At 38.0% G+C, this 144,179-nt stretch overlaps 1 protein-coding gene across 1 annotated transcript; it reads right to left on the bottom strand.

The window, feature by feature from the left end:
* Positions 1 to 18,318: 18,318 nt before the first annotated feature.
* Positions 18,319 to 81,830, bottom strand: LOC311205841 (cadherin-10; the record flags this gene model as incomplete). Its single annotated transcript, XM_084280349.1, has 11 exons — positions 18,319 to 18,812; positions 19,992 to 20,243; positions 22,803 to 22,911; positions 30,224 to 30,345; positions 32,430 to 32,566; positions 37,025 to 37,278; positions 40,071 to 40,258; positions 44,947 to 45,114; positions 45,726 to 45,845; positions 57,560 to 57,854; positions 81,600 to 81,830. The coding sequence occupies 11 exons, from the start codon at positions 81,828 to 81,830 to the stop codon at positions 18,319 to 18,321; spliced, it is 2,370 nt and encodes a 789-aa protein (XP_084136475.1).
* Positions 81,831 to 144,179: the final 62,349 nt, after the last annotated feature.

Genomic DNA, 144,179 nt, shown 5'->3' on the forward strand with positions numbered 1-144,179 from the left:
GATTTCACTGAGAGATGCAGTGTGAACTGGGACCTTTTGTTACATCATAGAATGATAGAATTGTCTTGGTTAGAAGGGATCCTTTAGATCATCAAGTCCAACCATCACCCTAACCTGCCAACCACCACTAAACCATGTCCCTCATCCACTTATAACCTTCTTTTAAATACCTCCAGGGATGGAGGCTTCACTACTGCTCTGTGCAACCCATTCTGAAGGAAGGGTTAAAAGGGAGCTGCGATAGAAATAGTGTTCCTGTGATGTTTTACCAACCATTATACAAATTAACCAAAGCACAGGGTCCTGCATTGTTTATTGCTTAAACTAACCAAAGCATAGGGTCTTGCATTGTCTTGATAAAGGTTTGCTCCTGGAAGTTGCTTTGTGAGCCAGCAAGAGCCGACCCTGCAGTTTGGATAAGAACCAAGAGACGACTGAGCCTGCGCAGGAACAAAAGGTCACTAGCGGTGACAAAGAGGAGCCACCGGCCTTCATCCTGACAAGCACCAATGACCACCACAAGGAGGCAATGTGCAAGCGCAATCAAGAGGAACTTGTGGAAATGAGTTCTTGGAGCTAATTTTAATACGAAGCAGGGATAGGTCATGCATATGTATAGGTGTTTGGTGAAATCATATGAATATGTAACACTTGATAGTATAAGTTGAGATGGTGAATTGCTACCTGGTGCACACGACTTTGGTGGGGTTCTCTCCTCCCGCCCCTCCGTGTGGCCCAGCACTGAATAAACATACCTACTTTACAATCTTACAGATTGTGGCGTGTGTTTTCCACACGGCAATTCCAATGCCTAGCAAATCTCTTTGTGAAGAAGTTTTTCGTAATATCCAATCTAAACCTCCTCTGGTATAACTTGGTGCCATTTCCTCTTGTCCTCTCAACCTCTTTTTCTCCAGACTAAACAATCCCAGTTCCCTTGACTGCTACTCATAAGATTTATTCTCCAGTCCCCTCACCAACTTTGTCACCCTTCTCTGGACATGCTCCAGCACCTCAATGTCTTTTCTGTAGTGAGAAGCCCAAAACTGAACACAGGACTCAAGGTGAGGCCTCACCAGCACTGAGTACTGGGAGAAAATTACTTCCCTAGTACTACTCATAACATTATTCTTAATACCAGCCAGGATGCTGTTGGCCTTTTTGGCCACCTGGGCACACTGCTGGCTGCCCCTCCCACTTCCTCCTGTCCTCTCCATGGTCACACAGGTAAAATCACAGTGTGACTCATGGTGTATATCCTCTATATTCTCTCTCTTTAGAAGAGGGATACTTTCTCCCAATAGCTTCAACACTGCTCTATATGGGTTGGAAGTTGGAAGCATTGTCTTTGAGTTACTGGACCAGTTTCTTTACTGCTGAGATGAGGGGAAAGGAAATACTGTCTTGGTAGTGTTGGAGTTGGGAGTCTAGTTCATCTACTGTTGGAGCATCTGCATCACCCCAGTCCATTACTGCCAGTGAATTGGAATACCCTGGTGGTGTGGCAGCTTATGGTGTTCCACTTGGGTGTCTGACATGTAACATATTCCTTTATGGGATACCTTCACACTTGACAGTAGTCACCTCCAGAGGCTGAGGGTTTCTGACTTTTTCCCAATCGCATTGTCAATGCCTCCTTCCCTAGCAAGGGATCCCAATTGCTTGGCCTCCCTACCTTCTAATTCCAGGCTATTTGCCCCGCTATCCCAGCATCAGAGCAGCCAGGTGATAATTTGCTTACTTGGATGGTGGCTATAAACTGTTTGCACCTCTTGCAGTTCACTCAGGGTCAAGGATTGGGTGATGACCTCTGTTTCTGCCTCATCCTCCCATTCTCAGGATGGCCCTGGTTCTTCATCATCATCAATCATCATCATCATCATCATCATCATCATCATCATCATCATCATCATCATCATCATCCTTCACTACGCAAACTGATTTCTTTGTGTATTTCCTCTTCTGTTTAGGAGCAACAGACACTGGTGTGGGTTGTTTTTTTTTGATCATTGGCAGTGTCTGTCGTGGGGATTGCAGCAGCTGCAGCATCTGCAGGTCTGTTTTCCTTCCCTTCCCTCTGACAGTGCTGCCTGCTATCAAGCAGCGTTCAGTAGATAGTGGCCAGGGCCCAGCACAGGGCAGTAAGATGTTCATCTTTGGAAAAACTACAGCAATTTTTTTACAGATACATAGTCACTTTAACAGGGTCTTGTAGCTGTTCAGGAGTGCAGTTCCAAACCACTCATGAGAAGGTCCCTAGGTACTTGCCCATACTCTGCCACATGCCCTGCCACTCCTGATTATTCAGCCTTGGGGAAAATATCTGTGTGGTATTTTTAAACCTTTGATTAATGTAAAACAAAATTTGAACCACCTGCAGAAAACCTCGTGATATCAAAGTGCTAGTTTAGTATCCCAGGGATGTTGAAAAATTACAAAAACTTGTTATAAGAGCTGTTGTATTTAGCCAAAAGGAAAGGAAAGTGGTGTAGTTATTCCCTTCTGTGCCCCCTCCATACTGGCTGCCATTACTAATCCCTACCTATTCGAGGAATGGGCGGGTCAGGAAAACCTCATGCAAATACCAGCTTAAGCTCGTGGTCATTGATTTTATGGTATTATAGGCTGATATCACAGAGTAGAGTAAAGCAAAGTATGGGTGGCCCCAGCCTAGAGATGGAAAAGAGCCCTGCCAGGAGCGCATATGGCTCACACGGATTTGAGTGGCACAGCCATGACCATGTGATCAAACACCAGAGCATTGTGACCAGTGACTGCTTAAATAACAGTGCTAATCACAGCTTTGTTCTTAATGCAGTTGAGTCAGATCTAGCAGGACAGCTACCCTGAAGCAAAGACTCTCTAAGTTAATCAAAAATATAATAAAAATGCTTGAATAAGTTATTAGAAACTTTTTGTCTTGATGTAACTTTATTCTTTTCCCACTTGAAAAAGTGCTGAAGTAAAATGTTATGATTGGGTAGTTGCTCACTGGGAGATAAGAATAGTTAATTTTGTATTTGTAAAATGATTTTGTCTAGAAGAGAGATTTCACATGTTCTAACTCAAGGTTCTTGGGCCACTTCCTATACTTCTCATAATAGGTATGTCTTGTGTAGTCACAAAACTATATGACGCATTTCTTGAGTTACTTTATCTTTAATGATAGGCTAATATACGAGCTAGATATGCTTTAATGGAGAGAGATCTGATCAGCTCTATCAGAGACTCCATACACCTTACTGTGGGATGTTATGAAATACTAGTACTTCTGAAAAGATTTCTTAGGTTACTGTACTCGTTTAAAATGTGTTTTGCTGGAATGTTATGTGCAGTTTACACGGGAGTCAGTTGTTCAGTTTGATACAATTTCTTCACAGTATCATAATATCTAACATTTAAGCAGCTTTCTTTTTGTTTATGTTGTAAAAATTTTGTTATTTGCTGAATATTTTTGACTGTTACTTGAGAAAGTATAACTGATGATGACATGCAAAAGAGATGATATCTTGCAAAGACATCAGAACTAAAGGGCTTTTTGCTGAAAGGCAGAAATATTTGGGTATATAGAATGTACTGTAGACAGTCGTATCTTGAATCTCTCCTTAGTGACCTAGGTGGTATTTTTGAAATTTATACATTTTAGGAAGAGCACAAAATGTTATCCATTATAAGTCTTCTGGTTAAGATAACAGCAACCTGTAACCAAATATATTAAAATCAATTAACAAATGTGGTGTGGTATTAACTGATTCTCAAAGAAATTATGAAATACTAACAGTAACATTTTTCCTGAAATGTAGTAATGTCAGGCAGAGATATGGGACATCTTCAGCCTTAGTCAGTGTTCTGAGAGTAGTAAGTTAAAACCCTCTATACTGCTTGTGGTTGTTTTTTTATTAATAAGGCAGGGTCAAAGACTGTGGAATTTTATTCTTTTTTTCCCTAATCTTGTTTTTCTCCTTATCTATTTGGGATAGATGCCATTAAAGTAAATTAACCGTGTTTCTTTTTGCAATTACACCAGGATATTGTAGTAGAATCTGCAACATCTTCCCTTCAAAATCCCCTCATGCCCAGAAAACATTAGCTTATGAACATCTCTGCTGGAGAAGAGAGTTAAAAATCAACAGTCTACTCTTTTGTTTGGTGGGATTTTAATAGCTCCATGACAGTTCTGTCTTGAAGAATTAGTGAGGGAATAGTAGATCTCAGAATGAATGAAAAAGTTTACTTTTACCTCATACATTCTTATTTCTCAGATAAAAAAAAAATTTTTTACTTACATGTATTGTTTATCTTTGCATGTTTTACCTACTTCCTTTATTGTGCCTGACAAAACCCACTATAGTTATGAAAGTGATTAAAAATGCAGAAATCATAAAGTAGATGGTCCAGAATAACTTCGATGGTGCTGAAATAACATGAAAGTTGTCTCATGATACATTAAACTCCTCTACCAGATCTAAGGCTCTACTTTCTTTAACATCAGCAATGGAGTATCAAGGGATTGTATTGGGAGAAGGGCCTAAAAGCATCCAATTAGGCTGTGAATCACTCTTTTGTGCTTATCGGAACTGAACAGAACCTCTCAACTGTTTGAGGTACATCTGCTCTTAATATGGAAGAAATAGAGTCAAACCCATGATAGAAAGAAACATCTGCCATCTTTGTAAGTAACAGCAATATTTTATTGCTGTATTATTTTAATACTTTGCCTGAAATACCACTACAGGAAAATAAATGAAACTCATTGTTCCGCTTATAAATAAGAATGAATATTATAAATAAGAATGAATTTATGTTTCAACTCCAGTTGCAGCACAAATTGGTGTTCATTTAATTCACAGCATTTGAGTGCTAGGCAAAAACTAGAGTGCTCCCCTCTCCTGACATTTGCCTTTTAAACATGATTTGCTTTTCCCTTAATACCTTATGTAAGATAATTCTCTGTGCATTAAATGGCTTAGAAATTTATAAATAGCTGACAGTGACAAGGAGGAGTTATTTTCAGTGGGCTTACACAGACTGTATCTGCCCATATTATTGTTGATTACGAGTATTAATTAAATTAATGGATGTGATCATAGAAATATGTTGTTTTCATTGAAATGGACAGAGATGACAAATAGCTACAAAGTCAAAACTTAACTATTCAGACTGTGTATTTCCTTGTTCACTCTGGGTTGTTTTAGTTTTCTTCTTACAAACAACTTTGAGGAAGGTTTCCTGTGATCTTCCTCTCGCAGGTCTTCAGTTACTCTCAAATCTGGTTTTAGGCATCTTCAAAACAGCTTATGCCAATCGCGTTAATAGTGTTAAGACATACTTGAGAAATAGACAGGCCTTTTTCATAACACATGCTGTATTTGATGCTTAAAGAACTAGTAGCTATATGTAATGACGAATAACCAAACAATAAGGTTTATAGTTCCGCAAATTACACAGATTTGAACTTTGAAAGCAGCTATCTGTGGTTTATATCTGCAATGATGTTATGTCCTGAACCGAATTCAGAAGGCTACAGCACTTTATGTGAGTAATTTCACATTAGGTATTTGATGTTGTTCTGATTGCTCTTAAGAGTAGAGGGAAGGCTTACAGTATTAGTCAGGACATCCCTGTGAATAAAATGACATGAGTAAGTAATAGTCTTATTTGGGTATATTTTAAAGTGCTATCAGAAAGGAGCAAATACCGCAAAATTTTTAAACCTACTTTTAACAATACTTAAAATTTATTGTTCAACTGTGGTTTTAGCCTATACACTGGAATTTTTAGGAAGTATATAGAATTTGTTTCTATCTCTTTCTGATATGAAGACTTTTCTTGTTATTTGAAGGTCTAGGGTATTTTTTTTTTTTTAATCATACGTGCCTGCTTTGGATGGGATAGAGGTAATTTTCTTCAAAGGAGCTGTTATGAGGCTACATCTTAAATTTATTCTGAAAACAGTTTGTCAATAATAATTCTGTTACTGTTGAACAGTGCTTACACAGAGCCAAGGCCTTTTCTGCTGCCCACCCCACCAGTGAGTAGGCTGGGGTTGCACAAGGAGTTGAGGAGGGGACAAAGCTGGGACATCTGACCCCAATGTACCAAAGGGATATTCCATACCATATAGAATCCTAGAATCATAGAATGGCATGGGTTGGAAGGGACCCCAAGGATCATAGAGCTCCAACGCCCCTGCCACAGGCAGGGACACCAACCTCCAGGCCTGGATCTACACAAGGTTGCCCAGGGCCCCATCCAACCTGGCCTTGATCACTTCCAGGGATGGGGCATCCACTATTTCTCTGGGCAGCCTGTTCCAGCACCTCACTTTCTGTAAAAAACTTCCCCCTGATATCTAATCTAAACCTTCCCTCCTTTAGCTTTAGTCCATTCCCCCTTGTCCTGCCATTATCTGCTCTTTTAAAAAGTTGATTCCCCTCCTGCTTATAAGCTCCCTTCAGGTACTGGAGGGCTGCAATGAGGTCCCCCCGCAGCCTTCTCTTCTCCAGGCTGAACAAGCCCAGCTCCCTCAGCCTCTCTTCGTAGCACAGGTGCTCCAGCCCTATAATCATCTTCGTGGCCCTTCTCTGAACCCTCTCCAACAGTTCTACATCTTTCTTGTATTGGGGGCCCCAGATCTGGACACAGTACTCCAGATGGGGCCTCACGGGGGCAGAGTAGAGAGGGACAATCACCTCCCTGTCCCTGCTGGCCACCCCTCTTCTGATGCAGCCCAGGATACCATTGGCCTTGCGAGCTGCAAGAGTGCACTGCTGGCTCATGTCAAGCTTCTCATGCACCACAATGCCCAGGTCCTTCTCAGCAGGGCTACTCTCAAGGAGCTCTTCTCCCAGTCTGTATCTATGTCTGGGATTCTTCCGGCCCAAGTGCAACACCTTACACTTGGCAGTGTTGAACCTCATTAGGTTCCCCCGGGCCCATCTTTCCAGCCTGGAAAGATCCCTCTGGATGGCTTCCTTTCCTTCTATTGTGTCAGTCACACCACTCAGCTTGGTGTCATCCACAAACTTGCTGAGGGTGCACTCAATTCCATCATCGATGTCATTGATAAAGATGTTAAAGAGCACCGGTCCCAAGACAGACCCCTGGGGGACACCGCCTGTCAGCGGCCTCCACCTGGACATAGACCCATTGACCACCAACCTTTGTCTACGTTCTGTCAACCAGTTTCTTATCCACTGGATGGTCCACCCATCAAATCCACATCTCTCCAATTTAGAGATAAGGATGTGGTGGGGAACTGTGTCAAAGGCCTTGCACAAGTCCAGGTAGATGACATCGGTCGCCTTCCCTTTATCTACCGATGCTGTCACTCCATCATAGAAGGTCACCAGATTGGTGAGGCACGACCTTCCCTTGGTGAAGCCGTGCTGGCTGTCCCAGATCACATGCTCATCCCTCATGTGCTTCCAGGAGGAACTGTTCCATGATCTTCCCAGGCACAGGGGTGAGGTTCACCAGCCTGTAATTCCCTGGGTCTTCCTTGCTCCCTTTCTTATAAATGGGAGTGACGTGACCTTTTTTCCAGACCCTGGGATGCATGTCACCCGGACCCATAAACTTGTAGACATTCAGTCTCATGAGGCAGTCTTGGACTTGCTCTGCTCTTACAGTGGGACGGGGGGATTTACTCCCCCAGTTCCCACCTAGAGTTCTAGGGATGCAAGGTTCTGGGACTTGAGAATTATGAGAATCCTGGCTGCCAGAGAAGACTGAGGCAAAGAACTCATTCAGTACCTCAGCCTTCTCCACATCAGCTGCAGCCAATTCTCCATTCTCATTTACCAAAGGGGGGGTACGTTCTCTTTGGCCTGTGTCTTCTGGCCAATGTACCTGTAAAATCTCTTCTTGCTGTTTTTAACATCCCTTGCCAAGTTCAGTTCCATCTGCACCTTGGCTTTCCTGATCCCTTCTCTGCAAGTCCAAACAGCATCCCTGTATTCTTTCCAGGCAACACACCCTTGTTTCCAGAGCTTGTATTTTCCTTTCTTTTCCCTCAGTTTGGCCAGCAGGTCTTTGCCTAGCCATGCTGGCCTCCTGCCCCTCCTGTCCACTTTCCTATTCAGAGGGACAGAGAGCTCTTGCGCTCTCAGAAAGGCATCCTTAAAGAGTAGCCAACTTTCCTCAACATTTCTGTCTCTAAGGAGATCTTGGCCAAACAGTCCTTAAACAGCCTAAAGTTTGCTCTCCTAAAGTTCAGTGTCCTAATCCGACTCTTCACCAGGCCCACATTCCTTGAGATTACAAACTCAACTAGGGCATGGTCACTGCAGCCCAGGCTGTCTCCAGCCTTAACACCTTTAATGATCTCCCCCACATTGGTGAGCACCAGGTCCAGCAATTCATCACCTCTGGTTGGTCTGTCCAAAACCTGAACCAGAAAGTTGTCATCTGTAGACTCCAGGAGTCTCCTGGATCTCTTGCAGCTTATGATGTCATAATCATCATATAAAGGACTGAAGGAAGAGGAAGAGGGGGTGGACATGTTAAGAGTGATGTCATTTGTCTTCCTAAGTAACCATTAGAAATGATAGCACCCTGCTTTCCTGAAGATAGCTGAACACCTGCCTGCCCACGGAAAGTGGGAAATTAATTGCTTGTTTTGCTTTGTGTGTGTGCAGCTTTTGCTGTACTTACTAAACTGTTTTTATCTCCACTCATGGTTTTTCTCACTTTTACTCTTCCAATTCTCTGTTCCCATCCTACCAGGGGAGAGTGAACAAGCAGCTATACAGTGCTTAGCTGCTGTCTGGGGTAAAACCACAACGTAATGCTATATGACAGAAAAGTATTATGAAATTTTATTAGGAAGTTTAATAAAAGATTCTGGGATTTAGGAAGCAATAATCTGGTACAGCATCATGTATGGGAAAAAACCGAAACAAATGAATTTTCCTCAAATGGGAAAATCTGAAATAAACAATTGTTGAGAACACTAAAATTACAAAGGAATCTTAGATCACTCACATTTGAAAACTGTACCTATGAATTTGTTTATTACATATTGCAGGACAGAAAAGTTTGAACTTCTAAGGAAAAACCTGATGACATTTATCACATAGTAATTGACATCATACTCTATAACCATTTAGTTAACATGAGAAAGTTTGGAAAGGCAACTCAGGAAATTTCATCATTGACGTTTGTGCTTATTTCTTTATGTATGAGTTCCAATCATGCAGGTTTTTTTCAGGTTTCACCTTTATTGAATGTACGCTGTCTGAACTTCTTAAGTAACTACTGTCCTTGCCCAAGGGATAGCCATACCCATCCTTTGCTTTAGTCTGATCAGAGGTGGCTATAAAGCATTATGGATGTTTTTTGGCATTCCTATGGTGCTCACCATTTGTTTCATAATTAATTTACCCCAAAAAATCCTCATTGCCTAACAGGTTTATTTATCTGTATTTTACAAATAAGAAGCTGAGGAATAACAGCTAAAGTAAGAAAGTACCTCCCAGCTGAGATACGTATCTGTGAATTCCTGGCCTTAAGGACTGATGGTTTTGCATAGCAGGAACATTTTTGCACAGATATGAAGGTCAGAAATTCAAAACTAATTACCAAAACATTTTTTTGATTTAAGACTGTATTAAAAGTAGAAATAGAATACTTCTTCCCTGGCAAGAGTGTAGCTTTTGTTGGAATATTGGTGCTGCAAAATGCCAATCTCTGTATCAAATCAGCCAAACTTCTACAGAGAATAGTCATTATACAGTAGCCTCAAAGCATTCCCAAAACAAGTCTAACCAGTGTGCAACCAAGGAAAATGGAGCAACATGAAGTGGATAATGTAAGTTACCATAAGACTTGGAGTATGTGGAAATTTGGAATAAGGAAGAAGGTTTCTTCCTTTGTCAACAGTACACTGGCATGGAAGCAGGCCATACTGACCCCTTAGACACAAAGGAATGGGTTGGTTTTTTTTTACAAAAACATTTTTCCAGGTATTATAATTAAAGGTTGGAAGACAACCTTCATGCTTTTTTTTATTTTCTGTCTTATATCCTCATTTATACCAAGGCTTCTCAGATAAATGTTTTGAGATGATGATGCAGGAAGATCTATATATCTTTGGCTTAATTGTGCATAGTAGTTGTCAAAATTTTCTCTAGGAGAAAAAATTTTCTCCAGGAGAAAAAAAATTTCTCTAGGGAGTGTAATCTAAAAAGGTTATTGTGACATTTCCAAAACTGTCTATTAATATGAATGAAACACGGTTGTTTCCCATGTATGTATACATATCGTATACATTTCTATGAAGATTTATCTGGAAAGATATTGGATTTGTGTGGCAAGGTTTTGGTAAGCAGTGGGGGTACATGGAATGCGTTCTGTGAGAAGCTCCTAGAAGCTTCCCCCGTGTCTGACAGAGTCAATGCCAGCTGGTTCTAAGACAAAACCTGCTGCTGGCCAAGGTCGAGCCCGTTAGTGACAGTGCTGGCGCCTCTGGGATAACACAGTTAGGAAGGGTTGGGAGGGAAAACTTGTACAAAAATCTGCAGCCAGAGAGAGGAGTGAGAATATGTAGGAGGAACTACTCTGCAGGCCATAAGGTCAGTAAAGAAGGAGGGGGAGGAGGTGCTCCAGGTGCTGGAGCAGAGATTGGCCTGCAGCCCCTGGTGAGGACCATGATGAGGCAGGCTGTCCCTCCTACAGCCCATGGAGGTTAACCGTGGAGTGGGTATGCTATTCAGCCAGTGGAGGACCCCACATGGTAGCAGGTAGAGACACCCTAAGAAGGTTGTGACCCTGTGGGAAGTCTACACTGGATCAGGCAGGATCTGTGGTTCCATGGATAGAGTAGCCCACACTGGAGTAGGTTTGCTGTCCAAACTCCACAAGGGACCCACACTGGTGCAGTCTGTTCCTGAAGGACTGCACCCCATGGGCCCACAATGGAGCAGTTCATGGGACTGTATCCTGTGGGAAGGAATCGTATCAGAAAGGCTTCTGGAGGACTGTCCCCTGTGGGAAGGACAGTCTGGAGTAGGGGCAGAATGTGAGAAATCCTTCTTCTGAGGATAGAGTGGCAGAACTGACTGTAAGCCTGTTCCCCATCTTCCTGCAACATCATGGGGAGAAAGGAGAGAAATCAGTAGTGAACTTGAGTCAGGAAGCAGAGAGGGCTGGAGGAAGGTTTTTTAAGATTTTATTTCGCCTTATCATACTCTGGTTTGATTGGTAATAAATTGGGTTTTGTTGAATCTGTTTTGCCCATGATAGTAATTGCTGAATGGTCTCTCTGTCCTTACCTCAGACCATGTGTCTTTTCATGAGATTTTCTCTCTCCTGTTCAGTAGAGCAGTGGAGTGAGTGATACAGTAGCTTTAGTGTCCACCTGACCCATCCAGGGTCAACTCACCACCAGAACACACATACATATGTCTGCGTATACGTATAGAATATTGATGTTAGAATATTTTTCAATAAAGAATACCAGCCCCAAAAATGCTTCATAAGCATGCATAATTTGGAGGAGAAAGAGAAAGTAGATAACATTTTTCTTCCGATAATACAATTTTCATTGGGTCCTGAGTTATGAACAAGTTTCCTAACCTTCTGTTACTATATAAAGGGCTGCTTATGGCAGTTAAATTAACTATAATAACCTTTACTGTGTCTGCTGGACTTTCGTATGGAGTACAATATTTTAAATGGCAATTTAAATATAGTTACATTAAACCTAATGATTGTTAGATGTTCTGTCATCAGTGCCTTGAAAATGTAGCCATGAAATTTTAATCTAATAAATTTATATTTTGGGCTCACTTACATTAAACTGTGGTGAAGGCAAAGTGATTTTAGCTGAGTAAAGGCAAAATAAAGTTTTTCTATCAATATCATTATCTTTTGGATAGTGTTAAAGCATTTTCTGGAAAATTATCCCATGATGATTCAGCAGCAGTTTCAGATACAAAGAAAGAATTTTAAGGATCACTGATCCACTTACATTCAGAGTTACAGTGCAGGATTTGGTTTTAGAGGCAGAGGGAATGTCACAAGAATGAGAACATATGAATCATAGTAACAGAAATCCAAAGGTCTATAGAGCATGCTGGATGGTGGCCAGCTGTGGATGATCACAAGAGTGAAATTATAAAGTACATAGCCATACTTCCACATAGGTTACTTCTATGATCTCTGGTAACAAAATGTCAGGGCTTCTTGAATGACTGTAACCTGATTTGGAGAGCTTTTGAAACATTTCCTTCAACAATTTTGTAATCCATTTGAGCAGTTAGCATCTACAGATTCCTACAGGAAGAAACCCCACAGCTGTAGGAGTTTTGTGTCTGAAAAATAGCTTCTTTTTTTTTTTTTTTTTCTTTTTGAACCTGGTACTGTTTGTTCGGTTTATTACATGATTCCATTACTTTTATTGAAAAACACAGTGAACAGTAGATCCTCTCTATCATTTGTGTTTCATAGTCAGCTGTCCTACCTCCTATCAGTTGAAGAATCCTAACCTGGCTCATTGTTTCTCACAAAGAAGCCATTTTCTGCCTTTCATCATCCCTTAACCTCTTCTTTATCTTTTCTTGGTTTAGAATATCTTGTCTGAGGGAGAACACGATAAAGACCTTCAATATAAGGATGTGACAGACAGTAGCATGATTTTTTTTTTGTTCTTTTCTTAATAATTCTTAATATTACATTTCCTTTATTTACTTAATACTGAGCTAAGCTTTTCCTGCAAATAGCTATTAAAACCACAAGACCTCATTTGTGAATAACCATGTCACATCATTGCATCACTTCCCGTTATAGTGAATTTATCAGTGAATTTACTTTCCAGTCATTTACAGCTGTAATGTGTCCATTTCTTATGACTGTCCCTTTTATTTACTCGTCTAAACTCAGTAACAATTACAAATAAATATTTTACCACATTACTCATGTCCTTTTCCTGATCAAAAAGATCAGACTATAAGGGATTGCTTATTTGGCCTTCCTCTACTCAGGTTATTGAATGATAGAATTATAGAATCACAGAATTGGTTTGGGTTGCAAGGGACCTTAAAGATCGTCTATTTCCAACCCCTGTGCCATGGGCAGGGACACCTCTCACTATACCAGGCTGCTTAAGGCCTCATCCAACTTGGCCTTGAACACTGCTGGTGGAGGGAGGAGGATCCACCACCTCCCTGGGCAACCTGTGCCTCACCACCCTCATAGTGAAGAATTTTTTCCTTATATCCAATCTAAATCTACCCCCTTCCAATTTAAAAGCCTTGAATACCTACTATCACCAGTTTTCTGTCTTTTGCCCAGGTGAGGAGTTTCCATTTTATTCTATGGCAGCTTAATTTCTTCAGGAGTTTTCACAAGAGACCTTGAGAAACACCTTTTGGGCATCTAAGAAGAATGAAATCTGGAGTTCTTTCCTCTACATGCAAAAACTGTGACTGTTTTGATTCACGGCAAATAAATGAAGTTCCTGAAAGTAATCAAATCTTCTGACTTTCTGTCCTCATGAACAAGAAGATTACCACACTATCCTGAAACCAGACAAAATTACTAACATTCTTTACTTCTGTAATATTTTGTAATGATGAAATTCATGTGGGGAGATGCATACTAAAGGCATGCATTATGATAGACACATTCTTCATGCACCACTGTTAATTATACCAAAGTACCTCTGCCAGCACTGTTATGACTCCAAAACTTTTCAGAAGTTGGATTAATTTTTTTCTTGGATTTTTTTTTTACATTTGTGTCTGTACAGCTTCAAGTCAAACTCATTTGTTGTCCTGTAGCTTCTATAGAACATAAATGATAGTTTCTAGATTAACTGTTTGCTTTCCCCTGGCATTTTAATTAATATTATACCATTAGGATTTGTTCTGGTTTCCTCAAAAGAACAATGTAAGAGAAGCTTGCTGAATGTTTCCACACACAGCTCCTAAATATGGGTGAAAGCATATTTAGAAAATATTTTCCTTCCAATGCTTAATCAATAATCAAAATATTGTTTTGAAAGCTAATGGAAATGTTCAGTAGCATTTTGCCAAGTATGTGTTTAAAATATAACTGATCTCTGAAGTTTGGCCAAAAAACTCAAAGGAAGAGTATTTATCATATTTCATGTCAAAGAGTTTTTATTTTTCATTGTTTACTGAGGTTGACATAATTTTAAAGACAATGAAGTTTTCTCAAAAGTCAAATGTTTAGGGTTTTTATGGGGTGTTTTTTGTGCTTTGGGATTTTTTTAAGTTGAAAAGCTGTCATTTTCCTATAATATTAAAGCAAAAATAGCTGTAAAGAATACTGAAGGATTTTTAAAATTGATTTTATCTGTCTTACTGCATTTATTGATTCCTCTGTTGCTATTACTATATTTTCAATTCAGTTCTGTGGAAAGTCCAGTTCAGCCATATTAGAAAGGAGTTTGAGTAGGCCTCTGAAAAACTGAAGAAAAAATAGAGAAGGCCATGACATTTGGTTGGGGAAAAAATTGTATCCACATGTCTCTTCGTATTTGCTATTATCTCCTTATGTTTACTATTTAAATAATTCTTTTGGACATAGTAGATAACTATGTTATGAATGAGTGAAATTGTTTTAGCTTGAACATCTCTCTGCCCATCCTGCTGTGAACAGATTACTGATGGGTGATTTCCGTGCAGTTCAAGTGCATCTGATAATGATAATACAGCATTTGAAGGCTTCTGGTAACTTTTGCAGTTGGATCTCTAGCTCATTCATCTGACAAAAAGCAAGGCAGCCTAAACTTTTTGGTTGATTTAGTAACTAGATTCCTAAAAAGTTCATTGATTTTTCTTTTGAGTAGTTAGTGATGCACCGACAGAAAGTATTTTTCAAATCCTGGATAAAGTTAGAGGAATACTGTAAAAAAATTCGACCTCTGGTAGAATAAAGGCAAACCAGTCTGAAACAGCCAGGAACAAATGGTTGGATTTAATTATCCCCATCATTCATGATTAGCATAGTGAACAGCTCTGTAGTTCTTAATGGGTGTTTTTGTAGTTATCCAGTAGGAGCAAATTATAAGAAAAGGTTTAACGGACAGTAATGTGGCAAGTTTGTTTCTTTTTCTTACAACTTTGTCTAACAGGTAGCATATTTTTTTAAAAAAAATAATTATAGGAACATCTGATTCAAGAGCAATAGAGTCACACTGAACAATGTGTAAGAGGAATGAAGGGTAAGCTCTTGACAGACAGTAATGTAATTGATAAATAGTTTGGACTGGGAACAGTATTATGTGTGGTTGAGAGATAAATGGTGGAAAAGTGACACCTTGTAACAGTGAATGAGCGAAAAACATCTGTATATACAGGGCTAGCAGCTGGTGAATACTGACTGACCTGTGCAATGTGAGGATTTTTCTAATTTAGGTGCTTGGTTCATTCCCTAGTTTATTTTTAGTCTGCTTAGACAGGTATTGCCATCAGCTTTTTCCCGAAAGACCCCAAGAAATATTACTATTTTTGTTGTGTTTAACATAAGATCTCCTTTCACACAATTCGTAATCCTCCCCGCCCCCAAACCCCAACTCTTTTTTTGGGGGGTGGGTGGTCAAGGCTCTACAAACTCACTGTTTCTGGGGGGTTCAGTGGCTGCAATCGTTCTGATGTATTTCTAAATTTTTAAATATTCATAAGGTTCTTCTTGTCAGTAATTTGTAGGTTCCATCTGAAATGCAGTGTTAATGTATTTTCTCTTTGATTTCTGTGGTCCTGTAGCATTTTAGTCATAAGAATATATATAAAATTAATTCAGACAAAAAATACCAGGGTCTTATTTACTACGTTTTAGCACTTTGTTAGATGTCATACAATTTCATGTGGCTAAGCTTAGGAAGTATTACTTGGGAAGCAGATATTGCATTTTATGTTTTCTGAATTTTCCAGGAGTTTCACTTTCCTGTTCCTCATTATTGTAAGGGTGTAACAAAGACATTGGGATAGTGTCCTTGATTCCGTTCCCTCCCTTTCCATGACAAATGATACTCATGGCTTTTATCTTTTACTATGTGGCCTTACATTTTACTAAGCTGTTAGGATGCATCTGTGGCAAGTAAGAGAATGGAGTACTTTGCTGACTATTCTGCGACTGCATGTTGTAATATTAAGGACCAGACTTGTTTGCTTAAACAATCCAGCTCCTAAAGTAAATCAGATATGACAATGCCTCATGACTTCCTGAATGCTTTTTTATGATTTGTCTGCACAGGTGACTGCATGTTTCTATGCCCCCTTTCACTATTATTCCATTAAAATGGAATACATTTGTATGGAAAAATTACATTTGCACACCAACCTCTATAGTGCTGAAATGGATTTTTTTTTCTTTTCCTAAAATATACTGGGAATTGAAACTCCAGGGATGTGTCAAGGGGCAAAACCAAATTTTCATTTATACGACTTATATTATAATTTTAGTTATATGTTCATGCAACATTTTATACTTCAACAGTATAATAATACGGGATTAAATTTTAAACATTAGGTTCACATTCTGCTGAACAATTATAAAATAACTTCCTTAAATGTAGTGATAGGCAAATATATCTACATAGTTATTATTGAGAAATAAGTATTGTAATGTAAATCAAAATAACAGAGTATTATTTGACATTTGTTGATATGTTTATTGACTGGGGCAACTGCATGTATTTTTTTATTTTCTTTCTGGAAAAAAAAAAGAGATTCTTGCTGAGTTACACATAAAATTGTTGACTGGACTTGGTTAACCATAACCTTGCTTTTAACAAAGAGGTGAAAACCAGCTGCATTACAGCCTATTTTATCTTCTGTCCTAATATATACTCAGTTAAATATGTAGCGTGTCACTGATCTCAATAGTGCTGCAGACAGAAAAAAGCATTCAAAGAGTACTTTTTGTGTATTTATTTATTTATTTATTTATTGGGTGAATTTTGTTTGTTTCTTCCTACTATATGTTGTTGAAGGACAAATGGAGATTAGCAGGGAAGAAAAAAATTAGGTCCTCTTCATTAGGTAATCATAAAGAAGAATCAAGCAACTGTTTGTATGGTCTGTAAGACTTCTACAAAGCTTTGTAGTGCTGATTGTCTAAGATTTCTCTTAAGCCTATTATAATTATTTTCCATTAAGGGAACCTAAAATTCCTTATTTAATGAAAGTATTATTGAAGAAAAATCCATAATCTTCACAGTTTCTTAAAAGATCAAATATTTTAACTTGATATCAAGTCAATAAAATTTTGTCCCCATTGTACCAGAGTAGCTTGCATAATGGCACTGCATTCAACTTCCAACTTCATTAGGTTTAATCATTCCATTAAGAAGAAATACCTGTTCAAATAAGAATGCAGCATTGCACTTTTCAAAGGACTAACATATTTTCAGTATCTGTTGATTTTATGCCAGGAAGAAGAGAGACAGAGGAGGGGGATTATCCTTCGGATGTGTTTTGTCCACAATGAATAAGTAAATACAGACCCTATGACACCCTGCCTTTGCCCTGAAAATATTTAATCTCAGCAATGTGCCAAAACCCACAGTGCTTGTTTACTAAATAGATCTGTGTAATCTAAGGAGTGAAAGAAAAAAGGAAATAGGTCTATAACTTGATCCTTTCCCTGTGAGCACAAGCAGTTCAGACTGTGTTAGACGTATGTAGTACACTGCAGCAGTTGGCCATGCCATCATCGGAGCAGTTTCATACCATGGAATTCCTGGCCAGAACAGGCAGGCAAGCATCAACATAGTTGTAAAAACTGGTTTATTTCTTAAAAATAAATACAAAAATATAAATATAAAACATTGGCAGATAGAATTTGATGAAATGAAGTTGCACAAAGTTTTTTTTTTAAACCAGCTGCATATTACACTTAGTAACACCACGTGTACATTTTGTTTTAATTTTAATGTACAGAAAAGGACATATTGGAATTTTTTCTTCTTTGCCATCTTAAAAGCTGCACTTGCAAGGATAGGACATGTACCTAACAGAAGCGGCTTGTACATGAGGTTGCTTAAGGGATTATCACCCTGTTCAAATTTCTGAAGGTAAGATATTATTTTACTTACTAAAATGGACAACACTGAATTTCCATAGCTTTGGCTTTTGGAAGGTGATTAAATAAAATGCTGTATATATTCCAAGTGGCATCCTACTAGAAAGAATGAATGACATTAATGGACAAATTTAAAACAAACCTTAAAAGGAAACCATTGTGCTGAGTGACAGGAAAATTCTCCTGGATGTTAAATACTGTTGAGTGCAGAAGGTGCCTGTAAAATTACTTCTGCGCAAAGGAAACAAATATGTAGCCTACTGCAGATTAAGAAGTGTCTTTGTCACTTTCTCCTCCACCGTACATTTCAGCTAGCTTATTAAACCGAGGGCCCCACTCCCGGAGGTAATCATAGTTTTGGTCTCCTTCAGTAGTGCCCGACTCTAAGGAGCTCAAGGATTCAGCTATTGAATCATTTCCTTCGTAAGCATAGGTTGCCAGCGAGTCGTACGGCGGCGCAGAAGGATCAGTGTCATGTTCTTTTAGCCTTTGGTTAATGAAATCTCGGACATCGGTGTTATCTGGGGCCGAAGGAGTCCTCCGTGGTACAAATAACGTTTCAGGCATGATGTCTCGTCGAAGCTTCTTATCTTCAATAGCCGCAGGATTCCTCAGCGTGCCGATATCAAAGGCCTGGGTGTCTTCCTCTCCACCACCTTCGTCATTATAACTCACGATGTTGTCTCTGATGTCCTCTTTAGAGAGGATCAAAGGCTCCTTCTTTCGTTGCCTCTTCAGAGCACCAAACAGCACCACTATAACTTAAAGAGAGAAGCAAAGACTGGATAAAGAACTCAATTTAACAATTTCTTAGTAGCAAATCCAGCAGGTACAAGAGCATTATTTCCTCTACATTTCAGCAATTAATTTCTATCTGATAAATGGATAAACATCTTTATCTGTATTATGGTAGTACAGTAAAGGTTTATACCTGTTTTGGTAGGGATAATTTTTCTCTCTAGCAGCTGGTCTAGTGCTGTGTTTTGGATTTAGGATGAAAATAAAGTTGATAACACACCAATATTTTAGTTGTTGCCAAGCAGCCAAGGACTTTTCAGCTTCTCATACTGCCCTGCCAAGGAGAAGGCAAGGAGAGCTCAAGAAGCTGGGATGGGACACAGTCAGGACAGCTGACCAAAACTGGACAAAGGGATATTCCATACCATGTTCCATACATACTGCGGGTTTGTTGGGAGATGGCATAGCTCAGGAACTAGATGAGTATCAACTTTTTGTGGTGAGCAACTGTGCCATGTATCACTTATTTTGTATATTATTATTATTATTATTATTATTATTACTATTAGTAGTAGTAGTATTACTACTATTATCCTTTTGTGTCCTATTAAGCTGACTTTATCTCAACATGTAAGTTCTATCTTTTTTCTTTTTCAATTCTCTCCCCATCCTGCTGGGGAGGAGGAGTGAATGAGCAGCTGTGGGGTTGTTTTAGCTGCCTGACGAGTTAAACCACAGTAACATCAAAATTTGTTCTTTTGCACATTCATTGTGTGCTCTGCTCTACAGAACCATGAGATTGTCTATATTCTCCTTTTGTAATTTTAATTACTTTTAAAATAGCCAAGTCTATGTGGAAGATCCTTTCCCTTTTTTTAAGCTCAAGGTACACTGTTAAAACATAGTATACAGTTTTTGAATTGAATTACAGGTGATAATCTGAAAATTGCAAAATGGAGGCTTTACAGTTTACTTTAATGTAATAAAAATATGCTTTACTTGCATATTCTTTGTGAATATATACTGCATGTTGTCTTCAGATAATAATTTAAATTTAATTTTCATTTTTTTTAAAGTTGCAGTTAAATTCTTCTTGCAAAATCCATGATCATTAATATTACCAACCTGCTTAGTATTGTAAAATGAGTTGGCAGGCCTGAAGCATTTGTTCATAGAGGGAAAGTCGCATTTCTTTTCCTTACCTAGGAGGATAATGATGCAGAGGAGAATGGCAACCAGTGCCCCTGTGCTGAGGCCAGCAGGGAGGAGCAAGGCCTCGGCGTTGCAGGACTGCATGTTCCCCCGGCTGTCGCAGGCACACACGCGAATGGTCAGCGTGCCAGTGCTGCTCTGGATCGGGTAGTCATTGTCTGATATCACCACTGGTAGAAGGTAAGTACTTATTTCATGTCGACTGAAGCCATTTCGTCTTGTCAAAATTCTGGCAGTGTTATCTAGATTGATTAGAATACACTCTTGTAGACTATCTGAATACAAAATACAACACTTATAGTACATGCAAACCATCACATCTTACACCACTGGTAGCATTCTGAAACTGTTCCTGATATCATAGTGATACCTTTTTCTAATGACATTCCCATTTGATCAGAAAGCTATTTATAATTCTTTATGTACATCTGGCCTGCTCCTCTGTGCCTCTGCACCGCCTTCGAGTGTGATTTGAAAAGAGGATTTCTCAAAGCTTAAAATGTTTTATAGATTAATGCACGCAGTGCATGACACACTTCCAGTTCAGGGCTGCAACCCTGAAATGAAGTGGCCAACTGAGAAAAAATAACCTTCCACTTCACGCTGTTCAACAAGCACTCTGTTCTGAAAGACTCTTTCTATGGATCTTCTGTGACAACACCCACGGGAATGCTATCTGTAAACCCAGTATGAGATTTTCCACACCAGAACACTTTCAACATACTGCAGGGAGATGAATTATGCACCTTAGCACACAGAGTAGATTTTTTTCAGGTAAAAATTGTCTTAGGAATTCAGAAAATGTGAAAGATGATAGGTATTCCTGCACAGTTTTGAGAAGTGAACTTACTAAACTGCATTTGTAGCAAACAAATCTTAGTTGTGTGCAGTGTACTTCACCATCAAAAGCTGTTCACTGAGCGGCCAGAGGGAAGAAAAGGAAGAGAAGGAATGAGTAACAGGGAGAGATTATTTTTTCTACTGTTAGAACTACAATAGTAGAGTGTGAGCCAAGACAAGAATTGCTAACTTTGTAGTCTAAAAGAGAGAATATACACCGTTACCCTCTCATTTACTCTCATTAGAAGGAAAATTTAATTTTCATCACACTTGTCAGTCTTTTGAGGTAAATGGTTAGCTATCTTGCCAGCCAACTTCAGGCTGAATTAAAATAACCCATGTGCAAAAAGAAAGAGAACAATTACAGATAGAAGACAATTAGCAAGGACTATAACTCTGTACGCCCCGATACAATCTTTGTTTAAATATTAATTTTTTTTTCATAGCCTCCACGATGTGAAACACAAAGTTTTCTTTTTCTTTTTTGCACCCCTTCATTGGTTTTGGGTATTTGTAACCTATTTTTTTCACTCAACATCAAAACACATGTGCTTTATGGATCATTGAATACCTCTGCTGCTGGGGATTTTAAAAGGTACCCAAAGAATTTGTTTTACATTCTTCACTTCTCTACTGTTAGAATATTTTTTCCCTCTGGTTTGCAGCCTATTACTTCCTGAAATCTTCATTGGGAAAACAGTATTATTCCCATTGCCTTTATGCCTTTAAGACATTTCAAGGTTGATACCATTTCCTCCCTCATTTATTTCTTGTGTAATCTAGAGGCCTGTCAGTTAGTCATACTGATAACAAAGGCCAAAATGTGTCCACAGTGCCTAGCAGAATTGACAGAGGATCAAAAGAAAGCCAAAGTGACAAACTCAACATGAGCCAGCAGTGAGCACCAGCAGCTCAGAAAGCCAACTGCGTCCTGGGCTGCATCAAGAACAGTGTGGCCAGCAGGTTGAGGGAGGTGATTCTTACCCCTACTCTGCTCTTGTGAAACCCCAGCTGGAGTGCTGCACCCAGCTCTGGGGTCCCCAGAACAGGAAAGACATGTAGCTGTTGGAGCAAATCCAGAGGAGGGCCATGAAGATGATCAGGGGTCTGTAGCACCTCTCCTATGAAGACAGGATGTGAGAGTTGGGCTTGCCTAGCTTGGATAAGAGAAGGTGCCAGGGAGACATAATTACAGCCTACCGATACTTAAAAGGGGTCCTTCAGGAAAGTGGGAAAGGGACTGTTCATCAGGTAGTGTAGTGCAGGACAAGGTGTAATGGCTTCAAGCTGAAAGAGGGTAGGTTTACATTAGACATTAGGAAGAAATTTACTATGAGGGTGATGAGGCACTGGAACAGGTTGCCCAGATAGGTTGTGGAAGCACCATCCCTGGAAGTGTCCAAGGCCAGGTTGGATGAGGCTTTGGACAACCTGGTCTAGTGGAGGGTGTCCCTGCCCATGGCAAGGGGGTTGAAACTAGATGATCTCTGAGGTCCCTTCCAACCCAAAGCATTCCTTAATTCTATGACTCTCTGTGCTCAGAACCATTATTTTCATTAATCAGAAAAAAGCAAACTGGAAGACCAAAGGAGTCAGAACTATGTAACAAAAGCTAAACCAAAAAGTCTGAACTTGTCAACTGTAGCCATTTTTTGAAACCTTTTTTTTCTCCTTCAGCCAACTATTTCACCTGGCCACTCACCCCAAGCCAATACTTTTAGTGATTTTCTTTATAATACGTTTTAATCACAATTTTGCCATGCTATTTTTTCTCTCCCTTAAACAGGTAAGAATGTAGACATCCTAAACCACAAGCATTCAGGTAAAATTACTATTCTTGCTAGCAGCAGCCTTAACAGCTTCTCTATGTACTGATAGACCTAAAAAACCAAATGGATTTCAGGAAAGTATGCCAGACAGCAAAGTCAAAACCCCTTCTCTGGAACATGCACGAATTTTACCTTCATTATCCTGAACAGTGAAGTTTGGATTAACAGCAGCTAAACTGAAGAAAAATTTTTGTCCACCAAGTGGGTCATCTTTGTCTACTGCACTTATGGTTTGAATAAGCTGCAGGAAAAGAAGCAAGCAAACAATTTAAAAAAATACACCTAAGTTTTTGATACAAATGCCTGATTACTTTAAGAAGAGTAGAAGTTTTAAGACAACATCATGTTCCAACTACATACATATTGACTTAATCTGTAGAATGTATTAACCAAACAAATGTTAAACAAACGTATCATACAAGTTTTTCCAAAAAAAGCATCAATACATTTCATGTGGTGGTAGATGTACACATATAAAATAGCCAGTTCCTTCCTTAGTCTTGCTCTGGTTTGTTTTTCTTTTAATACATATTTATATTTTTGTAACTACACAGAGGACAAAACTTGCCCAAAATAGTTTTATCTGCAGCCTAGGTTGTTTACATTCTTCATCTCTGATCCATCATTTTAAATTCAAATCAATGCCTAAGACAGGAATTTAGAGGATGCTTCGTATTTCTGTGATAAAAATAGTATTTCATTAAATAGATGTTTCTGATAAGGAAGTTAAAATTTCAAATTAAATTTCTAAACTACGTTTCTAAACCAAGAGTTTTCTATTCATTATTATAGCAAAATACACGAATAAGATTCCTGAGACAGTTAGATTACACTTCAGTGCTTAAAAAACATTGTAGCATCCTCTGGTGCATAAGAGCAGCTGGTGTCCCAGCTACAGCAGCTCAGTTCAGTAGTCAAACCAAGCACTTTATGCAATGCCTACAAAAATTTGGGTAATTCTGGGGGAAAGTAATGGCAAGCCCTTTATCAACATTTGTTATCTGTCAGCAAATGAATGTGTGGCTGCTTTTCAGTGAAGTTTCTATACCTAAGGGTGGCAAAATGTCACTTCCCAACCAAAATACAATATTTATTGCTTTATTTCAGAGTGGTTTGCTCGGGGTTTTTCTAATATACTGTAGCAATAAGAATGGTTGAATTGTTGTGCATGTATGCGTGAATGTTCAGTTATGTTCTTAAGTTCCAAAAATAGGTTAATCTTTAGCCTAGGTCACTTTTATTCTTCCTTTCTGACCCATTATTTTCTATTGCAGTGGTTTTTTGACCATGGAATTACATCTAATTTTTTGACACTGCTCCTTCCCTGTGGCATACTTGTTAAACCCTGTTTGCTTTTCCTCTTCCAGTTCTTCCAAGTCCTATCACAGCTTTTGTCAGGACTGATCATCTTTAACATCAACAATTACAATGTACTCCTGTTTGCCTTAACAAATGCATGATTAACTCCCAAATTCTCATATTCATCCAGAATATAGCAACAAATTTCCTTGTAAGGCAAGGATTAAATTTCTTTTAATACAGCAGCTTGCTTGCTTTCTCAATTGGAGTTTTGTCTTTCTCTAAATTTGTTTTCTCACATAAACATCTAATAATTTACTAGATGAACTTCTCTGGGAACTTCTCTGTTCAAATACTGACATATTTAAACTTATAGAACATTTTGCTTACATCAGGAATTAAAAAACCACACTCGGTTGTGTTTTTTTTTGTTGCAAGCATGATATAGATATTAAAATATAAAGATAAATTAAAAATACCAGTAAACATTTGGCTGACTAAATGTTCTGCATTTTCAAGTTATTTGCTGGTACAGTTCTTTAAAAGACACAGTTTTAAGGATGATCTTCATGAAACTGTGTTTAGATCCTATGGTGGGTTGACTGTGACTGGAGGCCAGGTGCCCACCAAAGCCACTGTATCACCTGCCTCCTCAACTGCACAGGGGAGAGAAGATACAAAAAAAATCTCATGGGTAAGGAAGCACAGGGAGCTCACTCTCTAGTTACTATAATGGGCAAAATGGAATCATCCTTGGAAAATAGTTTCTTGCCAAACAAACCAGAGCAGGGTAAATATAAATAACACCTGATCTTTAATACACATTTCTCCCATCCTTCCCTTCTTCCCAGGCTTAACTTTACTCCCAATTTTATCCACTTCCTTCCCCTGAGCAGCACAGAGGAACAACAGGTGGGGGTTGTCATCAGTTCATCACATGGTGTCCCTGACTCCTCACACTCTTCCCCTGCTCCAGCGTGGGGTCCCTCTCATAGGAGACAGACCTCCACCAACTTCTCCAATGAGAGTCCTTACCAAGGGCTGCAGCTCTTCACAGACTGCACCAGCATTGGTCCCCCACAGGGTCACAAGTCCTGCCAAGAAACCTGTTTCAACAGGGGCTTCCCATGGGGCTGCAGCCTCCTTTGGGTATCCACCTGCTCTCATGGGGTCTTCTACAAGCTGCAGGTGGAAACTTGCTCCACCACAGACCTCCGTGGGCTGCAGGGGAATCTCTGCTCCAGTGCCTGGAGCACCTCCTCCCTCTCCTTCTTCACTGACCTTAGGGTCTGCAGAGTTGTTCCTCCTATATATTCTCACTCCTCTCTCTGGCTGCAGTTTCTTTTGCACAAGTTTTCCCTCCCAACCCTTCTTAACTGTGTTATCCCAGAGGCACCAGCACTGTCACTAACAGGCTTGACCTTGGCCAGCAGCAGGTCTGTCTTAGAGCTGCGTGGCACTGGCTCTATTGGACACTGGGGAAGTGTCTAGCAGCTGCTCACAGACTGCATTCCCTGCAGCTCCCTTCCCCTCCCAAAACCTTGCCACATAAGCACAATACAGATACCTGTTCACATTGCAGGACCTCTAAAGCAAATTGTGCAACACACAAACAGAAGCATTATTTACTTCACTATTCTCAGAACCTTTTTTTTCTTTCTCCAAATGAGTACAATACTGAAAATTCACACTGAAAAATGCATTACTAGCTCCTTTGCAAATGAAGCCATGTACACATTATAACAAGAGCATGTACTCTTCATCTCCTGTGTGAACCTGGGAAGTTCTCCTTGCAGTATCACTGGTGCACTTGAGCTTGCCCTGTATGTCATTATAGGGAACACCCTACTCACCCAATTGCTAGCTCAGTGTGGGTAAAGTTTATTTAGAATTGCAGTTTGGTTCAAAGATCTGCATGACCTTTTGAACTCCTTAAAGGCTTGCACATGAAGCAAGCTTCAAGACAACACAGGGGTAGAACATACAAATGATCAAGGGGGAAAGCAGACCTTTCCTGCATTGCCGGGAAGCAATGAAACTGCAGATTTAAGCCACAGTCAATGATACTGTTTTGGTGATTTTTTTGCTTGCCTACTCTATCTCTTTTGCAGACAACTATAGCACCATCACAGGTTTGGATGTCTTAAATAGGACATGCATGACGTTGTTGATTTGAGCAAGAAGTTATCACAACTTCTGTCTGAGAGTAGGTTGAAGTCTGGAATCCCTCTCAGATGCTTTAATTTATTTTTGTTATATGCATTTATTTGTTTGTTTATTTGGTTTACCAAAACAGCTCTGCTGTACTTGTTTCCTACATTCTCCTCTATTTAACCGCTTGTGATCAAAATTACGGTGAGGTGACACTGAGGATCCCAGTGTGTCACAGGGGATTTTGTTTTCATAAATTTTTCAGACTAGACATTTGGATTTTAATGGTCCTGCCTCTTCTCCAACACTTGTCTAATCAAGACTGGAAGTCAGACCCTTCTATCTCACAGTGTTTGTATCAGGCAGTTTTTCATGTTTAACTCTTCCTTTTGTTCCCTCATGCAAGCAATTGAAATGTGACAGAAACTGTTTCCTAAGATTGATAGATTATCTTCTAGACTTTCAGTGTATTGTGCTTGCTGCTCCATGCCTTGTTCCGCCAGCATGCCAGTCTCAGACATCTTGGAGCACCCTATGGATTTCATGAAAGTTGGTCTTGGCTCAAATTTTTAATTATTTTCAGAAATCTAACCACTCTACGCAGACTGTACCACTGTCTGACAGTTAAATCTAGTGACTACAATTTTTATCTGGTTATTATGAAGTTGCTTGTGGGCACAGAACTGATAGGAGTAATTAAGACTGTAACTAACCATGGGAGCTGTGTTGCACGAGCTTTCCTTTTTTGTGCAGTTGCTAAGCAGCCACTTGTAATACTATCTGTGTTTTACCAAACCTAGACTCATTGTTGAAGCTTCAAGGACCAATAAAGGCTTCAGTATACTAGTTTTTAGCCATTGTTTGCCTGACTATAAACCTCTAGGCAGTAAGTAATGGTAGGGTAACTACTTAGAGTCTCTTAAATATATGTAAATCCAATTGAAGAAATAAAAAAAAAAAAAAACCCAAACATTTATTACTGGATACACCTCTTCATTTGTAATCTGCATGTACATTAGCAGCCTTTTCCCTTTCTCAGTGGTTTTCAAATATAAACCTAGAATCAAGAGGAATTGAAATGGCAGAGAGTAAACTGATTTATATGTCAAATGATCTGATAAGAAAAGGAGGAACATAAAAAGAATTGGTTCAAGAAACCTACTGTGTTTATATAATCTATATTAGATTAAAATACAGGGAAAAGAAAAAAAAAAAAACCGGTCATTTTATAAAATGTCACTGAAAGAGAATCCATGACCAACTACACTCATTTATACAACACTGGGACATGGGAAATGCAAGTCGGCATGTATAGATTTCATAAAATGAAGCCTAATAACACCAAGATTGTAACAAGCATGCTTGGAGACCCAAACAGGTGGAAATAAAACTTTCTTCATTACTTTTGGGTCTTTGAAAGCTGCGAGGAATTGTGTTGTTTACCTGTTTCCTACCTTTGGCTCAGGCAGGTAGTTCTTCAGAGAAAGGACATCATTTTTGAAAGAAACAGAATGTCACTGAGCACCCTTGAGGGTATAGGTCTGTTAATACAAGGCTATAGATTTGGTATATGTTGGTTACTCAATATTTCTTAATTTTATATATATAACCCATAGACACACATGTAGATATGTACTACAATGCCCAGCGTAGGAAAAAATGGTGAAGGGACAATGGGAAATAAAAGAAAACTAAGAAGTTTCCTATTTAAACATCACAATATACTTGTGTCAGATGCAAGTGCCCAGGCGCTGGCAGCAGCAGCAGGAGCAAGGGCAGCAGCAGCGGGGCCGATGCAAGGCCTGGCCCCGGTGAGGAGGTGTTTGTGCCGCCTGGCGGGTAACACAGCCGGCTCCAGCTGGCTCCAGCCGGCTCCATGGCCCCAGCACAGCAGAGCCCAGCTGAGCCCCTCAGCCCTGGGCGGGCGCCTCGGGGAAAGCCTGGGTAAGAAAGGGCAAAGCGCTGCCCGGCAGCCGGGGCTGAGGGAAACGCGGGGAGAAACAGCCCTGCGAGCCCCGCGGGGAGGGCGGGAGGTGGGGAGGAGAGGCTCCCGGCACCCCCACGGAGATGTCCTGGGAGAAATCCCAGTGGTCTCCCTTCAGGGCCTTGTAGTGAACTTGTGGTGGAGGTGGGTTACACCGAAGGACTGCAGCCCGTGGGAAGGATTCATGCTGGAGCAGGGGAAAAAAGTAGGAGGAGAGAAAGTAAGGACAGAGAGAGGAGGTAGAGGAGTCCGGGATGAAGGTGAACCTGGGAAGAAGGGGGGATGGAGGGAGAGTGTTTCAGGTCTTTTATCTTTGTTTCTTACCATCCTGAGCATTTTTTAACTGGCACTATATTAAATTAGTTTTCTCCAAAGTTGAACCTGTTTTGCCAGTGTTGGTATTTGGGAAGTGATCTCCCTGTCTTTATTTCAACTCATTTTTCATATTATTTTCTCCTCCTGACCTGTTGAGGAGGGATGGAGTGGCTGGGTGGGCATCCGACTGGTGCTGAAGATCAGGCGATTCACAAAGGTGATTTACAAAGGGAAAGGTCATTTACTATAGGGAAACAGTTTGTATAAAAAAATATACTCAGCTTCTATGTAACATTTCTCAAAACTAGGAGTGACTCCCGCTTTCTACGCTGATTCCTGTCTTTTACAATACAGGATCCTTGGAGGCTGACTGCTGAGCTGCCAGACATGTGGCAGCTGGGAACTGTCAAAACCAGTGGGAGTCCAGCTGCCCAGCTGCCCAGCTCCTGGCTCTTCTCACCTGGGGGTGGAGGACAGCTGAACATCTTGGTGTACAGGGCTGCAGCAGTCTGAGCATTTGCTCCGTTCTTCCCCTCAACTCCTACTGAGCCAGCTTTGTATAGCTGTTCTGTTAAGCATTTCCTGTACCCTCTATGGCTAGTAACCTGGATAAACAGAAGCTAAAACCTCAAATGAGTAAGATTTGTGGATTAATGCATCTAGGTTTGTTTTTTTTTTTAACCCAGGACTTTTTTGAGAAACTGGAAAAGGAATATTCAGTGTTAAACTTTTCCAATTCTTAATCCATATGAAAATTATTAAAATAATATTGTATTATTTATAGAAGACACTGAAACTATCAAAAATTCTAGATGTTTAGCCAGTGATTTTGATTTATCTAACAACTTGAATTCCCTTATAATTCTCATAGCAGACAAATACCTTCACTCAGTACCTTTAGATATTTTATGGACTGTAAATCAGGGCCTTAAATCCTCTGTTCTAATTTCCAACTGATGCTACTCTAGAAAGAAGAATGGTAACCTGAATGTGAAATTTGTAATACAACCTCAATGTCATACCTGTAGGGCTCAAACATTTAAGACAAGCTGGCACTTCTCCCACACTGTATCCAAAGGTGCTAAAATGATTGCACTGAGCTGCTACTGCTACCATTTTCAAGGATTTTTTTATTGTCTGACTGTGCTTTGGGACATGCCATGCTGGAATCAGAAAACAATTTCTATAACAGTTCTAATAAGCAGCTGCCTATTAGGAGGTAGATATTAAGCAATGCAGTCAATTCGCTTAAACTGAAGTACACATTCTGTAGCCTCCAGGAGGCAAACCAAAACGTTACCAGTTCAAAAATTGTACGTTTTATATTTTCTTTTAATATGTTTCTTCTGTGATAATAAAAGATAAGTCTAACAATTGTGAAACAAGCAAACCAAAAAAGCTGTGACGGATGTATGTAATGGCTATCAGCAGAGACTAAAATGTATTGGAATTTTGCTATTTGAGAGTTATTGAAAATATAGGTCATACTTTTCAGTTGTTACATACAACATTTTACATTGTGAAGATAACAGCAAAACTAATTATGATCATGTATCTTGGACATACCTATTCAGGATATAGCAGTAGTTCACGGTTAGGTAAAGAAAAGTGCTAATTCACACACTGCTGGTGTTGAATATATTGATACTTCACTCTAAGCCTCACCTAAAGCACGTTTTGCTTTAAGTTTTAACCTTTCAACAGCTATTTCAGACATGATTTATCAGAAGCAATGGGCAAGAATGATCTACAGTTGAGCGCCATAGCGAAACTGGATAGCAAGGAGTATTTATTAAAGGCATACCTGTCCAGCTCTTGCATTTTCACAGACAAAAGTATCATAAAATACAGCAAACTGGGGGGCATTGTCATTAACATCCAAAATTCTTACGTAGACAGGAACACGAGCAGTATCTTTGGGGTTGTCTGACAGGAGAAGAGAGAAGAATAATGAATTTTCCTGCTCCCCCCCCACCCCCCCCAATTTCATGAGCAATACATGTGCAAGAATTGGTATAAAACTGGGCAAAATATAGCATACAAACTGATAACAGGTAAGGAAAAACATGGAGACATTTTGTGTAGAGTTAAAAAAAAAAAAGGGTCTGTATCCAGTGAGAAATTAAGATTTTTAAATGACAATAGGGGCTGTAACTGTTAATGATTTATGAAAATGTAGTATATGCCTACCTCTATAATGACAAAATTTATTATTTGGTGGGCTTAAAAGTACTATTCTGCTGAAATGTTTTGATTAATCATTTTTTAAATTATCTGTTTACACAGAAAAGACATTATTGATTTTGTGTGTATGTATTTTGAAAAGTTTTCAAGCCTGACTTTCCTGTCTCATGCCTTTGTAAGTAGGGGAAAATTCAAATTAATCCAATGAAAGAATTCCCCCCAAAAAATCAAGAAAAGTGTTGATCAGAATCAAGACTTTTTATGTATAAATTGCCCTTAAATAATATGAAGATAGATTGTTCACACCTTAAGTTAAGAAACAAGAATAATATCCACCCCCTTGCCAAATGCCAACCCCCTCGCATTATTTAGAGCGGACTCTCGTTAGTGCAGGTTAATTCAGGAACACAAGTGTCCCTCTTCTCACTTGCTGCTCTAGCTGCCATACCAAGAATTTGTAATAATATCTGGGGAGGTAAAAAAGTGCAGCAATTTCATGGAATTCTGTTGGAGGTTAGCGAAATACTAGGTGATTTTGCAACTTTAATGGAATGGGATCAGTAACAATAGAGATGATTCAAAGTTGCTGATTTTTTTTCCAAGCTGCTTCAAATACATCAGTAAATATTCAGGGCTATCTGACATTAAATTCACTTGTTATTAATAACATCTTTGCTGAAGAGTGTGATGTGGATCTTTTTGACATCTTGAATTGCTTGAAATGGCAAGTTTAGGTCACTGTTTTTCATAGCCTTTCGCATTTTTATACTAACTTTCCACAGAAGTTCTATTCTTAACACTGCTTTCCCATTGTGCCATGCTTCACAGGTTGTATTTTAAAGATTTGAAGACCTAAATCTCCCCCCTTTACTTCCTTCTTCAAAATTAATATACCTTTTTGGAAGATGCTAGCTATTCCAACTAGATCCAGAATGTAAATTTGATGAAAGTATCTCAACAAGGAAATAAATTTATCATGTGATATAATTTTACAAGGATACTAAGTTTCTTCACTATATAAATACTTCTGAAAAGTATTCTTAGAACATTTCACAGCACAGTGATTCTAATCTCAGGACTATGCACAGCAAGATTAGCAAAAAAAGGTTTTTTAAAAAAATTACAGCTACTGGGTGTGCTTGATACAACCAGCCTATTACTCTGGACAGAAATGGGGATAGGCTGGCTAAGAGTGGTTAATTGGCTGGAAACAGTGTTACGTTTCGTAATCTGCAGTGTATTTCTTGCCAGTTGTGTTTCACTGCTGATCAGGTTTTGGGTTTTTTTTGGGTTTGGGTTTTTTCTTTGGTTGGTTGGTTGGGTTTTTTTTAATGATACAGAATGAATCCCCAAAACAGTGTCTAAGTACATGATCCTTGCTGGTTGATTTCAATGACCAGAACTTTGTCCCTTACTCAGGTGAATTAATGTCAGTAATGCTGCAGGTTTAGGAGGATCTCTGCTTTTCTCTTTGTTCTTTTAACATGAAAATGTCTACAGAGATCAAATTGAACCTAACTTGTAAGATGTATCGGTTACAAGAGCTGTAGGTGTAGATACCATAGGAAAAGAGAATGAAATTATTTCTAAGGAAATGAGGAAAATGATAGAGAAATAACTTGGACATTAAAGGTCAATGATGGAAGTAGGTGAGGAAAAAAAGCAATGAGAGGACAGCTGTTGTTAGCTATCCCTAGTTTACTTGCCCAGAGTGACTAATAGAAGGGGGTGAGGGGAAAGCAAGGGAAGTTTTTTCTTATGAAATCACAGCTGTAACAAACAGACTAGGAAGAACTCAAAGGAAAAAAGAGACCAAATTGGCTTACTGATCTCAGCTGCTATAACGCTAAGATTGTGCCATTGTGATATCTCACGATCAAGTGGCTTAGAAGTATAGATGGACCCGTTTCCAGAATGAATATTGAATATCCTGTCAAGGTCAGTGTGACGATCCAGAGAAAACCTAAATATGATAAAGAAAGAAAAATTATGGTCACAGTGTTACAAAATGGAAGAAAGCATGCATTTCCCAACAAGTCAATACATCTCATATATATGTTACATTACAAAGAATCACAGAATCACAGAATATCCTGGGTTGGAAGGGACCCATAAGGATCAAGTCCAACTCCTGGCTCCATACAGGGCCAGCCAAGTCAGAGCATGTGACCGAGTGCATCGTCCAGACACTTCTTGAGCTCAGTCAGGCTCGCTGCTGTGACCCCTTCCCTGGGGACTCTGTTCCAGTGCCTGACCACCCTCTCAGTAAAGAACCTTTTCCTAACATCTAACCTAAAATTCCCATCACAAGTTTCATACCATTCTTTTGGGTTCTACCACTAGTCACTAAAGAGAGGAGATGGGTGCCTGCCCTTTTGCTCCCCCTCATCAGGAAGCCACAGACCATGATGAATCCTCAGTCTCCTTTTCTCCAGGCTGAACAAACCAAGGGACTTCAGCTTCTCCTCATAAGACTTCCCCTCCCAACCCTTCACCATTGTTGTTACCCTCCTCTGGACAGTCTCCAGTAGTTTGTGTCCCTGTTGTACTGTGGCACCCAAAACTGCACCCAGTACTTGAGGTGAGGCCACGCCAGCACAGTGGTGACAGGGACAATCCCACCCTGGACTGGCTGGCAATGCCATGCTTGATGCACCCCAGGTATGGTTGGGCCTCCTGGCTGCCTGGGCACACTGGCGGCTTGTGTTTGACCAAGACCCCCAAATCCCTCTCAGCATGGCTGGCCTCCAGCATCTGATCCCCCAGTCTGTGTGTGTAGCCAGGGTCGCCCCTTCCCAGATGCAGAATCCAGCGCTTGTCCTTGTTAAACTCCATGCTGTTGGTGATTGCCCAGCTCTCTGATCTGTCCAGGTGCCTCTGTAAGGTTTCTCCACCCTCAATGGAGTCAGCAGCTCCTCCCAATTTGGTGTTACCTGCAAATTTACTCAAGAGACCCTCTAGTCCTGTGTCCAGGTTGTTTATGAAAATATTAAAAAGAACTGTACCTAAAATTGAGGCCTGGGGAACCCCACTAGTGACTGGGCGCCAGCCAGATGTAACTCCATTTACTACCACCCTCTGTGTCTGACCCTTCAGCCAGTTGCCCACCCAACACATTATGGCTTTGTCTACTTGTGTGCTGGACATTTTGTCCAGCAAGATAATGTGAGGCACAGTTTCAAAAGCCTTACTGAAATCCAAAAAATAACATCCACTGTTTTCCCTTGGTCAGCCAGCTGGGTGACCTTGTCATAGAAGGAAACCAGATTGGATAGACAGGACCCTCCTCTTCTAAATGCAGACACAGTGTTGACTGTGACCTATGACTGTGTTGTCCTTTAGGTATTTTTTCATAACTCCCAGTATGATGTTCTCCATAATTTTACCAGGGACTCAGGTTAGACTGACAGGCCAGCAATTACGACGGTCTTCTTTCTTACCCTTCCTGAAAACTGAGACAATGTTTGCCAGCTTCCGGTCAACCGCGACCTCTCCAGGTTTCCAAGACCATTGAAATATAGTTTAGAGAGGTCTCACAATGATATCAGCCAGCTCCCTGAGTACCCTGGGATGAATCCCATTGGGGCCCACAGTTAGTTTTGAGAAGACATGTATTTAGTTTCTATAAACACCTATGAAATTCTCATGGTTACTTCCATGGAATGATGAATAAAAGGAAATGAGGAACTGCAAGGATTTAATAAATATGATACAATAGAGTAATATTTGATCATCTTAGCTTTTATAGCTATATATATGGATCACAAAAACAAAACGTAAACTTACAAAATAATAATTAAAGAATTGTTTTAACCCTGAAAAGAAAAATTGCCTTTGATGTACTGTTCCTTCAGATTGAGACTACCAGTTAATTTATGAGCTTTTCAGAAGTACTGTTATAAGATCAGCTTCTACACTGTAGGATACATTAATTTACTAGAGATTAAGTTATAAAAATTTCTATAAAAAGAGTTCACATGAGGAACTTTCATGAATATATTAACGTTAAAAGACCTTCAGTGTTGTTTGAATTCTACAACCCAAAATGGTAATATTTTTAATAGCAGTTCTAAAATATTATAAAAACTCTCCTAATTTCAGAAGACAACAACTTTCAACATACTTTGGTTTAAATGTTAGCTGTTCACTACTGTGGTAAACACATAGTACTTTGTATTTAACATTGAATTCTTTGTCCTTATTACTATTGTTTTGCTCTACCTATCTCTTCTGAATTTCTCTCCTTGAGGCAGGGAAAGGCCAAGGAAGCAGAGGGACTGATCAGGAGCCACCAACTCTTGTGGTAGCCACTGTCAGGGCCTGGGCATTGCCAGAACCGTAGCAGGAGATTTACATGTGCTGTAAACAGAACACAGCAGGCAGTTGTGGAGGTGAGCTGCTCTGGTACCACAGTGCAGTGGCAGATCTTAGCACACACAGGGCTTCCTGAGGCAGGGAAAGGCCAGGGAGCAAAGAGACCTGCCAGGAGCTGGCAACTCTTGCAGGAGCTGCTGATGAGGCTTGGACACTGCCAGAGCCACTGCAGCCATCCCCACGCCCACGAAGAGTTGTCTAGGGAGAGTGAATAACCTGGACCATGCAAACAGAGACCTGGTGTGATGGCTCCTGTGACTGGAAGGTTGGAATGGATAGGTACAGGCTCTTTAGGAAGGACATGCAGGGCAGACAAGGAATGGGTATTGCTCTTTATGTCAGCGACCAGCTGGAGTGCATGGAGCTCCACCTGGGGATCGCTCAAAAACTGACTGAGAGCTTATGGTTCTGGATAAAAAGAAGTGCAGGGACAGGAGACACTACAGTGGGTGTCTGCTACAGGCAACCCCACCAAGGAGTCTGGGTGGATGAGGCCCAATGAGTGACTCCAAAGGGGGGGCACAAAGATCATAGAAGGCTCAAGCACCTGTCCTATGAAAACAGACTGAGAGAGAAGGGGTTTTCAGGTCAGAGAAGAGAAGGCTCCAGGGAGATCATACAGCAGCCTTCCAGTATCTGAAGAGGGCCTACAAGAAAGCTGGAGAGGGATTTTTTTCTCAAGTACGTAGAGATTGGACAAGGGCTAATGTCCTTAAACTGAAAGACGGTAGATTTAGATTAGATATAAGGAAGAAATTCTTTACTACAGGGTGGTGAAATGCTGGAACAGTTTGCCTGGATAATGCCCCACATCTGGCAGTGCTCAAGGACAGGTTGGTTGGGCCTTGAGCAGCCTGGTCTGGTGGAAGGTGTCCCTGACCATGGCATGGGGTTGGAATTAGATGATCTTTAAGGTCCCTTCCAACCCAATGCCATTTTATGATTCTATGATAAGTATGTGTTGATAAAAGTCAGCAAATAAGGTTCTTTAGCCGCAGTGCAATTTTTGTACTTTGTTTTGTGTTTCAGACAATGCACATCCAACTAGGAGAATGTTGTCTTACATGTTTCATAAAGCTTTTCTATTAAAGAAAAACAAATAAAACCCTGATGCCAAAATATTGTTTACTACATTTGGATAGATACAATCATAGAATCATAGAATGGTATGGGTTGGAAGGGACCCCAAGGATCATAGAGTTCCAACTCCCCTGTCACAGGCAGGGCCAACAACCTCCAAGCCTGGACCTACACAAGGTTGCCCAGGGCTTCATCCAGCCTGGCCTTGAACACCTCCAGGGACAGAGCATACCTCTCCAGGCAGCCTGTTCCAGCACCTCACCACTCTCTCTGTAAAAAACATTCCCCCGATTTCTAATCTAAACCTTCCCTCCTTTAGCTTTAATCCATTCCCCCTTGTCTTGCCATTATCTACCCTTTTAAAAAGTTGATTCCCCTCCTGTTTGTATGCTCCCTTCAGGTACTGGGAGGCTGCAGTATGTAATATCTAGGAGTACACAGAGGTAAGATTTTAAAAGATATTAATCTTTCAATATCTAATTTCTTGTGGTATTTGAGCACATACAAACTGTTTTTTATCCTGAAATCACTCTAGCAAGCCAGCACAGCAGGAGGCATCAATCAGACCAGTGGTTCCTCTAGGATACATCAGAGGAAGCATTAGAAAGTTATGTGACCTTTCCAGACCATAGACTGGCTTGGGATTTTTCTGCAGTGTGAAGGAAGCAGAAGTCCTGAAAAGCCTACTTGAAATCAATATGTAATTTTTTTAAGTTTTCTCAGATTTGTAAGTACTAGAAAATTTTTCTGGTGTCTCTTGTGTACAAGTGAATGGCTGTTCCCTGAGGTGTTCAGAGGCTTACGGATAGCATCTTTTTTGATTCTGTCTATCTCTGGTGCATTACTAAATAACAGAAAAAAAAATTAGCATGTTCCTGTGCACAATGTGTACATGAAAATTCATGTTACATTACCATTTCTCTTAATTGCTTTAGCAAATTAGTGTTTACAGAGACTGGAGTATTACCTTATTGGACTTGAGGCTGAATCAGGATCCCGCGCCATTACTGTTCCTATTATTGTCCCCAGCTCAATATCTTCATGCACCTCAAAAAGGTAAGAAGATCTGCTGAAGACAGGGGCTTCATCTACATCTTCTACAGAGATTTTCACAATAGTTGTATCTTTGAAAGGCCCAAGATAGTAGAAGCGTGGATCCACATGGGTATTCTCAGCTTCTACTTTCAAGGTATAAAGTCGTCTTGTCTCATAGTCCAGTGGCTAAAAATGAAGACAATTATGTTTATTAAATGACATTACATATTGACAGATTTTGGCCTACAGACATAATGGAAACTGAAGAGAACTCAAGCCTTGTCAGATCTTTCCCTGGGTTGGGGGTACTTGAATACAGTTCAGATTTTCCAGAGCATAGGGATCACTTCCTCTAAAAAGAAATTTTTCTTGTTTTTAGAGGAAGTTTCTCTTCCTAAATATTATTTAAATTATCATAGCAGCAATGACAAAAGAATTTTCAGTGCAAATTTATCATTTAGGGAATTTTACAGATGTTACACAATGATATGGATTTGAAACAATTATATAAGCATTTAAAATACTTGAGATACTGACGTTTCAGAACAAGGTAGTTAATACTGTATTTGTAAGGAAGTACTGTAAACTCATGGATACTCAAAATGGCCCAAGTGTCCTTACTGTCGAACAAATATAGCTGGCCTTAAATATCAGGAATGCTTTAGGTTTCTTTTAAGGAAGGTGCTTGTGTCAGAGTTCTCTATATCTGGAGAAACAGTAAGAGCTTAATCTCGTTGCTTTTCATTTAATTTAATGAATCAAACATCAGAGATTTTTTTGCAGAATAGATTTGACATTTTTGTCAGCAGTTCCTTTTTAAAATGGAAAGAGGAAAGGTTCAGGTTATAATTAGAAACCATTTTGAATAGAAAAAGAACCTCTATTCCTTCAACTTTTTATAACTGTCATAGATGAAAAGTATTTGTTAATTAATGATACTGAGGAAATATGCAAGCTGAGAATTTACCTTTCTGACACAAAGAAGACTTCATTAACTTGCCCAAAATCTCAGGGAGATATCAAACTTGTGGTTTTCATTCATCAAAATGGGTGGTAGAATACTCTTTTTTCTGCCTAACTGCTTTTAAATACAAATTAATTTTCATGAAGGATGCCAGTAACAGCCTAGAAACTTAAATATTCTATGTAAGAAAGAGCAGAAAGATGCAGCCTGGTGAAAGAATGAGTCTCCCCACTGTCCCAAACTTGCTTTAAAAAAGTAGTTAGAGCAGAAGAGAGAACAAGTTATAGACTATTAGTGTGTCTATAAAGTGCAGCATGCTGCTGTTAAGGGATGCTGGCTTCAAGCCTAGAATCAAAAAAGTAATGTTAATCCTGCTTTATTCTAATTAGCTGGCTTAATTTGCCAGAAGGTGTGCTTGCAGATGTAGTTAACTCGTTACTAGTACATTCACATCCAGTTTGGACATGTCTTCAGGCTACGCTGCAAAACATGGATATGAAATGTGTGGATTAAACATATATTCCAACATAGCACCAGTAATGAACAAAAGTGTTGCCTACATGTACCTGAAATTGTGGTAAAGCAATCATTTTGTCTGTGACAGCTTGTATAGAAAAATTTGTATAGAGAAAAGTTCTTTTGCAGCAGGTATTAAATGCAGGGTTAGTAATTTAAAGGCTCAGTAAAGGAAAACCAGCTACTTGTAGCTATTTGCTGTTAAAAACATAAATTATAATCAATGTGGCTAAATAATAAAGAAATGAAGATTTTTTTTTCACAAATAAACAAATTGAGCCTATCTTCTTTGCTTATTAGTGGTGCTGTCTGTTCTATCTGAATAAACTACTTATCAATATCAGAAAGTGTCTTGAAAATTGCAAATTGTGTCAGATTGCTAATGAAAAAAATAAGATCCTGTTCATTTGTATTTATTGGTGACATTTTTGGAACTGCCGTGTTATAACTTCTGAATTTTTTATGATTGATCCAGTTATTAGACTGTTTTTTCAAGACTCTATTGATTTAATATAATAGTCTGAGTGAAAAATACGAAGCAAGAGAAACCTCTCAAGAGAAGCCTTTTCAAACTTCTAGGAAAAGGAAAAATATTGGTCCTGGAACTTTTCATTCCTTCTCACATAAACTAAGTATGAACAGAGACATTAAAAAGGAACACACTTCTTTGCAGAACTTCTCTTTTCCTTGGTTGCCACTATCAAGAGATATGGAGATATATTTTATATATTGTTTAATTTGGTATTCTATGCTTAAGGAGATTTGTTTTAAAAGCTAATAAAAAGAGTGTTTCATATTAAAAATGCCGTCTGAACTCTTTCACAATACATTTTAAAGTCCCAGAAATGACGGCTGAGGGAGTTCTCGATGGGAAAATGCAGTGAAGCAGGAGAATGGCCTTTCTAAGTGTGAGATCTTAAGACCTCTTGAAAGTGCTCTGACATGCAAAACAGAGGGCAGAACTAGAGCTAGCTCTGAAACAGGGACACCATCATTATTCACGGCTCATGTCTTAACCATCTGACATGTTGGAAACAGGAACAAAACAATACAATTGCAATTTCATCTTCAGTGTTCTTGTATACACTGATCACCTAAATTGATGAAAATCCCCTACATAAAGAAAACCTGTGTGTCTCAGTAGGGAGAGTGAAGGGCATATTACTTGCTGAAAAAATAGGTTACATGAACACTGAAGTCTGTAATTGAAATCACAGAGATATTTAGTACTACTAAGACATTGGGGATGGTCCATTTTTTATATACTTTGCTGGCAACAGTGCTTTAAGCCTGTGCTGCATCTCAGATATTGTTACCACCTGTTATTTCCAGTTCATCTTAAAAGGAAACAGTACCTTTCAGTCACTAAAGGGGGAATGCTTTGCAAGTGTTACGCAGTTAGAACGTGTCATCACATGATCTAAGCACTTTTTTCCAATGAGCATTTGTGGCATAACACTGACACCAAAATCACTTAGCGAATGTTGTTAAGAGACACCTTTCGCACAGTTATGATGCCCTCCTGTGTGTCCTTCTGCGTCACAATATCAAACATGTCTGTCCCATCGCCATCGATAATCCTGTACTCGACTTCGGCGTTTTGCCCGGTGTCTGCGTCTGTGGCTTTGACGCTGCCAATGGCTGTCCCGACTGGGGAGGACTCAGGGATGCGGAGGTGGATGGTACCTGTCAAAGAGACAAAGAACCACTCAGAAGTCCCACACGCACTAAGTAACATGGTGTCCCACAATAGCTAGTTACATGCTTTTGGGTATCTTTTATTCTAAGGAACTTGCCATTTAACACTGGGAGGATGGGCAAAATGGGAGGCGGGGAACTATGCAGAGGAAAACTTAAGGTAGAAGGCTCAAAACAAAATCACAGAAAAAAAGAAATTCATAGAAAAAACAGGATTGAGAAGCACCTATGTTCTCCTATCTCAAAGAAGTCAGCTATGTCTGTACTTTTCTTGTCTATGTCATTCCTGAAACAATATCTGGAAAGACTTCACTGTGTTCTTTTCAAGCTTCACTCTGCTTTATTTCCCTTAATATCTAAGGTGATTCTTTGGGATACATTTTACGTCTATTTTATCATGGAAGCAATGCAAAGAACAGAATCCCCTAACTCTGCTGGCCAATTCTAAGCAGCAGACTGACATTTCGGCTCTCAAAACCAGATACAATATTAAATAAATTTGAATGACATCTGAATGCAGGAATTGGTTTTTGAAAATCCACAATCAGAAGGTGGACCTACGCTGGTCAAACCAGTTAAATAAGGCTTGTGAACATTGCAACTTTGGTTTTGTGCTACTTTGCCTAGCTTGACTGAGTCCCTTTATTGTGGTGTCCTACAGCTGATAAAGAACACAGGAATAAAACTGTCACTGTTCAGACATGCTGCAATAAACTGAAATAAATACCTTGTCATATATTTTACTATTTGATCTACTGGCCTTACTGTGAAAACTGTAAATAAAGGTTGAGACCTCTGATCCCATCTGTCAGAACATACGGTATGAAAACACGTGGAGGGGACACAATGAAGAATTCTCAGAAAAAAGATTTAAAAATGAATGCAGATGCAACTGTCACTCCAAGTATGACAATGAATTCATCAAAGCTCTATTTAAAAATATTTTATTCTTTGGCTTTAGTTAAGTGTACCAGATTTTGCTGTTTTACTTAGAGACTTACTAACGTAGGTAAAGTCAGTTAGAAAGTTCAGTTAACAGTAACACCAAAGTGGAAGCAGTGAAGACTAGTAATGACAGGAAAACGTCGAACAGGCTACCCAAGAGGCATCACATGTATACATCATTACAAATGAGTAATACTGAAAAAGTCTGTAGTTATTATTTCTGTGTGATCATGAAGAATTGTGGGGAGGGAGCAGTGGAAAGGCAGTACAGGAAGGCCACTGGAAGCATGACCTTATGATATCCTCAGGAATACAGAAGTGAATCGCGAGGATTAACGTTGTCTCTTAACAGACTGCATTACAAGCCAGCTATAGTGTGACAAAGGAACTGGTTATGTTTGTGGGAACACTCACTGAGGAAACCCCTATTATTAATTGGGACATTTGAGACTTTCATTCTACACAACTAGCTTTTTCTGTTCTGCTATATTATAATTTGCCAAACCTAAAACCCCAAAAACCCAAAACAACCCAACCCAAATAAACACATCCCCCTCCACGTTCACCTATAGTTTTAATTAAACGCTGAACGAAAAATGTAAAATTTAATTTCTTCATAGAATTTTACTTAGGCAGCTTTTGATTTGGAACTGATATACAGCAGAATTAACACTTTATGGCCATATACACTACACATTCTATTTTATATAAATTTATTTTTCCCAATTAATATTTATATGTTACGGTGTGTCAACATTTTTTTCTGGAGTGCTTAAAGCTACATCCCCAAGCTATGCCTTGTGGACACCTCTTTGACTCCCACTGCAATACCCAACTCATTAATTTAGTCGACAAAGTGGTAAGAGCTCATATCATGAATTGCTAATAAAGGCAGTGGAAACAGTGAAAACCACAAACCTATTATGTGAAAGATAATTTTATGTCTAACCTATCCATTTATAGAAATTGATGACACACTTCATTTTACTATTTTTTTTTCCCTGAAGATATTTAAGTCATTGACTAAATATGAGATGTGAAGCAGTGTTAGGCACTGTATCAGAATATGAAGTAAACCAAACTAGAATTATTCTTGTAAAACTCTGCTGTTGATCCTTTTTCTCTCAGTTCTTTCTCAAGGAGAGCAGTTTACTGTCAGCATTTACTCCAATGAGTGATGTTCTTTATTTGTCAGGAATAAAAGTGGGAGGATCAAGGAAAGGTAAAGCTTTGCCACTTACTAAGGAGAGTGGACATCTACACACTTTTGTCTGGCAATACTTCAGTCATAAAGAATGAAGAAGCATTCTTATTTATCACTTTTCTTCCCACTTACTCTTGAATAGACGTATCATGTAAAGCCCAGGAGACATGGGCTGCCATAACTTGGATGCACGGAGTCTTAGTCTGACTCACGCTCCTAAATACATAAATCACTTTTTCCATTGATCATTGGTCAACACCATCTCCTTACTTCTAAGAACACTTGGAAATATTACAGTTGAAACAGAGATCCATATATGAGGTCTTTGGTGGCCTTTCTAAGAACAACCTTGATAAAATTTTAGATTTTATTATGTTTCTTCAGAAGAACAGCCACTGTTTTCAGGAGATCTATAAAAGGAGAAAAATACCCTGAAAAGTCCTTGCTCTTTCATCCAAACAACAGAGGAATTAATGTTTCTTCTTGGGTTTTTCTGAGAAAGTATGATAAAATACAGTATGTATATTTTTCCACAATGCTAATATGAGTTTCTTGTGGGAGAAGTCTAACCTGTTATTAAATATTTTATTGAAACATATTGCCATAATATGCTGAGTCCTGTGAAAACATAATGGACATTTTAATATTTTTCCTGGTAATTTATAAATCTGATATGATTGTCTCATGAACCTAATACACATCTGTATTTTATTAGCAGAATAGAATAATTTAACTAAATAAGTATCGATTCCAGTAGTCTCATTGAACTCATTAAAATCGGGAGTCATTATAATGTCTATTCACATTTTGAGATTAAGCATAAAGATTTTTTAAAAAGTCAATGGCTATTTTTACTTTCATATATCTAGTTAAATGAGTCAGCTTTATGAATGTTCTAGTTTCCAGTGAAACAATCATTTATATGTAGCAAAGATACTGGCAGAGAGAAAGTAGAGAGAAAAACAAAACAACAACGAAAAAACCCTCCATGAGTGAACCAAAAAGTTTCTTTAAGGCACAAGTCACCTCTGATCTTAACTGACATTAATAGGAAAATGGGGACATATTTCTGGGATGCTACATCAGATTCTCATTTGACTCAAATATGATGTTGGACTGCCAGGTAAGTCATGTAAAAATTGTCAAGAAGGTTTATTCAATTATTCTAAGTATTAATTTAACGCACTAAGAAACAAGGGGAAAAAAAAACCCACCCCACAGACAAGAGCATAAATATGCATGTTTGGTGCCTGCATGCTGTCTTAAATGTAACTGGTGAAATCAACTTTTTTTTGAACATGACACCTCATTGAACAGTCTTCCTCAATAGGGAGGACTATTACAGCATTCCTCACCTACACAACACTGCAATTAGCACAATCCTCTATACATAGATGGAAACAAGACAAATAACAAATCAAAAGGTTATGTGCAAACACAAAGAACATAAAATGACAAATTAACAATGAATTCTATCCAGAATAGGGCCTCTCTGGAAATGCATAAACTCTAAGTACTTAATTGTTCATGATTCCTTTATTTAGAGTTTCTAGTTGAAATCACATGCTGAGAAACATCTTAGCTAAACACATATATATTAACTACAATATTAAATAGAACAAAATTATGTACTCTGTTTGTGCCATAAGGAGTCTGTTAAAATCAGAAACGTGTGAAGTTGATTTTGTTATTTTGAGCCTGAAGGCTGATCATCAGTAACTACTGGCTTCAGCAGAGTTATTCAGAAGAAAAAATGGCTGGTGAGATGCTCTAAATCCTTTACCTATTAAGTACATCCAAACCGCCTTGCAAATACTGCAACTTCAGTATATGCCAAAGTTTTCAATTTTATTTAAAATGCTTAACCTTTAACCGGCTTGATATTACATAGTGTAGTATTTCCATATTACATAGAAACCAAGAATGTTTTTGTATTTTAGTTTGAGCACACAAAGTCTTGATAGCTGTACAAAAAGCTTTGGTAAATTGAAGCTGTAAAAGGAAAAGGTTAAATGCCATTTAACTTACTTGGGGAAATTTTCTACTAGGTTTTGTAGCACTGTAACTGAAAAAAAGTACAAATCTGCTTTATTCCCTTCAAGTAATTTATTTTCCACGTTCTTCATGATTAAACAGTTAAGCAGATACTACAATTCAAACATTTCTACATATCTAGAATTACTACATGTTTTATTTTGCAGTGAGGGAATATGCAGGATTTAAGAAATAGGTAAGAGAAAAGAAAAACATTGCTCTAATGCTCTTATGGGTCTACCTACCAATCCCTCCCATAGTACCAGAAAGTGTTCTGGGTTTGCTGCAGTCATATTTGACCATGTAACTGTTTTCCTAACAAGAAAACACTGTAACATTTAATATACTGCTTTAATAACTAAATCAGTACGTAAGCCTTTTGTTCATGTGTGCCCCATAATCTAGACTTACTCTAAATTAAACCAGATGGTGATTGCTTAACTCTTTAGTTTGAAGCTCTTACAGTGCAAGGCAAACATTAAATGCAGCTTACTCTGGGGGAATCGTGGTGGATTGTCGTTGACATCAGTCAAAGTGATGTTCACGGTGGTGGTCCCTGATAATCCACCCATCTGGCCTCCCATGTCCTTTGCCTGGATAACTACTTGGTACTGCTCCCTGTTCTCTCTGTTCATGTTCGGCAAAGCAGTCCTGATGATGCCTTGAGCAAATAAATAAATAGATAAATAAACTTGTTAATCACCTCTATTTTTGATGAGTAACAATCTGCTGTATTTTTCTAATATTAGTCTGTAATATACTTCAAATATACTTCAAAAATATTCATGTAATGTTTTAGCACACAAATTTCTGTTCAAAGGCTTTATAAACAGTCTTCAGTACAGGCTATTTATTGAACAAACTTTAGGTCTATATCACAGCTCCATTTCCAGTTTACATTTCATGCTAAAAATATTTCAAGGTATTTATGCACAAACTTTATGAGTAGAAAGAACAGCTTTTATTAGTCCAAGTAGAACCATTAAGAAAAAAGAAAAACATTTACTAGGACACACACCTTCAGTCTTCCCTTTATCAGAAATTTTATTACTATATCCTTAAGCTATCAACAGTACTACTGTAAAGTTACTTTGTAGTGTCAGGTTTAATAACTTTAAGTATTTATACCTATTATAAAAGTTATATATTATGAGAAAAAAAACAAGAAATTTTATTTCAGTTAGGTTTAAAAATAATTTTAGGTGATACAATAATTTTAAAATGAAAAAAAAGTAGTTTGTGTTAAATTGAAATAGTGATAATTTTCCTTACCTGTTTCTGGTTCTACAGAGAAATATGGCTGTCCCTGAAGTATGCTGTAAATTACCCTGGCACTGTTTCCATATGAAGGGTCATCAGCATCAGTAGCTGTTACTTGCACCACAGAAGTACCTGAAACATCAAAGTCAACCTGTTTTCACATGGTACTAGGTGGAGGCCCAAGAACATCAATATCCATTCAAGCAAACCCCAAAGAATATTTCAGCCAATAAGCAGACTATTTTTTTTTTTTTGTCCAATTATGTCAACATGATACAGAACAACACATGCAGGAACATGATGACTAACATGATGACAGAAAAAAATGATTAAATAGGTCATTGGAACGTGGGGAAAATAGCCCTCAGTTCTCCCTACATTTTAAGTGTTAATATAGATCGATACTACCAGAAGCAGTATTGCCACATGAATTTTGAAATATGCTGGTTATTTATATTCCAGAAAACCTTTTAACTATAAAGACCATATCTGAGTTTTAGTGGAATACACTAGTCCGTCAAAACACAAAATGCCTTTGCCATTTCTTGCTGAATCATAATAGTTTTTACATCCTGTTCAACTCTTCCAACCAGAGAAATAAAGTATCAACAAGGATCTGCCCTGCTGTACCTCCATAAAGTGCAGATTTGATTTTAAGTACATACAGGAAAGAAATGAAAGAAACAAGGAAAAGAAACCATATGCATTTGACTGATTAGCCAGAGGCTGTGCTGAGGATCAGAAGACTTTCAAACTTATTTATCCTTTTATCCTGATTCTTTCCTTCCACCAAATACTGTCAAATATTGTGAAGTAAACCATCTGTACATCCAAGACACTTGGCACAACCATTTATTCTCTCTCATGGTTTGACTACATTACATATTTAATGTAACATAACTAGAAAGGCAGATAGAAGAAAATGCTAGGCTTCTTCAGTTTGTCTGGGATTTCACAAGATTATAACAAATCTGTTTTTGAAGAGTCATGTATTCAATCATGTGAGCAACTCGTCCAACATCAATAGAACGAGCATGTGATTTAGTTGTGTCAGAGATGAGTTCTCAGGAATGTCCAGTTTTCAACTGCTTTAGAACAGAACCACTTGTTTCAGCAAGTCCCTAAAAGTACTTGGATCTCATAAAGAAGGCAAATTCCTGGCTATAATATCAGTGATATTAAAATGGAACAAACCAGTGATTTCATAGAATCATAGAGTCATAGACTTGTAGGGGTTGGAAGGGACCTCAAGAGATCATCGGGTCCAAACCCCCTGCCAAAGCTGCTCCCTAGGACATATCACTCAGATAGGCATCCAGATGAGTCTTGAATATCTCCAGAGATGGAGACTCCACCACCTCCCTGGGCAGCCTGTGCCAGGGCTCTGTCACCCTCACTGTGAAAAAGTTTTTCCGCATGTTGGTGCGGAACTTCCTGTGCTCCAACTTGTAGCCATTGCCCCTTGTTCTGTCCCCACAGACCACGGAAAAGGGGCTGGCTGACTCCCCCTGTATCCCCTGCTTCAGATAATTATAAACTTTAATTAGGTCCCCCCTTAGTCTTCTCTTCTCAAGGCTGAAGAGTCCCAGCTTACTCAGCCTATCCTCATAGGGGAGATGTTCCAGGTCCCTAATCATCTTCGTGGCCCTTCTCTGGACTCTCTCCAGGAGATCCCTGTCCTTTTTAAACCAAGGAGCCCAGAACTGGACACAATACTCCAGGTGGGGCCTGACCAGGGCAGAGTAGAGGGGGAGGACCACCTCCTTTGACCTGCTGGCTATACTCCTCCGGATGCACCCCAGGATCCCATTGGCTCTCTTAGCCACCAGGGCACACTGCTGGCTCATGGCCAACCTGTCATCAACCAGGACCCCCAGGTCCTTCTCCACTGAGCTCTTCTCCAGCAGGTCATCCCCCAGCCTGTACTGATACAAACGATTGTTCCTTCCCAGGAACAAAGCTTCAAACACAAAATCAAATTTAAAAAAAAACCACATTAAAAATGGTACACAAGTATACTGAAAAAGATAAAAAGTATGGATACTTTCCACTGTGCTAATGGTTGCTTCAGTGACCTTCTAGACTAGGGCTGAAACTGAAAATCTGAACATCTTTAAAATCTAAAATATTAGGGGTAATAGAACTGTACTAGAAAGTTCCTCTGTTTCCAATGCACAGATGTCTCATATCTCCAGACACGCTGAACTCCATTTTTAGATATATGTCTATATAACTATTCTGTTAAAAGATACCGAGGCCTTTTTTGTTGAATATATTGAAGTTCTGAGTATTGCCTTGATTCTGAAATGCACTTTTTTTTGGTTTCAATAACACCTATGAATTATGTAATTTTCTCCTTGTATAGTTGGACCATCCTAGTATGAGACAAACCACAGTGCTAGAATGCATACTCATTCCTAAACAATATTTGCTCTGTATGAGCAGAAGTGTGCAAAATAAAGAACAAATCACGGTAACTTAAGTTAACCAAAACAAACAAGTACACTAATAACTATGTCAACATGGGATAATCCAAGTAAAATTTACAAATACTCCATTTTATATCCACAGAAACACAGAAGAGTCATCATCAAGGCATCTATCACAACAGCACAATGTATTAATCAGAAAAGTTTACATTGCAAACCCATGAAAGGTGATATGTTGTCTCTATTACAGATAATTATTTCTTACTTCTAATTTTCATATTTCCATCATATGTTTAAACTAGAACTATTTACTAATGGGTCAACTGTAGAAGATTTTTATTTCTTTTTAGTTTAAAAACTGCAGAATTGACTTTGAAGGATATTTTGGAAGACAACCAAAGCATGTGTTTAATAGCTTTAAATTAATTTTTTCAAAAATCCATTTGCAATATAATAATGTGTTTAATAGTTACAGCTGCCTCAGTTATGAGTGTCACAATGCACACATAATATAGTAATTAATACTATTTTAATACACATACACAAGAAACAAAACAAATCGTATCAGTTTTCCTTCTGTCTGGCCCAAATGAGCATGGCTGCATACACACACTAAAATCTGCTGTACACTGTCACTGAAAACTATAGATTTGATCCCATTCCTTTTAAGGCCTCTAGGAAGAAAAGTTGGGTGCCTTCATTTCATCACTATTGCACAGTGCGATTCACTCCGCAGGTTGTGCTCAGGGACGTACACCCTGTCACACAAAAGCAGTTAGGATGAACTGTGCTTTTTAATGGTCCTCAGCTCTTTGGCTTTTGCTGGCCAGACACTGGCAGGAAAAGTGCAAGGGCACTGCTACACTTCTGCCTGCCATTCGGAACACTGAAGTCACCATTCACATCTTGGAAGAGAGACGTGATTTATAAGCCTTTTCCCGGGATCAGTGGTTCCTATGAAAAAACAGGTCAGAAACTATGCAGAGAAGCAAACATGAGGAGCATATCAGAATATCAGCATCCTGGTTCTGGCCAGGCCAGAGTCAACCTCCCCAAGCAGGCAGCTGTTTCCACACCATCTGGCATCACTCCCCCCTAACAGGGGCTGATGAGGGAGGGGTGTTCCTGGGTGCTTCAAGGGCTGTCTGAGTGTGGCCAGGGTGAGGGGTTGGTCCTTGCATTGTGCAGCACTCTGTTATTGTTGGGCTGGTAAGGTACTTTGTGTTATCATCAGGTGTGAGTGAAATTTGCTGTGGGCTGCTATTGTTCCCCTTTCAAGGTAATTTTGTCAGTAAACTGTCCTTATTCAAACCCACAGATGCTCTGTCTATTTCTCTTCCAGAAGTGAGGGAGCGGTGTGTAGTTCTCAGCCACTGCTTGGGGCTGAACCACCACAATGTTATGCTGTGCACATCAGCTCCCAAACTATCACCTTGTTTTGCTTTGTTTTGCTTCAATTCACCTAAGTCACTGAAGACCACTGATCTTGATAGTACAAATACAGTGTTTGCGCTGGTCTGAAACCCAGACAAGAAATCTGAAGTCAATGAAGTCAATCAGTTGTGCCAGGGGTTAGAAACTGCAGTGTGGGTGTGACGTGGTGAGCACGAGTTGGCCTGGGCCTTGCTCTTTTACACAGGCACAGACTGCTTTTGATGAAGTTGGTTAAGTCTCTGGCTTTCAGGATCTAAAGCCTGCTCTGGACTATAGAAGTGCACAAGGTAGACAGTAGTAATGTACTGGAGAATGTAGCACCAGCCATATTTTTAATAACACCTATGAAATGTGTAATTTTATCCTTGTATACCGGTAAATTTTATTATAATAGACTAGAATTACATGGTGGTGAGCTAGGCCCAGAAATAGTAATTTATCAGATTACTGTACTTCTCAGAAGGCATATTTTAACATGATTTTAATTAGAAATTTTGAATCTCCCTAGGGTCTGGTACTATAATAGTAATTAATATATTTGGCCTTTTTATGTGTTTCTTGCAAGCATCTTCAAACATCATACAAATATTAATGACTTTGACCTCACAATGCATTATGATGTAGACATATTAGATAAGAATCACTGAAGATAATTAACTAGGAAGAAGAATCCACAGAATATCCATTGCAGAGCTGAATTTGAAACTTACATTTCCTTTTCCTTACTCCCAACGGAGTTATGTGATATTTAACTAGAGCAAGTACCCTCCATAGGAAATTATCCATACAAATAACAAGTTGAATTAACAGAAATTTTCTGCTCTTTCTAGCGGAAAAGAGAGGAAATAATGACACTGGTTCTTGCCTGAAATAAACTATTTAATGCAGCAGAATGACAGAGAAGAAGTGGAAAGGGCTGCATATTCACAGCAGTCTGTCATAAAGGTCTTTGGCTACATGGTACTCCTGTAACTGGGAAAATAATAACCTGAAAACAAGCATGTCAGTGGATATTTCCAGTTACTTTAAGATACCTTTTTAAAGAAAAAAAAATATTAAAATTAGGTGGGGGGGAGGGTGGTTTTGGCTTTAGCTTTTGGGTTTGGGTTTTGGGGGGGTTTTTGGAGTATTTTTTATCTCCTTAAAGCAGAATTTGTGTGTGGAGTGAAATTGCAGTTTGTAAAAAAATCTAAAAAATTGCATTTTTAAAATCTGGCATTATTGATATAATGACAATACAAGTCAGAAGATGTAAAAGAGTTTGGTGAGAGAACTTTATTTTTAAAAAGTTGTTACTAAGAATCAAGAATAAAGTGTTATACAATAGATGCTATGGCAGAGAGGACTGACCATTAGAAACTGTTGGAAATGCTCTAACAAGGGACTATACGAATAGCCTAGGTATAAAGCTAAGCAACAGTAGCTCTAAATGCTCTCTGAAGAGAAGGACAAAAAGATAACCACAGGTAGACATAATAGGCTAATTATGGGACACCTAACCTACAGTTTACAGATAAACCCAGGGGGAAATTACATTTTATGAAGCATATACTGATATCCCTAATTTAGAAGCAGAAAAGACCATCTAGGAACCATGGCAGATAGTAGAATAACACAGAAACATCAGCAAATAAAAGAAAGGATGTGATGATGAAAAAAGGCCTAAATAACCAATTTATGAAAGATACCAATAGGCAAAATCCACAGGAAAAGCTCTATAGAGGAAAGCAGACTCATCTGCAGTTCTGAAAATAAACTTTTGAATGAGCAGTAGTATACAGTTAAAGAATTTGACAGACAGAACAGTATATTGTAGTCAAAATGGTAAGAATATTCTGAGTCATAAACTTTGAAAGGTAGGAAAAGAAAAAGGTGAAAAAAGATAAAATACCTGGTAATCATTACAAAGACTTCAGAAGAACAAGATTTCTTCTAGGATATTGACCCAGCTTCAAGATCCTGAAGCTGGCCCATCTATGTCTGCCTTTACTATTAGAGAGCAGCAGAAGAAAGATGAACAAGACAACAAAACTTGTGGGTCTTTGTTGATACGCTGCACTGGGTAATAAAATTAACCACGTTATTAGGTATCCATCTGGCCAATACCACTGTGGGTCTCAGGAAGGAACCAAGACTGTGGTTTCTGGTCCAAAAGAGGCTGGTGTATGTCTACATCATGATTTGATACCTTAAGAATGGGGACAGAGAGAATAAAGACCTAATAGTCTTCTTCTCACCTCCTGATCCACTTTGTAGTACCTTACAATACAGGACATTTTAGGATGGAGCAAACCCCCTTGGAGCACTCCAAGGCATGCAGAGATTTCAATTTTTTTTTTTTTTAATGTTGATGTTTCTTGCACATTTGTGCTACTTGTGCTCTTCTTTTGATGCTTTTGATGAAGGCAGTAACAGCCTTCATTTATGAATTAATGGTGATTAAGATATACCAATTTACTCAGTTATTAAGTAAAAGAGAGATAGTGGTATACTGATAAAATGCACAATATATACAATCTTGTGGAAAGCAGAATATATATGAAGAGCTACTCAACAGCTTTGTACTCTAGCTGCCAGCTACATTGTACAGTGTAGTTCTAAAAGCAATGAGGCATATGAGGAAACTTAGGTACAGTACTCTACCACACCTGTCTTCTAGTACATAGATGAGTGCATGTAGAGTTAAAGTGAACACCTCATCACTGCGGTTGCAATACAGAGGTGTACAAATAGACAACAGAGTTGAAAACTGCAATATAGTTTATTTTTTGACACTTCTTAAAATAGAGGTAAGATTAATCCATCTGTTTGAAACAGTGATATTCAGTAATGGGACTGAGAGTGTGGGCACCAGATGATAGGTCCTGAGAACGATTCCAACAGCATGCACTTTACTTGCCTTTTTCCTTCATCCTTATACAGGGGCTTACAACTGTGTCATCACCATACAATCCAACCCCTCCCTTACATACAGCTCAACCCATTGCCTCACCTGCCTTGCCTATCCTTCCTGAAGAACTTATCCATCATGGCATAGCAGTCACAGGATTCATCCCACCAGGTTTTGCTTATGCTAATGATGTCATAGCTCTGGGACTGGGCCAAACCTTCTAGCTCCTCTTCCTTATTACTCACACTGCATGCATTATTAGACATTTCAAATGCGCTCTAGTCTACTCAGTGGTCCACTGTGGAGCAAACCAAAGGACTTCACTAGCATACTATCCCTCAAACACTGGCCTGCTGTCCTAAGACTTAATCATAAAACATAGAATGCATTAGGTTGGAAGGCACCTTTAGGAGTCATCTAGTCCAACACCCCTACAGTAAGCAGGGATATCTTCTCTAGATCAGGTCGCTAAGAGCCCCATCAAGCCTGACCTTGAACATCTCCAGGGATGGATGGAGCCTCCACTACCTCTCTGGGCAACCTGTTCCAGTGATCTAACATTCTCATATTGAAGAATTTAATAATCCAAGAATATCCAACCTAAATTCAACCTTTTATAATTTCAAACCATTACCCCTTGTCCTATTGCTACATGCCCTAGGAAACAGTTCTTGCCCAGCTTTCTTACAGGCCCCCTTCAGGTACTGAAAGGCCACTGTAGGGTTGCCCAGGAGTCGTCTTCTCTCCAGGCTAAAGAAGTCAGAATCTCTCAGCCTATCTTCACAGAAGAGGTGTTCTGGCCCTCTGATCATCCTTGTGCTCCAACAGGTCCACATTCTTCTTTTGGTGAGAGCTCCAAAGCTGCATGTAGTATTCCAGGTGAGGTCTGACCAGAGCAGAGTAGAGGGGCAGAATCACCTCTCTTGATCTGCTGGCCTCACTTCTTTTGATGCAGCTCAGGATGAGGTTGGCCTTCTGGGCTGCAGATGCACATTGGTGGCTCATGTCCAGCTTTTCATCTATGAATACTCCCATGTCCTTTTCCTCAGGGCTGCTTTCCAGCACATCATCTCCTAACCTGTGTGGATAATGGTGATTGTCCCGACCCAGGTGCAGAACCCTGCATTTGGCTTTGCTGAACCTCATGAGGCTCACCTCGGCCCACTTCTCCAGCTTGTCCAAGTCCCTCTGGATGTCATCCTTTTCCTCTTGCACATTAACTACATCACCCAGCGTCTTGTCATCAGCAAACTTGCTGAGGGTGCACTCAATCCCACTGTCAATATCATTAATAAAGATAATAAACAGCACTGGTCCCAGTATCGACCCTTCACGAACATTGCTTGTCACTACTTTCCATCTGGACATTGAGCCATTGACTACTACCCTCTGGATGTGACTATCCAGCCAATTCCTTATGCACTGAACAGTCCACCTATCAAGCCCATCCTTAGAGAGAAGGATGTTTTGGAGGACCATGTCGAAGCCCTTGCAGAAATCCAGATAGATGACATCCATAGCTCTTCCCTTGTCTACTGATACAGTCACTCCATTGTAGAAAGATTGGTCAGGCAGGACTTGCCCATAGTAAAGCCATGCTGGCTGTCACAAACCACGTTCCTGTCCTCCTTAACATAGCTTCTAGGAGGATCTGTTCCATGATCTTCACATGCACTGAAGTAAGGCTGACAGGTCGGTAGTTCCCAGGGTCCTCCTTTCTACCCATTTAAAAAATGGGTGTAATGTTTCCTTTCTTCGAATCTCTAGTTAGTCTGGTTTTATCCCCTTCTCTCTCCAAATCTAATTTAAAGCTCTTTCAATGAGCCCCGCTAACTCCTGTGCAGAGATTGTTTCCTGCTTTGAGACAGATATCCCTAAAAAGTGAGCCAGGTTGGCATATTGGGTCTTCTGCTCCCTTCAGGGGAGAGTCTCCTCATATGGCAACAATCCATCTTTTTCTTTACAGAAGTGGTTTTGATGAAGGGCAAAGGCTGACTTAACCTTGGTGACACCTCCAACCTAGATGAAACATTGTCCTTGTCATTGTTAGGTTTCACTTGCACAGTCTTGGACCTGTTACATAACGGAACCTCAGAAGGTGTAGCAGGCATGAAGGAAATGGGCCTGCATGCAGTGCTGGGTGCCACTCCCCCCTATCTTTTAAGTAACTGTGTTCAGTCAGGAGGAAAAAGGATAGGGAATCCTCTGTATCATGTGTCCTGTCTGCCTGGCAGGCCTGTCCCAGAGAGGGCAGGGTGTGGATTTCAGTAAACCATCTGCTTCTGACTCCCAATATAGTGCAATACCATCCTATGTTGACTACACTGGACCAGATAGTGAAAAATATTACAGTCCTGACAGCGTAGTAGCTTCACAGAACAATGTATCTCCTACCTACTTGCTCAGGTACGAGCCACTGTAATTTGGTTTTGTTATTTCTCTTTTTGGTGCCTATGCCTGAGACAATACTCATATCCTAAAATCTCCTCCGTGTTTTCACTTACGGAAAGTGAAAAAAGCCTCTATATGCTTGAGGAGACAGATTCAATGCAACAGCACAATTACATCCAAGACTGTTCTTTACATCAACAAGTTTGACAGTTTCTTAGTCCATGGCTAACACTGCTGGGCAACTAATGGGCTTCTCATAATACTATAACTAAAAAAAAAAAATAAAAATCTAGACACAACAGAGAAAAGCAGGAGTTTCTTTCCATTTGATGGGTAGGTGATGTCACAACAAAACAATTTTTAAATGTTTCTTTGTTTTTTAAATTTCTCATATGTGTTTCTGTCCTTAAAATGCTTGAATTGTGTATCTGAAAAAAATGTTTGTAATTATTTATGCAACATTGCATTTAATTATTATATAAATATATGAAGACTTTTAAATATACAGACTTAAAAATTTCTAATCAATTCTATTTGCCAAAAATGTGTTATGCAGTTTGCTTTTTAGAACATTTCTCAGCTTTTCCATTCAGCCTGTACTTCTGAGGTTATAAAGTAGATTTTTTTAAATTGGATAATTAAATTAGTGTTATGAAGAAATGAATCAACTTCAAGGAATACCTTATAAAATCACGTCATCCACTCATGAACCACAGATGAGCATATGTCTCTAGGGATCAGCCATAAAGCTAAAAGCCATAAAGCTAAAATCAAATTCTATCTATTAGGTAGTCAGTAGTCTAGCAGCTGAATGACCACATTTATAAAATCCAGGAACATGATAGATTTTAATGTAGTTACAATTCTCTAAATTATGGCCATTTTAGTGACCAAATAGCCAGCACAACTATTTATGCAAGATACAGGGTTGATACTCTGTACTCCTTTTTTATATTTTTCTTACCGCTTTATCTCTTTTTCTTACGGTTTTTGTTTTTGTTGCAGTGCATCAAATTTGCCCTTTCAAAATTTATATGATCTGTGTGTACCTAGAGATATACTCGAATCTCACATTATGAGTATTTTGGAGTCACTGGAATAATGTCTTGGATGTCTGAGAAGACTTAAGAAAAAGATGGTCTTGATGCAACGGGGACTGACAAAACTGGGAGTCAATAGATTATAACTGAATGTTATATAATAATATCATATTTAATGAACACACTGAGTAATTTTAAAGAAATCTTTCCAAGAATATTTTAAGCAGTGCCTTCTGGAATTTATAGAAAGAACATGAGACATAAAGTCAAAGCTCTAGGATGTCTTTTTTCAACCCTACTGTAATCTTGCCATATGTCTCTCTAGAAAATGCAGTGATGCTCTTTCAAGATGGTCTGTATAGAGCTATATATATTTGCTGAAATGCATGTTTCCAGAGAACTGAGCAGTAAGTTAATAAATCAGTGTTACATTTTGTTCTATTTTAGAACAGTAAAGGAAGATTTTTCAGTTCTCTTTATATGGAATAGTTTGATTCCAGTACAGCCCTATGCAATCATCTGCAGATTTTTTTTCCTTTATTCTAAAATTTGCCTGCTGAATGTTGTGACTTTTAAAAATTATTTAAGTGCAAACTGAAAGCAGATTGAAATATCTTCTTAGGAACAGAAAGTTATTAGCTTTATGATCCCACATATTGGTGCTCAGCTATGCTCTGGCCATTCTCTTTCCACAATTATATATTTTCATGTTCTTCTAATATTTTCCAAAATTTAGAAAAGCAAAACATATAAATAATCTCAAAATATGGTTTGATCTAGTTCAGGCAGTGATAACAATTAAAATAGTAATAATAGCCAAAAGAGGTATTGAAGTTATGTCTGAACTTTTCTGAATACTTAGAAAGTAGTATTATATCTACAGTTACACAATGAATAAGTGAATATTTTTTTTTTTAAATTACCCTATACATGTTTAATCTTTTCAAAATTCTTCCTAAGGAATTGTATGCCCCAATTAAGGATAACTCGAACTCCAAGATGCTATTGTTTATGAATCTGACCAGCTGGCATGATCCAGACTGAAACTTTGTAGTTAAGATAGGAACTGAAAATACATTGCAAACAGATCAATGATAAACAGCTGTTTAAGAACCTTGAAGCTGCCGTTCATGACTGAGTTAAGGGGGGAACTGAAAGCTCCATACACTAAAAAAACTGAAAGCACAGAAAACAAAACGTTTTTTACCTTCAGGAAGTGCAACAACACATGAGTAAACGTGTAACACTCCTCAGCCACAGAAGGACTGCAAGTGGAGACAGCTCTCCATGCAGTGTTTATCACCATGGGGGAACTCCAGTGAAAATGAATGTAAAAATTCATGGAGCTTCTAACAGGATAATTTAGTAATTTTATTCTAACAGCTCTTAAGGAGTAGGGTAATTCATCATTAACTACTTTCACTTACATTTATATTCCAAATTGCCATAAATTGATAACTTGAATATTCTTAGTAGAAATAGATCTCAAATCGCAAAAACCTGTTTCTCGATGCAGTCCCAATATTTGAACAAACCAACCAAAATGCAAAATACTTAACCTATGAGGTAGAATTCTGAGCCTGACTGACTCTTCAGAAGATGGGGAAATTATTCATCAGGTAACACAGAGCAGGTGTTTGTGCCTCAGTATAAACCACTCACCCACTACTGACATTTCAGGAACACTAGCAGTGTAAACTTCTTCTGGAAATGTTGGTTCGTTGTCATTGATGTCATGGATTTTGATGACAAACTCAGATTCAGGTTCCACTGGTCTCAGAGTTCTTCTATTAATAGCTTGGGCACGCAGGGTGTAAAATGCTTTCTCTTCCCTGTCGATTCTCCGAGTAGCATGAATGTCACCTGTTTTCTCATCAATTATAAAAAGAGTACCAGCTCCATCTCCTGACAAAATGTATTTGAGGGATCCATCTCCCTTGTCCTGGTCAGAATGAAGCTGAAAAGGAAGAAAAATAAGAGCATTTTATTTAGAAGTAATAGAAAGATGGGGTTTGTGTGTGTATATGTGTTTGGGTTATATTTTTTTTTGGGGGGGGGGGTATGGTTTTTTTTTTTTTTAAATAATTGTTATGTATTGAAGCATTCTCCCAAGCAACAAACAGGTTTAATACCAACAAAACAAAGTGACTTCCAGTCACCCCTGACTGGCAGTCATGGTGTCATAGAGGCATTTATTTCCTAACTTAGCTCCAAGAATCTTTTAACTTGACTGTTGTGGCAGATTTTAGTTTTGCAGCAACACCTGTTCTCTGCTAAGAAACCCTTACACCACAGTTCTTAAAGAAGATTTTTATGTTAATACTGACCTTTTCCATCCTTGAAGAGATCCTATTAAAAATTCACAACCTGCTGTGCTAGTTGTAAATTCACTAAGCAGATAAAGAACATGGCAGAATACATGGCAATTAAGAAAAAACAGAACTACTGGTTCCATGTCATACCATTTAATTTTTTTTCATTTCATATTATTTATATTTATCCTAAATTGGAGAACATTTAATTTTAAGTCATTATCATTTTCACTCCATCAACTAATGTAAATAGCCTAAAGGATATAAATTTATTAAGCATTCAGTATTGATTTAAAACCTATTATGTAAGTAATGTAAAGCTTAACTTCATCTACTAATGACCTGTAGTACTGACTGATTTTAGTACATCCATAGCTAAACAAAACCCCAATAAATTCAATTACATTGCTTTGGTCAGTATAGTACTGTGGTTGGCTCATTTGATCTTTTGGATACACTTTCCATAATTATTCTCATCACCTTATTGAAAAGTTTCTTCCAGTCACTGATTTCAAAATTAACTGAAATAATTTGGCATTCAGATCTATTTTCACCATGAAATGTGTATGTATTTTGTAAATTCTGGATTCAGAAAAATGATCAAATCAAGTAGAAACCCTGATTACAAAAATCAAGTGCAAATATAAAGTCTTTTTTTAAATCACACTCAAAAAAAAATACCCATTTAAGACTGACTAGTGCATTTTTTTATTTCTAAAAATATTTATTTGAAGACACATTAACAACATCAACTAGAAATGCATTAAGATCACATTTGGTAATGTAAAGATCCTCTTTGCATGTAGTCATGGAAATATTTCTCTTTTTTGTCATGGTACCGTGTTAGTGCCTCTATGATAACATATTTACTTGGAAAAAAAAATGAGAAGACTTTTTCAGACAGAGAGAGGAGTGAGAAGATGTGAGAAACTTCACAGACATCTAGGTCAGTGAAGAAGGAGGGGAAGGAGGCGCCCCAGGAACTGGAGCATTGATTCCCCATGCAGCCCGTTATGTACACCATCTTCCCCTGAAGCCCATGGAGGATGGTGGGGAACAGATATTCCACCTGCCACCTGTAGAGGACCTCACACAAGAGCAGGTGGATGCCCAAAGGAGGCTGTGATCCCATGGGAAGCCCATGATGGAGCAGGCTTCTGGCAGGACCTGTGGCCATGGAGAGGAGCCCATGCTGGAACTATCTGTTCCTGAAGGGTCTGCACCCCATAGAAGAGAGCCATGCTGGAGCAGTTTGTGAAGAACTGTAGCCCATTGGAAGGCCTCACATTGGAGAAGTTCGTGGAGGACTGTCTCCTGTGAGAGGAACCCCACACTGGAGCAGAGGAAGAGTGTGAAGAGTCTTCCCAATGAGGAGGAAGGAGCAACAGAGACATGTGATGAACTGACCACAACTCCATTCCTCATCCCTCTATGCTGTTACAGGGAGGAGGTGGAAAAATCATGAATAAAGTTGAGGCCGGGTAAAAAGAAGGGGTGGGAGGAGATGTTTTAAGATATGGTATTATTTCTCATTATTCTGTTTTCCTTGGTAATACATTAGGGATGTTTTAATATTGAGTCTGTTTTGCCTGTGCCGGTAACTGTTGCATGATCCCTCCCTGCCCTTATCTCAAGCCATAAACCCTTTGTTATAACTTCTCTTTCCTGCCCACCTGAGGAGGGGGAGTGTTAGAGCAGCTTTGGTCTATCTGGCCTTCAGCAAGATCAATCCACCACAGGTGCTCTCCTACTGTCTTCATAGCACCTATTTTTAAGTCAGTATCAGAGGAAGAATATTCAAGTATTAAGTTTTTGAAGGTGTCTTTCTTTGCCTTTTGTGCTGAAAGCAAACATAAACCAGTGGACTACTAGGATAATCTGAAATCAAACAGTAGACTTCTCTGACATGAAACATTTTCAAACACTGAATGTTTCCCACACAATTGCAGTATGTGGAACAGAAGGAGTTCATGTGGAATCTTGGATCAACGCCTTTGTGGTAGAAATTAAGAAAACCATTCTGAACTTTAATTTTCCATATAAAGGTTTTCCTATTTTCTTTCATTTCAGAAGTAAACCTTGAAAATCACTGTAAATATTTATCAAAGAATGACAGATTAAACTTTGCTTATATATGTGTATGTCTACTTTACAAAGTACATACTTGCTTACAACTTTGCTTAATTCTAAAATAAATAAAGAAATAGGAAGCTCCTCCAAACATGAAGAAGGAAAGCTGATGGTAAGAGAAATCTTTTGCAAATAAATCTCATACTTTCCCTTCTATTTCTCTTGCTGACTTCAAATTGAAGGTTTCAAGCCATTCTCACTCACATTTTGGGGAACGAATTTTTACTGTGAACTCTAATCCCTCATGTTCCTCCCTTAAGAGCCCATTAAAGTTGTGACCTTTCACTCTTCTAAGTAACATACATTTTAGGGGACTGGACAGTATCTGGCAGGCTGTGGCCCATTTTATAATGTAATTTAAGGTAACTAGTCCTCAAAAGCCTTTTAATTGTTTTATTCTTCGGGCCTTCATAGGATACCACCTGATATTCAAAACACTTTAGTCCTAACAGCTCACTGACGGTCCATGACCACTAGATACAGTATTTTCATGGCACAGTAATGAAGAACAGGTATAGGACAGTGCTCTTCCTTAGACTTGTGCACCAGAAGTAGAAAATAAAGAGCCATTTAAGAAAGAAAGGTTGGAATGGTAGGGGTAAATCTTTAAATGGGCACACGGCAATTTTCCCATATGCTTTCCAAAGACAGATCTAATATTATAAATTCTTACAAAACCTGGCAATCTTACACTGAGGCTGAAGTGCCTGTTCTTTAACTTAGAAATCACTTAGCAGAGTCTGGCAAAATCCATTGTAATAAATTATCTGTCTCCAGAACAGCATAACCCCATGCAAACCGTTCCCAGGAAAAGTGTTTAGCCAAATTTAACTCACAAATCATGCATGGAAATTGTTTTGGAGAGCAGTATTTAGCAAAAGCATGCCAGGAACTTGTAAAATAATTTAGCAACCCCAAAAACTGCATTCTAGTGATTGAAAATGTTTCCTGGCACTAGAAGCACAAACACTGCGAAGTGAACAGAACTAAATCAGAAAATGAAGAAACCCCGTACAGTAGAAACTATGAAGTTTTGAAAAACTATGCTTATATCCAATTCAGGATGTAAAGATCTTTTAACATACTTATTTGTCTAATCTGTGAGGTACTATCAATGCTGATGGTTTCCCATTCTTTCTCCTGTAACTACGCTTCTCTGTCAAATATGCTTACTAAGCCGATTTAGAAGTGAAAAATACTTCCACCATTCACAAAATCATTAACCTCTTACCTCCATCAAATTCAGACATTATAGCATTTTTGCCCACTTATGTTAGACAAAAGACTGGAAAGAGAGCTGAATATAAGATTTTGAGACATTCAAATAAAGGTTTTTATGGAACTGATAGTTGCATTTAAGAGTAGCATATTTGCTACCAACCATAATAACCTGCACAGTTTAGAACACTAATTTCACTTTTGACCGATACTTGATTTTTACTTATATTCATAACTTATATTCATAACTTATATTCTCATATGCTTATATTCATAACAGTCCAGAGTTATCATAGAAAAGCTTCAAATTCAGAATGACATGACATGAGGTCGTCTTGGGTGATCAGAAAATTCAAAGCTACAGATGGAATGAACGAGGCTTCCAGACGTAATTAAAGGAGTGAAAACATGTATTATGTATGCAAGAAAAGAGAATACCTCTCATGTCATTTTCTTAGCTCTTATTTCAATCCAGATGTTATTAGAGGAATCAAGATAGCTGAAGACTATGTGCTTGACAGCCCTGAACACTGAATCCTACCCAGCACTGAAACACAAGTGGTGTGTCAATCAGCACTACAAAGTTTCATCATTTTTTTTATTCTAGCATTAAAAAAAAGAAGTTCTATGAAATATTTCTCTGCTACTTTTAGGAAAAAGTTTTCCCTATAGTTATTTTGGCTAATGGGCATCTGTGATTCATGTCAGCCAAGCTGAGAAATGGAGACATCTGTTTCACTTAGCAATTTTATTGCACAAAATGATCAGCTGTGAAGAAGTGGTTTTGTTTTCATATCTGTCATCGATATTTTGCAAACTCTTGTTTCAGTGAATTTCTTGCTGTTCCTTCACAGAAAATACTTCCCTTTTCAGCTGTCAGTGGTATATGTACTTTATATAAATTTTTTCTCACAGTACAGAAAATCAGAATGTCTGTTGGTTTTATTTTTATAGCCCTGTTTCATCATACAGTAATTGCAATTACTGCGAAATACAGTTTTACATATTTGTCCATCTACCTAAAACGGTTGAACAAACTTTTAAATTGAGAAGGATTTCATATAAATTAAAAAGGAAGTTACTGCTAAATGGAAAATAATTAATATTTAAAGAGGATAACAAATGCAGTGTAATGTGAATACTGAAAAAAGAAAACGAGTTACCAATTCAAGACAGAGAGAAAAGCAGTTTTAAAAGATTTTTTTCTTCACTTAAAATAAAACCAGAGTTATTAATCTCTATTACCTTGTTCTTCAAGGTAAATGCAGATGTAAATAAAATGAGTTAATGAAAAGATGCCACAATTAAACTGAGCTTAGTATCTTTTTAGATCTGCAAAAGATCTTTGGAAAACATCTTTCGGAACATTTTTAGGTTAACAACATAATACTTCTAATTTAAAATTGACTTGAAAATTTCAGTGTGAGAATTCTATGTTAATTGACTTCCAATGATTCAAATCAAATCTACTAATTACAGGAGTGGGGGGTTTCTCCTCACCTCCTTCAAGAATCCCACCCAACTTTGAAATATCTTAATTGAATATAAAGGTTGTGGAAGTTTTTTTTTCTAATAGCATACAAGGCATTAATCCTATTTTCACACACAAAAAAAAAAAACAAAACAGCAGATGCTACTGTGGAAAACATACAGTATATTAGGTTAGACAGACCTATTTTATCATACAAACTACATCTGGAATTTTAATTTTTTTTTTTTATGACAATGCCAGAAAAAGACTTTAAGGTTTGTTACACCTATTTCTATTTGAATTTCACATTCAGAAGTCCCTCTATCAATCTTCAGTGACTGGTATTCAGATACCCAGAAACCAGACTACAACTTCATTAACAAACCAGTTTTTAGTTTGAATTCTCACTTTTCTTAGGAAAACTATAACCTATTAGCTCTTTTCTAAGTAATCATATTAGCAATGTGATGCCAAAATGCACCTGTGGAAGTATTCACAATTTCACTTTAAGTTTCAACAGCATGTATTATAATAATAGTACCTTCACTGGATACTTTGTAGAATAATGATAGTGTCTCTCAACATAATTACAACAGTGGGCAGATTTGGTCTGAAATAAGCAGAGAATAACTCCTATAGAATACCCACATTGGAGATACTTATTTTAAGCATCACAAACTGAACTATTAAATGATGGAGTTTTCAGATTAGCTCATGTCCTGTGCAGTATTCTTTCAGGTGCCAGATTTAACTGTCATGGCTTTGAGCCAGATTTTACTTATCAAAGAAATTCACTTATTTCACTTTATCCTTAAGGTAACATTTAAAGCAACTCTCTTCAGCGATGCAAGAATTTGCACTAAGTTTTAATGAGACGTGTCACACATTTAATTTTCTCACCCAGTTATATTGTCAGTTTGCCAGTCCTGTGCTATTGTGTGTTGTTTAAAAGAGGAGACAGGTGGAAAGGAAAAAAGTCACATTTCAAAATGAGAATTTTGTTAGGCTGGGAAAGATAAAGCAAGAGCAAAAACTGCAAGTAATGCAAAATGAAGAGAGCTTTGAGATTTTTTTGCTCAGAAGAATCAACAATCAGAAATTGAAAATGCCAGTCTGCAGTGCATTTTCAGATTATATTACTTTAATTTAACTTCATTTATCCAAAGGAAAGATAAGAATCATTGTTACTGTTTCTATTAAGAAAGATTACTGTATTTCCTTGTTGTTCAAGATTTTTTTTTGTTTGGACCAAAGTTTTAAAATGGTAAGACATAAATTAAAATCGGTATTACTTTTACACATCCCTGGTGAAGAAATCTCTATCACAGGATTAGAAATCTTTTTTCCCAGCTCCCTACAGTCATCACGACCAAGTGGTATCACCTGCAAGATTCTCAATTTCCACAAAGTAATCATAGAGTAAAAACATTTTTTCATCAATAGACTTGTGTCTTTTCCCCGTTATTGTATCTTATTCACAATCTGAAGAAGGTAGATGGGCCTGTCACTGACAAAATCTTCCAGTATTTCAGCTGAGAAAAGCAGTTTGTTTTTTTATGACACGTCATAGAAGCAGCAGACAGATGCACTTGGTCAGCATGCCAACAACCAATCTCCTCAAGCCAAGGTCTTTAGCTGATGTTCAAAGAGCTAGAACAAGAAAGTTTCAGCTTCATTAGACTGTTGCAGCTTCCACTCCAGAAGACAGACAAGCATTGAGCTAACACGACCTAGAGACTAATTGAATTTCATACACCAAAGAGCTCTTGCGTGAGTCAATATGCATGCTCTACTCCAACTTTAATGTAATAAATACAATCCCTTTGTCAGGTGAAAACAGAAAGTAGAGAACTGTCACTGAAATTAAAGTGCCATTACTTTCTTGCAGCTTGGCCTAATACCTCTTGTAGATGACAGGATGTGAATAGACAGAAGGCAATTCCTATGTTAAAGGCAAAAAATCCTGACCTATATCAGCTGTTCAAGTTCCCATTCATTAAAAGAAGTGGAGTAAATGAACTAACATTATTTGGTTCTACTCCTACTTGATGTGGCACAAGTCTGTATTCCTACCTCAATAAGCAGTCTCTGTTCACCAACCTACGGTCTCAGGATGGAAATATGTCTCATATAAGATTTTGCTCTGAGTTTGTTGTTTTTATTTTTAAATTGCACGTTATATGTTGTTTGGCTGATTTTGAACTAAAATAAAAATCTTAACTAGCTATCGTATAAAGGATTAGGTAGTTTTCAGATCAATCTCTCTATTCCAGCAAGGAATGGCCCACAAAGTCTAATATGCTCAAACACCATAGATCTTTAATTTACTGAATTCCAAACAGCTTTGACATATTTGAAAGCTTTTGGGTTTCCTTTTTTTCAAAAAAAAAAACAACCCCAACCCAAAAAGTCACAAAACTCACGTTCTCTGAATTAATGACAACAAAGAGGTAATTAAGAATCAAATTTAGGTAATTCTTTTTTTGTTAACAAGAATTTTTTTTATTATCTATTATGTATGTTTTCCTTAAAGTATCTTATTTGTTAAAAAAATGGCCATTAAAACAGCATTAGATTTTATGTATCCTAATGTACAATTTGCACCATACATAAATAGCATGGCATTTTTTTAACAAGTGCAGAACACGATTAAAAACAGTGATGCTTATTTCATTTTGTCTACTGCTGGAAGCCATTTAAAAACATGTTAAACAAGGCTGCCTTTGTTTCCATATGAAATAACTGAAACATGTAAATTGGTAATAGTTGTGAAGATTTTCTACCTTTATTACATGTACATTTTCTTGTCATGAATACTCTGAATTATATGTACCTTTGGAAGAGGTATCTTCGGGGCAACAACAAATATACCACAGAGAACTCAATAGTAACATCTCTCAACCCAGGGAGAGAAAAATGTCAGATAAGATGGAGGGCATATATCATAATTAAGGAATAAAAATATTAAGAGGCAATTTTAATAATCTCTGAAACAGTGATATGCATAATAACATACATGTTAAATTTAATTGCAAGGAAGAGAAGAGAAAGAGAGAGTAGACATATTTTTCATACGTCTCAGGAAACTGCTGATGAATCTGAACAGATGCTATAACTAATGTTGTAAGATTTGAAATGATAAGGGACAAAGATGTCTTGGATGAATCCTGGCTTCATTTTATCTCACAGTGAGACCAGTGGGGCTATTCATGTAAAAAATGCACAGTCCAGGAGATATGTATTGTTGCCTTATAACCCTACAGGGGTAGTCAAAGTATTAAAGGTCAGTCCATGAGAAGAGACAGGTGAAACATGTATAAACCCTTAAATGCAACTCATATTTTCATTTGTCCTTAAGATTTGTTTCTCCTTTTAGTAAAATACAGAATCCATTATTCTAGTGAATAGTATTGTCAAGAAAAATCCTATCTATATACTATTACCAAATAAATATGTTGTAGTTTAGCTCTGATATACAATTATATTACAGAAGGATTGATGGGACCTCTGCAGGTCATCTCTTCAACTCCCCTGATCAAGCAAGGCCATCTAGAACCAGTTGCCCAGGGTCATATCTAGACAGCTTTTGAATATCTTCAAGGATGTAGACTCTCCACACAACCTGTGTCAGTGCTCAGTCACTCTCACAGGATTTAAGTGTTTCCTGACAGAGGGATCTTCCCTCCTGTATTTTAGTTTGTGCTCACTGATTCCAGTCCTGTCACTGGGTACCACGGAAAACAACCTGGCTCTGTCCTCTTTGCATCCTCCCAAGCTGTTTCTTTCATAAGATCTTCCCTCCCTAAGCCATCTATCCTACAGGGTAAAGAGTTCCAGCTCTCTCAGCCTTTCCTTACATGCGACGTGCTCCAGTCCCTGAAGAGTCCTTACAGACTTTCACCAACTCTCTCCATTATGTCCATGTCCTCTTGTACTGGGGTGCCCAGAAATGGCCCACACACTCCAGGTATGGCCCCACTGGTGTTGAGTAGAGGGGAAGGGTTCCCTCCCTTGAGCTGCCAGCAAATTCATTGCCTAATGCAGCTCAGGATACCATTAGCTGCCTTTACCCAAGGGCACCTTGCTGGCTCACGTTCAACATGGTGTTCTTTCATATAAACAGGAATTCCCTTTCCTTGTCATCTCTTCTTGGCCTTCCTAAAGAGTATGTATCTCTCCATTGCAACATACCAATCATGGGAGCAGTCCCAACACATCTCAAAAAGAGACTGCAGCTCAACTACTGCATTCAGATCTCTAACTTGTATTTATTCCCCATAAACTTGTATTTATTCCCCATACTGCATGCTTTAGTATCCAACCACTTAAGAGGGAAATCCCAGTGTGTTGAGTTCCGAAGAGGTTTTGGGGGATTTTTCTACAATGTTGTCTTGTAGACACCTTGTGGGCACCTCAGTTACTTAGGGAATTACAATTACATGGGGAATCTTAATGGAATTTAATCATGTTTGTACTAAGACTGGGCAAGTATTATTAAAAATTAAGTAAAAACCTCTCCTACCAAAACAGTATATTTTATTCCTCTATCAATCTGTGAGATACCAAAATCACCAGATTTGGATATAAATCACGGCACAAGTCATACAGGGCATTACTCATTATGTGTGCATACATACAAGATATCATCATCAAGCCAGTGAACTGTATTCCTCAACTACTTTTACTGGAGACAGAATGCCTATCCTGATCTTCACTGTTATAAATTAGGAACTGTACTCCATAATAATTACATTCCCTTGCAATGTTAATTTCTGTTTTCAGTATTCTGTGTACTACCTCACTGATGAAAAACTATTTCTAACTTACATGAACTCTGGTAATCAGCTGGCATGCCCAGTCATATTTCCATAAAGCTTCTATGAGATTTTCTGGCATTTGTAAATCATCAGAAACACTCTTTTAGTTTGTCTCCCTTTTCCTAATTTCCAATAAACTACACTGTATTGGTAATGCTGTTAGTGTTTGGGTTTTCTTTTTCCTTTATTTTTTTAATCTCCTTGGCTTTACATAAATTACTGCTGCATTATTTATACCAAAAACCTCTATTATTTTTGTTTTCTCTATAGAACCCCATGTACACCCTTTTCCAGAATTAAATCCAGTTTCATGAAACTTGAGTTCTTACCCTGTGTGCTATTAGCTCCTATTTTCTTTCTTTTGTCAGTAAAAAAAATAATTCTATACCAGAAAACTTCTTAATTCTCTGCTACGGTACACAGTCCTATATTGCACTTGAAATGGTATTCCTTGCTCCTTCAATGACTTTGTTTTCTATAGCACGTCATTATCCCTTCCTAGCAAATACATCAGTATTACTGAAATCTCTACCATTATTCTTAAATGATAAGCCTTGATTAATCCCATGCAGCTCTTTTCAGTGTCACACCACTCAGTAGTCCTCTAGCTATTACATTTATTTTACTTGGCTTTTACTGGAAAACATGCCATTCTCGACACATAAAGAATGGCCTGTGACATAATCTGACCTAACTAAAGAGATAATTAAGCAATCAGTTTCCTTATCTTCCAAAAGTATTATTTATATAGCAGACTCATTATCCTTTCTGAATCACCTAAGACATCCTGCTGATTGCTGAAGGTATTTCTAAATCTTCTGAGGAAACCTCTGTGGAGCTGGCATTCTCAGTAGTGTCTCCATGTAAAAAAGTGGCCATATAAAAGGAGTGGACAGTTTTATGAAATTTTCAAAGTTTAAAAAAAAAAAAAATCCTACCTCACAGATGTATTTATCTGATGTTTGGTTATATACATTTAGCCACTTCTGAAACTCATGTATTCTATTTGTCACATTAATTTTGCATTTCACAAGTACCTCCAATTCATTAAATGTTCTACTAAATTTTAGTAACATGGACCGGAACACAGCATTACCCTATTTATCTTTTTTGTTTACTTCCTCAAGATGGATTGTTTTGTGACAAAAGCTCTTGTTGAGGTAACATCTGGAATACTGTGTCCAGTTCTGGGCTCCCCAGTTCAAGAAAGACAGGGAACTACTAGAGAGAGTCTGGTGGATGGATATGAGGATGATTAGAGGACTGAAGCATCTCCTGGGGAAAGACTGAGGGAGCTGTGTCTGTTTACCTGGGAGAAGACTGAGAGGGGATCTCATAAATGGTTCTAATATCTAAAGGGCAGATATCAGGAGGATGGCGTCAGACTCTCTTTAGTGGTGCCCAAGAGGCAATAGGCGCAAACTGGAACACAGGAAGTTCCACCTGACTATGAGGGGAAAACCAGAGCACTGGCACAGGCTGCCCAGAGAGGCTGTGGAACCTCCTCTAGAGACATTCAAAACATGCCTGCATGCAATCCTATGCAACCTGCTCTAGGTGATCCTGCTTTAGCAGGGCGTTGGGCCATATGATCTCCAGAGGTCCCTTCCAACTCCTACTGCTCTGTGATTCTGTGACATTTCTTTAAATTCCTACTCTTTAAAACACAAAATGTACGTACGTACTTTTTCTCTCACACAATTGTGTTACTCATTTTTTTCACTGTCAACACATAAAATCAATATAATTTTTATAATCTGGTACTAAAGTAGAAAATTTATAACCATGATTTCTATGCAGTAGCAGTTGTTAGTTAATATATTCACCCCAAAATAGTATTCCTTAAATAATTCTACTTCTTTAAGATCTGATTTGTAGTGGAGGTAGCAATCATAAACATGGAGATTCAGTAATATTGATTTATGCAGTAGTTCTCATTGGAAGATGGAGTTCTTAAAGGAATAAATCTTTATTATTAGATCATGTCTCTGCATATCAAGCATAATTTATTCTACTAATCACTATATGGTAGCAGATAGACTTCTGTATTATATATAATTAAAAAAAATTAGGAAGAAAATACAGAATAGCATTTTGATACCGTAAATCAGTTTCTAAACTAAATGTGAAGAAAGAATGTGCTTCCTTACTCAACTGGTTTTGGATGAGGAGGAAACAAAGTGCTCTACTGTATCTTGTAGCCACTCTACAAAATACTCAGAATGGCACCCTTCCAATTTCTTCTATAAAGTAGGGATTTTTTTGGGGGAGGAGGGTTGGGTTTTTTTGTCACCATAGTTTCACCCTAAAAACTTTCAAATCAAGTCTAACCTCTCCTTCCAACCTTGTCTTAATAAATGTCATTTCCTTGAGGATTATTAAGAAAGGACAGATATTCTTTGGGCAATAAATATAAATCACAAGTCACTGAAATACTGGCAATTAAGGACATCACAGTTACCCTGAACTTTACATCAAGAGGAAGCTTAACACATTCATGTTTTCCCACCATGGCTTTGAGATACATATGTAGGTAAGTTGAAAAGAAAGGCAGGCTTGAAGGAATAAAATAGATGTTCAGAAGCAGAGAGAGCACTCACACTTTTTGTTTAAATAAAAATGACCCACAAATAAGTTAATTTGGTGCGGGTCTGCATTGCACATAAAATAATAATTCTAAATCCAGGTAGCATAACTGGACTGAAGACCACAGATGTAAGAAATAAAAGGCACAGAGTATCACTGTAAGCCAATATGAAGGAACAAGGCTGTTATGCAACTAGTAAAAGGGGAACAGAAGAGATGAACAGAATTGCAATTAAGCACTGAGATTTTCTTAAATTTTTACAGATTCTTAGAAGTGTTTAGAAAATGTTTTCCTCTGTAAATTTTGTGTGCTCAGCCATCTTGAACACTTCCAGGGATGGGGCATCCACCACCTCTCTGGGCAGCCTGTTCCAGCACCTCAGCAATCTCTGTAAAAAACTTCCCCCTAATATCTAATATAAACCTTCCTTCCTTTAGCTTCAAACCATTCTCCCTTGTCCTGCTGTTGTCTACCCTTTTAAAAAGTTGATTCCCCTCCTGCTTATAAGCTCCCTTCAGGTACTGGAAGGCTGCAATGAGGTCCCCCTGCAGCCTTCTCTTCTCCAGGCTGAACAAGCCCAGCTCCCTCAGCCTCTCTTTGTAGCACAGGTGCTCCAGCCCTCTAATCATCCTTGTGGCCCTCCTCTGAACCCTCTCCAACAGTTCCACATCCTTCTTGTATTGGGGGCCCCAGATCTGGTCTTAGTACTCCAGATGGGGTCTCATGAGGGCAGAGTAGAGAGGGACAATCACCTCCCTGACCCTGCTGGCCACCCCTCTTCTGATGGAGCCCAGGATACCATTGGCCTTGCGAGCTGCAAGAGCACACTGCTGGCTCAAGTTTCTCATCCACCATGACACCCAAGTCCTTCTCAGCAGGGCTACTCTCAAGGAGCTCTTCTCTCAGTCTGTATCTATGTCTGGGATTCTTTGGGCCTAAGCGCAACACCTTACTCTTTGCATTGCTGAATCTCATTAAGTTCACCCGGGCCCACCCTTCCAGCCTGTCAAGATTCCTCTGGAATCCCCTGCCTGTGGCAGGGGGGGTTGGAGCTCTATGATCCTTGGGGTCCCTTCCAACCCAGACCATTCTATGATTCTATAATGTGAATTTTACAGTGTAGGCAGTAATATTTGCAACTATATAGTTTTCAAAAATACAGCATCATGAATATCACAGAACATAATGGTCTGTCTTCCAGCTTATGTTTTGCACCAAGTCTACTTGGACATGCATTTTAGCATATCAAGCCATTTAATTATTTATTATCGCCTTTCTAAGCTGTTACATCTTCAGTCATATAAGGTAGCCTGCATCTGTGCTTCATGTAACTAACTGAATGGTCTGTGAACTGGATCTTTGACACCAAAAGAAGAAAGCTTCTCTACCCAGTCTTGAAGAGAGTATGAACTCATATATGTTTGAATATTTAAAATTATTACAGATCAAAATCTTGTCAAATTAGAGAATTTTTTTTTTTCCCTCTCGGTGGTCCAGTCCTTTAGCGCTCTCAAGTAAATAGCTGTTAAAAGACTTGGGAAACAAAGAATTTAGTTTGAGGAAGTAACACTGATGAATTGGACAATGATGTTTCCTTAGTCCTGCAAACAAACCTTACTCTGTTTGCCAGGGACCTCAGATGCCTTGGCTGTATAGCTACTTACTGCATGTTACTTACTGCTAATTACTGTTCTGTTACTTACAGGTTCTGCTAAAACAGAAGGCTTTGGAGAGTTTGAAAAAACTTGCCATTACAGTCTTTTTGGTTCAACTTATTTTTAACTCTCTTCAAATACAAATACACTCTTATAAGGAAAAGCTTCTAGCAGGAAGACATTTTCAAAGGGTAAACATAAACTTTTAACTTCTTAGTACTCTCTCCCTCATGGGTATTTTTTTGCACGTCACCAATTCTCCCTCAGTATTACCCTGGCTCTTCCTTGCTATCTGTGTATATAGGATATTTAAAAGGTCATCTGCATTTGATTTAAAAAAAAAAAAAAAAAAAAAAGAGAGAGAGAAATGAAGAAAAGCCCTTACAACATCAGCCTTTGAATTGCCGTTGAAACTACTGGCTATTTATACATTTCTCATTTCAAACAAGGAGTAGGTCAAACATTTCTAAAACTCCCTTTTCTATTACGTTTTCTAAATCCTTGAGTGAATGAATACACAATGATGAAGTGGACTCTACTTTTCCTGAACTATTGGTATGAATAGAAATCATTTCAGTTTTGTCAGTTCTTTCCTTTTTGAAGCATCTTTTTATGACAAGCAGATACAATTTTAAAATTGAAAGATAAATTGAACTGCAAGGAATTGGATAGTTCAGAGTAAACTACTGCAGTGTTTCTTATACTATTTTGAAGCATGATGCCATTTTAAGTGCAATGCATAATCATATATATCTCTGAGTTTGGAAACTACCCAATAGAGCTCTATCTTTTCTCCATGAAATGCATCTTACTGGTGTTTTTACACCTGTTGGAAGGATGCCCCTAATTTAGACTATCTTCCCTCAAAAATCTTCCCAACAACTGGTGGATGCTATTGCATGTTGTGCTTGCAGAAAGCAGAATTGTCTCTTTTAGAAATTACTTTCAAAATGGGAGATCACTACTATTGATATTATTAGATGAAGAAAAAAGTCAAATATTTTAAAGTAGTTTTCTCAGAAACCTACCTAATAGGACCTTACTAACCATTCAGTCTCATTAGACTTAACCTCTTCTCAAATTCAGACCAGAAGCAAGCCTTCATTCCATGAGTTGTTTCTATTGTAACTACTGCCACTATTGCTGCAGACATTTCTTGCACTTTGGAAAGAAAGTCTGTCTTAGCTTTGATGTAAAGTGTTCTCATCAAAACAATACACAAGCACACACAAAATCTCTCTGACATAGCACAGTTTGAGTTCTGATTCTAAACTATGGTCAGAGTACACTTGTTTTCATTCTTTTGTTAGCCAAACAGCACCCATATAGGCGCTGGCATGCTCTGAGCTCTTTCCCTTGTTTCCAACTCATATAGTAGCAAAAATATATGAGATGCTTCTCTTCAGTTCTGTAAAACCAGATCTTCTCTGGTAAGCTAGAGTTTGAATGGCACCACTGTCAGCCTGCATTTTCATCTTTTTAAGTTTATGGGTTTATGGTTTCATTTTGCTATCTTTTGATTTTATTTTTTTCCCCTCTCTTTCTCCCTCTCCTCTTTCCATACAATATGTGCTCTATCGCCTCCAAATCCTCACCTAACAATTTGAGCTAACTACATCTGATGAGGCCCCACTGGGCTTGTGAAACATGTTTCTTGGAGTGCTAGGTGGTCCTGGTTAGATGAACAGTCCTATTTACTATACCATTTTAGAGAGAAAGCACAATGCCAAAACAGTCTGCCTGTTCGGTCTTTAAGGACAGATTTTAAGCGGACATCTGGCATTTCATTAACAGAACAAATATTGACACTGAACTCCCTGAGAATGATATAATGACCTTGGAACATGCACCCTCAGCATTATTGGACACAGCCTGCACCCCTAAGAAAGTAAAAAGGGACAGTAATCCATTCCAGTTCAATTTCACTGTGAAGAGTTTCACTGTAAGTCTCTGTTCTTCCTCACCTTTTCCAAAATTTGCTCATCTAGGAAAAAGGGAATGCTCACTTAGGTCTTCCATTGACAGTGCCTGGTATGTCTACCCAAAATTAACATCAGATAATTTGGACACTGGGTATCATCACCTTAATCAGTTGGGCTGAATATGCCCTCAGCATGCCCAACCCAAATGACCCAAGCACTGTTGTTACTAGCACTTCTAAGAAACATATATATGGACATCTGTCCAGGGCTGTTAATTTTGTCCTGTGTCATCCAGCAAAACCCACTGTCTTGTAGGGATACATCCAGCACAGATAACAAATAATAAATTCTTTATGGGATTAAAATTTACTATTCTGCCAGGTCATTTCTTTTCCACCAGTACCTTGTGCTGCTGCTTAATGAAGCAAGAAGTCAGAGACTCTGACATGCTCTGAAATTTCCAAAGGAAGAGTTCTTTTGCAAACAGAATATATAAACCTGCTGCTCACTTCAGACTAAATGATGAACCTAACCAGTTTCAGTCATAAACTCTCTAATAAGATGGATCTTGAGACAATTTGAGAAGTAATTTTATCTCAGCAATCTCTGAATTTTAAATTCTGACAGAATTTTATCTCAGAAATAGTCAGTCAGCCACCAGAACAATCTTACAGGAAGCTTTTGCTTGTTTTCCAATGGAAAAATGATGGTTGTACCATATGTTTTGAGAAGCCATCATAGTTCCTGTGTTCTGGACTACAAGAAGAGGTAGAAAAGAACAAGTCCTTCTAAAAGAAAATAAATTGAAACTTATTTCACTCTGACTCTTGACCTATGCTAAAATATCTAGAAGCCCACACATGCACCCTCAAAAGCAAGCTTTCATATCCCTGACATAAACTGGTGTCTTAAATAACTCTCCTCACAGTCTGTGTTTTCTTTCTGAGAAAGAAATAATTTTCTAAATGTTTTAGTGCCTTGAGTGTCGATTGCACCACAATGCAGCACCTTCAGTTAGGTAAGATTTTTTAAGATTCACAGTTGTACAATTTGCTTTTTGAGTTTTTAGAGTCTTCCCCCCAAAAAAACCCAAACCAAACCAAAATAAAAACAAGACCAAGTGCAAACTTAAAGGACAAACTGTCCTCTTTCACCTAGGCAGCTTGAGTCCTAGACACAGCAGATCACAATTCATTTTTTCAGTTTGCATTGTATCTTTCCTCCCTTTCCATTATTCTTTATTGATCCCTGTCACAAGAATCTGCTCTAGCTGAAATTTCAATCTCTACAGAACTTCAGGGCCACACAGCTAACTTTCCTTCCCTGAAAGGGAAAGCATTTTATGCTCAATCAGATCTTTGCAGCAAATACTAAGCCTGCATATGAGCACTTGCAATTCAAAATCCTACTCTCTAGTCTTTCATGAGACAAGAGATCATTACAAAACAAAGAAATATGGTAGAAACACTCTTCAGGAATCAAAACACAGAAGTTTTTAAAATGATTCCTTAAGTCTTCATCTTACCACTAAAACAGCAACACTTCACAGGGACTGGGGTTTTTTTTTGTGTGTGTGTGTGTGTGTGTCCCACTTGATGGCAAACCCTTTGAAAACAAGACAACACACTCTTTTGTATTACCCTGTCCAAAGCCAGTATTTATGGTATCTGTTGCATCTGAAGGAAAAGTCCATTCAAAATTCTTGCCCATATGGGATTCTGGCTTTCACTTTTCTCAGGTAATTATTTTGTTTAATCGTTTCCTTAAATCTGACAATGTCAATTCTATGCAAGTCTGACCTTACCTAATCTTTATCCTTTTATGTTGAGAGAATGTGGACTTTAAGGAGAATGTGTATTTTCCCTTCTGATATTGAAACATTCTATTTAAAATAATTGTGCTTGTATTATGGGCTGTATGAAACAATATTAAGCAATACTAAACAATATGAAGGAATGCTAGCAACACTGTCATGGTTTAGCCCCAGTGGCAGTTTACCACCAAATGGCTGCTTGCTCCTCTCCCCACATCCTGGCAAGATGGGGAGGATAATGGGAAGACAAAGACAAACCTCTTGGGTTGGGGTAAGTACAGTTTACATGGAGACCAAAAAGAGAGGGAAATAACAACAATGCTTAGAATATATGCAACAGGTGATATAAAATGCCATATAACAGATAACCATACAAAACAGCCACTCAGACTGTCCTGGAGCCACACTACCACTCCACCACTAGTCCCTTTTTATGCTGAGCATGGCATTTGGCTAGTTTGGGTTATCTGTCCTGATTGTGTCCCATCTGAGCTTGTTGTGAAAATTAACTCTATCCTAGCCAAAACCAAGACACTAACTTACATCTGTGTATATATTTCCTGTACAAATGTATTTTACTAGAGTACAAGAAACATCTGAGGCTTCCCTACTTTACATCTTTATGACTGGATGGTAAGCTGTCCTGGGGTCCATTCACACTTTTGTTAAGCCCTAGACTTTTGCTGAGGTGTTTAAAGCAATGTCACTTTTGGTTTAGCTGTCTTTCAGGATTTATGGAGGTAAGGATGTGGGCCTTCCTTCAAGTGCCAGTTCTGTGGTGCACCATCCATTTTTTTGCTAGAGGAAAAAGGTAGGCTATGAACCAGTAGCTGTTGTTCTCGAAACTATGTCATATATGCACAGGTGGCTAATACTCCAAGTCCTTTCCTGATAGTCAGTCCTGTCTTGGGATTCTCAAACGGAGAGAAACTACGTGCGGTTAACATTTTCTGCTCTTTACACCACTGAAGATAATGGGTACACTTAGAAGCATGCACTTATGAATACTGCCAGGATAATATGAATTCAAAATTATATAAAAATTCATGTGCAAGTCTATAATAAATTATCGTTTGAGATACTAAAAACCACTGCAGTATGGCTAAGAACTTCAGTCTCTCAAAGTACTGAAAAATTCATGTCAGTTGATCCTTTATGCAATAAAACTACCGTGATGAAAATTGGTGAAAAAAGTCACCGTCTATCTCAGAAAGCAAAGTGGGAAAAATATCGGCAATAATGAAACAAATGCAAGACCTAATGAAATGATAAGGAAAGAAAATTTAATTTGAGGAACTTATTTGTAAATTTATTTTTGAATGACTATGTATTAAGACACTGTTGGTACATAGTAGTGCTTCCTTTAGGTGATTAAAATATAAGAGTATAATTTTTAGATTCAAAAGAAAAACACTTTTTCTGGATATATTCAAATTGACGGTTTTTTTTTAGAACAAATTTGAAAATGCATAGTACTTTGTAATCACACAATTTTATCTGAAAAATAATATATTTTCCTTAAAACTATATACTATAAAAAAGAAATAAAAATTATGAATCAGCTTTCATTATGTTAGGAAGGAACAACAGAGCCTTCATAAACTTCCTGAACAAATAAACGCCCTAAAGGAAATATTATCCATAACTGCCAAATATGGATAAAATGAGTTTTCTTATATGATGTTTAGGCTTATTTTGGAACATCCCTGAATTGTTTCTCTGAAATTGGGAAAAGTACCTTTTATCAGAATTAGCATCTTCTATTATATTTTGGCAAAGATAGCTCAAAGATAAATTGTGTAATACATATACAGGTCTGGTTTCCCGCACTGCTCTTTTTTATAGCTTCAAACTTTACTAGAAACTACCACTGTAATTTGTATTTGAGCTTCTGCATGTACAAAATTCGCTTACATTGTGTTTTTTTTCCTACCCTCAGGATGCTGTGTGTTACATGGAGGAAAGGATGACCATCCTCCTTTTCTGTAATAGTAATAAATACGGATGTGAAGCAACCAGTGAATGTCCATAATCACTCAGTATGTACTTTGCCACCATTTCACAAGCATCGTTGACTTAGAAAAGGAACTCTTCAGCTGTTACTGGATTACGTGTCCCATTCATTCATTGAACCTCATTTCCATCATTATTCTAGTAGAACGTTCTCAAGCTGACTTGAACAGTGAATAAATGAATGCATAAATTGCATTGTGAATTGGAGACACTGGTTTCAAGAATAATGTGATATTGAACAGTTTTCAAGCTCCCTTGGCAGATATATAGATGCAGGATAATAAACAAGAAAAAATATATCAATCATGAGCTCATACAGTAAGCAGATGTAAATCACAAATCCAGATGAATCTGGTAGCCTCAGTTTTGGAATTTCTGCTAATCCTTTCACTGTCATGTTTGCAGTCTATTATTGTCAGTTTTAAAAATCACACTTAGTACTCATTTATGACTGAAACCTCTCCATGACAAGCATTGTCTCCTAGTCATTGACCACAAATAACTGCATATAACTTGCACTCTTACTATGTCACACAATTTCCAAAGACTGTCTCAAAATACGTTGCAGAGAAATTATCAGGAAAGTGAAATTTCATATCACTCACCAATCCAAATAATTTTGGCTTTGGATAAAAATCAGATAAAAGGAAATATCCAGAAACCTTTTAACTATATAACCAAGTGGCCTTTGGAAAGGAGAATGCAACACCAGGAAAAGAGATCGCTATTTTTCCTCTAATAATTTGAGAATTTCGACTGTCAGGCTGTTAATAAATGAATTAGCATAACAATCAATTTTTAGCTCCACATATAATCTCTTTTCTTTTGCTTCCTTTGTGTAAAACTCTCCCCATGCAAATACAATGCTATGGTATTCTTCATTTTGCATGTATTTTCTACACTTTTCCCAAACTTCTAAGAAAATCATTATAGGGTGGCTTCAAGTACTCAGGGTAATTTTAAATTTGCTTGCTCAAATTAGCAACTTTGCTCTAAACAGAGCAAAAAAAAAAAAACAAAGGTGGAAATACGGTCTTAACTGCTCCTCGAGGTTTTTCTCAGTTCTACAGTCCTTATTTGCAGTTTTACCTGTCTTTACTTACCACTTTTCATTTGCAAACACTTATTTTTCCTCAGCCAAAGTAGGTACGTGTTTATCAACATCTCTCCCGTTTTTCTAATGCAAATGAGTAAACGTGTGTCAGAGACTGAAAGGCTCAATGAGTGCTGATGTCTCAAACATCGCGGCAGAGAAGAGTTAGGTAATGACAATAAAACACAAAGGAAAAGCTGGTTAGCGGGGAATTGCAGAGGGCTGTTGGGAGGATGCAGTTCTGTATTCTTAACACCACGTAAGGGGAGAGGTCGTGCAGAGTTCATTTGAGAAAGGGGCTCACGACCACCTGAAAGACCCCTCGAGACCACCCACCCTAAACGGCACCTTTACAGAAGACTAAGAACATTCTGGAACAAGAACCACATAAACCCTCAAGCGGCATGACTGGCACGATCTAGAGGTATTTTGCTTACCATGAGGTGGGGACTAGACCGTAACAGAGACAAACCCAAGGAGCCATGCATGTGCCCATCTGCCCATCGCTATAGGATCCAAGGATCTATCTCTCTTTCCTTTACCTATTTAATCTCTTTTCATCCAATAGATGTTTCAGTAAGAGGCCACACCACCCACTATTACACTTTCCTAGTTCTAGTTGTTTCTACCATAAATAAAATGTTTAGCCAATCGTTTGGTCTTGTTTCACCTTAATTTATCTTGAAGGTACCTACAGCTAAATAGTTAGAAATTCAGGGTGCCTTGCAAAGCTATTTATTTCTCAGGGCTTCTGGGAGCAACATGCTTCCAAATATAATAGCATAGTGTTTCGATACAGTGACACTTCTTATTTTGTGGGCAAGGACAATTTTCATAAGCTATCAGTCTGACCTGGACTGAGAAACTGACATAGATACTTTGGAACACTTGGTAGGCATGACTTTACACTTGATAAATGAATGAAATAAATATAAGGATTATTTAGAGCTGTCTCAATGTCCTTTGGAAACGGGTGTATCATTCAAATGCTAGTGCTAAAATTACAGGCTCAAAGCAACAAATAACAAGTGGAAACAAAAAGACAATTTACTCATTCATAAGTTTAAAATCTTTACTTAGTATTACATTTTTAAAGTTTTAATAAGCAGTTCCTTTTTCACAACCTCCTTCCCAACATCCATATGCCTTTATGTAAATATTTTATAATAAATGTATCCTGTGCTCCACTGTGGGAACCAACTAGCTGGAAAGCAGGTTTGCAGAGCAGGACCTTGGGGTCCTCATGGACAGCAAACTGACAATGAGCCAGCAATAGGCCCTTGCAACCAAGAAGGTCCACAGCACCATGGGCTCCATTAGGAAAAGCATCACCAGGACACTGAGAGATATGATCCGTTGTCTCTGCCCTGGTGAGGCACATCTGGAGTGCTGTGTCCAGTTCTGGGCTCCCAAGTAGAAGACAGATAATGACCTACTGGAGAGTCCAGCAAAAGGTCACTAAGATGATTAAGGAACTGGAGCATTTTTCTTGTGAGGAGAAGCTGAGAGTGCTGAGACTGTTGAGCCTAAAAAAGAGAAGGCTCAGCAGGGACCTTATTTATGTATACAAATACCTGATGGGAAGGAGTGAGGGAGACAGACCCAGTCGCTATTAGAGATACCCAGTGGCATGGTATTAGTCAATGGGAAGGAAATTCCTGTTCAGTGCAGGATCAAACTTTTGACAGAGTGGTCAAATTCTTCGAACAGGTTCCCCAGAGAGACTGTGGAATCTCCACTTTTGGATATTTAAAATCTGACTGGACATAGTACCGAGCAAGCTCTAGCTAGCTTTGCTTTGAGCAGGGAGTTTAAGCTATAAAAATTCCAGAGGTGCCTTACAACCTCAGCTACTCTGTAATTTTCATCAAGTCAGTACTTTGCTGCAGTATTTTACAAGTTCAAAACCATGTAAACAATGAAAATCTGGATTATCGAAAATGAAATTTCTGTGTTTATCACCAACCATTGGTGCTAACTGGTACCCATTATTGCTGACACTAATTTCCACTTTCAAACAAATTATCATTTAAAATGAATTCATTGTACCCATTTTAATATTATTGTGGCACTAAACATTATGTATTTTTCAAGAAATCACATAGTGAAATATAAGGGTCAACTAAAAATAATTTAAATGACACTTCCATCTAGTATGCTACACAGTCATATGTGCATTCTGCTGACTTCTACTGGAAGCCTAATTTCTATCACACAGTTGTTAATGAATTTTACTCACGGCAGTGTATAAAAATTCAAGGAGAGTTAAAGAGGAATAACATTTTTCTTCAAAATAGGTTAGATTTTTCAAACATAAGCACAGAAGAATGCATTATCTTGTATGAAACATGAAGTATTAAAAAAGGAGATAAAAAATTCATCATGAATTATAAAATATTATGTCTTGATACAGAAGATAACCTGAGTGGGCTGCTAGTAGGAACAGTGTGCTAAAACAAACAAATTTTTCAAAGATGTGTTCATTTGTTTAGTTCTATTATTTCTGAAAAATTTGAACAAGCAATATTAAATTAGTGATTCTAGCAGGACAAACTATATATATAGTCTGGAAATCTGCTTCTTCCGCAATAGTATAAAACACAGAAACTAGGGTTATGTAGGAAGTTAGGTAAACTTGACAATTACACAGAAATATTAATGAGAAACTTACCTTGCCTACATACTGATAATCAGATCCTGTGTATTCCTCTAAAAGAAAAAACTGGTTCCACATCCAGCCTCGCTTCTGGCGGTGAATTGCTTTTCCATCATTCCCTGATGCACGTCCCCCAAAGCTTTTGGGTCTGAGATCAGAAGTCCTTCTGAACAGCATTTCTGTGTGGCAGGGATGTGGCAGCCACATCCAGAGCAACAGAAGTAATAGGACTTGCTGTATTATCATAGTTCTCCACTGCTGATGCTCTTCAAGCTGGTCAGCGGTGGAGCCTGCAGTCTTCTATTTCTTGAATTGCTTTTGATGTCTCTAGTTGCTGATGCAGCCAAGCAGTTTCCGGCAACTCATCTCGGCCCTGGACATAGTAACCAGATCCTGAAAGAAACAGGAAAGAGAGAATCTAAGTTGAAATGTATTCACACTCTAATGGCCAACATCCCTGCTGTCTGCCTAACTGTACCCTGCAGACAGGAAAAGTTATGACAGAAAAGAAACCTGGTCAGGATTATAAAGCTTATCCAGATAAGAAGAACACTGTGAAGAATGTTAGGTAGCTGCTATCAGAACACTTCCTCAGAAGGAGTGCCCTGAGATGATGAACTATTTCCCCATTAAAAGCTTTCAATTTTGAAACTTCTAAGTGTGTTCTTTATATAGACTAGCGGATTAATGTTGCTGAAACGTACACATGAAATACGGATGCCTTTGCCTCAAATATTTTCCACCCGATTTGATTTACAAGAATCCCAGTGTTTTATTAATCTTACTATCAAGAGAACTGGAAAGCCAACACAAAGTAGATTTAGAAATGGGGAAATGGTAAAACACCAGTTCTCCAGGGTGTTTTAAATGGTAAAAGAGAACATCATATGCACCAGAAGAAATACAACATGACAAGAAGCAAACTTTTAAATAGAACAAGTTCTTGAGCTGATCTTAAAATATGGAGTGATGCAAACTTAGCAACTTAGCCTTAGAATGTAGGAAGTATTTTAAAAAAGAGGATCTGTTTTGCAAGTATCCTGAATAACTGATTTGGAAAAGTACTTGTGGGAAGTCATACTGGAATGAAAACAGGGTAAATTTAGATATTAGGAAGAAATTATTTACTATGAGGGTGGTAAAATGCTGGAACAGGTTGTCCAAGTAAGTTGTGGATGCCTCATCCTTAGAAGAGTCCAAGGACAGGTTGGATAGGGCCTTGGGTAACCTGGTCTAGTGGTGAAAGTCTCTGCCCATGGCAGAGGGGGTTGAAACTGGATGGTCTTTGATGACCTTTCCAACCCAAACCTTTCTATGACTCTATGATACTGAAGAGAGATGGCAAGCCTCTTCTAACTCATCTTAGTTTTATCCCCACTTCTTTAATTTTTTTTTAATGTTTTGATTTGTTTCCTTTTAGTTTTTCTTTCTGTCAGAAATGTGAGAATTTCAGCGAGACAAATTTAGCCAGGTTTTCTTCACTTTACTTCCATCCCAGTATTTAAAGAGCAACACTTTTTGCTGATGAGAACACCTGGTAATGTTTTTCTTCAGTAAATGTTTTGTCTTCTTAATAGGGTATAGTTCCTACAAATCAGAGTGCTTTGGTTTGGTGTTTTTAGCATGCCCCCAGAAAACAAAAGGTGGTTGCAGCTCCTTTTGTGTTATTCTACATGAGACACAAAACTCAAGCAACAAAATGCTTGAGTTGTTTTTTCTCTTCTGATTTTGATAGATAAATTACATTGCACAAAGCAATCCCATGTGTCCTCTGGTTTCAATAACATTATGCTACAGCTCACTATAAAGTTAAATATTTTTTATTTTTCAAAGTAGAGCTATATAAAACTTTAGAAAATGCTTTCTGCATTGCAGCTTGAAATTGATGTGCTACTAAAGATATCAGGGTTTTTTTAAGTTTGTTATAGTTTGCAGTAAAATGTAAGGAGTTTAGAGTGTAAAGGCTATGAATTGTAGTAATTTCTTACAGCTAAAACACACTGTGTGTGCATGTGTTAATAAGTGAACAGATTCAGTTCAGGAACCAGCTTTTGTCTTCAGATTTAAATTCTCTCAGAAGAATGTTTTCCTCTCACCTCCAAGAAGAGTAGAGAACTCAATGCCACTGCTTACAAGGACTTTAGCTCCAAAACTGTTCACAGTAACTAATAGGCATTCATTCACATTTGTCTTAAACACCAGCTTATGTATCTTTTAATTCACTTCTACTTCCTTTCTTCTAAAATGCTGGCATTTACTTGATTTGTGGACTCCGAATATTACCCAGAACGATCTGTTCTAAAACAAACCACAGACAACATGTTGAGTTGTATCATCATGTACAAACTGTAGATGTGGTTCTTCACCCTGGAAATTGTCACAACTCTTAATTTATGGTTTTTTGAAACAAAAATATACCAAGTGAGAGAGGAGAACTATGACTTATTTTCAGATATTTAGAAATTATTCTTCTAAAAAACAGCAGGAATTTCAAATTTGAAATTAGCTTTTCAGGATATTACTAATTCCCTAAGTATTGGAAAGCTACTGGATTTATTTATTTTTTATTTTAAAGGAGATAAAATATTTTTCTTTTTTTGGTGTGGGTTTTTGTTTTGGGTTTTTTTGTTCTTTATTCTCTTTCTTGTTGCCATCAGTATATATATTCCATTATTTGCACATTATTATTTGATGTAGAAGTGCTGTTAAATTCCTCTTGGGAAATAATGCTTCAATATTAGGGGCTGTTATTGAATTTCCTTCCTCTTAAATTAGGTCAGCGGAATGAAAGCTCAGATGAAATTTATTAAAGTTAGAAAAGTAGGTAATGCACATGGACTTGGCAAGCATGGCTGCTTAATGGATGTACATACCAGCAAGATCTTTTCCCTCCTTTGAGACTCCTGTTGGAGTTCAGCTTCCTTTTTTAACAAGTTTGATAATAATCTACACTAAGGCAATAACATTTACCTTTTAAAATAAGTTAGCAAACAAGAAAAATCAGCTTGAACTAATAACAATTAAATAAAAACCACTGCAATAAAGGAGGTGCTTGAAGAGAATTTGATCAAGGAAACTTCTTCATATATAACTAGAGAAAACTGTCAGGAGTCCGAGTTCTGCACTACACTGCGTATTTGAATTCTGTGCAACCCTGCCCGAGATGGAACAATCAATGGAGGAAGATAAATTTATTACCTTTTGTGGGTTTTGATGAAAATGTTATCTTAGAAGAGGGTCTAAGAACTCAGTTGAATTGTAATAGTTTCACTGGCTTCAAGCAAGTATATTTTTTTAAGAACTGAAATTGTTTCAATTAGCTTTAAATAGTTTAAAATTAAAACTATTTCAGCACTTTTTCTCCTCAAATCTCTCTCGAAATCGTCTTCCAGAACATCACTTCTCAGCTTTTTCCCATAATAGAGGAGAAACAAACAAATGAAAAAAGATGTCTAAAATCTAATATGTGCAAGGTTCCATATTTCTGTGTAATCTTCTAAATTGCATTAAGCTTACTACAGAGGAACATTGTCCCCACTCTGCTCTTGTTTCTACAGGGTTTTTGGGTTGGAATTCTTTCTAGTGAGTGTTCTTGGAACAATCTCTAACATGGTGGAGCTGGGTCTATCAACACTGAAGCTACTAATCATTTCACCATTAGCTTTCAGCTAGCAATTATAAAACAATTACATAGGTCTCAGTTTCTGTAGGTTAATCATGTACATATGACTTAGAATAAAAGATTCCAACACTTTTAATGAGATTTCAAATGTAATTTTTGCTAAATTTGGGAAATATTTTATTTTGTTTGCTCTGTCACACAACCCTGCTAATAATACTAAAACATACCTCATACTGTTTGAAACTCATGAGATTTAATGGACATATAAAATGGGCCATGAATATCTTTATTTTATGCACTTCTCAGACTTCCATTTACTGGTTGCTCCAGGAGGTTGATCTTTTACAGCTAAGATGTTACTTCTTTATTAAACTATTTCCTCTTTTTATCTGTCTCTCTGCATTAATGTATAGCTGCCTTTTTAAGTCAGCAGAATAAAATTTTAAGTAAAACCAGCAATACAGCTTAAAAGCTTGTCTTTTTTTATTCAAGGAATTTTAGTAAACCTCTCTCTTCTGTGAAGAGCAAAATGCTTTACTTGGGATAGCTGACATTTATAATTTTTGTTCTGTATTTAACCTTGGTCAAACTTGAACGGATTTTTAATTGCATAATATTTCAAAGAGCTTGTTTAAAGAAAGATAGTTATGCAATGCCATTTCTGTTTTCACCATTTCTGTTTCATTTGGGAGTAATTATCTAGTCACATCTCTAATCTCATCTTTCAGTCCTTTATTGCTATGTTTTTACAAAAGAAAGATATTTTTGGAAACAAAGATGCTCCATGACAAACTAGGTTAAACTACACTGTAATTTTATGAGGAGAACAATCTTTAATTTTATTACAATGAAAGCACACTGGAGGATATTTTGTTCTTGTTTGTTCTTGCTCTGCAGAGGTGACACCAACAGAGCTATTCTTACAGCCACAGTGAGAAACCTTCCTTATTTTCTGCCCCATTTCTCCAAACCGTTGGTCCCCCCCCAGCCAGCAGTATAGAGCCACCACCCCAGGCTGCAGACCCTCTTTCAAAGTGGCTACAGCCATCGGCAATGAGACACAATTTCTGCCATTTTGGTTTCTTCCTTGAAGTAGGTAACTTAGTGGGGTGCCTCTATTTCACAAGAACTCTGATCCCCGGCTTACGATGTCATAAACAAAATTCAAAACTCCTTCTAGGTTTTGAAGTAACAGTGACCGTTTAACCAGATAGTAAAACCAGAAGTAGTAAGGCAGTTAATACAGAAAAAGCTGCATTTTCAGTGAGTCTCAGAAGAGCCTTCAGATCAGCTAATTTAGTTGTTTTAACTTACCTGCCATCTCTTTATCAAAAACAGGAATAAAGTTCTGGTTTAGAACACAGTATGATGAAGCAAGAACTTTAAACAGACATCATTACAAGAAACTCTCATGTGGAACACCAAGTATTTCCCTCTGTAAGTGTAATGTACAGGTGTAAGTTATCCCTTAAGGGAAAAAGATGACAATATGTATAAAGGTTTTTAAGAGTACTTGAAGCAAACAAATGAGCTCTTTCAAATTATCGGTTCTTAATGTCTTCTAATCTCATCATTCCTTGTGTTATAGATTTACGTTCCTCGCTTTATCTATTATATCCCAGTAAAGTTGCCTAAAGCTGTTCATAACGTAATTGCGTAGTTTTAAACTAAGAAGGTAATTGGTAAATTGTCAATAAACTGCTTATTTCAGAACCTGCAGTGGAACATTTACACACTACACTGACCACACTTCGAATTATTTGCAAAGTAGTCAGGTGTACCTCTGAACCTTAGAACTCAATCCTCTTTATGGAGCCCTGCAACCCATGATCCACGTAAGAATTTGAATAGAGTATGCATAATTCGATGCTTAAGTAAAACAACCCACCGTACTAACACTTCAGGAATTAAATATTTTAATTAGTAACAGTATTTCCCAACTGTCAAAACTACTTCACTCAAATGACTTTTTTATAGTTCATAGTTTCATAGTTCATGAGCAGAAAGATTGAAAAACAAGCAGAGGAAACAAAGGAAAAGAAAATGTTGAAATTTTAACTTTTGCTATGAGTTAAGTAATATTTTAGGTAACAGATTACATAGAAACATAACTTAAGTCGTATTTTAAATTATATTCATATAGTACAAATCCTAAGTTTTATTAAAGAAAATAAGGTAGCATGCACCACACTGATTTCAAAGTGGAATATTAAAGGTTCAGTCTGCTTTCCATTGGTAGTTCAGTCAAAATGATATATAAAAAATAAAATAAACCCAAGAAGATACTAAACAGAGGAGAAAGTAAGCATTAACACCTCACTCCTCCTAGTTCCCCTGCTTTGGGAACACGGTCTTCCTTGCTGTAAAGATCTGATGTCTCACCACAACCCTTTCCTATTCTAAGTATGACCGAAACCCTCAGTCTTAAGACACAACAAGACATTGAAAGGGGGAACAGAACACCAGAGAAAGCACATAACACAGTAGCAACTTGTCTTGCACAATAGTTTTGACTTTGTTAATGAGACTTTTCTGTATTAATTAGATTACTTGGATACCTAACATTAATTCCTAGCTCTCTATATACTGTGAATTCACTTTTCTTAGCAACTCACTGAGAGATACTTAGTAGTACACTATTATAGTAATTCTCTACTTAGACATTTAAATTTACATTTGTCCCTAAAATTTTGGGATAGAAGTTATGTATGCATCAGTAACATAGTGGTAGGTGACTTGTGGACATGCAAAAGTTATTTACATCTTTGTCATTTCTGTACCCTGTGAGGTTCCCACAGCATTTCATTCCTTGCTGCATCCTGTTCTCCCTTCTAGATGACTCTTTCCTATCTGATCATATACACAGAGTTAACTTTAACAGCTGCTGGTAGCAGCCCACTATTTCTGCATAATTTGAATTAAAAATTAGGGAGTTAATTTATTAAATTTATAGAGTGTATATCCCCTCAAATTAAAAACAAAACAGAATAAGTGAAATAAAATTTAAAAAATTCCCCCCCCCAATTAATTATCTGAAATGTTCAGTATATGATTCTTAAAAAAAGAAGTGGATAGTTTATCATAGGTTGCATAACATAGGAAGAAAAATCCATAGGCACAGTTCTGGATAAAATAATTGAAGAATAGAAGTCTAATAGTTCTGCACAATCTCAATATGATGGACTGTTTTATCACTAATCTTTGGGAAAAAGAAAAAGGGGGGAAAAGATATGTGAACAGGAATATGCCATTCTATGATTCTATGATGATTCTATGATTCTTAAGAAATATGAAACAATTCTTCTGCACTGGGTCTTCCTGAGATGGAGTTAATTTTCTCCATAACAGCTCTCAGTGCTGTGCTGTGTATTGGTAGCCAGAGAGGTGTTGAGAACTGTCAGTGTTTATCCCTGGACAGCCAGTAAATACCACACAGACACTCACTCACTCCCCCTGCGGTGGGATGGGGCAGAGAATTGGAAGAGAGAAACTAAGAAAAATCATGGGTTTAGATAAAGAGAGTTTCAGAGGGAATGCAAAAGCAGCACACACAAGCAAAGCAAATCAAGGAATTCATTCCCTGCTTCCCATGGGCAGGCAGGTGCTCAGCCATCTCCAGGAAAGCAGGGCTCCATCACGCCTAACAGTGACTTGTGAAGACAAACACCATCACTCTGAACACTGACACCACAGCCCATCCTTCCTCTTACCCAGTCCCATTATAAGCTGAGCATGATATATGGTGTGGGATATCCCTTTGGTCTGTTAGTCAGCTGTCCCAGCTGTGCCTTTTCCTAACCTCTTGTGCATCCTCAGCCATCCTGTGATGGAGCAGTGTGAGAAGCAGAAAAGGCCCCGATTCTGTGTAAGCACTGCTCAACAATAACAAAAATCCATCTTTATATGTTTTATCAACACTGTTTCCAACACAAATCCAAAAGATTGGTCCAGACTAGCTACTATTAAAAAACCTGAGTCTCTCTCAGGTGAAACCAGGACAATAACACACCAGTGTTATAACCAGAACAGTAACACACCATATCAGAAATGACTGCTTGCAACTGGTGTGACAATAGGATTTCTCAAGATCTTTTTAAGTTCCATCGTGTAGAACTCTATCCCATCTTTGGTGGACAGAAGGACAAAGGCTTGTTTTGATGGGAAGCAGCAAACAAGTTCCACAACACTGTTTTATTCTCTGAAAAAGGAGTAGGAGGAAAACAGTGATTTATCAGAGAAAGTAAATCTATTTGCACCACTGTAACATAGTAATTTAAACGCAAGAGCTTGTACTAAAGAGATTTTGTTAACACCTCATTTTCTTTTCCTTATTCATTGCATTCCATTGTTGACCATAATTTTTTTGGAAATGAAAAGATCAGAAAATTCTGTCTGGATGTTATCAAGAGCCAAAACTGAGAGATCACTGAATATCTAGACCTGGGGACTTAATACTCTTTCTCCCTCTACTGAAGAGTTTTCCTGAACAGGATGAATTGTAACAGATAATGCTGAAGGGTTAAGAAAAAGACATTCTCTTCCTTCAGGGCAGGTGGAACTTTAAATCTCCTAGTCTTTGCTACCCAGTGCTTTCACCTGCCAGCAAACTCTAAGCCTTATTAGAGAAACAGAATAAGCACAGAAGCGTGCCAAATATCTAAAAACTCACCATAATCTCATCAGGAGTTTATATCTTCAGCTTAGGCTGAAACCTTACAGCTTCAGAGAGCAGAGGCAGTTCACTAAAGCATAAAGAACTGGGGCATTGAGAGACCGTGCCTGCTTAGAAAACTGTGTAATTTAATAAAGTGTTCATTGATGTCTACACAGTGGCTTCTCAAACTTGTGTTAGTGACTGTGCCTGCAGCATGGATAGTCCCATTCCTGTTAATTAGATGACAGCAGAAGGATTACATACTTTCTTAGTAGACAGGAAGAAATGGAAACAACCATTTTTCAAGGAAGCTCACAGTTGAAATGCAAGAGAGGATCATATTTTAAGAAAGTTTGATTAAGCTTGTGATTGCATCTCTCACATTTATTAGAATAAAAGTGTAAATACTGAAAAATGCACTTTATTATTCACAGAGGCCATAAATGTTCTATTTGGCATTAAAAAATAAATCATGAATGACAGAAGAGTAGATCTGCAATGCATTTGAAGATTTTTACTATAAATATTTCTTGAAGTGCTTGGAGTGTGTGTTCATTTCCTTTATAATGATTTTAGCATATTAAAAAATCCTGCTATGGTGACTCTTTTTATTTTTCCCAGTTTATAAAGCAAAGTAAAATTCCCTTTATGGGGTTCCCGCATTTATTGGCTCAAGATGACCTAAAGTTAGGGAGGGGAAAAAAAGGAAAGCAAAAAAAAGGAAAAAAAGAGGGTGTGGTTATATTTATTCTGCTGGTTTGCTACAGTTGGATAAAAATATCGTAATTTCTTCACAAACGGTGAGTCAGAGTTATAAAGCATCCTTTACAACTTGCAAGTTGTTTTAAATGTTAAACCATGATGAGAAACCTCTTAAGAATATACTTCCTCTATGCATAGTGTACAACAATCTATAGCATTTTGTGCCTAACGTTATACCATCTGAAGTGCATTGCAACTAGATGAACATCAGGTATTCAATATAGGGACGATCATATTTGATACTGCCTGTGCGATGTGAAGCTATCAGTCGTATGATGTATGCATAATGATAAGAGCTAATTAGATCACATCCTACTTCTCCCCAAATGGTCTTTGCTTTAGAACAGTGCCCAGCGGACTGCAATTAACATCTTTTCAAGATTAGTTTTACACCAGGATTAACTATAAGGACCTGCGATTCACATCATAAAAACTCAGTAATGAAAAGGATCTGCCTTGACTAGCTTTGAAAAGAGGTATCTGCTCTTATGCAGCACATTGCCCTTGCAATAAGGTATTGCATATGGGCTTGATAAACTTCTGACGGACATGGGTCAATTAGAGACTTTGGAGGTAAGGAAATCTTCTCTTAAGAATGCTTCTGTGAACTGCAAAATGCCACCGGCACTAATTACACTGTCACTCAGAGAGCTCTTCACACTCAGTGAACAACCTTTATACAAATACTGGTACACAGAGGGAGACATTGATCAGATAAATGAAATATGCATATTCCGACCCTGACCTCCCCACTTGTATCAAGACTGTTCTGAATGTCTCCTGCAGTATCTGTGTATTTCTGTGCTTTACACGATCTCTGTTACTGTCTCAGTCTTCAAGGTAAGAGAGATTAGGCCATCACATTAGATTCTGTTGGACTAGCAAGCTTAGCTGGAAAAGTCAGATAAACTTGCAGATTTCAGAAATATTATCTGAGAAAATCTGATGATACTTAAGAAGTCAGTATCATACAAGTTGTTTTAACACATCTTTCATAGTTCTTGTTTATACAGAACTGTCTAAATTGCTTTTCTGGTTGTCTATACAGTTTAGTTTAATGGTTATGCTTTTTGATGTTGACCACAGCATGTAAGAAAATCATTAAGAGTGCAGGACTGTTATAGAGATAGTCAGAAGACAGTTACTGAATTTGTGTTGAAAGCAAATAAGGAAATTCCCATCCAGATGTCATCTACTTAGAACACTGCTTGACAAAACAGATACCTAAGAATTATTATTTCAGGGAAAAAATAACCAATGAACTGAAGAACACTTGTAATACATCAGTAACGTGAAGAGGAATTCTTCCAAAAAAAGAACACTCCTCTGGAGAAACAGATCGCTGTATTCTACAGGAGTGTTCTCCCCGTGAGATAACAGGCGTCACGCACTGCGCTGTATGCTTTCCTGCTAAACACACGGGTGGACATCAGCGACCGCTCGGCACTGGGCTGAACTGGCACAGGTAACTGGTGAAGGGCTGGACCCGGCTGCCGCAGTAGATGCATTTTTTTTTCAAAACAGTCAATCCATCTCTGATCTTTCACTCCCAGTTTTCCAAGGAAACAAACAAAACACCTTTCAAAGATAAACCTAGAACAGCACTTCAGAACTCAGCTGAAAGCAAGTAACAATGGACTTGAATGAGTTTATGGTTTTTATTGAACTTTATAATCTCTCCTTTCCCTTCTAGCCTCTGTATATCTGTAGGTAATAAACTATCTAACTCTCTTTTCTTTGCAAGCTAAATATCTCTTTTTTTCAGCACCCTTCTCACACCAGTCTAATTCATTGCTGACAATTATATATGTATTCTGCTTTACAGAGCTCATGTAATTGATAGCTATCTAATTAAAATGAGATAATTTGTCCTGAACTTTTGTTTGATATTTAAGTCCACTTTTTCTATTTCAGATCTAAAAAACCCCTTTATGTCTGAAAGAATGTATTTTTTTCCAAGTACAGCCAGACAAGATAGTAAAATATTTTTATTTTATTAAAAAATCTATACCTCATCTTTAAGTCCTGGGATGATTTCAGTTACAAAAACACTGGCAGTCTTTATGGCATTCATTACTGCTTCATCCAAGATGCGGAGAAGGAATATACTCTTTTCTACACAGCACAAGAATAAAATATTATTCTATTATTCAAGTCTGTTATTACAGGTTGTATGAATGAGAAAGTGAGGCAAAGACAAAGTGATCACCTGAGATTGCAGAGCAAGTATGTGACAGGCAAGGAGGCAAATCGCATGTTTTGAAGTCTCAAGGTATAATGCCGAGTAGCCTTTCATTTATCCTCTTCTAAGAGCTTTCTATTCTCTATCTTGTGCATAGGTATCCTGTTTCAAACCTGTTTGATGAGGTCGTCAAGTTTATGAATAGCAATGGACTTACTATTAGTCAAGTGAAATAATTCAGCTGCTCAGCAGGGGTGGTGGTGCTGTGGAAGACAAGAAAAAAAGCTCCTACTTGTAGGATAAAGCTATGCTCTGAAGAGCTATAAATACACTGACATTATTATAGTGGTGTAACTCAAGCAATAGAGCATTGACATAATTGAGTGTGGACTGATGAGCAACTAGGAAGTGGAATAACAAGCAGAATCTCCTTAGTCTATAAGAAGACTAACAATGTTTTACTTAATTTATCTATGCTATTATGTGGGAGAAAACGTGGAGACCAAGAAGTATCCATATGTTATTTTCAAATATGATTAATATGAATTTAAAACTTGGTTCTGCCTGTCTAAAGTTGTGAGACCACATATGAAAAGATGAAGTTGGTAACCTATTAAAACATAAATGCAAAGGACTGATAAATAATAGAAGAATAAATAATAGTAAAGAACTGTTAAAGAGATATGCAAGAGAGACATTGCTCTCCAGAAAGAAGCTGCAAAAAACTGATACCACTGAAATAGTTTTTGGGCACTTGTACATAGAAAGCATTTACTATCTGCTGCCCCAAATGAAGAAACCTAAGCATCAGAAGCATTGAGTGAAGCTTTGTGTGTAGGCGTGAGCAGGCATTGTCTTCTAAAATCTGAGATATGAGGCAAATTCAGGAACTGTAATCAGTGTGTGAGCAGTCCTATCCTGAAGGCCTAAGTGTGACACACAGTGTCTGGAGAATGAGTAACTACTAGCAAGTGGAGAGTCAAGAGGAAAGGCTGTAGGGAATCTGCACCTTACTTTTCAGTATCTCCTTTCCCACCCTTAAAAGCAAGGAATAAAGTCACGACATCTGGGGTATACAGCATGAAGATATTCCAGACTAAGGGCATGTGAAAGGAGAGGGGTCAGATGGCAAGCAGGGAAGTCACTCTGACTCCTGGTGCAATTTGAAAGGAATGATTATCCCACACTGCACACGTGCCATATTTATTTGTTTTAGCTTGGGAAGTAAAGATCTATCGGAGCAAGTGAAAGTAAACTGACAGAGTGGTTTGAATTAAGAAAGCCAGGAACAGTACTGCATAATTATAGACAAACTTGCTCTTAAAAGAGCTGTAAAAGAATACAAGAGAATGTCTGGGAAATTTCCCAGATATTGGCATTCGTCTGAGATGTTTCCTGATGGTCTGCACAGACCGCCTGAAGCATAACAGATCTTTAAGAAAAAGTCTACTGGATCTGAGATTTTCAATTTCAGTTTTGAATTTATTGTCATGGCTAAGAGTGCATTAAAAAAATATAATCTAAAAAAATATTTACCTGGAGCTGTGGTATTAAATTTTGTTGTATTTTGCCCCAGTTTTTCCTCTATCATGGCATTAAGCCCATTAGGAGCTACACAGATATTAAGCATTGTAAAATATAAACTATAAAAATCATTAATATGAGAAAGGAGGATTTGTTTAATGGTCAGGGGTTTTTGGGGGGGTTTGGGTTTTTACGGTTTGTTTTTTTTCCCCCAGCATATTTTCTCTCCAAAGTGTAACTTTGTTAACTCCAAGATCATTCACAAATTAGGTACAGATGGCAGCTAATCAGGCAGAGATGTTAAGCCAGGCCATCCCTGTCCACAAGACTGTTCTAATCACCAGGTTTTAGGATCCCGCTCACAGCCCCTCTCACTGAAATTACTCAACGCTGTAGACTTTTCCATAGTTGATGAAACATAGAAAAAAAGGTGAGAGAAAATGACAGCAGCCCAGTAGTCATTCCATTCAAGAAGGTCTCAGAGGAAGAAAAATCAGAGCCAGCAGAATATTGTATTACAGTTGATGCTATTCTGTATTCTGGCAGTCTCTCACTGCTCTTGCTTTCTGCTTGCAACACCAATTTGTATCTCCAGGAACCACACAAAGCAACCTGAATTAAACAGTGCTTTCATCAATAATTTCCAGGGTGCTAACACGTTTTGAAAACATACTTGGAAATTTGCGGGACCGAATTTTTCATCTAACAATCACAAAAAAGCTCCAGTTATCCACAAATGTCAGGCTAGCCTTGTTCTACTTAGGAACTTGAGAACTCAAGTGCTCTAAACTTGTGGACAACCTGAACAAGTTGGTCATGATTATGCTGACAGAAAGTGTTGTTCTTCTTTTTCCCCTCCCCAATGACCACTGGTGTCACTGTGAAGCAATAATCTGACAGACTAGATTAAACTGTTTTGCAACAGCTAACAATATAACCTTCAATGGGTACTGCTGTTAAGGGGTTTCTTTGTGTTTCATGACAGAATGGCATAGAGTATCATCTGCACAGTAAACTATTTTATAACATTCTGTAGTAAAAAAGAACAAGGTTTCAATATCACTTACAGACAACTCAAGAAATTTCATAGACAATTACTTTACCACACACAGTTCAGAAAATAAAAGGATTCTTTCCACTTTTACTTTGGGCTTTAGGTATTTATAAAACAGTGATTGGAAGTACAGTTGTATAACTAGATTTTTTGAGAGATTTCAGTCTTATGCTGCTTTCTATTCTCTGTTGAATTCTGTGAGATGATCTTAATTTCATGAAAGGCTTTGGAATCAGGACTACAAAACTGGAGCTCTTCAAACAGTAATGGCTTTATTGCAAGTGCTATCTGAGAGGTGTTTGGACAGTTGATGAAGTTTTAATTTATCCCATTCTGGGTGCAGTATAGAGAAGTGAGAATATCATATGAAGACAAAAATAATTCTGTTCTGAAGGGAAATGAAGAGAAAATGAAAAACATCCAAAAGTTTATTCTGATTTTTAATTTACATTTTATTGTTCAATAGACTGTTTCAAGTAAATCCACCTCTATTCTGTTTCTCTGATAAGTCCCCTCTGAACGACTGTGCTTCATTTGTTCTTCTGTTCTTGTTTGTTTTCTTTTCCCTCTGTATCACTACAGTCACAGACTCCTTTTACACAGCTATTGGACATTCAAAAAGTAGCAACCAACAGTAACTATTCCACCAGTAATGACCGGCCCTCCATGTCACATCCAGCGAGATTTATCTTTTGCCTAACAGCTCTCTTTACTCCAAGCTGGAAATGCGAAGCTGCAAGGGTCTCTACTAGGTAGGGCAGATGGTCCACACCATGCCCAGAGTGACAACACATCTTGCTGTTTCACTCAGATGATTCTACCACTGTACTTAACTAGAAAAACTGTAATTTTCCTGAGAGAATCTGGTGTGGGATTGCCTTTACTCCAATAAAACTCAATTATTTATATCGATACATCTGATCTACTGTAAATTCTGTAGGTTTACGCAAGTAAAGAAATCATTTTATGATGCACACAGTATTTATCATCTTTTTTCCTTTTTTTTTTAATTTTGCCTCTAAGATGAATAAATTACTATTATAATTGGAAACTGAACACTTATGCTTTAATTATAACCAGAAGTCAATTAGGAGGCAAAAGTTATACTTTTGTGTGAAAGATGCTGTTTATTTGTATTTAATGTGCCTGAAAAGTAATCATACAAGAGTAATACAAGAAATTTAGATTGTAATAATGCTTTATGTCTGTCATCCTGTCTCTGGGTTTTGTTTCTTTTCAGAATTAGTGACTGTTTCATCATGATGTGTACAGCTTCTAATTAAACTTAAGGGTTGTGTCTTAAAAGCCTTTTTTCAAACTGAAAACAAATTATCAGTGATTAATGATGTATTGATCTTGAGGCTTAGAAACTACAAAGCTATTTTTTTCTAAAAAAAGTTCAATAAAAAGTGTTTTTTATAAGGCCTTATTTCTACTTTGTGCTGTATCAAATGCAACGTTTTAATATCGTTTCTGCATGAGTAATGCTGTCTTAGGCGATATGTACCCATTTTTCTCTACAGAATATCCTTCTGTAAACGTACTGAAAGTCTGGAACAGCAAGTGAACAGAAATCTCTCTTGTAAAGACCACAAATAGGTATCGACGAGGTGACTACAGAAAAAATAATTTTCTAATTCTTAGAGTCAACAGTGTACTCAAACAAAATGTCTACTCTGTGATAAACAGACTTCCATCCCATCCTATTCATTAGTGGAAAAATAATGATGTAAATACCACCTAGTTCCCTGAGAAACCTACATTGAACAAAGGTGTTATTCTTGGGACAATGGGAATTTAACAGCTCTCCCATATTTAAGGCAAACTCTTTCAAACCTACATATGTGAAATATATATAGATATGTGTAGAATATAGCAGTATTTTACATAAAATTTCTTAACACTATAAACTAATAGCTTGAGCAGACAAGATATTTCTGTAAAACTAGTAATACATTAATGTATTCACCCATTTATGGCAAAAAGCACAGAAATCTCACCACTTTATCGCACTATGTGCATGACAGGAAGAAACTTCATGGCTAAATTCATTTCCCCATTGCACTGATTTCAGCTGGGATAAAATTATTTTTTTTAGTAGTAGATCAGATGGTGCTGAGTTTTCAGTTTATGAACAGTTGTAACACGTGGATATTTTAGCCATTGTTGATCAGGGCTTATGCAGAGCTGAGGCCTTTGCTGCTCCTCACACCGCCCCACCAGTCAGTAGGCTGGGGGTGCACAACGAGTTGGGAGGGGACACAGTGAGGATAGCTGACTCCAGTTGACCAAAAGGATGTCCCAGACTGTATCATGCTCAGCATATACAGCTGGAGGAAGGAGGGGACATTCAGAGTGATAGTGTTTGTCTTCACAAATAACTGTTATGCGTGATGGAGCCCTGCTTTCCTGGAGATGGCTGAACATCGGCCTGCCCATGGGAAGCAGGGAAGAAATTCCTTGGCTTGCTTAGCTTGCATGCGCAGATTTTGCTTTCCCTATTAAGCTGACTCTTATGAGTTTTTGCATCTCTATCTTTCCCTTTCTCTCCCCCATCCCACTGCAGGGGAAATGAGGGAGCAGATATGAGGTGCTTCACTGTTTACCAGTGTTAACCTACGACATTCATCCATTTTTTTTCCTTACAGAATACTATGTTCAATAAAGATAGTATTTCAGGACAAGAACCACCAGATGACCTGTATGTTTTTTGCCAACAGATACCTTCAAATCACTTAAAGCAAGGGAAGCACTATATAAGATCACAGAACTATTGTGATAGATTCCCCTTACCATTCTTGTGTTGCAAAGTTATCAGGAAAATCTGAATCTCATATCTGCTACTAATGCTATAATTTAAAAAATAGGAAATAAATCCACAAAGATACAGAATCAAGAGCAGACCTACATATACAATACACTCTGATATCTTCTGCAATGTCAATATAGGAACTGTTGACCCTCTGTGATCAAAATCACTCTTGGGGAAGCAAATCCATTTCTGTCCAAAGCACACTATTACTTAACTAGCAGCTAAAGGCAATCTGCCTTGATGTGTTTACAGAGAGACATCCAGCTTTTCACTTCCTATTTCAGGCTGAATCTCTGTCATATTGCTACAAACATTATTTGTTGGACTTGTCAAGAAAAATGCATGGACCCAATGCTAGTGTCAGCATGAGAAGAAGCAATGCTGAATATTTAAAACTTCCTTTTCTTGTTTGTAGCTTGCTTGACAGTTAAGCAAGCAATGACAAGAAGCTTAGGACTTCAGACAAACAAACTTGAAGTCCTACATCCATTAAGATCCAAAAGAACAATGGTTCTAAACTGAAAGTAAAAGTGCTAAAAGTTGAGCAGGCTGTAAAGGTCACACAAATTCAATGGTAACAGATCCCACTGACTTTTTTTTTCTTATGACCCCTTCTGTTCACTTCTGCAAATTTCATCTGGTGTCATTCATGAGTTATCTGCTCCAGTCTCTATTTTGAACATAGATTTTAATTGGTGTGCTGACAGCTATCCCTTCTTCTCCTAATCATTTAATTTTATTCCTGGTGTTTCTTTTAGTCCTCTCCCAAACACTTGAGAAAGCCAGGCTAGCATAAGAATCTAATGTCAATGAAAGTGTTATATTTATGTTTCTTCAAGAACGTCAAGGATTTGTTCCCAGTTTCAGGACCACAAAGTCAACTACTTCAGTGACTGAAGTGTACTTGCTAAAGATACTCACTGGTGCCACTCAGAGCACAATGAGATATATATTTAAAACTTATTTCTGTACTTAAACTATGGGGAATTTTTCCTAAGCGATGAGAAGCACAGAAATACAATGCTATCATATATATATACACACACATTAACAGAACTTAGACAAAATGTCAAGCAATGGTTTCCTCCCTCTCCTTGAAACACTATTATAAAGTAAAATAGATATATCATCTCTAATAACTGTTATATGAGTGAAGATTGAAGAACTCAAGTGTAAATTTTTCCTGTGCTTATGAACAAACCTTCCAATTTGCAATGTGTTCACTGCATTACTTAATGCCAACTCTTTAAGACAGACAGCTGTATTGCAGTGTAGAAAAAGAAACCCAACCCACAATGAATACACCAGACCTAGAAGTGACTTTATATTATATTCAGTGAGTGGCCATTCCCACTGCTGAAAACTTTGCACCTTCCTGGCAACTTGTGAGGTAAGATGTCAAACACCACCAACCAACAATGAGGTCAGCAAGAAGTCATGTCACACAGCAGCTGGATCACAGCAGCAGCACAGCTGCTGTCATTTCCATCCTCAGTCCTGACAGATGCTGCATGTGTGTCGCTCCTTCTGGTCTGCAACTCTTCAAAGCCTCTGTGCCTCAGGGTTTTTCCAAATCCTGTTCCACAACCTTTTACAATTAATTCAGAAACTTCCTCCCCCAAATTTCTATTTATGCAAAATGCTGAGACCCGCTACAAATGCTCATCCATACCAAGGTATGCAAGCTTTGCCCACAGTATCAACCTCTGTAACACTTGCTCTTTTCATTATCAAGCTCCTTTCTTTCATTTTCTTTTAGAGAACCTGCTCACTAGGAAGGAAACACCAGTTCTGTAGAATAATATGCTGGAAATAAATTAATGAATGATGGTGTCACCTGGACTGCTTCGGCTTCCTCACTTAGGGGACATTTTTCACTGAGCTCTTAGTTCAAGAGGACTTCTTTCTTATGGTGAAGGGAGAGACACAAGGAAGGAAGATTCTGTTACTAACTCAGTGCTGAGGTTTTTAAAGCAAGATGAAACATGGGTATGCTACCAAACACAGAATTCAGGTATGAACAGGAAATATCTGGAAACCAGCCTGAGAGCAAGGAGGATAAAAAAGAACAGGTGAAAAAGTGAGAATGAAGAAGGCACTGCATTGGCCATCTATCAAACATCTTTGACATCTGTACATTAGTACAAAAGGCACAGTGAGCAAACCCTAGGAAATCATGATGTCTTTTGTTTTAGAAGTTGAAAATCATATAATAAGCATAACACAGAATTGGAAAAATATCTCATAGGACTAAAAAATTTTGATATTCTGTGCAAGAAAGACAGGAAGACCAAAATAGGAGGTAGTTTTTGAGAGAAACCGTTGATAAAAAAGAAAAAGTGAGATAGGAAAAGCAGTGAAGAACACACTTCAATTAAGTGGCTGTCATTTAGTTCAAAACACAGGGAAGCAAGCACATTAAAAAATGTGAAATATATTGCTATATATGAGTATAGCAGGCAAAAAAGGCAAAATGAGCAAAATTGAGATAAAATGTGAAGTCAGAGACATCTGACTTCACAGGTAGCAGGTAGATAAAAAAATAATATTGGCAGCCAGATTGTATCATCTCAACATTAAACAAGAAAAAATCAGGATGATTAATTAAAGAACAAGGATGAAATCCTATTAGCTGTTGTACGAGCTAGATTTGCAAGTAAGAGCCATGAGAGACTGGAGGAATCCATAAACATTTCCTTGGCTGGAAGTGACGTGAATTCCCCCTGGAGAAGATGGAACAATGCTGGCCAAGGGGTGCAGCTATGCCAAAAGCAGCCCATTTATGTTATGGGACTCTTCTTTCAGCGACAAGACATTCAGAAAATTGAGGAACCTAGTATCTACACATTCACATGTTGATAAAATAAAACCATCCCAGCATGGGGATCAGGCATGCTCAAGGACCAAATACTGTTCACTGGAAATTACACTTTAAGTACTGGGTCTAATGAATTGATTACTAGTATAGAATATTAATTGGCTGAAGCAGTTTCAGAATAATTAGTCATTCCCTTATTTAAAAATATATTTTCCACTCCAATTCCACATGAAATTCTTTCTATAATTGAATAATCATCATGCCTTGCAGACAGAGAAAAACCAGTAAATGTCAACTATCTCAATACCAGTGAGGCAAACAGAACACCGAAAATGGTTTAACAGCATCATCTAGGTCCAAAAAAGAAACTGATATATAAGGACCATTACGTACAAGAAAAATAAGGCAACAATGGAGAGGGCTCAGATAAAGAAATGGATCCATTTTTGAACAGCACACCAGATGAGAGGTGGGGAGAAATCAGGGTAAAAGAGGAACTGTCATGACTATCCTTGAGAAGCGCCCACAGACGTGACACTAGGCTAGAAAGGAAAAGCATGTGAGAGCAGAGAACAAGTTAAAACTTTCAGATATCTAAGATTTCTGTGAAAGAAATGGGATAATCTTTTACCAATATCTGCTGAACGTGACAAGTAATGGTTGAGATGATTTGCAGCTGGGGAAAAAAACCCAACCTACCAAACCTGGCGAATGGATTTTTTTGTAACCTTAACGATAATTACATCTACAGACAGACATAGCACACATTTACATAGCACAATTTGTCTCTTAAAACCGTCTTGGAGATTAACTTCCCCTTCTGACTCTATTCATCTGTAACTCTGTAAGTGCTATACCCAGAAGACCAACCCTGAATTTTATTTTATTTACACTGAAAAAAAAAGTAATAAAAGGCTGTTATGTAATACATGCTTTCAAGTATCTTTCACTTCCACACAGTAACTGAACAAAGTAGGAGAACCAATTCTTTTTAGCCAATCTTAATCCTTCAGACCCTATTTTGTGAAAGAATAATAATAAAAAAAATAATAAAAGAGTCTGTCAACCTAGATTCAACATAAAACAAGTAATATTTGCAGGCTGGCTTCCACAGCCCTCTAGGGATTAAACATAATTTGAAATACTAAATGCCTATTCATATTTTGTTTAGTAGTAGCTCACCCTACATTTGCTTTTTTAGAGTTGTCACTTTAGACTACTGGATTTTCAGAAGTACCTTTTAACATCACTGGAAACAGGATGCATAGCCCAAGGGCCTGAACACACAATGGTTAAAGCTTATATACCCGCTGTGTCTTCAAGGAAAGGAAGATGGAACGATTCCAAGTATGTAGAAGAAACGCTGTCTGAAAGGGGAAAAATAGTATGAAAACTGTAATCACATTGCTATTAAGGATGACCTGTCTCCCATATGATGTTTGATTCTTTTAGATATTTCAGCCATTTCAAATCACACTTAGCTCTAATGCAGTATGTCATTTATCATCAAACATAAAACGTTATGTTTCCGAAGAGATTGTTGTGGGAAGAAACAGAAGAAATAATTTTTTTTTTCCTTAAGAGAAAAATTCTTTAAAAAACACCTTTTTTTTTTTTTTAAATCAGCATTTTATTATATTGCTAGACTACATCTTCATCAGCCTTGAAAGGTCCCAGGAACTAATCCTCTTTTTCGTAAATTATTTTATTATGTATTTCGATAGCTTGCTGTTTTGTTTTTTATTTTAACCTAGCCACTAGACAGGGATGAAGTTGGGAAAAAAAAAAAAAAAAGGATTTCTAGTCTTATTTCTAGTCTTAAACCTTCAAGCAGGGTGAAGTGTGAGTTAGTAAAATGTATTTCAAACCTCTGTGAGGGTTCCTCACCTCCCAGCCTTTTCCAGTCTTGTCCACTTAGTTTATAGATGCCATATATATGTGACCATCTCCAGCAGCTCACAGCACTTCCATACAGAGGCCCAGAAAAAGGAAGAAAATCCAAGCACCTAGACTAGGTGGTTAGTACATGTCTGTCTTACTGCTGAAAGCCCCAACACACTGCAGTAAGATGTTTTTGTTTGATTTTCACTTCTCTGTAGCTTTAAATGGGTAAAGCTGAACAACTTTAGAGAACCACACACCCCTGATACACATTATTTCTACCCTGGGTTACAGGTTTCATCTCCCATTAGGTAGCTCAGATTTCCTGGCTCTTCTCTTCCCGCATAAACACTTTTTCCTCAATACTTCCACAAGCAAGTATCATGTCACGGGCATTCAAGGGAGATGGATGGATTTTTAACTGGTTAACCAAGTGCAATCAAGATGTCTTTAAAAAGAAAGGGTCACAGTGATTATACATAAAGCAGCCCAATTAGTAGGATAAATTCCCAAGATGAAGCTGAAATGAAATTCTGCTCTCAATATATATGCATTCACAACTATGATAATCCCAAATAATCGGGAAGCCTTGATTGATGGGTAAACTGCTCAGTGTATAAGGAACTGACTGGCATGGTGTTCAGTGGCTCCAAGTCCAGATGGAAGACAGTAATAAGCGGAGTTCCTCAAGGGTCTGTGCTGGGACCTGTGCTGTTTAATATCTTCATTAATGTTAATGACAGTGGGACTGAGTGAACTTTCAGCAAGTTTGATGATGACATCAAGCTGAGTGGTGAAGTTAATGTGCCAGAGGGATGGGATGTCATCCACAGGGACCTGGACAAGCTGGAGAATTGGGCCCAGGTGAATCTCATGAGGTTCAACAAAGCCAAGTGCAGAGTCCTGCACCACTATCCATTATCCATACCGGTTAGGAGATGATGTTCGGGAAATCATCCCTGAGGTAAAGGACTTGGGAGTATTCATGGATACTACAGATACACCAATGTGCATCTGTAGCCCAGAAGGCCAACCGTATCCTGGGCTTCATCAAAAGAAGGTTATCCAGCAGATCAAGAGAGGTGATTCTGCCCCCCTACTCTGCTCTGGCGAGACCTCACCTGCAGTACTGAGTCCAGCTTTGGAGTCCTCAACACAAGAAGGACATGGACCTGTTGGAGCACATCCAGAGGAGGGCCACAAAAATGATCAAAGGGCTGGAGCATCCCTCCTATGAAGACAGGCTGAGAGAGTTGGGCTTGTTCAGCTTGGAGAAGAGAAGGCTCCAGGGGGACCTTAAAACAGCCTTGCAGTACCTGAAAGGTGCCTATAAGAAAGCTGGCGAAGAACTGTTCATGACAGCATGTAGCAGTAGGATGATGAGTAACGGTTTCAAATTAGAAAAGGGAAGATTTAGGTTGGATATTAGGACAAAAATATTCAATATGAGAGTGGTACATCACTGGAAAAGGTTGTCCAGAGGGGTAGCAGAGGCCCCATCCATCCCTGGAGATATTTAAGGTCCGTTTTGATGGAACTCTGAGCAACCTGATGTAGTAAAGGTATCCCTGCTTTTGCAGGGAGGGGTTGGACTAGGTGACCTTTAAAGGTCCCTTCCAACCCTACACATTCTACTATTTTAAGTTTTACCTGGTATATAGTGGTAAAAGCAGTATTCCCGCTCTTGAATGAATATTGAATGTTATTTTAGACTGGATTCAAAACAAACAAAAAATCAGTTACAGAATTATGAATTCTTTCATATTTCTCTAAATAGTCTTTGCTTCATTGTAGTACATTGCCTGAACTTCTGTACATAATCAGAAAAATTCTAGGAGTTAATATGACTATAGACTAAATAGAATGTATATAGTTTGTGGGGGTTTTTTGTTGTTAGTTAGAACGTATTAAATGGACAAAAGGGCTAGAGCTCTCCAGCGATACTAAAGCTGTTCTGCAAACTACCAGGACGTGCCCAAATAGATAGGACAGTGCCTAAGCACGAAAACTGTTGCAACTTGAAAAAAAAACCCAGTTCTTCACATACCTATTGATAGCTAATAACTGATGATTATAAAACCCCCTTATTTTTATTTATTGTTAATTAAATCTTTGTAAATAATATCCATTTTTTACCGAAAATTACCCAGATACTACAGCTGTACAGTATACACATTGTTGACAGCACTGAATATTCTTAAAAGCTCTAAAGCATACCATAAAATCCACATGTAGAAACGAGTAAGTGTCTGAAGAAACACAAGCAAAAAAAATATTTGTAAGGATATGCAAAGTATCATATAGTGTCTAAGAAGTATCTGGGTGTTTGTACTGATACCTAGAGATGGTCCATTTTTAGGGAGAGATATAAAGGGATTTATCACAATTTTTTAATGTTTCTCTTTGCTAGCGTGCCACATAGACTTTTTAACGGCGTGTTTCTTCAGGGCATTGCTGCCAAAGGTCTATCAAAGTTTAACCAATTTTTTCGTTCCTGGTGATACAACCCAGGAAGAACATACCTGGAAGCAGTTTGACACTGTACTTAGCTACTTTGAGCAAAAATTAAAACATTTTGGGTTTTTTTTTTAATTAAAAATAGTTCTATGTCTGCACTGCATGATAAAATTTCTCACAGAGGACTTCAGGATCCTTTTAGCCTGTCACAGTGAACCCATCTTGTTCACAAGAACCAGGATTTCAAAGTATTTGACTTTTGTTTTGCCATATTACATTACACAGATGAAAGCCAAACATCTGTGGTTGTCAGGAAATATGAAGCGAGAAGCAAAGTACCTAAGAAGTATGTCCTCAGCAAAGAACATGACACATAAAAGGAACAACGAAATGCTAGCGCAGAGCACAGAAAGCAAGCTGGCGATCAAGTCCTGAGCAACGGCTGGGCAAAATTAGAACATAGGAAACATTCCAAAAGCATTGCTTATAATTTTGGAATGATAATGAATGGAAACACAAAGGATAACATGACCAACATTAACATTTTAGGGATAAAATATACGTATAAAAACCATCACAGAAATTAAAGCTTGTAATTTCATTTTTCTTTTAATCTGATGTCATAGTTTTACATTGAATAGCTAGTATTCCTAAAATATTTGGCAGTCTTTGACTTACAACATTGTAGCCTTTTTATTGAAATAGCACATTGATATTTTATTAATTATATAATTCTGGATATTGCTTTGGATGTGAAAATTTCTGTTTAATGAACCCTGAAACAAAAGCTCAATTAAGCGCTTCCTAGGTAATAGGAATGATCATCTCAGCGTAGCTTCTCATTTTGCACTTCTCTTCCAGGACAAGGTCTGATCACATGTATTCTATATATAATTCATTCATTCCAACTGTCCTCTGCATTTCATTACTAAAGCAGAATGCTCATCTTGGTCTTTAAATCAATTAAATCAACTACCTGACAAATACTTACTGGAGATCATTAAAAGGTTATGGGTGTGTGTGTGTGTGAATCACTGCCTTTTAAGAACTTCATGAGAGATGAAAATTGGCCTTTTATTAAAATCTAGGTGGAAACCAATATGATGTTTGGAAAAAATCAGAAGTCCTGAATACAGTACAGCTAAACACAAAATGACACAAACACAGGTAATACCCAGTTAATCTCAGAAATACAGAGCCATTTTATTCTTATTTTCTACTTGGAAATTAAAGTCTTAGAGCAAGGCACAGCTTTGATTAAGGACTGAGTTGGCCAAAGCACATGAGGGTGTGCATATCTGCAAAGTGTTAAAAACAATTTAAATGTGCTTAAATTTATAGATATGACCAAATTGTATGAAGACAGAAACTGAACGCGAGCCTGGGTCATCTGCAAAATGCTGGTGTCTCCCATGCACAAAGGTATGTTAATTTAACATACTATGGCCCTCAAAATGCTGCAGTTCAGTGCATACTCCCAGATCGCAATCCATAGTAGGAGGTGGCTTTTAACTGTCCTGCAGGCAAGCTCTTTCTGCCTAATTAGAAAAAGGGCATCAGAAATCCACTGACAATGAGGAGCTTCTGCAGCGCTGTCCAGCCGGGTATCTTCTAGTTCTTCAAACGCAGGGCTCTTCCGCATGAAGAAGTACACAGTACTTCAAGCATGGCCTAATTGACAAGAGCACCTGACTGCTGCTGTTAACCAAAATGCCTTTCAGAGAAAGTACCAAAACACACAGAAAGAGGCAGTGTAAATTAACTCTTATCTACTGTCCTTCAGGATTTTACACCCCCCACACCCAAATGAGAAGCAAGGACGACTCCAGTGTGGTCTTTTCAAAGTGTCAAAACTGTAGAGTTCAGGTGGACAGCAATGGGGACTCACAAAGAGAAAGCAGGAAAGCTGATCAATGTTACGATTCCTTTCTCTAGTAAATCAGCTGTCAAAATCTGAAGAGCTGGGAAAGAGCTGTAGCCTGGTCTAAGACTACCATAAGACTACTGGAATATCTGGAGTTTTGGGGCTTTTCTTCCTTTTTGCTGAGGAGGACTTGATTTCATGTTGTTGGAGAAAGACAGTTCTAGAAACACAAGGGTTTAGTTTCTCTGATTTTTTTTCTTTCCTGTAAGAGACATTGCAAGGCATTGACAAATTGTTAATTCGTGTGCGTGTGTGTGTGTGTGTAATACAACAATTTTTAAGGGAAAACTTTTTGCTCCCATTTTTAAGGAACTGCAACTTCTTTTGTATTTCATTTCCTGAATGCTCTTTACAATACTCAAAAGTGACAGCTATCTTCGCATAAGTGCTTCACAGTTTGCTCTGCATCAAAGGACATGGATATAAATCCATTACAGGAAAAGACAGTTTTATTTCTGAAGCTCATAGCCATCATTACATTGTTCCAATAAAATGTAATTTTATTTTTTTACTTATTTGTATATTCATGCCTCAAACAGTTTAAATTCTATGCTGCAAAAGGTAGGGAAGGAAAAAAGTGCTTGATTTGCAGCTAATGTATATATAGGCTTCTCTATTTATCTTCATGAGAAGACAGCCACGTTCACTTTGTCAGAGGAAAGAGCTTTTAACCTAATGCGAAGAAGTACATAAGCTGAAATTTCAGTGTCACTACTCTCATTTTTAGAATTTCATTTATTTATTTTAAATTTAAATACTGTTTCCTAGGTTGCCTTAAATACAGTAATGTCCAAAGACCAAAGTCATAGCAACAAACTCATTCAGAAAGATCCTGCAGGTGTCTGGAATGATGGCACACCTGTGCTTTGTATGCAAGAACAGGACCCATAGTTGTTGGGATCCTGTGCCTTTGTGACTTTTATATCTTGTTTAGAAATCTCTAGGCATTCAGGCCCTGAAACATGTCAGTTATATATTACTGCAGTCGTAGAACAGGATGAATTTTCTTCTTTCACTGCCACAGCCTAGCTGTGTGTTGCTTAGACTAGCGGATAGTCACAGTAGACATAAATAATTCTGGCAGTCAGGAGAAGAACGCACTAAATATACAAGTTCCACAGATCAGCAATCAATCTTACCTGATGGATTAACCCCAGAAAGAGCTTTAAAAAACAGTTTTTCCTTTTGATCATCTAGACAAGTTCTGTGACAGACACTTTTTAGTCTGCCCTTTGTATATAGGATCTAACAGTTTCCAGCATAAATAATGTATTTACTTACCTACCTAAAATTCTAACTAAATTAAGCACACTGGGATTGAAAGAGAAAAATTGACTATTCAACAGGTGTAATTTTTGGGAGGGCATATAAGGGATTTGGCAACTGAGATAAGAAAATTCTAGCAATTCCACTTTTTTCAAAAACATATTCTGAAATGTACTATAGAGAAAGGGTCTCTGGCAGGCCTAGATAGCAAATCATAGAATGTTCTAGAAACTGATTTTATAAGGGTTGCAAAAGGTAAAAATGGTATTTTGGATTTCAACATCATCATTAGCACATTATATATGTCATAATACAACTTTATTTATACAAATGCTATTTAGAGTCCTGCCTTAAGCATCACACTTTTCTATCAAACAGACTGTGACAGATATTTAGGTTTGTCTTCCTTGTAAGGAATTTCACTGGAATGAGCAATTCTTTAGTTAATTCACCTACCACTTTAATCTTGTAGGCAAAGTATACCATAGAAGGCACCAAAAGATACAGTAAAAGAAAGAAACATTCAAGTGTGTTAATTTTCAAGAGAAATTTACTGGAAACAGGAAAAATTAATAAGCACATCATTGTCTATATGTGCAAAACTGCTGAAATTCTATCTTATGACATTAACGTGATTCTTCTCTCCATTGCTGCTTATAATTGGCAGAGTTTTATCTCTACCTAACCCAGCTAACCTTAATCAGAGAAATCACCGATCTCTAACCATCCAAAATGAACCCTTCAACTGTTGACTGATTTATCACAGGCGGCATGAGGTGATGCAGCATACAAGTGTACCTCAGCTCACGATGACTTATTAAAAATAACATTCTAGTGACTAACATATTAATAGAGATCACATAATTGCTAGAAAACATACCTTGTATTAACATCCCTATTGTATTTTTATTTTTGCATAAGTTTAGAAAGAATATAACACACAATGAGGTAGTATTGCCCATGTATACAGAAAGCAATGGAAGTATCTGCCATTGCCAAGAACATCCAGACAGAATATTACTTCAATTTTAAAGGTGAAACCTTAAACTGTGTTCTTATTTGGTACTCACATTGGCTGACAGTATTTCCTCCTTCAGTCGGGAAGATATACTATCAAGAATACTGTAAATACTTTTTTTTGGTCCTTTGTGACTATGGTCGTAGACTGAAATTTTGAATTTCAGTCTGTTTTCTATCCCTGAGGTATAAGCACTTTTAATCTTTATATGTTTTCATACTCCTTGTCTAAAAAAAGGGTGTTAGAATAACTTAGAAAGTTATAATGTACAATTGATCTTTAATGACAAGATATTTGCTTGTTATTTGGATTAGACTATAATAAATGTCTTTAAAAAAAGCAAGGAAGATTTTGTTCTTTTTCTTTTTTTTTTTTTTTACTTTTGAAAGAATGAAAACTACTAGCTTAAGTAAAAGCAGGACTGACATCTTGATTTCCAGCTATTGACAGGGAGTAATATTTTTGCATCTAGAGGCTTTCAGCATGACTGGAAGTCAGAGATAAATAAGTAAGCAAATAATGGACTATCACATAGAAAACTCCTCAGGAAATTGAGCAAGAATGTGATGTGTACTGATTGCAGACTTCTACAAGCATTATCTTAATAAAAAAAGCCAAATAGGTATTAAACCAGTATTCATTTAGTACAGAACCAAAACTCCACATCTTGCTGAATCCCAATGAAGACATCACGAAAATAAACAGCATTCCCGTGCTGTTACTGCTTTCTTTTTTTTTTTTTTTTTTTTTTGGATGCAAGGTAGTACAAGTTTTCCCAAGGAAAACCAGAAAACAAAATGAAAAACAAGAATGCTAGCACAGACCTTGGCTTTCTGTTAAACGTTACAGGATGCTGAAGTGTGTATTGCCTTGAGCTAGCTAAGTAATAAAGTATTCTACAGAGATCTAACAAGCTAATGCAGTAAAAAAAAACAACTATCGAAAATTGCCTTGAACTAGCTAAGTATTTAAGTATTCTACAAAGATCTAATGCATTACAGACTAAAAAAATCTATTTCTAAGTGCTAATTATAGTCCACTTTTTGTGAGACTTCTCTATCAATATTTACAGCCATGAATTTGAAAAGATAAAAAAGAAAAGAAAAAGCAGCAGCAGCGAGTAACTTTTTCCTGCACACGATCTGGTTTGGTATTTTTACCGTCACTGTAAAAAAAATTAATACCTAACGTTCCCTACCACCAGAACAACGTATTTTGCTGGTAGGCATAGAAACCGCGGGCTGGATGGAGGGCCTCCCGGTCTCGGACAGTTCTCCTCTTGCCACGAGATGGCACCACAAGATTAAAAATACCTGCTTTCCCCAGGCTCCCGTCTGAATGGAAACCAGGAACTTCCCAGGGTAGCTTTAGTAAAGCTTAAGTTTCCTACAAATAGCAAAGAACAAGCAGCAGACGCTAAGTGCGATACTTTTCCTTTTCAGGGTCGGGAAGTAGGAACACGCAAATGTATGAAGAACCAGCTAAATAGGCATAAAAAAACCCCACTCCGAATCTATCAACAAGTTATATTCATCCTTAAAGAAGATGTCAAATTAAAGTTCAACACCTCATACATTTAGAATTTTTTCTTTTACCCTGTGCAATTTCCCCCTCTCGAATGCAATTTAAAAAAAATAAAAAAGAGTTTACCTCAAATTCAGTGAATTCTTAAAAAAGCTGCAAAGTATAAAATGTGAGGAATACTGAAGAAACAGTATTTCTAGCTTATAGGATGACTCACTGTCAACTGAACGCTTTTCTATTCCCACAGCAGAACCTCATCCTTCACAAAGAACAATATGATATGATGGGAACAGGTCAGAGTGCACTAACTGCATAAAACCAAAACAAAACCCCAAAAGCCTTGTGGGGGAGGAAATATTTCAAATTCATGATTACTTCACTGGCAATTATTTCATGTAGTACATTTCATTTAGCTATTAACACACACACAACAGAACAACTATCAAGCGAGTGTTCACAGCCTTCAGCCAGAAAGAAGCTGAGCATCTCAGAATGTCAAGCCACCAATTCACTGGCATATTTAAGTCACTATAATTGTTTCTTTTAAAAAAGACCCTTAATGTACATATTATAAAATAATTATTTTCCTGTCAGTGTTCTCCTGATCTTCATTGCCAGTACTTCTGATTGTACAGAAAGACATTAAGCTCCCTTCAAACATATTTTTCTGTACACCATTTTAGGTCATATATTTTAAACCATTAATGGATTGCTCTTGAGAAGTCAGTGCTTGATCACACATTAGAATCAGAGATGAGTTCTGTTTACTTAAATAGAATTTAATATAATCCTTCAAAATGTTGTCTTTTTCTTTGCAGCCACCATGCCATTATGACACATTTTTCAAGTTATTGTCCAATAATAAATAGATAAGATTTAATCCATTATAACAAAATGCTTTCTAAATTAGTCTGGAAATCCATTTTTCTAGTGCTGAAATATCAGGATTTTTCTTTAGTGCCCTTTTTCTGTGTGAATGATCTTAATGTGAAAATGGACTCCAACCAGCATACCCAGAGCCACAAGGAACCACTCACGCCTAAAATGGCTACGCAGTCCTGTATGCTGCCATCGTCATATATGCAGCCATGTAAGGTAAGACTGTCTGGGTGCTTTTACAGAGATTAAGCCGGAACCATTTAACTGGGAGCTGTGGGACTGACACACGAAGGCTGCTTTTATCCCACACACTCAGCTTTGACAGGCTGTCCAAGTGGCAAAACACCTCTGATTGTTCATACATAAGCATGTACTGGTTGGATCTCGATGGCTGCAGCCATGGAGGAACATAAAGATGGATGCTCCCTCTCCTGAACATACATAACCCAACATTTTGCAAGAAATCTGTGCTTTACTATCTGTTTTTTTCTTTTTTGGTCCTGTAATTCAGAAGGCTGAACTACTTTGAGCTTTACCACTTGTGTTTAACTCCAACTATGTGAGTGTTAGACAAGAAAACATAAGCATCTCATTTGTAGATGGCTACTTCTAAGTTCTGCTCTAAAGCACTAGCATAAAAAGTATAATTTAAACCCCAGAATGTAAAAAAATTACAATTATAATATTACTTTTTATAAACCCCTGCATTTCAGAGCTTAAATAATTAATTTCCTCTTTGTCACAAGCTTTTAGGTATCCAATTTAGAATAGCTCAAGCCCAATGACCTTTGTTATTCACATTATTGATTCCTAAACCTTTAAGAGAATTTATGCTCATCAAAACTATAATAGGGTTATTACTATAATACCCGATGTCTTAGTTCATCATCCTTTTCTAATACTTAGTATTCTGACCTCAAATAAAAATCTAGAGGAAACCAAGCCACAGTTAGGATACATTTGGAAATACCATGTGTTTTTCAGAGTTCAGATGCCTTTCTAGTCACAGATTGGAAGAACTGGTGTATGATTTTGTCTTCATTTTCCACTCAGTACATATATTCCACAAACATGTTTAAATTTTAGAAAAAAAGATCAGTTTCTTCTGATCATCAGAATGTTTAAAGGCAGTCTAAATAATAGAAATAAATAATACTTGTCCACTTTAAGAAAGCTTTTCTCAAATTAATTAGTCCAATCAGTGCAGTACTTCATTTGAATCCAATTTAGAAGAGAAATTTGAAGGAACTGTGTAAGCAAAGATGAAAAGCATTTCATAAGAGAATAACATTACATAGGAAATTCGATCAATCTGTATCTGTACATCTCCCATTAAGAGGTAACTACCAGGAAAAAAAAAAAAAAAAAGATCTAGTAGCACATAACACAAGCTTTTGAGTTCTTAATCACAAACTGTCAATAAAATGCCCCCATGTATTAAGTCATGGAGAGTACCAAATGTACTAATATGCCTGGGGCTTGGTTCGCTCATTTTAATCAAGCTGTCAGCTTCAGTGATATCTTGACCATGAGCACCATACTCTTACTCAAGGGAAAGAGCCCATCTCAGCATATTAATGACACAAAAAAACTTCATCAAACGGGGGGGAATAATACTTCCCTAAAATAGTACTCACAGTAAGTGCTTTAAATCCTACTCTTTTATGGAAACTACAGATTCCTGCCAAAAGCCTGTGTAAACTGTCCCAAAGGGAAACAGAAATAGGAGACAGAAATACTGTTAAAAACTTGGCCTTGGGAAGCAGTAGCATACTTAGGGAACTACTTGGACGTAATGTGCTTAAGCAGATCTGACACTATTTTTCATGTCATAATGAAATGTCTAACTTCCCTCATCTTAGGAATGAGGAACTTTTTTCATATAGCTGTGAAATGACTGGTTATAGCAGTGTAACTCATTCATAAATTGAGGTCGAGGTCTACACTATTACTTATCATTTAATACAGGACTATTTTGATTAAAGACTGATGGTTAAATGGCTGAACGCTGTTGATCCCTGCAGAAAGTCCCCTTATTCTGCATCAGTGATTTAGTAGATTCTGATGGGGTGGGGTTTTGTTTTAAGCTGTGTATTTAACTGCAATTCAGTACTAGATGACCCAAGGGTTAGTTAGCTCGATTAACTGGGTTTGCTTTGATTTTTTTTTAACAGAAAATCATGAGGACAGGCTAATGGCTCTACATAGCTTACTTTGCAGAATCAAGACTATATTGAAAGAAAAAAAATAATGTAGCATACATCAGGGCTAGCATGTAAAAGCCCTCCACCTCCTAAATGAAAATAAATTATACAGCATCTTTACTGATAATGGAAGTGTGTTCCATAGCATGATGTAAAGTTTTTCTGAAAGGTTATTTGCATAATTCGTTACTACAGTTTCTTCCTACAGGTGGTAAGAAAATAAGATCTGAAATACTGACATTAGCCTTCTTCAATTCAGCATGCTCGGGGATATTTTTGATTGTTTTAAAGAGGTATGGTGTGGGGTTCCCCCCCCTCGTATTATTTTGATTTTTTCTTGGGGTTTGTTTTGTGATTATTTGTAACAACTGTCAGTCTGCTACTGAAAATCCAGGGCATCTTCAGAGTAGCCTCAACATTAAAAAACCTCAAATAAACACCTCACATTATTTTAAGATTTAAATCTTCACCTCATTAGCACATGCACACCTCTAGTGTATGTATTCCTGAAAGTCTTCAGATTTTAAGGTCTTTAGAGACCTCAATGACATTTAAGTTTACTTTTAACTTATTTGCTGATGACAAGCAGATAAAATGTAAGTCTTCAAGGAATCTTCCTATGTACATAAACCAGAGAGAGATCCAAATAGAACCTTCTAGATTCACACCATGTCTAATATGTTTAGGCTCAGATACTTTCCTGACATGAAATATGAAAACGCAAGTGCATGTATTTAAAAAAAAAAAGAGAAAGAGAGAAATCACCCTGAGGTTTGAAAGAAGACATTTTTAAATTTCAATTTTTCTTTTTCCCCATCTGTCTTTAATTATTTTCAAAAAGGTGTCCAGATCCCTTTTTAGGAGACTCCACCTGTGATAGCAGGGGACAGAGGTAAGGATGATAATAACTGTGTGCACAACAACATTATTGATACTGAATGAGTTTTGCACTTTGGGCATTAGGTGCATTTGTGGACCCAGTTCCACTCACCATGGAATAGGAATTGGAAAATTGACAAGGGACTATTCGTAAGAGAAAGAATTTATACATTTAAGGGATAATCATTCTTAGAAAACCTAGAAGCCAGATAAACTTGACCATCTGTCCTGAATACTTCATCTAAATAATTAGAAATACTTTAGGTACCTCTCTCTTTTCTGACGCTCATTTAAAAACTCAAAGATTTTTCCATGTATTTTGTCTCATCTGTAAGATATGTAACATGTTTAAGAAAATCTACATACAAAACTCTTATCACTCCAGCTGAAGTAAAGATCAGCTGCAAACTCATGATACTTTGAGGAACCAATGATGGAATCTACAGCATCTGAATTTCCTAGACAGAGGTATATCTGTTTTATTTGTGCTTACTACTAAAATAGCATAACAATTAACAAGATAACATTTTCATTTATTAAACACATTTAAATATCATGTGAACTACTGAAGTATGGTGTACACAAACACATAACAGTTCAGTTAATGTTAATTTTTGCGGAAAAAAAGTACCAGCTCTCTACATTGCATTTTGATCTTTGCTCACAGTACCATAAATCACATTGGTACCTATGTCTTAAAAAACCTGAACATTATACCACTGCAGAACTCATGGTGATTGCATTAATTTTAAAGGATCATGATCTGATCGGCCCAAGTGATGGCATGTCATGTTCTTTAGGCTGTAACTCAAAGCACTGAAAAAGGATAATTCAATCAATCAAATTTCTAATGTGGCAAGTGATTAAACATTAATATAATAAAACATACATATATATTACATAACAAAGTCCTTCATGACAAATTATTTTTGAGAGGTTTTTTGTTTTTTGTTATTGGGTGGGTTGTTTTTGGGGGGGCTGATTTTTTAAACACAGAAGAATATATTTCAAGCTTTTCAGCAACAGAGTTCTGGAAACATCTATTTCCAATTCATTTTTTGAATCATTACCTTTACATAAACATAAATACAGGTGCTCTCTTCTTTATACGATTTCCTGTTGTTTGAAATATGATTCTAAGTTCCCTTTAAGTTACAGCTAAGAAATGCCATAATAAAAACAAGCAAAAAAAGCACTGCGTGAAGAATAACGTGCATGTAGGAACAACATTAGAAGGGACTCCTGCCATGTTGCTTTCCCTTATATTCAGTTAACTTGCTAAGTCTTTGTATTCCCCTGCTGCAGCCTGTTGGCACAGAAACAGTACTACACACTTCCAACTAGCAGACTTCTAGTTTATATCCCAGAAGAGATGCCCTGTGGCAGTACAAGCTGGGGAGTGCCTCTGAGATACCACCAGAGCTTTGTGCCTCCTTCTGGACACAGTTCTTTATTAAAAAAAGTAATAATCAGTTTCATCTAAGTTAGTAAAGGCAAGAGATGGTAATGGGAGCGTACAGAAAGAGGCAAGTAAGAAAAAAACTGATCTAAATTAAGGGAGAAATTGTACAGTATCCTGCTTGGTAGAACACAATCCCTGTGCAAGACAAAGGTTTTCCCTGGTTTTGCCTCTACTGTACAGGCACACACACATGTTTGAGGTAACTGGCTCCGGTGTTCAATAGCCAGGAAGACTGCATGTATAGAGAAACATGTATAAAAGCTTCAACTGGCAGCTTTTTTGGCAGATCTTCCACATACTAAAAATTAGATTGATAAACCAGTAAACAGAAAGTCTAAGCTCAATAGCTCTTTGGTTGGGTGGTGTGCTGGCTTCCCACCAGATAAAAACAGAACAAAGAAAAAAATGAAAAAACCCAGTGCTCAGTTCTGGTTGATTTTTTTCTGTGTGTAGTAATGCAGCCTGATAACTGTAACACACTTGGCTCCCCGGAGATGAGGATTATTTTCTATTGCTCTATTGTAGACCTGCTAACCCACAGAAACAGAAAAGTTAGGGAAGTCGCTGTGCCAAGGACCGCAGACCGGAGAGCAGTAAATCCAGGAAGCTAAAAACAAGCAGCAATCAGCACAGGAGTTTCTCTTGGCCTGATGAGAGATTTGGGAGCCATTTAGTTCAAGACAGAATACAGAATACTACTGTGCTTCGTGCTTCCTACTTTCAAGTCGTTTTCAGAGTTGGACAAAAGAGGAAGTGGTTTTTTGTGTCTTTTTCCCTAAAACAAGTGTTCACATTAGAAGATTTGAGGGTACAAGATGTGCAGTGTATGTGCTGTACCACACCAAGGTTTGCCACCTTTTACATTGCATGAGCTTTCATTGATACCTGTTACACTAATCAGAGCAACTGAAAACGTGCTATGGTTTGGCATCATTCTGCGTAGTGACGTCACCATAATGTTTTACCTTGGCATGTTTAAACTGCCCATAAGTAAAGAAGTTTTAGTTCTCAATTTAAATTTTCCTCCTTTATAATAAAGGATACATCAATTAGCACATTATTAAAAAACCCACGGCAAATACAACAGTAATACAGAACGTGTATTTATGTGGTTCACATAACACACTCACAAAACAATCCTTAAACCCTTATATTCTGCCATTTACTTGCCAAGATAATCAGTGTTTTCCTCCAATTTCTGTCTATCACGTATGATCAAAGAATTAATCGTACAGCAGATTTTTTTTTCAGATCCATAAACAAGGACATATTGTGAAGTCCAATTAAGATGCCTTGGTGTTTACAAACTTGGCTTCAAGTGATACAAACGAATGAATTAGAAATAGCTGTATGAGAACAGCCAGAAACTTCATTCCCTGGTTACCATTCGACAGTATTTCAACTTTGGTTTGACCCCCCTGCAGTAGTGCTGCTACCTGGTGGTGTGATAAGGTAAGCAGCTACACTAATTCCAGGGCAGTGAGTTACCACCGGCGACCTGCCTGTAAATATGGTTAGGAGACACAGGAGCTAAGCCACCTGCGCAGAACTCTCCAGATGAGACAGGCTCTGCTTCAGCCACTTGTTTCCTTGGGAAATCATGTCGAGACCAGGAAATTCCTTTTTCAGAATCAGAGGTAGATACTGCTTTCAAATCAGCCTTTTCTGCATGTTCCGTTTAATTATTTAACGAAGAAGGTAGGTTGCATATTACTTAGCTGAAATTTGTACACTGTCTACATTTCACTAACGATGATCTCATTTGCTCTGACATACATTATTTTTATGCATTTCTCAACTACAGCTAGCCACAGAAAAGAACAGTGACCACAGTGTTTACTGTGAGCATATTTCAGTATTTCATCAGTTTCTTTGCGGATCCTTTGTCTATTGAGACCGTGAAAATATGAAGTTTGAGTGTATCTACACTCTTTTACTGTAACGCAAATGCAACAAGATCATTTAAGAATTATAAAACCCTGTAGACAGTCCCTTTAGCATGTATTTTGCTTGTTGCAAAGTATTATAAATGCAAACTTCTGCCAAAGCAACCAATGAAGACATATTATCCAATGCTACCTATAGTAGAGGAAAAAAAAAATCGTCATCAGCTTCAAGTTTAAATGTCTGTATTATAATCAACACTCCCTGGACGTTACAGAGCCCCTATTCAAGTCTACAGAATCATCTTGACACCACACAAAGAAAACACAAAAGCCAAACTAAAATTAGCAGAAACTGCCACAGAAATTATTAAAGTATGAACGAAGAAGTATACAAAAATGTAAGACTCCCTCATAGACTCTACTGCCAGTTTATAATCCAAAAAAAGTATTCCTGTCCTGATGTGAACCCATATTAAGTCCAAAAAACTGGTTTTAAACTCTTGAGAGACATCTTTTCTCTCCTACTTGCCTTCCCTAGTTCCCTAAGTTCATTCTTTCATCTCCCTCTCCAAAATAGCACAGACTATTACTACCAATTAATATAAAAGTTTGAGTAACTGGAAAAATCTCAATAAATGCTTGTACCGGACTCATTATATTACTACTAAGTGGCACATCTAAAAGGGATTTAGATTCAGAAGTATGTTGCAGTCTCCCACTCCCTGCTTTCCCCCTCCAGTAATATCACCATGTAAATTTAAAGCCTAGCAGCTTGAAAAAAACCCACCAAAACCCCAAAACCACATAATTTTTTACAAACCTGGTTCTTCACAGTGCACACACGCTCACACACACATACACAACAAGTTGTATAATTAAATACCTCAAAAGCAACGGATGTGCAGTTGGGGTAATACGAGGCTTTTACTGAAATGAAAGATGAAGATTACAGGCAACAGCTCCATTTGTGTGGAAGCAACACAGATGATAGGTCAGTTTTAAAACGCTGGATGCTATTTGTCACTGATTGCACGTGCAGATGCATTCTCTTAGGCTGAAGGACTGTTCGATTTTTAGGGCTGCAACTAGCATCCTGTACAGTATTAGACTATGGCAAATTTCTCTTGCAGCTGACAATGCCATCAATAGTTGGTAGTTGGGAACATGGATTTAGGCTTGCATTGTGCTGCATTAATTTAACACCACATCAAATATGGATTTTATTGCAGCAGTGACAGTAAATGCTCACACAGGTGTAGACTAAATTTTTCTTCCCTCCACCTATTCCCTTCTCCCTCTCCCTCACCCCCTCCCCCCCGCCCAGCTTTGCTGAAATGCCAAGCCTGGCAATATTTTCCTCATTTGTGTGCATACAGCTCTGTAGAGATATTTGAAATATTGCTTGTATCCACCCTGCTATCCCTCTCCACAGGGATTTCCTTCGTAAGAAGCATTTGCTCTAAGTGTGTGTAATTATTCTGAAATTCATTTCAGGGCAGAATGAATAGCAGGAAGGGCTGTAACAGACTTGCACTGGTACACAGAAAGTGAGGGCACGTATGTGTGTATGTTTCATGCTATGGTCATAACAATTACACTACAAAACATTCTGCTCTTTTCCAATTCAAGTTGAATTGTCTTGTGTGGGGTGTCTGTGTGTCTCCCCCCCCCCAAATTTGCAAGAACTGAATACAGATGGAAACTGCTGCTGAATAGATAGCCTGCTTACTAGGAGAGGGGGAAAGAAAAAAAAAAAAAAAAAAAGCTGAGTTTTTCCATACTGAATAAAAATACTGGTTTACTCTGAAGAGAGAAGACACAGCAGTTATTTCCTATCCCTTGTCTCTGTACTCAAGCATATTTATAAAAGGTAAAAAAGTTGCACATAGCTGAACAATTCTATGCATTGCATTAAGCACCATACCATTCACCTAATAATAACAGTAATTATAATAATAACAACAACAAAGAGCTTAAGGAAATAACAGTAAGAAAGGCTCCTACCTTTTATTTCGCTTCTGAAAAAGTGAAGTAGCGTCCACCCCCAAGACAACTGAAAAACGAGCTATTAGAGTCCTCTTTTTGTTTGTTTTCTCCCGTTATTTTCTAGGGACTGATCCTACTTGGATCTTAACTCGAGCTTCTCCCAGCATCACTTAACTCTGGACAGCCGAGAACCAAAGCTAAGGGGGAGCTCTCCCTCTGACTGCCTCTCATTCAGAGCTCCTGATTACACACACACATACAAAAAAGACAAAAAAAAAAAAAGACACACCACCACACGCATCCCCCCCCCCGCCCCGCATCGCATCGCATCCCATCCCCTCCCCTCCCCATGCACAGCCACGCACACGCTCCCTCCCCTCGGAGGACGGGAGCGGCGGTGCCGGCGGAGCCGCAGCACTTACCCTGGGCAGGCTGGAGAGTGGGGAAGCGCAGGCTGCGCCCAGCGCACCGCGATTTGCAAGTGAATGCGGTGGGAGGGCGCAGCGGAGGGAGAGATTGCTGCTGCTTCTCTCTTTGCTTGCTTTTTTTTTTTTTTTTTGTTAAAGCCTGTCGTCGCCCTCCCTCAGCCGGCAGAATGGTTCCCTGTTTTGGAAGCGCAAGGTATTCGGCTTCAGCTGCTGAGCTTGTCGCGATAGTAAATACCGAAAACACCGACACTTTCTGTAGTGCGTTTTCTTCGTGATGAAACACAGCCACTTTCCTGTACCGCCAGTGGTCTTATGGCAACGCTTATAATACACACACACACACTTCTTTTTTTTTTAAATCATAGTGCCAATTTAAATGAGAATCTCAGAGGTTTCAGATGAAACTAGAGAGAGGTTATTTTCTTCATTGAACTGCTTATCCTATTAGATTAAGAGCATTTTTTTTTCCCCATGCTTCACCAGTTTTATGATTAATATAAAACAAGGCAGGTTCATATACTACTAGGTATTTTCATATTTCCAGAGGTTATTTAAAAAAACCAACCAAACAAGCAAGTCAGTATCACTACTAATCCTCCATTAATATTTTTTCCCCAGTTGATACTTGCAAATGCCCGTTTCTGTTTTATCTCAGTCCCTGCGTTCGGACTTCACATTATGCAATGTGTTCCTTTTCATCAAGTTAATCTGGGCTGGTTTCATGTTTCTAATACAGCAAATTGGACTTAGCACAATCCTCCTTGGATCGCATCAAGCCCAATCCTTTCACTGCGATACTGTGGAGCGTTATGTGTACATTAGTTAGGAGAGATTTAACAAATAGTCACGTAAGACTAAACCAATGGATGTCAGTATTGCTCTATCTGAAAAGCGCTGTAACGGACCTTCTCTGGTTGCAAAAATAAGTCTTCCCTCCAAAAAAAAACAACCCACCAACAAAACCCACAACAAAACCACAGCCGAATTCTCTTAAAATAGGAGCTGAAAAATTTTGTATTTGGGAGTGAGGAAGACAGGGGTAGTTTCATTATTAGAAAATCTAACACAGGAGCAGACCGGTCACTGGTGGTTGTTATGCTGCTCAGTGTAACTATCTTATTTGTTTCCAGCTAACAGTGGAAAAGGAAGGAGAGGGCCTCATCACACCCCATGTCACTCCCCGGCGTAACCAACCACAGCCCTTTCCCCAGAGCTGTGACCACTCAGAGAAAAAGTGGCCCACACCGCCAACACAACCTTTTGGCAGGTGAGCAAATCAGCACCCACGTAATGTGCTATGCAAGCACATGAACACCTCGTCTGCAGGCAGAAAGAAGCTAAGTAGCAAAATGCCAGGGGGTGGGGTTGGGAGAATCGCTTTTTACCACCGTATCTGAAATTGTTTGGTTTTGAAAAATTTATCTATCATGATGGATTTTTAATCTTTCCAGGAAAGGCAATTGCATTCGCTGGCTTTGCTGCACTTGGGCATGTAAATACACAGTGGAACACGTAACACATCTGTAACATAAATTCCTTCTCCCTTTCCCGTTGTTGTATCAATATAAAAAGTAGAATAGCTGTCTGTCCACCTGTTCCTGGTTTCCAAAGATCTTTATTCTCAGTCTTTCCACAGGAAAGGAGGAGAGCACAGAACCTAAGGCAGGCTTCCTAATCTCTGCCACCATTTGATGTTACACTATGTAAAGACACATTCACAGTTCCCAGTGATTCATGTGGAACTGCCATCGCCTGCGCTGTCTTCCAAGTTTACCCGTTTATTTGTGCAAAACTGAATGCATAAGATTCTCTTTTATTTTAGGAAAATCCTCTCATGTTGATCTGAAGGCAAACTTTATGGAATTTTATCTTCTGACAGTACAACTGTTCTTCTGCTTCCTAAAATACTAGATCTAAGCTTGGACTCTATAGTAGAAAGCTAAAGATTGTCTTAGAATAAAAATCACACTTTCAATTCAGTAATACAGACAAATTAAACTATAAAGAAAGGAACACAAATATGTGGAATTACAAATACACGTCTGGGAAGTACCTCTTTAAAACCGGACTCCTTTTTGGAGGATGAACAAAGTACTGAGTGTTGAAAATTGTTAAAAGCTCCTGTTTCTTTTAACACGTTGTCTTCTATTATGTAAGTTGCAACCATCAAGCGGGAAATAATAATTTGTGTATACATACAAAAGTTTATTCTATGGATGCACACACAGATGCAAACATGCACAGGGCTACACCGAATTCTGCAGTCAAAGAAAATAAATGATCCAGTGGAATTGCTCAGGAACAAGAACTTCAGTCACTGGATGTGCACTTGCACCCTTTTCTGCAGAGTATTTTAATATATTTCTGCTTTGGTTTTATTCAGCTAGAGTGAACTAATCTTTATCCTAGAGAGTTATTAATTTATTCAGGCACACTTACACAAAGTCCAACTTGCACTCTTAAATTGGGCTAACTTCCCAAGTTAAGGTTTAACTGCAGAAAAGTCATACTTTGCTAGTAAGTCCTGTTTCTGTTAGCGTGGTCAACTATTTAAACCCCCCTATTTATTTATACCAATAACATATGGATATCTAAGGCAAAACAGTTATTCAACCATATACTTATTCATACACATGACAGTAACTGTAAAACAAGGTGGCATCAGAGCCTATTTTTAACACTGCCTAATACTTCCCATTAGAAGGCTCCTTTTATAGTTGCTTATAAATTTACCAAATTATTTAGGATTAAATTTTCTACGCTGATGGTCTGCCTCAGGCAGAAATCATTTAAAATCATTTCAGCCAAAACGATACTGAGATTTCAGAGAACGAGGAAAAATTATACAGCTGGAATTTTCTCACAGGAGATCTGCTTTGAAGGCAGGATGTGTAACTCCACAGGGTACAGCTGGCCTTTGAGTCAAAGAAGCTCACCAATGGGTACAGATTAGGTCAAAGAGCATTAAAATAAAGGAAGAGTGGTAGGAGCAGAAGGAGTGGAGGCTGGAGGATGTATTCTTCTTGGCCAGTAAAGGAAAAAAAAAGGAAAAAAAAAAGATGTATTTCTAATAAGCAAGGAGGAAGAAACAGTGACAGAATAGGGGTAAAGACATAAATCCATGGAGACTGAACAATGAAACCTGGGGTCTAAAAAAAAGAAGGAAAAAAATCAAACAACAAACAAGCACATGAGGCAAAAAGTAAGGAAGAGATACAGACCTTACCAGGGACTGTGGGGTTGCTTTTTTCCATCTCTATCTTCAAGGTAGGCATCTTTATCCTCTGAAATGATAGGTCTAGTATGCTACCTACTCAGACTACAGCAGAGATGCTTTCCTTGCTTTTCAATTCTGGATACGAACTTGGCAGAGATCCCAGAAGCCAACAGTTGCATTTGTAGGAAGATGATGAGGTGTAAGAAGGATGAGAAAGAAAAAATCTGGAATTAGACCCCATTTTCCTAAGTATCACTATCAGTAAATGTCTATCAAACCTACAGGAAATCTCTCCACAGTGTTGGCCCACGCTGAGTAAGAGAGCAGCACATCAGTTGCTTCATGAGCTCATGAAATAGTGATCAACATGGTGTTTTCAAAGATTCCAAACATAGTAATGGTCCGTATGGAATCTGATGATCCCATTTCTCATTGTTTTTATTCCGTGTTTGATATATTTTAAACTTTATTGCATACAGAAGCCTAACAATAAAACACAAGTACTCCAAAATTAACAAAGGCCAGAATTATTTATCTCTGTATAATGGAAAACTAAAAAAAAAAATAAATAAATAAATTATACTGCATATATGAAAATAAGCTGGTTTATTACACACATCTAATTAATTTCCATCTCCCTCCAAGCACTCCCACAGGTACCCTTCCTCACTGCACAAGATGGAATGGTCTATGGGTAAGCCATTACATGGCAATGGTTGTCTAAAAAAAAGTCTTTTATGGGATAGAAGCCAGTGAAGTGAATGAAGCTGAATGGAAGGGAACATAGAAGTTTTCACAATGAAAACATTCTCTTTTGTACTAGACCATATCTAATCCTCTGCCACCTGTGCCTCTGTGATGCTGAGCATGTCACTTGAACCAGATTTTGTTCATATGTATTTTCCTATTATGTCTTATCATTTCTAAGTTTCTGAATGAAGAGCTGGATCTGACATATAAAGAGGTACTGAACACTCACAGTTTCAGCACACACTGTGCTATAGGAAGAGAAAAATTGTAAAATTGAAGTCTGGTGCTTTGTGTCTTGTCACTAAGTCATCTTGTTCTTCTGGCCACAGTCTATCTCTCTGCCTCAGATTCTATTTTGTGGGTAAGGGTAAACATCATCACCCCACATCAGACACTTACTGAAATGATAAGCTAATGCTTGGAAAACATTAAACTGTTATAAAGATGTTAAGCATTACAGAAGTCCTTAAGAAAGCCATGCATCAGTGAAAGAACACCCCCAGGCACTCATGTATACTGGATGCTGACCGACTGGAAGGTAGGTTGGCAGAAAAGGACCAGGAGGTTCTATTGGACACCATGTTGAACGTGAGGCAGCAAGGTGCCCTTGGGGTAACGGCAGCTAATGGTATCCTGAGCTGCATTAGTCAAAGTATTGCTTGCAGCTCAAGGGAGGGAACCCTTCCCTCTACTCAACACCAGTGGGGCCACACCTGGAGTGTGTGGGCCATTTCTGGGCACCCCAGTACAAGAGGACATGGACATACTGGAGAGAGTTGGTGAAAGTCTGTAAGTACACTTCAGGGACTGGAGCACGTCGCATGTAAGGAAAGGCTGAGAGAGCTGGAACTCTTTACCCTGGAGTATAGACGGCTCAGGGAGTGAAGATCTTATGAAAGAAACAGCTTGGGAGGATGCAAAGAGGACAGAGCCAGGTTGTTTTCCGTGGTACCCAGTGACAGGACCAGAGACAATGGGCTCAAACTAAAATGCAGGATGTTCCCTCTGACACTGAGGAAACACTTAAATCCTGTGAGAGTGACTGAGCACTGACACAGGTTGTGTGGAGAGGTTGTGGAGTCTACTATATCCATGAAGATATTCAAAAGCTTTCTAGACACAATCCTGGGCAACTGGCTCTAGATGACCGTGCTTGAGCAGGGGTGAGTTGAAAAGACGACCTACAGATTTCTCTGACAACCATAACCACACAGTGATTCAGTGAGACCACAGAGACAAAAGCCTGACAGCAACAGATTGCACACAGAGGGATTTTTTTCCTAAAAGCCATAAAGGGATGTACGGCACAACACAAAAAGGTGGATAAGTGAAAAGAAGGAGAAAAAACCCACCCAAAAAACAGAACAGGAGCAAATAATGATACATAGTAGAGGAAGGTTGGTGGCAATAAAGGAGCAGAATCTTCCATGTCAAACAGCCTAAGTGCTGTGGAAGAACACACAGATAGGAACAAGGAACGAAAGGGCTGCTCATGAAGGAAGATGAAAATATTTCACAGTACATGCATTAAGAAAAAAACCCTCAAAGTTCAACTGAGCAGCACCCTGTCCAAAATGTTACTCTTCTAAAAGTAATGCCGCCACTATGTTCCATTCAGTAATGTTCACACCAGCTGCAGCTCCTGCTCTGACAGTAACATTTCCTCCACATCTCCACGCAGTTTAGCAATGCCTTGCACTGCCCTAACTTCTGTTATTAATCTACTTGATCTGTCGTGATGAAAAACATCCAACATGTTGAGTTGTTTGAATTTCTGGCATTTCATTTTAAGCCAAACAATTTTTTTTACCCCAACTACTAAAAGCCTTAAGAACTTAGCTGTCTCCAAAGAACCACCTACCCATCCTTTTATTCTTTGCAATTCCAAAGGGCACACTTCCTGGTATCTACTGAAACTCCTTTGTTTTTATAAAATCATCTGCCCTCCTACTCCTGTTTCTGAGTGTTCAAATGTTCTGATGCTACAAGTGACTTTTAGGACAGAACACTAAAAAACTTTATATAGTTACCTTGAAAACATCCATAAACGTGATATAAATGGAACATAATTCATACAACAGACTACACATTCAAACCATGAAATTACTATGAAGGATGTCAATAAAACATCTATATGTATACAAACTTGGCGATGGTTTATCTAATGATTATGAAAAAAATTTAAAACAAACCATAAAGACAAATCTTTCTGGCTTATTGGTAGCATTTTTCAAAATGCTTATCATGTTTTTACCAGCACAAACAGACAGAATGCTTTTTGGAAATGATGCTGTATTAAAAAAAAACAGACAGAAGCCTTTTTGAAAGGGCAGATATCCTACGATTGGGACAAAAGGGGACATTATTTCTGTACAACACTAAGAAAAAAAAATATAACAAAATATCTTTACTTGACTTCACTGAAATTGTTCCGTGGATTACCCCTTTTCAGGCCAGTCAGTTCTTTGCTATTTTTCTCTTAACACTGGCTTAAACAGTGGTGAAGTTTACTTGCAGCCATAAGTCATTACACTGCTATGCAAGATGCCCTTAGTAATAATGACGTGGAAGTTACCAGATCTTCTCTTTTCCTTGGTCTTTCTGTTTCTCAGTTTCCATTCAGTGACAAGCGCACTGGAAATGTTACAAACAATTCCAGCAATGTGTTGTTTGATTCCCATCTAACATTAATATCTTTCTCTAGATTCACAAGTAAATAATGTTCTTATATAGAGAGTTTATTCAGATGTTTGCTTTAGCTGCATGGTTCTAATTTTGCTATCGTATTCCAATGCTGTTATACATATATCTGCCTCTGCAGGTTTGTCAGAAGGGTTAGTGCCATCCCATTACACTTAAATAAGAATGTGCATATAGATGCAATATCAAATATATGAACAAATAGGGAAGAAATCCCTCCTCCATTGATAAAATACCTGGAAGAACACAGATTAACATGTATCAATTTTGCATTTGACAAATGTGATGGTGGTACATTAACAGCAGCTAAACCGCTAAACAGCTTTAGATCAATTGTTCACACTTGAAAGAAGCTGTATTTCTGGAGGAACAAAATCAAATTAAGCATACTTTTTCAGGCTAAACCATACCAGGAATTACATCTGTAGACAAAAGCAGACAGCAAAGCATAATCTTGATCAGAAAAAACAAACAAACAAACAAAGGAATGCTACATTTCAACATGTGTACAGAATCAAAGTACAGTAGTATGGCTTTGCTTGGAAGTAACCTCAAAGATCATCTAGTTCCAACCCCTCTGCCATGGGCAGGGACACCCTCCACTAGACCCAAAGCCCCATCTAACCTGGCCTTGAACACTGTCAGTGATGGGGCAAGTACACCATCTTGGGGCAACCTGTTCCCAGTATCTCACCAACCTCATAGTGAAGAATTTCTTTATATCTAATCTTAATCTATCCTCTTTCAGCTGAAAGTCATTATCCATCTCCCTATCACTCCATCTCTTTGCAAAAAGTCCCTCTCCAGCTTTCCTGTATGTTCCCTTCAGGTACTGGAAAATTGCAAAAAATTCTTCACCATGATGAAAAATCTCAAGCCTCCTCTCTTCATAGGAGAGAGGCTCCAGCCCTCTGATCATCTTTGTGTCCCTCCTCTGGACTTGCTACAACAGCTCCGTGTCCCTATGATGTTGTGCACCCCAGAGGTGAACACAGTACTCCAGGTGGGGTCTCACCAAAGAAGAGTAGAGGGGCAGAATCACCTCCCTCGACCTACTGATCTCACTTCTTTTGATGCAGCCCAGGGCATCATTGGCTTTCTGGGCTGCAAGTGCATGTTGCCAGGTCATACTTAGCCTCTCATGCATCAACAGCCCCGAGTCCTTCTCAGGGCTGCTCTCAATCCATTCTCCTCTCAGCCTGTAGTTGTGCTTGGGATTGCTCTGAACCATGTGCAGGACCTTGCATTTGGCCTTGCCAAACTTCATGCAGCTTTCCTGGGCCCACTTTTCATTCACTGTAGTTAAATCACACTTGGATTAAGAGATAGTTGGGTACATTTTAAACTGCATCATTGAAGTGTTCATATGGAATTGGGAGGATGCACATTATGAAAAGTACCACTCTTGTGCTACCTTCTTATTTATCAAGAGTTAAAATTATCCTCAGGATAGCAGAAATCATAAAGGACAGGTTCTTTCTTATGTTCTCACTTACATGAATCAAGCTTCCAATGTCCAAATCTGAACTCCCAAGAAAATGTTTTTTTTTTTTTTTTTTCCAATGAACCTCTCTCCCATAGAGAGAGGCACAAATTAAGACAAGAGGTTAAGTGGGCACAAATTAGACAAAGAAAAATATAACACAAAGCAACTCAACAACAAAAAAAATCCTAACCCCCTTCCCCCACAATTTCTTCCTAACAGGTCTTAAATTATTTGCAGTTACCCAGTCAAGCTGCAACCAGGATGTCTGGAAGTCCCATTAGTAGCCTTTTCCATTCCTTCTAAGTTTGCACCTATAAATGGACCTAACAGGAATCAGCCCTGTGCTTGTACTCCACCTTTATTTGAAACGCCTCCATCTTAAAGGAGGGACTGGATGAGAATTCATGTTCTGACTGAGAATACAAAACCATGGAACAGTAGAGGTTGCAAAATATTTTGTCTTTTCTTATTAGCACTGATTGAGGTATCAGTTTTTGGTTTGCATTTTCAGTCTCCTTCTTGGTATCTATAAAATCTATCTACTACTCAGGACCTTTACTAAAAAGCAAGTCAGATTAACAAACAAACCCACAATTTACGTATGCATACATAATACTTCATGTATACAAACCGACCATGATGTGGTTCAATATCCCTATGTTAAGGACTGAGAGACTGGTAGTAAATTCATCTACTTACCTGCACCTCCTCGTGAAGTCTAGATAGCCAAAAGCAGAAATAGTTAAAAGTTATCCTTAGCTAGACTATTGTTACAAACAACAAATACAACTCTCTTACTTTTGAGAGGCAAACCTTGAATTCTTTCAATTATTACCATCGTTACTGAAGGCTCAATTTGATATTTCAAGACATACATCTTTTATGTAAGCAGTAGTATTAGCATGCATTTCAAACCTGCCAGATGGAAAGCCAACAATTTTTGGCAAAAAATCCAAGCAACAAGAATTTGCAAATATATCAATTATAAATTGAATAGGGATGTTGTAGAACTTCAATGAAATTATTTTTTTAAATCATTTTACTCAAGTACCTGAAAATGGCACACACGTCTCTTCTAGGAGAATAGCAGAGTAATAGTTTGAGCACATGTTATCTTTTTATCAGAGTCAGAATTCTCCTGGACCTTACAGGATATGATCCACTGCATAAGCAAAAGGGTTAAAGAGAAGGAGGAAGCACTGTTACATGTTGAAATTATTTTTTTTTAATTTGATGCAAAATCAGATTCTGAGAAATGTGATGTTCAGAATGCAGAAGCAGTCAGGATGCTCAACAAGAGCTGTTTTCAATGAAATGCATAATTATTACTTGATTTTTTCTTAATCTCTGTGCTTAAAGCATTCATCTGGGAGGCAGAAAGTATCAGTAACAATTGATTTCTTATGTTTTAATTATGTCAGAACCAAACAAGCTAATATATTTTATTAGTACAATGTATAAGTATATTGTAGAACTGTGTCTCTCTTCTACTGAGACAAATATGGGTTTTATACCTTTGATGACATAAAACTCCAATATTCTGTCATATTGAAAACTATTCCTTGGTCCAGTCTCATAGCATTCTTGTATTAAAATTCTTGGAGCAGATCTTCCATCTCCCTCCCAACAAATATTCCCACTTTGGCCTATTCTGTCTTCATAAAATGCCCTTCACAGCCAGGACAATACCTTCAGTGGTTACTCACTTCATCAGTGACCTCAAGAAACTAGTACAGCACTGTGTGAGACCCCCAAAATAATCAGTCTTCAAAGAAACAACACAGGCAATGGATGAAAAAGAAATAAACTTAAAAATGTCCCATGATGGAATTGGGAATTTGTCATGGTTCAGCCCCAAGCAGCAGCTGAGTACCACATGGCTGCTCTCTCACTGTTCCCCAGTAGACAGGGAGGGGGAAAGCAGGCAGGGGCAAACCATGGAGAAGGGGGTGGTACGGGCAGCATGCTGGGGCAGCACAGGGAGGGGAAGCAGCAACAACGGCAGGATTTAGGCCAGAATATACTGAAACGGTGAAAACAAAAAGCACTTACCGACCTGACTGACTGGATGCTCATCCCACACTAAGACTGTCCCAGAGCCAACTCACGCTTCCCCAAGCAGCCCCTTTCATGTGGCACATGGCATCATGTGGTGTGGAAAACACCCTTGGCCAGCTCGGCTCACCTGTGCTGGCTCCTTGTGGAAATTAACTCTATCCTAGCAGAAACCAGGACACGTAACATCTCTAATGGCAGGAGTGATGGTGTGTTTTTGCTTATGGGGCAACTGATCCAGGTATGGGGGATTTTTTTCAGCTCAGCTGTGGTGCCTGTCACTGGAGTTTGAGTAGCTGTGGGGTTGTGGTAGCCACAGTGCCTGTCGATTTGTTTTCCCACTCTGGTGCTGCCTACCATCGAGCAGTGTCTGGAGATACTGGCCAGGGCCCAGCATAGCGCAGTGAGTTATGCCTCTTTGGAACACCCACAGAATTTCCCTTTCAAATATTCTAACACCTGATCAGGGAACTGTTGCTGTTCAGCAGTGAATTTCCAAACCACTGGCGGTGAGAAGGTCTCTAGATATCTGCCCATACTCTTCCAAAAGCCATGCCACCCCTGACTGTTCAGCCTTGGGGAACATTTCTGGGGGATATTCTTAAAACAATTTTTGTAACCCTGAAACGGACTTGAAAAACATTCAGGGGACATGGAAATACTCATGCTGTCTTGAACATCCCAGGGGCATTCAGTATTCTCAAAAACCATTGTAACCAGACTAAATGGAAAAAGAGAGGTGAAAGAGTGGGAGAAAATGTTCCCCCCAGTCATAGATTGGGTGTGACTATTATTCAATTCTGAGAGATGCTGTCCAAAGTACGGGCATGGCAGCAATGCCACATACAAATACCAGCTAAACTCATGACCAATGATGTTATCTTAGCATAAATTGATATCACACTGTATAAAATGGGAATCCAGACCCCTCTCCCAGAGGTGATAAACAACATGGCAAGGATTACACACAGCAAGCAAGGGTTCACATACCCCAGCCAATTGACCAAACATCACAGCTGACAGTGAATGTTGCCTATGTTGGTGCACTTCAGCAATACAACTTCCTCCTAATCCAAAAGGCTACAGTTGTCTTCTTCCTTTCTGCTTGGACTGTCAGGTGATTTGACTTTTCCACAGGTAATAATGAATTTCTCCTCAGAAGGACATCCTTAAGGCCATTACAGTCACTGCTGGCTTTTAAGAAGCTGAAGCAGCAAGAAGTATTAAATGCTCTGCCCTTTGCCATTTAGATTAGACCATAACAGTATTAAGAAGAGTCTTATCAGCCACATCAGTCTGCTAGAACTGTCCTCTTCTCTGTATATGTCTCTCCATTTTCCTCTGCACTTGTATTAATAGGGTAGATAATCCCAGAGAAGATATGCTTGCAACAGAGACTTGTTAATAATGTTTCTCTACCAATATACAAAGATAACATCCCAGAATAAATAGAAATAAATACAAGCATTAATAATCTATAAATAGGTATCATAAAGGCAGAAAACTTGGGAGAGTGATGAATGCTGTAAAGAATAATATACGGTGCTGCTGATATATTTTAGACTAGAAGTAAAAGAAAACAAAGTCCCACTCTAAGCCAAAAATTTGTATCTTGCATAGATGGATGTTAAAACACATGTACCAAGCAGCAGAAAGGAGTCTTGCTATTCTTGTGGTAAAGAAAGCAAAGCACCAGAGTTAAAAAAAAAAAAAAAGGCATTTTGTTAACATTGAAGTTTGCCCTAAATTCCCAATTACAAAGTCAAATCTCTCATCTCTATGATTTCCTTTGAATTAAGGGGGGAAAGCCCAACAATAGGCTCCCGTAAAACAGAAGGATTACACTTTAAAAAAACAAACAAAAAAAAAGACAGATAATTCACTGAATCTCTGCATCTGTGCTAAAGCAATGTAGATGCTGCTGCACACAACATTTTTAAATTTTTTTTTTTACTCTTATAGCAGTATGACTTAAACATCTTCATGCAAGTATGTTTGCTACAGGAATAACAATATATTTCTCTGAGGATGTGGGAAAAGGATGAAATAAACCGTATTATTATAGTTTGCAAAAACATCATCAATATCTGTGAGCAGAATTGTTTGTTTACTAACCTCAGTGTGAACCAGTTTCACATATTTTACTATTTGTTTTTTTTTTTCCTGGAAAATTTAGGCAAATCATCAGGTCCTCTATTCCAAATACAAGACCAGAGACACAGATCACAGAATCACAGAATCACAAGGTTTGAAGAGACCTTTGAAGATCATCGAGTCCAACCATTCCTGTCCTATGCTAAACCATATCCCTAAGTACCTCATCTACCTTTTTTTTGAACACGTCCAGGGAAGGTGACTCAACCACCTCCCTGGGCAGCCTGTTCCAGGGCTCAACAACTCTTTCAGTAAAAATTTTTTTTCTAATATCCAATCTAAACCTGCCCTGGCACAGCTTCATGCCAATTCCCCTTGTTCTATCTCCTGTCACCTTGCTGAAGAGACCATTGCCCACCTCTCTACAACCTCCCTTCAGGTAGTTGTTGGTGGTGATAAGGTCTCCCCTCAGCCTCCTCTTCTCCAGACTAAACAGCCCCAGCTCCCTCAGCCATTCCTCATATGATTTGCCCTCCAGCCCCTTCACCAGCCTGGTTGCCCTTATCTGCACTCGCTCAAGGACCTCAATGTCCTTCTTATGGTGGGGAGCCCAGAGCTGGACACAGTACTCAAGGTGCAGCCTCACCAATGCTGAGTACAGGGGCACAATTACCTCCCTAGACCTACTGGCCACACTGTTTTTGATACAAGCCAAGATGCCACTGGCCTTCTTGGCTGCCCGGGCACACTGCTGGCTCATATTCAGCCTGCAGTCAACCAACACCCCCAGGTCTTTCTCTTCCTGACAGCTCTCCAGCCGACCTCCCCCAAGCCTGTAATGTTGCATGGGGTTGTTATGTCCCATGTGTAGCACTCTACAGTTGGCTGTGTTAAACTTCATCTTGTTGGTCTCAACCCATCGGTCCAGTCTGTTCAGATCCCTCTGAAGAGCCTCCCTACCCTCAGGCAGATCAACATATCCTCCTAGTTTAGTGTCATCAATCAGAAGCCTTGCAGGGATTTAGGCATGAAATAGTAACATAGATTAGAGTTCATGCTCTTACTATTTATTTCAGTGGGATGAAAAAGAGACCAAGAACTACAGGCTTCAGAAGAATGACTGTCCTTACCTGGCAGAAAAGACCTTAGAATGCAGGTATGTGCTCAACTCTAACCGGGGGCAAATTACTTGAAGTCAACAAATGTTCCCAGACACGTTTGGAGGACAGTGTTGCTCTTTCTCAAGCCTTGAAATATGATCTTTCTATACTGAAGGAGGAAGACTACAAAGTGTCATCAAAAGAATGTCTCATTTGCAAGCCAGTCTGCCTTTTGCTGTTTCTGGCTAAAAGATCAGCATCTACTTTGTGTGCAGAACTTTCATCGTTAAGCTTTCTGAAAAAGAAATGTGTTAATTGTCAGAAGACAATTGGGTGGGTTTTGACACTTTCCTTCACAGTAGCCGTGGTTTGGATTTGTACTGAAATCAGTGTTGACAATAACGAGATGTTTTTGTTACTGCTCAACAGGGCTTACACAGAGCCAAGGCCTTTGCTGCTCCTAAAACTCACCCACCAACCAGTAGGCTGGGCGTGCAGAACAAGCTGGGAGAGGAGACAGCCAGGACAGGTGACCCAAACTGACCACAGGGATTTTCCATACCATATGGTGTCATGTTCAGCATATAAGGGAAAGAGGAATGAAGGGGCAGGACATTCGAGGTGGTGGTGGTGTCTTCCCAAATAACTGTTATGCGTGATGGAGCCCTGCTTTCCTGGAGATGGCTGAACACCAGCCTGCCCACGGGAGGTGGTGAATGAATTCTTTGTTTTGCTTTACTTTTGTGTAGGTTCTGTTTCACCTGTTAATCCATCTTTATCTCAACCCATGAGTTCTCTCACTCTCCAGATTCTCTCCCCCATCCCACATGGGGCTAAGTGAGTAAACAGCTCGGTGGTGCTTAGTTGCCAGCTGGTGTGAAACCATGACACCACCTTTTAGCCAAATAACAGCATGTTAAACTGCAATTCAAAATAATGTGATATCTCATTTTGGAAATGGATGTAATCAGAATAGGCAAAAATATAAAACTGAAGCCATGACTCTGCAGGTACCTCATCCTAAAATTTAGTCTGTAGTTAATAAATACAAGAAATCTTCATCATTTAATGTCCACTTAGTTATTTAAATAAAATCATTTTAGTGCCATGGACAACTGCCCAATGAGTAAGTATCCACATCATAAATACACACACATAAAAATTGTTATCAGGACTAATTAGAGTAGCAACTTTGTTGGCAGACTCATCAGAAAAGGAGAAAAAAAAAAAGATTTGCTTAGGTAACAGCATAACATCTGATGCCAAAATAAAAATGGATGAACAAACGTTGGTGCAGAAAATTGCCTGTGAAATCAGATGAGTTTAAAATTTATAAATAAAGAAATGAATAAATAAATAAATCTGATACATTTTGTTGTCCCTAAATAGAATGAAAGTTAATACACACAATGTGTTGCTTCCTTTCTGGTTTGCATGGTTTAGTCAGAATAAGACAAGGGAAAATTCTTGTAAATAATGTAATAAAACAGTTAAGCCTATGTTTTAAAATCACTGTATATTACTTTTCTGTACAGCTTTATGCTTTTTTCCCCCATAACATTGTTCATTTTCAGGCATAAGCAAATTGAAAGTGCTATTTTTGTGGGGTTTCAGATATTTTGATAGCAACAGATGTGAATTGTTTTCCTTCCATTACTAGTTGAAGTTTAGGAATTGTTACTTTGATATTATTCCAAAAGTATACGTAAAACTTTTCTGGGCTTTAGATAACATATTTTTTACCACAATGTTATTTCCAACTATTCCTTGTCTTTTGAAAAATGCACTGATGCATAAAAGGAAATATTCTGAGTAAAATTAAATATGTACCTTATGTGGAAACATGATATATTTTTACGTAGGAACCAGGAAGCGACCTCAAAGTTATAGGAAGTGAATTTACCTTTAAGCTCTGACCTTTCTACATTTCATCACAACATGGCATTTATGGCAAGAACAGTAACATAAACCCGGAAACAACGATTCACACTTCAGTCCCTTAATACTTTCTCTTTCAATTCAAAAATGTCCCAACGTACCATGAAATGAATTTTGCATACAGATTTCTAAAACCTGTGAAAATCTAGCCTCAGGACAGTCACGTTAAAAAAAAACCAAGAATGCCCCTCCCAAAAAACCCCAACAACCCACCTTAAAGAAGGAAGACTCAAAACAACCAACAACCTTTTATAGTTTATCTTGAACCTGGGTATCAGTAAAAACTTTTGGATCCACTCCCCTGTTATTTGTTGTGCTACATACTCATCACCATGAAAGTAAGCATTTGTGAGATAAAAGTTCTGGAATTTCTTTAATTATACTTCTGCGCAGTATGACATGAAGTTACAGGGTACAATAAGTTACAGGACTCTATTCATGGACCTAGCAAATAATTTTTAATATTAATTTTGACAAAAATGCCATATTTAAAATTAGAAATTAAGAGATGCAGAGGAAAGAACAGAACCCTGAAAACCAGAATACCACTCTGTAACATTTTAAGCATACTATGGATTAGTTTTTGCTTTTCAGTAAAAGAAAAAAAAGGGTATGTGTGTGAGAAAATTTGTGTAAATATAGGTCTCAGGACAGTTGAGAAGAAACTACAGTCCACTCAAAGAGGCTACCATGACTGCTTCCAAGGTTTCATTGGGAAGAAAAGGACACTCCTGAATATTTCAAAAATTGGCATAACTTAAATTTGAGTACAAAAATGTAAAGTTTAACATTGAAATGTGGGAGCTATAAGATGATGTATAAAATATCATGCAATAGTAATGGATTTGCTACGAGAAGAAAAATCTAAATAGGAAGATGCTGATAAAACAGAAAATTACTTCTATGGGTGTTGTACAAGAGCTTGTAAACTGTGAAGGCTGTCTAGTCTAACAGCAACCACACATGGCAAGTTCCAGAGATAATCACCTCTATTCCATCTCAATCTTCAATGCCTTTTGTGAATTTTGGCCCATCACTTATCTGTGTTCATCACTACGATGGACATATTAAATACAGAGTTAATACATTTCACCTTCAATTTGCAAACTGCTCATGCAAAGCTTACCATTTCCTTATGCTTCTTCTGCATAATTAATCTTTCAACTTCTCATCTGACGACAGTTTTTTCCACTAAAACACATTGACTGCTAGCTAATTTCATCTGGAAACCTATATATGATACTATACTTTTTCCCCTTACTAGGTAAATCTAGTGTTTAAGTAATTAACCTTTTATTACCAACTACACATATTCACAAATTCCTAATGACCTTCCACAAAATATTAGCCGAAATATAATGGGAAATAATGCCTCAGTTGTCATTAAAGAACATGAAATAATTTCAATAAATACTGCCAAGTAATAATCTTAAATATTTATTTTCTATTCACTGTCTTTCCCAAGAACCGTGCCATGCTGATATTCATACCATGTTGTTGGAAACATTTGATGTTAACAATAAAAGAAATAAATATTAACAATTTATAATGATCAATGATTTCTACAAAGTGTATTAACATGGATAATATTTTATAAAAATGTTTTGAGATTTTTGTTTTATTAGGGACTGGAAGAGCAATTTTAAGGTTTATAGTAAATGTGACAAAGTTAAAAGGTCCCCACCCCCACTGAAATGTCAAAAAATTTTCCTGAGGATCCAGAAATGTTTCCAGAACAATCTTTTGTTCCCCAATGAGAACCTATGCACAGAGAGATGGAAACAGTGCCCGCAGAGAGCAGCAGTTAGCTTTTCACTGTGCCAAGACACATACAGGTAAGAAATACTGGCTGAAAGAAAATAAAGAAAGGAAAAAAAATCATAACAAAACATTCTAGCCTACAGAGCTGAGGTCAGTGCAAAGTTAGGATTAGACAAACCTGCTATGGATCACCAGAAAGTCAAGTAGAAATCCAAAATAAGACACCTGTTGTGCTCATTAGAGACATGCTGCTTTTCTCAAAATGGCATTCTTTCTGGGTCAGACTAACAGAAAGTTAGGTTTTCTGGAGGAAGCAGTATGTCTTGTTGGTCTACCTTTCACATCATACAGGCAAGGTACGATTATGTTCTTTCATAACAGCATGATATATTTCAAAGGCATTTTTGATTTAAATCCCTATTTCTCACTTTAAATCTTTGCAGATATAAAAGACAGAAATTAATCTTGTTAGAATACCCAGAATATCAAAAGCAAAACTCTTAGATTACATTCATATTCTGAAGGTTTTTTTCAGTCAGTACCTTTTACTTTCAATGTATACATTCGAAATATCCCTTCAGATTTGGTGAAAACAACAACTGAGAGGTACAAGAACATTGTGCTTTATTAAAGGTGTTGCTGCAGAGTTTGCCTTAAAAGTTTATCTCTCATATGACAGATATTATATTTAGGTCATGTACCCACTGACTTTCCATCCGATATGCTGAGAACATGCACATAACTGAATAGCCATATCGAGACTTACTTTGTTTCACTGTCTGGTCTTCTGGGCATCTCTAATGTGGTACATTTTAAGGAATAAAATCCTTCTTTCTATGAAGATTTCAAAAAGGAACCTTGGACATACTGTGATGGAAAGCAACTTCATTATAACAGTAATTTATGTAGCATATTTTAATGATTTCAAAACGTATCGATCTCAGCCTTATTTGTAAATTCTGAAATTTGCGTTTAGGTTTATTTTCAAGCAAGAAATCAGCCTCTAACATATTTTGTCTTTGAATAGGGCTTCAAAAAGCCCTATTAGCAAGCTAATCCATAAAATATCTCTTTTATTATCTACTTACTTTGAGCATGAGCAGCTCTATTCCATTGATTAGATCATTTCTGAAGAACCACCATCCAGTTTCTGTTTCAAAACTTCTGCTTGACTTGCATTTACCTGTGGAAAAGATGAGTAAAGAGAGATAAAGAGGGAAAGTACGTTACAACAGATATACTTGTTATAACATGGGATGGCTAAAATTTACTGGTTATCCAAATCTAGGGAATGTCTTCATCTAAACTATATACTGTCTTTTTTTTGGTTTGTTTTTTTTTTTTTTTTTAATAGAACATTTCTGGTCTAAGCAAGTGCAGAGAAATCATTCCATCTCTCTCCAGCAATGTGTAAACAAATCAATAAGTAACCAGGGAATACAGGCTTATTTCTTGTGTGTGAAGTGAATGAATCACTCAGGACAATGGCACAGTATTTCTAATTTTACTTGCTGGTACTTCTCCATGTGAACCACAATCAAGAGAGCTTCCACATAGTAAAAGAATTTATAAAATTATTTGGGTTAAACTATTGTAGCTGTGGCATTTTCTGTAACAGTAGCTGTCTAATTATTATTCCCAGAGCCCGAAGCGTACTAGTCATCCATACGTGATACCTGCATGCAGATACAATAGGTTAGGACTAGGTTACATATGCCCTAAAGCCTCTTCCATCTCCAAGTAAGGTGAAAAATCTCTGTTAATATGGATAAGTATTTGTTACATCCGTGATGTCTATAGAAAGCAGATACAGAAATGCTTGTTTTCCAGTTAAGAGGATGTATTGTGGTTTGGGTTTTTTTTTTTCCAATCAAGAATGGAAGAGGGATCATATGTATGTGAGAATGAGTTTGAATTTTTTGAGAACTCTCATTATGTTTTGGTCTTCTCATTCTCTTACCAGCTAACTGAAAGAGTAGGGAATTAAAAAAACTCACTGGGTCAGGATGATTATGTATGCAGGAGTAACTAATTTCTATTTTAAAAACTGAACCGAACCGGGATGCAATAAGGAACGGAAGATAAGCATACACTGTACTGTATCTTGAGATGCGGTCTCATCTTGAGTTGAAAATACATCTTTTCAACAACAAAATAGACATACATTTAACTAAAGTAAGCCCTGTAGGTCAGTGACAAGGTGGAAGGTAAAAGAACGTTTCCAAATAAGCTATACTTTTTTCTAAATTGAAGAAAGCATGGCTAGCTGTCTTAAATAGTTCAGAGAATTACCATAATTTTTTCAAGGCATTTCTCTATTCTTTTCAAGTAATTTAGTTACTTATGCAAACATCACATTTTGTGCTATGTATCATTTTGGTAGTTTACAGAAGAAATCACAGTAATGTGCAAGCTCTCACAAAGATTCTATTTTGTCATGCATTTTAAAAAAGGTAAGAGAGTTATCTACATGCACATGCATATACATACAAATCTTATGCAGAAAAATGTTACATTAATACAAATATAATTAAACATCCTTATTAATGTCAGAAGATTTTGGGACGGAGGTCTGGAAAGCTGTATGATCTGAATGTCAGGTTGAAATAGGTAGGTTATGCAAAAGGCAATCAATAATGAATCATTCGTATTCCAGTAAAAAATAATACCTTATGCATCAAAACTGTAGAGGAGAGCAGGACACCTAGCAGTCAATGGCAGAGGGATTTTATACTTCTGTTTGCACCATGAGAGATGCTGACCAAAAGTTTTCTTTGTGTTAGGATATTTCTATCATCTTTCCTGAATGAGTGTTTTCTTCTATCTAATTAAGGGTGAGTGTGCACTAAATCTTTAGTATCATTTAGCTTAAAAAAATCAACCAAGAATGAACAAATGCACTGGAAATTAAGCCTCCTACAAACTGGTAAGCCTTCCACCAACTCAGAGTTCTATATTGAGGTTTTTTTTACTTGATCCTGATAAATGTAATTTCTTATTTTCTATTGTTTATGTCAGCATAGCACCTAAAAAGTTTTCAGTTTATTGACTCTCTGAAACCAAGTTCTTCTACTAATCATATATCAATCTTAGCCCGTGAATATCTTATTTTTTTTGAGGTCTGAGGTTAAATTCCAAACAGAATGAATGACCAAAAGAGCAAACTATATTTTCTCCCTTGACAGATGCCCAACTTTACTTAAGAGCATCAACAAGTCAAGAGATCTTGAATATTTATCACGGTCTTCCTTAGTATACTGAGCCATTAGTTAGGAAAAGCTTTAATGCTATTTCAACAGAGGTGAAATAGGGAGGCAGCACCTACATAGTTTGTCAAACTGATTTCATAAGTTCAAAAACCACTTATTCCAGAAAGAAATACAGCATTTTTTTCTGGGAAAATAAAATAATAAATAAATAAATAAAAATAAAAGCCCAAACCAAAACAAAAACAACCCACCCCAAACCCAAAAGTCCCAACAGCTCTACAAAACACAATCAATAGGAGGCATTATTAGGGTATCCATTCAGTAATGACTAAAAAAAAAAAAAAATTCAATGCTTTGGCTGCCTGGGACACATCTTCAAACTAAATTATAGCACACCAATTAATTTTTCAAGTTGAGGTTTTGCATAAATAGGTAACATTAATACCACAGGGAAATAAAAGCTGAAGAGGTTACGACACTGGTATACACAACCAGCTGGTACTTGTAACTAACCACTGCCTCAATTTGTACAGCATTGTGTTAGGTTACCATCCACGCTAGACAGGGTATTGATATTAAAGTGGCATTAATGATGATGTGCAATGAGAGAAAAATGATATATGAACCTCAGTTACATTATTAAAAAAGATCAAAAGGATATTTCACCTCTCCCATAGGCAAAACTTGGTTTAATTTAGTCAAAGACAAATTTTTTTTTGAGTGGGACCTAATTTATCAAAATTCATCAAGTCTCTTATCTGTTGAAACAGTAACTGTTTGATCAGGACAGAAAGAATTTTTTCATTCTGTTCTGCTGTGGATTTTTTAATTGTTTTTGAGTTACAAAAACTACCCAATGTAAAATATCGACGTATACAATTCAAGCATGATCTCTTCACTTAAACATTTGTTACTTAGAGGCCTGCTCCCCAAACATCCAATACTACACATCTTAATACAGATCAGATTAGTTTTGTTTTTTGAGACCATTTTCAAGTTACATGGAACACAGATACTCAGAGCTATCTGTTGCTTAATCAACGACTATCTCCTGTATCTGTGGTACACAGTTGTGTACAGTCTGTTTGGACAAGTTCTTGCTTCCTGTATTTGAAGCCTCCTGGAAAGGCCGCTGTCAACGTTCAGCTGCTTTTTCAAACTATCAGTGTACTCCAGGGTATATAAAGTCCCTTGAGACACATATTCGAGAACTTAGAGGAAAAAATACAAGACCTAAATAAAACTGATACTAGCAAGTTACCCATATATTTAATAATGCAGAACCTCTTATCCTGTAACCAAAAAATATTTACTTTGTTACTAAAACCTTCTCTTCCCTCATTCTTCCTTTTTCGAAGTAGAAATATCCAGGCACGTAAGAGCTGCTCTATGTTGTACGAAATACACAGGAAAATGTGTCACAATGTGAAAGAGTCTATACCCACCAAATCAAATAATAATAATGATGCATTTCAGTATTAGCTATTTTAAATATCATTAACTTGCTTCTGACTTAAGTAAGATTGGACATAGTGCAGTTAATTCCTTTAGAAAATCACGTTAAATAATTCTGTTTAAGAAGTATGGATTCATGCAGTGCACCAGTTAAAAATTGTATATAGTGCGCTGGAGAAAATCATTAAAACAGTGTCAATTTGTGTCTTTTTTTTTTTTTTTTTCCCAAAGCAACTATTTTTGCATTTTATACCAGGGTGATCTACACAGCTCAGCTGAAATGCCTGTTGAACATTGTGAACCGAACAATTTGATCACCAGCACATATTTACGTTTTCTAGGAATTTGAGATTTTCCTCTTGTACATAGGGTTATCAAATAATTGCTTAAACTTTACACAGTAAGCTAATAAGGAAAATGCAAGGTCACAGCAACAGTAAAAATATTGCAGAAGTGCTACGTCATCTACAAAGGCAAAGAGAAAATCTTGTGCCAACAAAATAACTTTTCCATTCTATGAAGTTGTTTGACTATATTTCACTGAATTTCTGAAAATAAAGCCCAAATTTTTAAAGTCTCATTAATTTCTTTTGTTTTGATGGGTCCGTTTTCAAAATCTTTGTCTCTATAACTCCCATTACAAAGAACACCTTGTTCTCTTCTGAAAGATTAACTCTTAATCTCAAGACAAAAAAAAAGTCCAAAACAACAAATACAATTGCAAAGAAGAGATCCACAAATTTTTTTTTTCTCCTTATATAAAAGTTAAAAAAAAATAAAAAAAAATCAGAAAGAGGTCAAAACCCTGATGGGATGCACACGCAAGTACTCAGGGAGCTGGCAGGTGTTATCACTAGGCCACTACTCTGAAAATTGGAGAACAATAGAGATGACTGGGGACTGGAGGAAGCCAATGTTACTCCAGTCTTCATAAAGGGCAAGAAGGAGGACCCAGGAAACTACAGGCCAGTCAGCATCACCTCCATCCCTGGAAAGGTGATGGAGTAGCTCATTTTGGGTCTCATCAATAAGCTTGTGGAGGAAAAGAAGGTTATTGGCAGTGATCAACATGGATTCACCGGAGACAAACGATGCCTGATAGCCTTCTGTAATGGCATGACTGGCTGGGTAAACTAAGGAAGAGCAGTGGATGTTGTCCACCTTGACTTCAGCAAGGCTTTTGACACTGTCTTCCATAATATCCTCATAGGCAAGCTTAGGAAGTGTGAGTTTGAAGAGTGGACAGTGAGGTAGATTGAGAATGACAGAGCCCAGAGGGACGTGACAAGCGCTGTAGAGTCTAGGTGGAGGCCCAGGGGTCAGTATTGGGTCCATTCTTATTCAACATCTTAATCAACGACCTGGATGAGGATTCAGAGTATATAATCAGTAAATTTGCTGATGATACAAAACTGGGCTGATACACCAGGCGGCTGCGCTGCCATTCAGCGTGCCATGGACAAATGAGAGAATTGCATGAAGAGGAACTTAATGAATTTCAATGAAGACAAGTGTAGTCCTGCACCTAGGGAGAAATAAGTCCAGGCACCCGTACTGGTTAGAGGGTGACCTTCTGGGAAGCAGCTTTGCAGAGAAAGACCTGAGAGT

The sequence above is a fragment of the Gallinula chloropus genome (assembly GCF_964237585.1).
Source record: "Gallinula chloropus genome assembly, chromosome: 2".
Classification (NCBI taxonomy): Eukaryota; Metazoa; Chordata; class Aves; order Gruiformes; family Rallidae; genus Gallinula; species Gallinula chloropus.